General features: G+C 37.0%; 2 long non-coding RNA genes across 5 annotated transcripts; one reads left to right on the top strand and one right to left on the bottom strand.

The window, feature by feature from the left end:
* Nucleotides 1-50,695: 50,695 nt before the first annotated feature.
* LOC148223671 (uncharacterized) lies at nucleotides 50,696-130,714 on the bottom strand. Of its 4 annotated transcripts, XR_015803924.1 has the most exons (5): nucleotides 129,601-130,714; nucleotides 128,853-129,038; nucleotides 80,595-80,732; nucleotides 77,747-77,998; nucleotides 71,544-77,536 (listed from the first exon to the last, which is right to left on the bottom strand). It is a non-coding gene; the product is annotated as an uncharacterized LOC148223671 (long non-coding RNA). The 4 variants fall into 4 exon arrangements; XR_015803925.1 differs by lacking the exons at nucleotides 71,544-77,536; nucleotides 77,747-77,998; nucleotides 80,595-80,732 and adding exons at nucleotides 50,696-51,622; nucleotides 58,632-58,856 and having other exon boundaries at nucleotides 129,601-130,707; XR_015803922.1 differs by lacking the exons at nucleotides 71,544-77,536; nucleotides 77,747-77,998; nucleotides 80,595-80,732 and adding exons at nucleotides 100,936-104,405; nucleotides 106,419-106,510 and having other exon boundaries at nucleotides 129,601-130,695.
* LOC148223672 (uncharacterized) lies at nucleotides 56,652-120,075 on the top strand. The gene is made up of 4 exons (XR_015803926.1): nucleotides 56,652-56,887; nucleotides 64,044-64,176; nucleotides 78,092-78,170; nucleotides 119,952-120,075. It is a non-coding gene; the product is annotated as an uncharacterized LOC148223672 (long non-coding RNA).
* Nucleotides 130,715-144,179: the final 13,465 nt, after the last annotated feature.

Raw genomic sequence — 144,179 nt, 5'->3', positions numbered from 1 at the left:
TTCCTGTATCTGTGCTAGAACAAGAGTGTCTTTTCTCTGCATCTTTTAGGTATAATGATATTGTGACATGATATGCCATTTCTGTGATATTTTCCTACTCTAAAATGCACACTGGAGACAGTTTAATTGCAAGTGTCATGAAACACACATTTTGGGCAACATGAAGGAGGGGCTAAAGCCTGTTTATTCATGTTTTTAAACTGAAGGGTAAACAGCCGTCTTGGTTATGTAATTGTTTCATTGCGGGGGATGCTGTCTCTTTGGGAACTCAGTGAGACCAGCTGGGATTCTCCTCCAGAAAATATTTTATAGGACTATAGTAGAGTGAAGTGGATGCAAGTTTCACACTTAAAGAAGGTTTTACCACGTATTCGAAGAGGCATAGGAATAATATGCAATGTCCGTTTACCCCAGGGTTATTTCAGATTAATCTGACATCTACCTTCTAAGACAATTATGCAAAATTAGCAAAAAAAAGAACATTTAACCCAGAGTCTGTGAATAGAATTAGTCATTTTCTTTAAATGAGTTCTCTATACAGTTATGAAGGAGATCGAGCTCATGTTGTAGGAGAAGAGAGGCAGGAGGATATCTGAGCCAAACTCACAATTGGGGTTGTCTGAAATCTTGCCATTTTTATCATTATAGTAATTTCCCTTCTTAACTAAAACCTGAATATGAAATTGTTTCACAACCTACAGTTTATTCATTCTTGTGGATGAGGACAGCAGTGAAGGGCATTGCCATCTTCTGCATGATAACTTTTTGTTAATAGACCTGGCCCAGGGGTAGGCTCTGGTCAAGAGCTCATTTATGCCATCTACATTAATATCCATAGTAGGCTCCCAGGCCTTTGATTCCTCCTCTTCCAGCTCTCTCACTATACTTGTTTGCTTAATTGTTTCTGTAGGAATTTTGTCTGTTTGTTAATTCCTTTTTTTTCCTTTTCTGTCTCCTAGGGACACCTGAAGGCAGCACGCCTTGGAATTCAAAACAGCAAGGCTGAAGGCACTAAACATAGTGAAAAATCTAGATGCTATACAGGAAACGAGGAGGGAAGCAGCTGGCTCATTCATGGACTTTGAATAACTTACTCCAAGCTGTTGTAACACCTAGTTTCTACTGAAGGGTAGTTCTACCTATTTTCATTGCTTTTATCTTTATATGAAGGAAAATATGGTTTTGTAATTGCATATGATATGAATTTCAGTCTATCACTTCAGTCACTCCAGAAAGCAGATGCTCTCTTCCTAGTAAGAAAAGAGAACTTTTCTCATTGTAGGTAAATGGTTTATTTACCATTCCAGTCAAATACTGAGTCTGATTCAATCCTATCCATTGAGTGATTTCCTGTGTCCAAGTAGATGTTGGTTCTAGCTGGGTCCACACAGCAGCCAGAGCTGTGCCAAAGACAGCTTTGTATATTGAGTTGAATGCACAGAATCATTTCTCAGGTTAGAAAGTAGAGAAAGTTGCTAAGAGGGTATTTTTCCATGGCAGAAATTGAGAGAAAGGCAGGTAAGTAATGGAGAGTGGTACGTTTAGGGAGAAAGAATTAAATGGCTTTGGTCCGAAGGCCTGGAATTGAGACTATTGGTTATGTCAGTCCTCCTGGGAATTAGCTGATTTTGCTTCCAGAAATAAACTGATTACCTTCAATTCAAGTGAGAGTATGTGCAGCTATAAGGTGCCCAATTATTTATTTATTTTAAATCTCTTTCTGTTTCCTAAACTTCTAGTATGAGCATAAAATTATAATTTTGCTTTTATGGTGAAGTTTTACTAGGAACTGAAAATTATTTCAAATTGTCTGCATATCCTTAGGGATAAAATATCTGTGTAATGATGAATTCCTTAAGGAATTATGTCTTTCTTAGAACTAAGCACTCAACAGAAACAGGGAGTCTTCTGTGGGGACATCAGCCCTGGGAGCTGCAGAGGTCCTTCTGTAACATTGTAACATTCAACATTGCTAGAAAGAGAATTCTCCCAGTAGTAGATAGCTATTTTATTCATATCCAGTAAGGAAGTGTAAGACCTGAAAGGTTTCTTCAGAACTGTGATATTCTTTTTATTAAGTTGGACCTTACTTCACAAATAGAGTGTATAAACTGCATATCATGATTTTTGACATGTATTTTCTTGTACTAAGGTGATTTTCTGTTTGAATTGTTTCCTTTGTGTTGTTTCTGATTTGCATATTTTACTTGCATTTTTAAAAATCTCTTTTATATGGAATAGAATTATTTACATTACTTAATTTCACCTGGTTTTATTTATTTTATTTTCTAAAATATTATCATGATCCAAAATTAATTTTGTTGTTTATTTCACATTGTTTGTCTAGAATGAAATGTGTTTGTTAATGTTTGCACTCTCTGCTTATCAAACTCAGCATAATTGCAATGGTTTTCTATGGTGCTATGCCAGTTTACACAGGCTGAGGGTTTAGACTCTTTTTTACTGTGTTCTTGCTGACAGTATTTAAGATTTGAAGCAAAATATTGATCCTATCACAAATAGGAATGCCTCTGGACAGTAACTCCAGAAATATGCCAATCTCCATGTAGTCATATAAAATCACTTACATACACTGTTTGGGCTTGGATAGTTAATTTTCTTCACAGTAGCTGGTATGGAGCTGTGTCTTGGATTTGTGACAAAAACAGTGTTGATAACACAGGGATGTTTCAGCTGTTGCCAAGCAGAGCTTACCCAGAGTCAAGGCCTTTTCTGCTTCTTACCTCACCCTGTCAGTGAGGAGGCTGCACAAGGAGTTGTGAGGGGACACAGCCAGGACAGCTGACCCCAAGTGACCACAGGGATATCCCAGACCATGTGGTGCTGTGCTCAGTATATAGATCTGGGGGAAGGAGAAGAGGGAGATGTTTGGAGAGAGATGGTGTTTGTCTGCTCCAGTCACTGTTACCTGTGATGGAGCTCTGCTTTCCTGGGGATGGCTGAACACCTGCCTGCCCATGGGAAATGGTGAATGAATCCCTTGATTTGCTTTGCTTGCATGCACAGCTTCTGCTTTACCTGTTAAACTGCCTTTATCTCAAGCCATGAGTCCTTTCCTTTTCACCTTTCTGATTCTCTATTCCATCCAATAAGGGGAAAGTGAGCAAACAGTGCTAAGCTACCAGCTGGGGTTAAACTGCGACAATGTTGGTGTTATATTGAGTGTGTCATGCTCTCACTAATGTTTTGTTTATATAGCCTGGGCAAAAGTCCAGAACCTTACCCAACACAGGAGGGGAAAAGAAAAAAGGTTTTCCAACAACATGAGAGGAAGCAACATATTTCCAAAAAGCAAAATATAGAGTTGTGGACAGCTCTGGATGAAGTAAAAGTGCTAATTGAATAAAGTAGCAAAAACACTTTTGGCAATGCTTTGCTTTGGCTTATTCATCCTACTTGCTTACAAATTCAGTTAGTGATATGGCACTCCCATTTTAGAGCAAGTGTGTTCAAAGCTACTTCGAGTCCAGAGATGTAGGCTGCATCATATCAGCCCCCAAAGGCTTGCAAATGCACCTGCCCATGACAGGCATTTGAATCAAGTAACATGAGGGAAATTAAAATACATATCCTCAAGCCTCAGATCACTTTTACCATTAGGAAAGTTAGTTCTTAGGAATGTTAGACTGCTGTGCTTTTTCTAAATGGTGGCACTGCTATGAATTAAGAATAAAGTATTTAATAAAAGCCGAATTAGGAATAAAGTATTTAATAAAAGCTGGTGTGCTTTTGGTGATGTTCTTTTCTGTAATCAGGGGATGAGGTAGCAGAGGTATTTAAGCCTGGGGAGAGGACGTCTACTACTGTATCTGTAAATATAGTTAAAGTGACATCTTTCTGAAGTTTCTTAGTTATAATCCTTGATGGAATTATGTTCCATTATATAACAATGTATATGCTATGTAAATTCAATTTATGCACCCTCTTTCTTCCACATAGCCCTTTGCACAGGTTGCCCAGTGTTACCGTAATTACTTTTCATGTTGTCAGCAAGATGAATAGATCAAAGTTTTCCCTTTCTGTCTTCCTCATATTGGACACTGATATTTCTTTTTTGGCCTCAGATGGGCACATACTGAACTGAATGTAGAGTGTCATGAGAAAATTGCTTCTTGTTTTTTAACTTGATTGGTATTTTTCAACCCACATAACTTGGGAAGAAAAATGAATTGTGATTTGGAACTATATTTTTCTCCTTTGATATTTTTCTCCTTTGATTAGTTCTTGGCTAAATGCCCATATATAGTCCAAGTACATTGACATATTAGCTAAGTTTCCCTTAATTTTAGTTTTAATCAAGTAACATCTTTTTCTGTCCTCTTCTGACCTACTTTCTATTGGCTTTTGCAGCTGTATCAAAGAAGTCACCTTTCCCTTTTTCTGTATTGTCCTGGTAAAAATTCTGGTTTATACTGGTGTATAAAATACAATTGATCCTGTTTACTTGCTCTTGGAGAAATACTGCCTTCATTTTGGTCTTCATGTCATTTTCGGGATGGTAATTATTGAAACAAGCCACCTAACTAAAGAATTCCCAACAGACTGACTTCAAAAGGATGGCTAAAAGAAAAAGGTGAAAGACTGATGCTGAATATAAATATATTACAGATGAAAACATGCCCCTTTCTGTTTCCAAAAGCCCTAAATCAAACCCCATTTCTTATTGTGTGAACTAATGTTCTATTAGTCATTCCAATTTGAAAGAACATAATTGGGATTTCTTGGAATACACAAGCAGAGATGACAACTGGAAGGATGACAGAGTGGGAAGGATGGTTACACACTCATAGCTGAACAGTGGGCTGCCCTGACCTGACACAATCTAAATTCACAACAACTTTTCTGTGCTCCTGGCGTTGCTGCACTAAGGCTCATAGGAAATGAATGGTAACTGCACAGCTGGTAAATCAGATGGACGCACGACATGAAAGGGATCTTTCCAACACAAAACGTTGGAGTAATCTGCAGGTCCAATATTTATTTTCCAGCTCAATAAAATTCTACTTAGAATTCTACTTCTCAGCATTAAGCATAAGGACAAAAAGTACTGTTCACCTTGAACTTCATTAATTTAATATCATAGAATAGATGTAAACACAATGTGTAGAACTTAATATATATTTGGTTACAAGCCTTTCCTTCTCAGGTCCTTTTCCAGATTTTTTTAATATTTTGTTTTCATCTCCTTTCCTGTCTGGCCTTGTGAATAAGTAAATAAGTAATTTGAGAGAACAGAAAAATAGACATACTAGCTGTGAAAATATTTTGAAGTTTGTAAAAAAACATTAAAAAAAATTATAATGTCTTTTTGAATGAACTACTACAAAATATGAGGTAGAGTGATTAGTACACAAAGGTTTTGAGAAAAAAATCCTAGATATCATGCATGAATCTTGGAATTCCTTTCATGCTATAATAATGACAGACTATTTAATATCTACTAATATTGTAGTAATATTGCAGTCTGTTGTCTTTACATCTGCTAACTTGATAAATGCTAGAAAACACAAAGGGTTCAGATTTTACTTCCTTGTATTTAATTTTAATCAGAGAAAGTATTGGTAGAACAAGCTCCTAGAAAATTTGAACAAAAGAAACCTTGAACATCAATATTGTATTGATCAGTGGCACCCATGCAATAAACATGATTCTTACTATTATTTTTTCTCTATTTTTCTTTGATGTGTGATAGCAAGATATTATGTTTTTTAAGATGGAACAGAGCTCTAAAGGTCGTAACTATACCTACACTTTATCCATATACAAAAAAAACCTCAAAAAACTATTTAAATTCTATGCTCTTTCTTAAAAAATGTAATATAATTTTTGCTTTCAATATTTTTTTGGTTTTTTGTGTCTTTGTGCATGTTAAAATAGCAACAATAAACATGTAACTCAAACACATAAACTGCCAGTGTATATTGAAAAGTAGAAAACTGGTAAAAATGAAAAGAAGACAAAAGAAAAAACCACAACAAAATTCAAAATTTCAAATTGCATTGCCCTGATTTTTTGTGTATGACATAACAAATATTTTGATTGCTATTATTGTGCAACTATGACTGTCATTCCCATTAAAAGTCTAGACAAAACAGACAATCAATAAAGCTCTTGTGTGTGATTATATTGTGCTTAGATTTTGCACTTTTTGTGGGATTCACTGTAAAGAAAATACATGCCCAGACGCTACCTGGTGATGTTGATCTCATTAACACAAAGAAAAATCATGAACTGTGTACTACTCTTCCCAGATTAAAATGGACAGTACAATTTACATGAGTTAATGAAAGCTTTCTTCTGATGTCCTTCCAGTAACTTCAGAATGTATAGTTTAGATTAGATACTTGTTTTCCAGAACAATAGATTAGGTGAAAAAAAAATAGCCACAAAAAGTCTCATTTAGCACATTTTATATTTTTAAATTTAATTACACTCATCTAAGGATTTCACTATGTGAGAAAAGAGACAGGGGTAAAAAACAGAACAGTGAAAGCTTGAGAATGACAACATCTTTCTCCTTGTATTATTCACAATTTGTTTGGCATATACCTACCCATGGCTCCTATTAGTATCTGAACCACTGTGGTGTCCTGGTGAGGATTGAGAAATATCTGAGGCTTATGGAAGACTTCTGAGAAATATCAAAAGCATGAATGACTTGTACTTATTTCTCCTGGCTACCATCCAGTTATCCCCATCTCTTTACCAGTATTTTTATGTGGGAATCAGCCTGATTGGTATTCCAGGTCAGGCAACCATCACATAAGAGGGGTTGTATCTCAGCCCTAAACCTTGGGAGACATTTGGTTAAGTTGTGGTGAGCCAAGGAAAAAAGTTCCAAAGAGTTATGGGATTGCCCATGTTAATACCTCATACATATTCCTAACCCTCATTTCACAGTTATCACCACTCCCAATTCCAGAATGTTCTCCCTTCCTTGTATTGCCATTGGTCCTCAGTTGGTGCAGTGTTCCACCCAACCTACCCAATTGGACCCTGCTTCCCCTTATCCCACCTCTGCACCACTTTCCCCTATACCCATTGGGCCCTACCTGAATTCCACCCCCTCTCTTACCCCATATTTATACCCTGTACCTCTCTTCACCCTCCTCTTCAAACACCGGCTCCTAAAGAGATCTCATCCCCTTGGTTATTGTATTTGGATTTTTGGGCCTTGTCCCACATTTGCTTTCATTATTATTAAAGTGTTTTATGTTGCTAAGTCATGGTCATTGTACCACTCTTCTTTTATATCTGCCACTTTCACCCTGAATATTTGCAAACCCTAAAAAGGATTGTTGGGGACCATCCTCAACCTTGATATTTCTATAACACATTATTGACATTGGAAGTAGCTTTAGACACTAAAGAACATACATGAAACTTTTCCTTGATATTCAAAATATTAAATTTATTATAAATAGTCACATTTTAAAAATTGATGAAAGAGTTAAACATACTGGTGTGGAGAGCAAAAGTAATTAAATATATTTCTGATGATTTTGCAGCTTGAATAGATTCTTTTTAGTATAGCAAAAACTGTGAGTAATGCCCTTCTTGCATCTGGAGTGTTGGTAAGCTTTGTGTGCTATGCCTAATAAGAACGAGAAATACGAGTGGGTCATAGATAATTTCTCTTGAGTTTCTCTTGACTTTCATCAGCATTTGTTTTCACATAGTTTATATTACCATGCAGTGTCTTTGGGATAACAACCCTGTGGGAATGCATGAATAAAATTGCCTATAGACTGCATAACAGTAGGTTGAAATAAGTAAATGGATTTCATTGTTAAATGGAATCCTGCTAAAATTGCTTTGACTGTATCAGGGCTTAGTGCTCACAGCTACTAACCTTCGTGCAATCATTCACTATGGCTGAATATCGATTTTAGAGACCCCTACCTTCAAAAAAACTTCAAGGAAAATGAGCACAGTTTGATATAACATTGAGGTGGAAAACTAAAGTAGAAAAATGAAAAACTTCATATATTAATTGTGGGTATGGCTGCATTATAATCAGGAGGCAGAAAACTAGGGTCAATGCAGCTGCATCTATATAATGTTTTATCTAAAGCACAATATTCAGTGCATTGTTTCAGCTCTTTTACATAGTCTGACCTCTTCATGTCCCTTTGTTCATACTGCCCATCCAGCTGCATGGATGTTATTGTGGAGCAAATCTCCAAGCATATACTAATACAAGCTGGTTTACTCCAAAGTCACATCTCCAAAAATCACACTTTGGTATGGTAAAGAAATATCAAATCTAGGATGTGGTAGTCCTTGAAAATTTTCCAGAACATTTACTATTCCTACCTAATAATTCCTTCATAATTGATAGGAAGGCTTCAGCCAAAAAGCCCCAAGAGATTAATAATAGAAAATGCACCAGAAGCAAATGAGGGACAAAATTTATTAAAAGAAGACAATAGTGAAGTCCTTACACCATGGCAAATTCTAAAATGTGACTATAACTTAATCAAATATCACAATTTCTTCTGAACATTGAAAAACGCACTTTTTAGAAAAGAGGCTAAAAGTAGATGCATCATCAGAAGAATGAGATTTTTTTAAAATGTGAGGTGCAATTTTTAGACATCTTCAAAAACTAGTTACATTTTATCATCTCATAGATTAATTCTGCTTTCTCTCAAGTAGCTATCTTTGTACTACTCTTTCTGTAGATCTGCCAATATATATTACTTTGCAAGAATTTCTTTTGAATTAGAAAAAAGCTGAATCTCAAAAATTCTTTTCTAGAAAGATAATTGCACTCTAGAAAGAAGTGGGGGAGAAAAAGGAGGACAAATAAAATAGCATAGCCTGATCTTTGTTTATGAGAACATTTTCCCATCAGTTTTCTCTGGAAAAAAAGATTTTCATTTTTCCTTAAAAATCAGACAACATTGCTTAGCACATATTCTTCCCTGTCAAACATTTCACTGATGCTTCATTCTGTAGACAGCTTAATAAAAGGTATTTCCCCCTTAGCATGTTATTGAAGTTGTGTGTCATTTTCTTTCCATTTCAGATGACATTTGTGGAAGCAAGAGTCTCACATACCTTTTAAGTATTTAACTATTAGAACTATTAACTCTTTTCTTTCCACATGCTTTACAGCACACAGAAAAAGGAAATTCTGAACAGTGTTTTCTCTTGTAAAGATCATTTGTGATAACTGGTCAGGTCTTAACAGTCAGTAATATTTAAAAAATAAGAAAGTTGCATCTTTTACTCTCCTTTTTGAGGATTTTTCAGAGGGTTGCAATACTCCAGTACATGGAAAGAACTTATTACAAGAGTTGTCATCCTTCTTTACATATGCTTTTTTTCCCATTACCACATGAAAAGCAAACTCTGTACACGATATTTTATATGTAATTTTGATAAACCATGTCTTTCCAGTCACCTTTTAAAAATAATGCTATAAAGCTCATGGCATGAAGTGGTATGGTTCAGAAGCTCAGAGGAAGATGTCTCATTAAGATTATCCAAGGAAGGGCTTTTCACTGCAAAGGGGACATTAAAGGGAGAAGCAAAAGGAAAACTTTTACATAGATACATCCCTAATACATGAGGGATAATAGAGGTTAAGCCAAAGACAAAATGTCCCCATTTACAAGTTGAGGAGCCAGCAAGAAACTCCAGGCACAGCTCTGGAGATGATCAACCTGGACTTTGCAATTAATAAAAAGGGGTAAAAAAGAAGATGAGGAATTAGGATATTGAAGGTGTGAGCTCCCTGGGCCTGTGGTGTCATCAGTGGAAGGCAGTGAGATCTCAGTGCTAAAGACTGCAGTAGATGGGGGTCTTGACCCAGACCATTGGTCTCAGCCCATGTGCCACATGCTGGTCATGTAAGTTTCTGTATCTTTCCCAAACCTGATATAAGCCTGAGTGTGTGTGCTTGGTTGACTCAAAAACCTCAAGCTGGACCAGGGACAAGTAGAATGCCCTAGGTCCATGTCCTGGGATGACTTTGTCATCTTGAATTGTATCCCCATTTGTCTGTTTAGCCCAGAAATAAGTTTTGTACCTTTAAGGCTGGATTTGAGAGTGAAGGAGGGGCGAGGAGAAGTGATGGAATGTCTGAGGCGGTTGTTTTCAAAACACAGAGACAGGAGTTCCATCCTCTCGTCTCCTGCACTGTGTCACCGTGGTGGACAGGAGAGAGAGCTCTCCTTTGCTTTTAGTTAGTTTCTGACTCAATGAAGCAGAGAAGTTCCCTGGAAAGTTTTTTTTCCTTTTTTCCTGGAATTATGTGAGCCTGCTCTGGACTGGGGACCCGGGGGAGCACCAGGAGTTTGTACCTGTGGCCACTGGGGCCTGGCCTGGGCAGCGGCATTTTCTAGTGACAGAGAGACTGAGAACAGACTGAGCTGAGCTACTCCCACAGGAGAGAGCCTTTCTGAATTTGTCATCTCTTCAGAGCAGTGAGAGGTTTTGTTGTTCGGTATTGGGGTTCTTTGTGCTGGGCAGTTCTGTGCCTGTCGAATAAACAGGTTTTTTCCACTTCTCTCTGAGAAAATTTCTTCCTGAACCAGCTGGGGGAGGGGCCGCTCAGGTTTGCTTCCTGGGGGGGGGGGGGGGAGCCCTTTGGAAGTTATCTCCCAAATTTGCCCTGAACCAGGACAGTCTAGCAGGGGTATCAGGCAGGCTGGTATTTGGGGAGATCTGTGATTATGAAAGTCTGTGTGTTCGCTGGCAAGTGAGTAGGGGACCCATGAGGCAGGTAAGAGACACAGGATGGCCATGCCATACTTGGCGGATCCATGACTGCACTTGTTAATCTAAGAAACGTTACATGGGCGCCTTCACTAGTGACCTCCAGTCCAGACCAGCCGAAGAGGAGGAGTTGCTGTCTGTACTGATGTTTTGTCAGTCCTGTATGTGGATGCAGTTAAATCTGTGCTGGTTTGACCTGGGAAGAAGAAACTGAGAGAGAAGTTCTCTCTAAAGGGGGTTGGGACAGCTTCAACAGCCAATGGAGAAAGTTAGTTTGCTCGGTGAGCACACATTTTGAAGGAAGCAATCCAGAACTGAGGTTTCTTTGTCTTTCCAGCGGCAGTGCAGGTAACAGGGCCTGGCCTGGTCTCACTGCAGGCCTGCAGGCCTGGCATGGAGGCAGGGCCGGGCCCCTGTGTGGGGACTGGCATGGCCCGGCAGGGAGGAGGGGTGGCCATGGGCAGTGGCCAGAAAAACTCAGGCTGATTTAAGATCCCAGCTGCTTTTCTTCCCCCTCCCCTTCCAGCGTGGCCGGTTTTGGAGATCCTCGCAAAGCTCCAGCATTGTAACCTTGTTTTCTTTTTTCTTTTCCCTGTTCAAAATCTTAACTCTTTCAATCCTCAAATGGGAGTTAGAGACTTTTCAATCCTTCCTGGAGTGAAAGGGAAAAAGGAGATATTCTGAAGTCAGTGAAGCAAGATCTAAGTTTTTTTAGATGGAAGGAGAATGAGGAAATGCTGTGAAGATGACTGAAATGTCCTTTTGTAAGATTGTAGGGATGAACTGATGTACTGAGTATTCCTATAAACCATGGAGAAAGACATGGAGAGTTGAAGTGTTCCATTTGATTGATCATTTGACCAAAGAGCACCTGTGTTGAGAATTTTTGCCCTGAGGAAAGAAGGGGATCTCGGTTTTCTGAGGATGAAGCATGAACAGAGAGAAAAGAGATGAAGAGAACCTTTGCTGTGGAACATTTCATTCTTAAAAGTAATACCCCATGAGTCAGACATGGCCCCACACGCCCAGCTCTGGGAAGGCTGTGGAGTTGGGAGGAGTGCGCAATGGCAGGGTTCTGGGCGTATGCAAATTGTGAAAATGAAACCATGAGAGGAGGCTTCTCTCTCTGAAGGTGAACTGAAAAAGGACTGTTTGAGTTGGGAACTGACGGAAGTAATTTTTGTATGTTTGTTTTGTTATTACAAAGGTTGGGAGAGGGAAGGAAGGAGTGGTCTGAAAATCTTATTCTGAATGTTTTTTTTCCCTCTTTGTGTAGTTAATAAATTTCTTTTTATACCCTCTTAAGTTTTAGGCCTGCCTTGTTTCTGCTCCTGGTTCTGTCTCACAACAGAAAATGAGTATATTTAAATTGGCAAATCGAAACCATGACAATCTAGCACCCTTTCTATGCCTGGCTGTGCTGCAGGTGCTGTCATTGTCTTCTCTGTGTCTGTTAATCTCTGTCTGTGTGCATGTGTGTGTCTGAGAAATGGTCTCAGCAAACCAATTGAACCTTTTAACAGAAAAGGGCTGCCCAGTCTGGCATAGAAACCCCAGGTGCCTCCAGATAGTCTTCAGTGGCCAAGAAGGAGAGGAACCCACCCCCAGAACTACTGGAAGAAGCAGCCCTCAGCACTAAATAATGATGTGATGTGCTGTCAAAGGATGCTTCTATTTTTTGCCTTCAGATGGCAGAAGCTATCATGGTTATCTTTCTTTAGAATCTAATTATATATTTGATATTTTTTATACAATTCCTGGAAAAATTTTATTACTTTGAGTACTTAGTATATTCTTGGTTATTTCATCTTGCTTCTGAAGTTTTTCATCCCTTCATTCCTACAAAACAATAAGATGGTATACTTTGGTGTACTTAGCAGCCTTACACCTTTTTTCCCTCATAATCTTCCCTGCTTCCATTAATGTCTCTCCATTTTGGACTCCTACCTTAAGCACAAATAATATTCCTTAATGATAATCTCTTCACTTCCTAACTTTTTAGTAGTTAATTAGAAGGGTTTCTTCCTTGATAGATATTTGCAAATATCCCAAATATTTGAGTAAATATGGATTACTACAATCAATTTTATTATCTTTTTTTATTACCTTTTTTTTTCTCATGGGATCCTTATAGAAATTATGTAAAAGAAGGGTTTTTGCAGTGCAGCTCCAATACATACATGGTGGAGACCTCCATATAGACTTAAAAGCCTGGAGCTCATGTGTCTTGAATGAACCAAATCCTGTGAAACAATGATGATGGAAATATTAACAGAAGAAGAATTTATCAAGATTGCCTCCTTTCAAGTTTTCATCACAAGAGAGAATGAGTTAGACCAAGTACAATAGCATTATAATGGCAATCTAATTCTCTGTGTTTCAAGAAATTGTCAAAACGAAAAAAGCTTAGAAAGCTGAAAGAAGACGAAAATTGTTAGTTGCAGTGCATAAGAAAACAGATAGCAGTTGTTTTAAAAAAGGTTCTCTAAAAACGTTGCTTACAACAAATTTACATTTTATCTATAAATTAATAAGCATAACATATTTGTCAAAGGAATGGACAATTTGTTTAAATGGAAAGTGAATCACTCTACATTATACCCGTACTATAATTCTTTATATGCATAGAAAATAATTCCAATACATGAAATAGCAAGAACCAGTTGGTAAAATTAAAATGCATAAAATACAGAATGAACATGGAAGATAGAAATAGCTTTGGATTTGCAAGACTTCTTAAATGGGAAATAAAAAAACATATGGAAATATATGAAAAAAAATTCAGTAACACTGACAAAGTCCCCAGATTTTATAGAATTTACTCTTTAAAACCCTTGAGAAGTCAGGGTTTTTTTTGTAAAAAGGAATCTATTCCACTCCTATGACAAAACCCAAAAAGATACTGAGAAGCTGAATCACAACAGGGAAGTCTGATTTTTATTTCTGGCTTGGGTTTGTTGGGATTTTTTTCCAGATTCCATACCTGTTCCATATAAATTTAATGATTTCAATAAAAAGACTGTGTTGAGAAATAGATTTGAACCACAATTTTTATATTTTTATATGTGGCTGTGGTATTTCCAATGTTAAATGCTTTATTTGATTTCATGAGTGTCATTTTCCATTGTGATTATTTGTTTATATGTCAGTAGTGTTCAGAGGTTTCAATCCCTATCAAAATCTTTCAGTGCCAAGGATATTGCAGTACAGGCTATTCTCAGGTGAACCTAAAATTGGAATAGTCAGAAGACAGGATAAAGAGAGAGAGGATTCACTCACAAAGATCTGAATCTGAAAATAGGCAGGTTCTCTCAGCATGTAAATACCAGCACCCTGGATTCCATCACTGTGTCTAAATGAACACTTTCCCTTTGCTCATCCAGACATTGAGTCCTGGTCCCCAGGCCAAGTAAAGTAGCATGGCCTGGGCCCACTCTGCCTCAAGAGGAGGTGCATTAGAAATACAAGGCACCTGTCTCTAATCTTGCCTAGCTTCCAAGTGGTGCTCTGTGGCTCTCTGGACGTACAAAATAATAGTTATTTTGTGCACACACGCAAAATAACTATTATTGTGAGCTTTCTCTAGTTCAAACTGTTGTAATAATATGTTGCGAATTTGCTGAATCCAAGTTACAGAACAGGTTGCCTGAATTCCTACCAGTCAGACTCTCGTTATGGTCCAAAGGAGCAGACTGTAAATGCAAAAGAATATTTTAGTTTTTGTCCAATTCTTAATTATCTAACAAAATAATTATTTTTAGACCAGTTATCACTATATTAACACTTATATCTTACACAGATAAGTTGATATATCTACTCAAAATTTCTAGAATTCATCTTGCTATTACTGACACCCTTCACTGTCTGTCTGGCAGTTCAGATCAACAGTTTCAGCCTGGGAGGGAGGACTATAGCAATCTTTGGCATTCCAGTTCTTCATGGACATGGGGATGAGCATGATGTTGTGTTCATGGTTTCTTTCTAACCCCTCCAGCATTATATTTAGTGTCATACTTTACTTACTGGCCTGCAAGTGCACAGTACCTCGAAATTCACATCCACAATCACTATATGTAATGTTTTGCACTTGTATACTTGTTCTTCACTCGCTCTCCAGAACTGGCTTTACTCAGCTCCTGCCATTGCACTCCTTTTGTGACTGGTTAATTGGGCATTGGTGAGTAGTTCACAGCCCAGGAGCCACCTGATTTCAGTGGAATAACATTTCTTTCCCTGGTATTTATTGTACACATTTGGCTGTGTTCAATTTTTCTCCCGTAATAGACTACCTTAGAAATACTTATCAGAGAATGTTGAAGGTTGCAGGAGCATTCAAATTACTTAAACCATTTCCTCTTCAGTAGCCTTGATTTTGAGTGAAGCCCATCTCAAAATTAGAAGTGTTCAATGGCAACCTATAAACTACATTAAGCTCTATTAACTCATTGGAGCAACCTATTTTGGCAGATGTGCTCATCCAGAAAATAGAGAACATAAAATTCAATGGCTTTTTCCCACAGCATCAGACAAATTTAAGCCACTCATAACATCAATTTACAGAGAAGTGGCAGACTTATAAATTACTTGAGCTTTATAGGCAATATGAAGCAAACATATGGTGTAAGGTATTTGGAAAGGCATTTATGAGTCCTGTAAAAATGCTGTAATAAAGTTCTAAACAGTTATTCCAGGGTACTTCTTCAATGCTGGTATGTGTTCCTAATTCTTGGGTCATCTTTCAAACACAATTCAATAGTATCAATGTATTTCTCAGCTTTTAGGACCAATTTTGTGTAGTCTTAACTTTGGTTTTATTTTAGCTGATACTTACAGATATTTTTTCATTTTTAATTTTAAAAATTAATTCAAGTCAGTCCACTACTAGTCTCATAAAACAAGAAAATCATATTGCTGAAAATCCATTAATTGACTAGGTAAAATCCTTTTTATTTTTTTGGCTGTTTGCTGTGCAATTAGGCAAAATCATTATTAGTGAGTATCCAGAAGAGTAAATACTTCAATGCAAATAAGTCTGAGCAAAGAAGTCCATCAGTCTTTTTTATTTTGGTGATAGCTCTTTCCCTCTAACCACTGGCATTGTAGTTTGTTAACCTATTCTCTCTCTGCAGAGCTGCTGCTCACACTTCACTGTGACCATACCTTCACTGTCACTCAGGAAGGCAACTCAGTTTTTCAGAGCTGACATATAAGCTCCTTGCTTAAGGAAAATACAGTAATGACAGTCATAATACTGTGTATGAGACAACAAACCATTCAGAAGGTCTAAAGCATCATCTCCATTTCAAATTAAACTATTCAGAGTCTTGAATTAGCCTTCAATGCTTTCCATGAAGTGACAAACTGGGGGAGGATTCTTGGTATTGGTGTGTGTTAAAGGACAAACGTTTTTTAGTATCCTCTTTCCTAAATATAATAACTAATGATACTACATTCCTAAACATCAACTCCTAAAATTTTATTTTTATATAACCTTTAAAAACAACATAGAAAGTTTTGAAGATAATGTTTTTACTGAAGCCCATTACTACTGCAGAGCAACAGAATACTTGTGTGAATCCCTTAATTTAACAACGAAACCTGTTGAAAAAGCTTTGCATAGATAGACACTTTTTAGTTTTCACTGACTGAAATATGCATTTCATTTGGAAATGTTATCCAGTTGGGTGTTTAATTCTCTCCTTGTACTGCTTTTTGAGTTGATACAAGAGTCTCTGGAGATGTACTGTAATTTACTGAACCAGCCTGACTTTAGAGCTAGTTCAGTAGGAGTATGTTGTAATTTTACTTCATTTATTTCAGAATTAGATAACGAAACTTTCTATTATATGGTTTAATTTATAAAAACTGGTGATATACACCCCAATCTAAGGAAAGAAAAGAAAAACTTCTCAATGGAGACATACAGATTGTTAAAGGTATCTACAAAATCATGACAGAAATTTTCGTGGTTTTACTCTGTTGAACAACTTTTGTCCTGTCTCTCTTTTTGCTTTGATCAGCTAGATTTACTCTTTTTCTCTGGTGGATTTGAAAAGTACAACATAATAAAAATTGCCAAGTGTTGCATCCAAAATGATAAAAATAGAGCATGTGACCTCTAAACATTTTAGAAAATGAATTTTCTTATATAGTCTCTAATTTTAAAACAATTTTAGAGAAATATAAGCTTTTTATTACTACTTAAGTGATAAAAATCAAACCAGAATTATTTGAAAGATAGTAAAGGAAGCAATATTTACAGTATTGAATTATTTATTGCATAAATACTACCTGTTGTAGGTCTTTCCTGTAGACATAAAACTGCCTGCTGTAGATAGCTGTGCAGAGTTGACAGAAAATTAGTATTTTCATTTTAGTTCCATAAAAAACCTATTCGTATAGTTTTACTGTTTGCCATCTTTAAAATGTTCCCTTTCTGGAAAATTCAGTCCTTAAGGGCATTAAAAATAATAAAGTAAAAATTTCTGTATACCTAATAATATAAAATTAAGATATAGATTTTTCCAGTGAATATATTAAGACTGTGAAATTCATTGTTCAGGATGAAGCTGGGAGACATGAGATTGAAAAAAATTATAAGTATATTAAAAGCTTATAATTATATTGAGACTTTCCAGAGTCATATCACCTAATACCATATCTATTTCAGATATCAAATTAAATATAAATTGGATTAAGACAAAAATTCATGGGGATTTATTTTGCCAGAGTGTCCTGCTGATTTTGGGTGCAGATGGGTAAAGAATTGTCTCTGAGCATTTTCTATTCCTCCTCAAAGGAGATGACATATTGAATTAAACAGAAAGTAGGTAATTTTCCTGGCTTTGTCTGGGATAGTGTTATTTTCATCCTAGCACCAGGTATAGTGCTATGATTTGGATTTAATATAAGAATAATGTTAATAACAGACTGATGTTTTAGTTCTTGCTGAGCAGTGTTTACTCTTAGACCTTTCCACTTCCCCAAGCTCTGCCAGTGGAGAGGTGCACAAGAAGCCAGGAGGGAGCATGGTCAGGACAGCTGACCCAAACTGGCCAAAGGGATGTTTCACACCACAGAATGTCCTGGCCAACATATAAACAAAGCAGTTTACTGGGGGCTGATGATCACTGCCTGGGGACAGGCTGGTGTCATTTGTTTCTTTTGGGTGCTATTCCTCTCTGTCTCTATTATCAGTATTATTAATAATAGAAGTACTATCATCATCATCATTATCATCATCATCATCATCAACATAATTTTCAATTATTAAATGGCTATTATCTCAAGCCATGAATTTTACCTTTTACTTCCAATTGTCCTCCCCACTGAGGGGAGGTGACAGAGTGAGTGAACACTTGCATGGTACTAAGTTGATGGATGGGATTAAATGGCAACAATAATGCAGCACAAAATTGTTTATTGAACATGGTTTAAATTTGAAACCAACAAATTAAATTAGATGGTGAAGAGTTCTGAACAATTACATGCTCTCAGGTTATGCTAGTAATTTAGAGTGAAGTCCCACCAGACCTCAGGTCATGTAGGTGCTCTCACAAGTCTTCTCATGTATGTAAAACTGGACTGGGGAAAAGATTCGTATCGATAATTTTTTAAAATAACATTAAAAATTAAAAAAAAAAACCCCAAACCGTGTCTCTAGAGAGAGAAATAAATACATTACATTTCCTGGAAAATATTGCAAAGGAGAGAATAAGCAAAAATAAGCAAAAATATTGCAAAGCTGAGAATAAGCTGAAATAAGAACCCTTTTGCGTGTGAGAAGCTTTACTAGCTTACTCCACAAATTAAATCCATAAGAAATTATGCATCTTTAATACAATTATGTTCATAAAATCCATTAATATTATTAGAAAAAAAAATAGACACACATCCAGCCAGGTGTCTTGACCACTAATGTTTAATTATCTGTTTATTAAATAAACCATCATTTATAGAATCTTCCCAATATTTAGACTTTACAATATTATTCAAATAGTTGGTAGATTACTTTGGGTATTATGGTATTTCAGAATAAAATTTAGGATCGGTCACTAATGGGTTTATATGAAAAAATAGACATGATAAGCATTTAGAGACAAATAAGGTTTCTCATTTCTTACAGTACAATTTGGAAGAGAGCTTTTGATATAATATTTAATCTGGTAAACATGTGGTAAAATATGATATCAGGTATATCATATTTGAAAAGGTATTAAGGGCACATCCAGTGAGTATCAGTTCCAAGAAATTGAGATGGCAGTTCTTCTAAATGCTCTTTTTCTGCTCTTCCCACTGCATTGCAGTGCATCCTGTTGTGTATTACTTAGTATAGTGTTAACCAGTAGCTGTATTTTTAACTAGAGATGAGCATAAACTGTCACTATCATATGATGTGACATCTAAGAATATGCCCAAATATTACTTTTCTAACAAAGTAAAAATATTTTAACAAAGTGAAGAAAGTGTCTATGTAGTTATGATGAGTGAGCAGAGTGCAAAGATGTCAGTGTCTGTTATTAATGGGAAATAAAAGAGTGTTTTCAGCTCCCACTTCTGGCTATATTTAGTCATCTGGAGTTCTCATGCTACAGTCAAGCAAAAGTCTATAAATCAATTATAAACTTCAGGTGGTTACAGCCTGATCTAAGTCAGATCACCTAGGTCAGATCCACGGCTGGTGAGGTTTTTTAATTAATACATTAATTCTCGTGTCGCAATAAATTAACCAAAGAAGTAAGGCATCTAATTTAAAAAGCATAATAAACAATATCTTTGGTTTTCCTGTCTACAAGTGAAGAAGCTATATCCTAATAAAAGATACAATGACACTTAAAATATCTTATCTGCATGTACTTGAAACAAGCTTCCTTATGTTTCTTGAGACTGTTATCCATTCTTTTTTCTAGCTTGGTCTCCTAAGCTAAATGAAAGTCAGAATAACCCAATTAGCTATTAACAAGACTGTCATTGTAAGTGACTTCATTTTTTTAAGTCAACTAGTTATGACAATGTCAAGCATCACAAACAAAAGAACACACTAACATTCTCCTTAGAAATCAGAAAAAAAAAGCAAAACCCAGAATTCATTATCTTTCTCCTGGGGTATTGAATGTTAATGTACCTGCCAATCATTTTAAAACTATGACCACTGCACAGTCTCCCTAGGCAAATTTTTAATTTTTATGCAATTATATTACAGATGTACTTTCCATATCTTACATAAATAGGTTGCTAATATCTCTCAAGATTTTAAACAAATTATAAAAAGACTCTTTTATTAATAATTCTGTTATAATTTAATGGTTCTACTTGTCATCAGGTCATAGCTTTTGTTGCATTCCCTTAGGAAACCAATGCGGCACAAATTCTAAGTAAATTAGTTTAAATGAAAACAAATTAACAGTGAGTCACGCAAGCTGACCTTTACCTATTAGTTGTAATGCAAGATTGTTATCTGTAAGTCAGTAAATACTGCAGGATAAATGATTCATTTAAGCTTTATTCACATTAATGAGAAGTGAATTTTAATTCAGCAAAATATCCTAAGTGGATTTAATTGCATGAATATTATGAATAGAAAGGAGACGTATGAAAGTCAAGGAGGGAAGGAGAAGATATCCTAGAAAGGGTGGAAGAGATGTAGGGCAGAACAAAAACACCAAATTCAAGCTCACAAAGGCCTATACGGACTTTGGGGGACACAAATACATGTGCCCAAGATTCTGTTTATCAACAGTCAGTGATCTGTTACAACAAATCATATTAGTTAGCCAGGCACTTTGTGAGTACTCTGTCAAAGATGGCAAATGCTAAAAACCAGTTATTTCTGGATTTAAAATATGGTCCTAGAAGCTGCAGGTCCCACATGTGGCTCTCAGTCAGTGTGGCCAAGTGCTTTGGTGGTTAACTGCTATCCAGGGAATTGTACTTCTGGATGAAAATAACAGCTACTAGTGGTACCTGAAAAACACAGGAAGATTTTAGCTACCGGACATAAGGTTTTTAGCAAAGAAAATAGACATGTTGTGTGAAGATGATAAGTATGCTTATAATAGATATGGAGAAATGAAAGGCTCAATGAAAAAGTAATCCATGTTTGTTACAGCTCGTTAATGTTTTATATCAATAGGATTATGACATGACTGGTGTGGAAGATGTGAGTCAGGACTGTAACAAGTGGAATGAAGTGGACTTTGACTAGAAAGCAAAAACTGCTCAGCAGTTTTGGATGGAAGATTATGGCACAGCAAAAAAAGGGGAGACACTGTGTCATGGCCTGTCTTATTGTGCAAAGAGGATAAGAGCTTCTCTCTTTCCACTTAGATGAGTTAGAAAACCTACTAGTTCTATGGACCATTAGTTTTTGATGTTTTGTGCTTGTGTAGCGCTTGTGTAGTGCTCCCTGCAAGACCTGGTTATGAAGAAGGTCTATAGAGCCATGATAAATAATACACAAAGAGTAGTAGCAGAAAGAATGGTGATAACATAATACCAAACAGGTATTTTCTTCTAGGATTCAGCAGAGAGTGTAACTTCATACTGTCAGTTGAGGGGGCTGTTTTTCATAACAAATAACTGTTGTAATAAAAATTTGGTTTTGTTCCAGGTGAATTTTCTTCCATGCTCCTTGATGTTGTAATCTATTACGCTGGCAATTCTGAGTAAACTTAGGATGTTCCTGAGACAATCAATCTGTTATTCAAACACACGTAAAGCTTCTTTTTCAGTGATTTTTGGTATTTGATTGATTGGTATTTGATTTTTTACAAGGTATTCCCCAAAATGCGGCAGGACAGAGTTCTTAAAAATTAAATCAAAAAAAGTTATTTGTTTTATTTTTCTAGTCTGTGCATTTTTTCCACCAGTATAGTCAGGACAACCTTATCTCTAGTCTAGCTCTCCATACTCCAGCCATTTTCACTGGATTTTTTTCCATGGAAATTTCCATTATGATTTTCATCTTCACCTGATGATGACTGTTCTGTTTTTCATCTGGTGCTTTTTCCAATTTGGTTCATGCTCATCGCTCCAAAAATCTCTTAAAATCTCCTGCTCATTCCGCTACACAGCTGTCAATAGTGCACACCATTATGGTATTTCTGAAAAATCAGTATTCATTAACTTGATCATATTTCCATGCCTAACTATTTTTAGCTTTTCAGAGCGCTCAAGAAAACTTGTGAATTGAGCACATTGGACTCAAGGTCTAAAGAAAGCTATTTACCAGACTAGACCACAAGGGAGTGGTTATTTAAATCACCTTCTGCCTAACAATTGAGAGGTGTCTCATCCCAAGACATGCACACAATTCCTCATGTGCTCTTTAGTTGATGACAATAGGTAGGAATTTCAATGTCAGAAGCTTCACAAAAGCCTCACATATGTCCAGATCACTTAACTGGGGCTATGCAGCCTTTTCAGCTGTGCTTCTTAGGACAGAGAAGTCTACTACATATTTATGCATGTTCATTCACAAATATGCTATCTATATGATGTATGCAAAAAGGATACCTTATAAAAAGGTATTAAGAAAAGTATACCTGAATGGCAGGTATTTATCCATAAGATTGAGCTGACCTCTCAAACACAGAAAGCACCAGTATCTGTTTTGTCCTTTATGGATTTTGTCCTCAGAATAATTTTAACAGCCTGGCAGTTGCCTATTCTTAGTCCTGAGATTCATTAACAGAAAGCATTTCTAATAGAAGAAACAGATCCAGGAATTTGATGATTGACATCCCATCTATCAACTCTATGGTACTGGCTATTTAATACTCATTATTAGCTTTCAGCTGCTAAAATATAAAGAGAGAGATATAAAGGTCTGTCAGAGTTCTACCCTTGACTCATTTAACTTTACCAAGTCATGGGACAAAGTAATTGAAATTTTACTGTGTACTACTTTTTATGTGCTGCAAGTTTCTGGAAAACATAATTTCATAATTCCTGACACTCCATGAAAACCAAAAAGAATAGATTTTTCCAAAAACCCAAATATTTTCATATTAGGCAGATCAAGTCGTTACCTGATGTTGGTCTAAAACACAGCAGTGAGATATTTTCCAAGATTATTTATCAAACTTTTACACATAAGACTTAGTTTTTCCTCCTCTGATTGTATTAATTTCTGTGTTATTTCTTTCCTCTAAAAAATGTAACCTCAATGTTATTGTTCCTGGATTGCAAAATATGAAACAAATATAATACAAAAAAAATTTCTTCATTAACAGTTGATCTTTATCAACATACTTCAAGCTTTTCTAAAATAATGCTAAATGACAGCAGGAAGATTTCAAGAATAAAACTAAAAGCAATTGAGGTATAAAGCTGGTGTCAAGAACCATGAAACTAGGGAATGTGACTTTATCCCTCTCACTCCCATTTCTTGCTAGGAAAGAAATTATTTACCTTAGAAATCATGAACAGTTCCTACAGCATTGTTATTTCTTTTGTTATAATGATATATCTCTAAATGATGCATTCTATATGTGCAAGAGTTAAACTAGACTCATTATGGTTAAACTAAATGTCCTTACTTTCTGAGCTCCCTACTTTCCAACTGGCATGTCCATACATTCCCTTAAAATCTATTTATTTTAATTGTTGAAACCCAAGTAAAGACTGATAAAATAATTTCTCTCCTGGTTTTTCAGAAAACCTGCCAGGCTAAGATTTAATTAATTTCATGTGATTCTAAACAGTCTTTTTTCACTTGAATTCCTAAACTGGCAAGATATCTCTCTGAAATACTGACAGGATGTATCAGGGTACAGGAAGGGCTGATGGATCCTTGCTCAGTCCCTATGGGCTGGGTTCTGGGAGTTGCAGGAGCTGCCCATTCATCAAGCAGGGACTGGTGATCACAAACTGAGCTGAGATGGCTTCTTGGGCTATGGGCAGGAGTGGGAGAAGGCTTGGGGAAGGAGCTGAGAGAGGGTCAATCACAAAGGCCTAAATAAAAGGTCTTTGCTAAGCCTAAATAAAAGGTCATTACTTTTATCCCACAGTGTGTAGAACACTCACACCAAAAATGGAAGAATTAGCATAGCTGTCTTTTCTGGCAACAGAGACTTTGATCTACTTCCTGAAAATTATTAGACTGAATTGTGTTTTCAAGAACAGACTCTTTTAACGATGTGATGCCATCCATAATTCCAGCTACCATGGATGTCACCTTCTACCAATGATTCCTCCCAGTATTACATTGATTTTTCCCCTTGTCAAAGTTAGGCAGTGAATTTACCCCAAATCTTTTATAGTTTTGGGAACAAACCCCATAATATTCATTAATTCAGTTTTTGTGAGATTTTGTGGACCTCCAGGTGCTCTGAGGCATTTACACTGTTGGGTTATGGTTTTTTTAAAAAGTCAAGCAGCTAATAGTTACTATAAAGTTATTTATTATAGAAGCACATCAGTTTTTAAGGCAAAAACAAAGTAAAGCAATGACAAAAAGTAATGGTATAAAGCAATGGTAGAATTGTAGTGGCAAAATGTAATGGCAAAATGCACATGGCATAAAGCCATGGCGTAGAGTCCCAGCTCTCCTTAATGTATGTGTTGTTATAGAAACTTAAGCAAGTTAAGACACAAACTTGGACTATTACTTTCTAACTTATTAGAATTTTAGTTTTTTAGCATACCAGGCTACATATAAATTACGTTCATGGCTTATCTTTTTTTAACTGAAAAATGTAAATATTTTTAACTATAACTTTATTATGTTTGAAGCTAGGTTTTTGGAGCCTTTAAGGAAACATTAGTATGTTTTTTAACTTTCATTAGAATATGTATTACTTTTTAGGTATTTAAGACTTTTTATTTATTAAAAGCATTTAAAACTTACTGTATTTACTTATTTACTTTATTTACTTATTTTATTTGTTCATTTACTTATTTTATTTGTTTATTTACTTGCTCTTTCATGCTACAACTTTTACTTTTGTTTTATGTGAGAGGCTTAACATACTTTAGTTTATTTAAAGACTTTAATTTAATTTTTGTATTTTGATTTCTTTCTGAAGGATTCAGAGAAACTTTTGACTTACTGACTCTTACAAGTTTTTCTGCAGGAAGCCACCCCAGGTCTTAATGCTCTACTTTATTTTTCCTGGCAATGTAATACTATAGAGATGCATCTTGTCATAGTTAAGTCTCAGTACATTTGACTCAAGAAGGTTCAGAAACTTGTAGAAAGTATTTAGGTTTTCACTGCAAATGAATGGAAGACAGTAGAAATAACCCAGCTGATGGAAATGATCTGTGGATCCACATCTAGAAGTGATTTTATTTTGGTTCTAAATTTTTCTTAGACAAGTAATAGATTAAATATATTTGAATTGTTAATAGATTGTGAGTAAACAATTAAATTTTATAATTTCTCAGAATACTTATATGTCTGATATGTATCTGATATGTATATGATGAGTATCTTGCTTGGAAAAAAAAAAAAGAAATTTGAACTATTTCCAAAGTTTTTTACAGTACTTACTAATATCCTGGATCTTGACTACTTTCTGTTAGTTCTTTGTTTGTTTTCTTTATTTTTTATAGAAAACTTCACTTAGTGACTGAAACATTAAAAACAGTTAAATCCAAAAGTAATAGTTAATTTAAGACTTTTCATGCTAACAATACAAAGTTATACAAGAAAATAACTATTGTCTCAATCTGAATTCATATCTACAGGTATAAAACAGTATTAGTAATCTTTTCTGCAATGATTACACTGACTCTCAGTGCAGAGAAAATTGTCTTTTTCTTTTTCTCAATCTAAAGCTTTAATGAGTTTATGTCAGAAGACTGTAAATAAACGGTAGACAATGAGGGGTTGTGGAAATAAAAAGACAGTTTTATGGCAGCTTTCATTTTCTTTTAAACTTTTCCTCTAACTCCATATTTTCTATTTCATAGAATCTTAGAATGTGAAAGGGACCCTCAAAGATCGTCTATTTTCAACCCCTCTGGTGGCAGGGACATCTTTGGGTGGCTGCATGCAGAGGGGAGTGGCCAATAGGGGTCCCAATGGACATCAGAGACAAGTGGTGTTCCTTCAGGGGTCTTTACTGGGACAAGATGTCATTTATTATCTTCATCATTGATGCTCCCTAGGCAAATTTGCAGATGACACGGAGCTGAGCAGTGCAATTGACACAATTGAAGGATGGGATGCCATCCAGAGGCACCTGGACAAGCTCAAGAAGTGGGCTGCTGGAAATGCCATGAGTTTTAACAGGACCAAATGCAAGGTGCTGCTGCTGGGTCAGGGCAGCCCCTGTATCACCACAGGCTGGGGGAGGAACAGATCCAGAGCAGCCCTGCCAAGAAGGACTTGGGGTGCATGAGAGGCTGGACATGAGCAGGCAAAGTGCCCTCCCAGCCCAGAAAGCCAATTGTATCCTGGGCTGTATCAGGAGCAGCATGGCCAGCTGCTCAAGGGAGGGGATTCTGCCCCACTGCTCCACTCTGCTGAGACCCCACCAAGAGTCGCATATTAAAAGGATGCAATAGAACTTTTGGCAACATATTAGGTTAAAAAAAAAATAGATCTTAATAATTGTAAGCACTAGAGGCCTTGAAAAAATATGTCCATGAGGATTACAGAATCTACATCATAAAAGATTAAAAAATTTCATTAAGACATAGCCTGAGCTGCCTGATCTATCTTCAGAGTAAGGCCTGCTTTCAAAATGTGTTAGAATTGAAATCCCTCACACCACAAAGTATAAAAGAAACCTAATCCTTTATTCTTTATAAGTATGGTATGCCAAGGTCATTCTTGAATGCTGAGTGTTCAATATTCAACTACAATTAGCAAACTCAGTACCACACCTGGTACTTGGGAGATTTGCCCATTCCTCAATGCATGTACCTACTGAGAAAACAGTTTATTCTTAAATTCTCTGAATATATGTGGGTATATCAAGAAATGTCGAGAACAGCAGATTTGAATCAATGTGTTATATGCAACTTCTGAGTTTCATGTGCCAGAACTGTTAGGAATATATAAACGAGTCTCTCTGTTGTCTGATGTGCAACAAGGAATAATCTCTTTAGTTTTTTATATCTTGTACATTTGTTATCTCTTGATACCAGAGACCTGCAGCAAAAAACGTGATTATCATGGTATGCAGAACAGCTAGCTATACAGAGAAGCTTATTTGCAGATCAACTTGGATAGCAATTGCTGCATTTGCATACTATTTCCTTTAATATTTTTTTATCCATTATTTTAATAATTTGTAATTATACTATTGCTATATAAAATATAACATATAACATAACATTAGTATATAGTATATAGTATATAGTATATAGTATATAGTATATAGTATATAGTATATAGTATATAGTATATAGTATATAGTATATGGTATATAGTATACAGTATATAATATGTATCATATATTATGTATCATATATTATATATCTATTTTATGTTTATATTTTTTACTTTATAGTATTATGATACAATTTTAATGGTACTATATTCAGACTATTTAATCTGAAAACCTAGTCCTGCTGGCTATCAACTGATGAACAATCATGAAGAGCAGTACAGAGCTGAAGATTTCACATGGGGAACCAAGTTTGAGTGTAAGTACTAAGCACTAAATTTTTTAATCTCTGTGGGAAGAAGTTTAGGGTGTGTGTATCTAAGAATCCCCTGGGGATGTGTGTGACATTGGCTATGATGTAGAGTCAGAGAAGTTCTGGAAAACCTTTTTGAAAGGCTGAAGCTCTTTAATACAGCAAAATTCTCAAAACCATTAACTACAGAGATGCATACTGTTAATCTAAAATATACCCAGCTCTTTTTTGGTGCTACAATATGTCAGAGTGTGAATAAACATATTTTAAAGTTACATGTTAAAAATAATATTCAATTATTAACCTTACACTTTCCAAGTTAAACTATTTTATTTAACTACCTAAATTCTTTATCCTACATCATTACACCATTTTCAAAAGCACTTTGCTTTATTTTTCTTCTAGCATTTCCTCTTCAACTACTCTGCTTAAAACATATGGTTCTATCAGTGAGAGCAAAAAAAAAGTGGGTTCAGTCCTCATATATTGTTGAGAATAAAGAATACCTCAGTTAAAACCAAATGTAAATAATCTCCATTAGAGGACAGGACAGTACAACATATTCAAAATCTATCATGGTTTAGAAATGGTTCCTGATGTTCCCTCACCAATGATAGGGAGAGTAGGCTCATGTCCCTCCTGGTCTTGGAGGTAAGTCATGCATGATTAGAGTGGAAAGAGTGGTTCCTGTTCCTGCTCCATATTTTGGTGATGAAGCGCCGGGGTGGGCGACGTGTTCCTGTTCATTCCCCAGTGACATGATTTACTACCCTTTTCTACAGCTCTTTTCACAGTCTAGTTTCTTCATCTTTACCATCAGCTATTCCTATTTGCTCTTTCCCCAGGGATCTCAGTTCTGCTGACTTTTTACACCTTCTTGTTATTCATGATGCGGTTGCCCTGGAAAATTCCAACTTGGTCAGCAGTTCTGTAAGGTAATGCCTCTTTTTATACATAGTTTTTCATTTCTGGCATTTCTCATGTTGTTGTCATCTTAGTTTAGTAAGGCTTGGCCAGCTGAATTTACTCTTTTACTTCTACTCCTTTGTTATTTGTTACACCTGTATTTTCTCTTGCTGTTCCCTTCTTAGCGCAGTTCAAGACTCTTTTTTTCTGGATACTCCAAAATGAGCAGTAACCCATAAACTCTGCTCGTTTATCTGGCCTTTAATCTGCCCTAGAAAAATACTTGCCTTTAGAAGCGTGCAGCAGAACATAAAATGCTATTGTCACCAAAAATGCTACTTACTGGCTTTTGATCAACTTTTGTTGCAAAGTAAGGGAAAGTAAATAAAACAATGACTCTAAGAGACCATGCCTATTATTCATGAGAACACTTCTGAATTACCATCCCATAGTAATAACATTTTGTTATCCTTTTATTTGTAGTCCTTCCAGTTTTTAAGCAAGGGGGTGGCATGTGTTGGCTGTTATGTATTAAATGAGAGAAACTGCTGACAGCAAAAATGGCATAGTCTGTGAGCAAATGGAATAAAGCAATTAATACATATTTCTACTTTAACTAACTGTTCTAGAGATTGTAAATAAAGTAACATCAAATGAGTGAGAGAAAAAGAGACAGGCCTTACATGTACATCCACTGATGGCCATCAGTGAAAGGGAATAAAAATAAATACAGATTTTTTTTAGGCAGAACTTTGATTAATGTCCAAGACCCTCAGCAGATCAGACAGAGCCAAATTCATCTTTGTCCCAGTTCTTGGCAGCATCTACTTCCAGATATTGTACAGAGCTTCAGAGGGCCTAAACATGGATCTTTCCATTGGTTCTAGAAGAGACATAATGATTTATAACCATTGAAATCCACCGTTGAGTGTTTGCAAAGGGTGTAGATTGGAACAGAGACAGATCCATTGATTTTTCCTCTCACTTCCTTGTCAATGCCTTCTGCTTTCTGGTGCTTAACATTTTCTCATCAGTTCTTACAAATATCACCTGCACCAATTTTAGTCACACCTGAGGTATAACAGCTTCCAAACAAGTACATAGTTAAATAATTCATTTAACAATTTCTTGCTAATCAGAGAAATAATGAATAACAAATTGAATAACAAAGTGTAAAAAAATGCTAATATTAGCTCAATGTGTAAGAATTTACTTATATTTTGATTTAAGTTTTAGACAGTGAAGCTGTAATCTAAAATGTGTAGATGAAATACTACTATAATGACTTTGATATTATAAATAATTATTATTCATTTTATAAGCCCTTGAATGAATTAATTTTTGTTTCTAAACTGCATGAATGATCTGCCATCTTTACATATCAGATCATTAGTGGAGATTTATACAAATAATATGGCGATTTATTATGGTTCTCTAAGATTTCTAGTTGTAGTTTATGCCCTGATTTAAAAAATGAAAGTTGTCAATGATTTGCTTGGATTAAATACTTTATCAGTAGAAACAAAGATTGACAAACTGGGTACTGTACTCTGTGTAAATTGTTCTTGTAATAGTAGATCAGAAAAAATCTGTTAAAAATTCTTTCTATAATAAGGTAATATTAACATTATGGGCAATAAATAATATGGAAGATGGTACTCAATATACATGAAAATTAATTACGGTCATCAGCAAACTAATGTTGAACTTGTTTTGTGCATTGTTAATTTAATATTACTAGTAAATCCATACAATATTTGATCTGCACTTAAGATTAGATTGATCAATTTCTTTGGTCAGTTACAGAGACATGTCTTAGGAGATTTCTGTTTCTATCACTATTTAGCATCTCTTTAACATCTTTTTGCATGAAACAGTCCATGAAATGCAGCGCAATCCTATGTTACTTAAACAAAAATTCTATGAACATCAAATACTTGCACTGGATGGAAATAAACTGGAGGACTGATTTGCTGATAAAAGGATTTTCTGTGTGTCATTGTAATACTGCAAAACTAGTCACTTACTTCAAGAAGAGGAATTTTGCATGCTTATACCACTGTAGAAAAAATCTTAGTACTGAATCTTTTACAGTAATGTTTCTGGAATAAAATTTCAATGCTTTATAATTTTGTGTCATTCTCTAAGTAAGGGAAACATTCCATGAAATTTATTTATTTTTGTTCAAATATTTCAATACTTGTTCCTCCTGTAGATTGGTCAGTCTTTAGACATAGTGTCACAAATCATAGACTCATTGAAGATGCAACATCACTTAATGCTAATAATCTGAGAAAGTATTCATAGTCCTTTGTTGTTATAATCTACTGAATTCTTTATGTCCTGTCCTGAGATGCTGCAGTTTCTAGTTAAAGCAACTCGGAGGAGGCACTTCCAGGTGTCACAGCCCTACCTTCCCTTGAACACACAGAATAACCGAGAGGCAACGCATCGTCAGAATATCTCACATTTCAGATATATAATGGCCCTGTTCCTGGTCAGGCTTAAAATCCCTTTCTTAAGATTAAGAACAAAATTTTCTATGATCCTGAGAGATAAAATTTATCAACACACGTATTTTAATAGGTTTGGGAAAAGGAAAAAAATCTTTATTTCAGTTAGCAGTTTTGACAATGCTGTACAAATCTTTCCCATACACAGAGGGCCTGCTCTATGACTTAGTATTGCTTATCTCCAAAATAAGCACCATTCTGACTAGGTCAACTGGCACCATTCAATAAAGTATCAATTTTTAAAACACTTGAATTGGGAAATCTATCCTTCTTTTCTAACCTCCCAGAACAGTCTTTTCCTTGGCCTAATTTTCAACTCATCCTTATATTTATAGATTTTTCTAGCACTGTTACTTTGTGCTCAACCATTTCATAGCTGCTGAATGGAGTAATATTAAAGGATAGGTCATCCTACATATCTGTCAGAAAGGAACATTTTAAGAGAGTGTTGGATATATTTCTTTTCTCATTCCAGTCAATTATTTAATCACATACCTACTACAAAAAAAATAATGTGCAAAGTACAATGGGACAAGCTATAATATCTCACTGTTCCTAAAACCCCTGTATGTTGTTTCCTAACAGTGTAATTTTTTCATGCTTTGTAATCTCTACTTTCTTGACATCCACTGTACATTGGCTAATACAATGACTAAATATCCATCTCAGAGTTTTCTAATAATGTCTAAATTTATTTGCAATCTATGTCTGATTAATTAAAATTAAAATATTGCTCAGTCTGCTTTTCTAACCAACACTTGCACGTGGAAAATATGAGTAATACAAAAAGAAATGTTTAATTTCAGTATTTCATTTTCTGTTATGTTGTTAGTTATAGCATTATTAAAAGCACTCAAGGTACTTAAAAAATTTTACTTATTTTACCAGGAAGGTAAAAAGCATACATCTATATACAATCAGTAATAAAAAAGTTCCTTGCACCCACATTTAACTGCTGAACATGCAGAATTATGTGCTTGACAAGTCCAGCTCCTGCCTCAGCATCCATGTAATTCTTCATTTTAATTAGATCTCTTGGCAAAGATGCAGAACAAAAGCTCATAACTCTCCTTTGACTGTTTTAGATGAATCATCCTTGCTGTGATACAGTGCACACCTACATGCTCACATGCTTTTTAGCTGTCTTCACAAGATAGCAAGAATTAAATTTAAAAGTCACATGGGTACCTTACACAGTGAGAATAATGGAAACTTGGGCATTTTCACACTTATTTCCAGAGTGATATTTCACTATTACATCTTCTCAGCACTCCAAGTATTGAATTAGGGCTTTCTTGCAAAAAATTAATATGATCCTATGAAAAATGGTGTGAAAATCACACTAGAATGGCTCCAAGAGCTGTATAGATTTTATCTAGAAGTGAAGAAATGTGATCCAAGTAAATTCATCCTGGGAAATAAAGACTAAATTTCCGAAAGTGTGGTTACCCTGTTCCAGCTCATGTTGATCCCCTGCTCCAGCGTGGGTCTTTCCCTTGTCAGGAACAGTCAGGAACAGACTGTTCTAATGTGGGTCCCCTGCAAGCCACAGTGGCTACTAAGAGCCTGGTCCTGAATGGTTCTGCATGGGTGACAGAGACAACCAGTTCAGTAGATGTACTGGATAGAGACAGGATGTGTTCTTTGCCTTCTTAATGTTTAGTTCTTGTATCAAGATGTATTCAATTCTTCCTGTACTGTTGGCCATTAAACTATCCATAAGAAAGTGGTTTTTGAAAGCATACCAATATGTGGATATTTTTTTTAACATGCCAGTCTATTCAAGTTTTAATAACTAAAGAAATTCAGGAAGAGTCCATATAAAAACCTCTTTTGTCTGAATTAGATTTCAGCTTTGCAAAGTACGAGAGTTTATGCTTGAAGATTGTTTACAAATAGAACAACATGCTTTAATTTCTTCTCATGTGATTTCAATTTTTCATCACAGTACAGCCTGAATGCTCCTTACTGACCAAATCTTTATTATTTCTCTGTTATTATGGAAAGACTTTGATCTCCAGTTGATAAAAGTAATAGGGACCACATAATGGGACCACAATGGGTCAAATGAAAGGTCAGCCTATTCCAATGTGTGTTAGTAATAAAACGCTTAGAAAAGCAAATACGAGCAGTGCAAGACTACAGTCCCCAAGACATTTCACTTCCCGTGATTTAATGTTCTGTAACTTTTTGGGTCACAGAGGGATTGGTGGTAGTTAATAACCATCAGTGGGGTGTTTCTGACACAAATTTACTGTGTTCTTTTTGATCTTGTGAAATCATTTGGTCTCTGCAGCATCCCATGGTAAAGAAATTCCAACTTAGCTACGCAGGAGAAAGTTTGTGCTTTGTCTGTAACATGCTAGTTCTAGTGCAGCTCCTTATTATGTACTGCACAAAACAATAAACAACTGAGGCTGATTTCTTCCAATTCTTTCTGTTTCTAAAAACTGTCATCTGTGATCCCCTCCATCATCTCTTCTGCAGACTGAAAACCATTCATCCCTACAGTTACAGATGTCTTTCCTGCTCTTTTTTGTATCTTTTCCATTAATGATTTGTCTATTCTTTTTTTATTTTTTAGTCATTCCTAGCATTTCACTTGCCCATTACTTTGTACATCATTGCAGTAAAGCTTTTTCACATTTATCCCATTTATTTATATTTAATTGTGGATGTCATTTGATTGTTTGTGTGACCTTTCCACAACTCTTTACAGCAACCCTTCATTTATATTATGCTGAATATCTTAGTGCCAGCAGATATTGTCAGTTCATATTTTAATTGTTTTGCAGATCAGCTGTAAATGTGTTGTTTAAAAAAAAAAACAACCAGGAGTTAGGATCTATTTGGGGAGTTTCTCCATGACACTGGTTATGCTGAGACACAGTAGCTAATGTTTCAGGAGCTATATTTTTTCTTTCTTGTGAATTGTTTTGTGGTATCAGAAGCACAGAGTAATTCCTGTATTTAACTTCAAAATCAAAGCCCTTATGGTTGAGCAAGGTGTGAAAAAACACCTCATTGTTCAGCTGTTCATCATCTGCACTAATCCCCATGTTAGGACATGATAAAAGGGCACAATAAAGAAACCCGCCCACAGAAGCTGGAGTACCTTATCAGAGCTACCTGCTCATTCTGCAGGACTTGAGAGTTCACTTCCTGGAAGGCTTCCCATACACCACTGCACACTGGCGGATACAGGTCCAATTTTTCTGATTAGTGTAAAGGTGAGCAAATCATGAAGATACCTGGCTGCAAGGGAAATGCAGTGTTCTTCCTAATTGAACTTACCTTGAATTGAGTTCCTTCTCACCAACCCCAGAAGGTTGAACTGTACTGTAATATCCAAGCTGTAAACCAGTTTGGAGGGTACTTCAACGTCATTTGGCATGAAAGATGCTGTGCTAAAGGCAGTAATACTATCATTCATTTAATGTTTGTCCTGAATTATATTAAACAAGGTCTGGAAGGAATGATCGAGGGGCTGAGAATGTGTGAAAAAATAAGACTATAAGTAATGAGATGTATGATGTATAGATCAGCTCTGGATTGGGGAAAATTGTGTCACCTGGAATTCAAATGTGAAAATTAGACCCTATATATTGCTGACATAGAAGCAATCAGTAAATGTGAAATACAGAATGATCCTATGCTTTATATTTTCTCTTTATAATTTATTAATTTATTTCTTATTGTCAGTTTCTCTAAATTTTCTTTCCACATTTTATACACCATTGTTTTGTATCTCTTTTTTGATACCTTTTATTTTCTCTCATCTTGAAAATGCCTTGCTTCAAAATGTTATTGTCATTACTTGTCCCACAAACATTTTTATGCCTCAAATAAATGACTATGCAAGGTTAAGTAATAAAATACATTCTATTCCTCTGTATTTATGATATTTCCTCTCACTTATATTCTGTCTTGTCAATTAAATTTAAGTAGTTGAAGAGCTCATAGCAATTTTTATCTACTCATCTGGGTAGTTGGTAGCACAGTGGCAAAAAGTTACTTCTAAATTTTAGAGGAAAAGTGTTCAAAGAATTTTAGTATACAGTAGTTTTCTTTTTAGTTAGAATACACAAAGCTCTAATGTGCCTTATTATATGGTGCTACAACACACCTACAATACCTCTGTACATGAAAACTCACCAGGTTGAGAAGGAACTTAAAGGGGATGGAAAACTCTGTCATAGCTAGCCTTGAGTCTGCAGTGGCAGAATGTCTGCAGCTGTACGAGTAATTGCCCAAGGAGGGGAATATCTTACCTCCTTTTCATAGTTTAAAATAGACCACATCCCAAAATAATTACTCAGTTTAGAGGCTGAAGATCTTGTCTCTGCCTGATAGACAGAAAATTTACAAATACTTGAGTGGAATACCACTGGCTGAAATTCGGGCTTAACTGAATCAGTAATTTTTTGATTGGGACCAGAAATTCACCTGCAGTTACCAGCTCAAATAATTTTAGGAAATGATCCATTCTTGCTGATACCATTGTTCTCCCATTCCATCGAAGGTCGTTTTACTTATCCTGCACCTTTAGCAACTTCAGTGCAGCTTGGTTCTTCAGTCTTAACAAGATCCTGTCTTTTCCTCTCAAGCTCACATTTTACTACATTTTGCAAACAAAGAAAATTCCTCATGTTTTTATTTAATATTTTCCCACTTCATCTGCAATATAAACAGTGTAAGTCAAAATTTTCCTGCATAAAATTGCTGGGGACCTACCTGGGGAGGGAGTGACTTGACCTGCATTGCTTTTGTAGAGTGTTGATAGGCTTACCTCTATGGATTAACACTTCATTCTGTATACAATATGTCAGTATATACTTCATATATTTTATTCTTTTATTTCCATATACAGTTCTAAAATATTGTTTTAAATCTAAAAGTACGTGAAAATAAACATAAAATAATGTCATGTTAGTCAACTGCAGTTGATTCTGCATTACTAAAATCAATAGGAATATGGTTATTACCTTTTAGAATTTGCCCTTACCACTAATGGCTGACCTCTGCTCTTTTTGTATTTTATTAAAACTTGTATTCAAAATCAAATAAGTATCTTTAATTTCTTTTTCAAAGAAGATTATTTTAAACTGGGTTTGCTGAAATAACAAAGGTCATGACACAGGTTTATGCTACAAAATAGGAGAGATATAAAAACTATAAACTTGCTTTTTAGGATGAAGTTTAGGTCTCAACTTCTCATACCAAATATTCATCAAGATTTGTAGTAGAGAAAGCCAGCTTTGTTTCTTTATAGAAATTTCATCTGGGATTTCTAATCCCTGTAGTATTACAAACTTTCCTCTGGGCATCAAGCAACACTTCATGTTTGTCTTGGTTTGTTTGGGTGTTTTTTAAATAAGAATTATTTATTCAGAAGAGCCTTCCGTCCTCATTTTTACACACGTGTTTTTTATGTGCAATTCACCATTACTCACTCAATAAGGGATATTTTAGGCTCAAGCCCCGTAAAATATATTTTAACAATAAGGATGAATAATAAAAACTCTTAGATCTGACACTTTTTTTTTAATGTCAACATATTCTTCCTTTAGCTAGCAGAAAGGAACAACCTAAAGCAGAAACAGGCAAAAATACTAAGCATAAATCTCAAATGCATGATGTTTCTGATCTGAATGTCACAAATAATATGACATTGTTTTTGCTGCTTTCTAATTCCTGTTGTGGGTGAGTGCCCCTTCTATGCCAATAGCCATTCACCAGTTCAAAGACTTGCTTGTGTAATGCATTGGAGAAAGATCCCATTACCTCTTGTTTGTTGGTTTTTTTTAATATATATTCTTCTTTTCAGAATCATGATGTTAGTCCTTCAATTTCCATTCTGCCAGCATCAAGATTTAAGGAAAGGAAAGAAAAACTTTGTTGACAGACCCAACATCAACAGCATATTTAGCAGGCCCAATGACAGACAGTTGGTTTTGAGCTGGATCGTTCTATGAGGTTTCTCATTCTACATACGTAGCTAATAGAAAAACAAGGTCCTTGCACAGCCTGATGGCCAAAATCCAATCCATATGAGAAAACCTTCCACTAAGCATAGCTTCCACTCATGAAATCCTTGTTGTGAAGGTAAGTGTAATTTTATGCAATCATAGACTCAGTTTTCTTAGAACATGACTGCAGTCTTGCCATGTGTTTCAGAACCATGTTGTGCAGAATGTAAAAAGGGAGAAGGCTCCATCATTCTTGGCTTATATAGTGAATTTGTGCTTATATTTTGTAGATTACACTGCCATTGTGCTCTAGTTCTTTAAACCCAGTGATTCTATTTTCAAATAAAATCATCCCCTAATACAAAGATAAGCTTTGAATAAAGGTGTATGCAAACTCCTTTGGAATGTTTATTTGTAACAAGAAGTATTTTGGAGAACTGAGATAAAAGTTAGAGGTTGGGGTACCGCAGGACTGTGTAAAATGATGTAACAGTCATTTCCTTGATTTTTTTTCTTGCTGAAAAGGAAAACTGGGATTTTATTCTAAACTTAGCTATATGAGCCTAATTACTTAGTTTTCTTCTCTTAAATATTTTACCTCATCATAATATAATGCTATGATATTTCTAAGATAATGCCCTCTTTTTCTGTAGTCTCAGAGGTATTTCAGAAATAATTTCTGATGTATTTTCACATACCAGGCTGGCACCAGTATTTTTCTCACATCTAGAAGCATACTATTTTATTCACTCCTGTCCATTTACCCAGTTTTCCTGCTTAATCCTGCCATCCAGCCTTCACAATATATTTGCTGTCTTGCTATCATGTTCTGACACTTTATCTGCTTCAAATCCTTATATGCATTCCCAAATTTCCGTACTGCATCAGACTGTTATCGCACTGATACGGAACATGGCACTTGAAGACATACAACAAGTGTATATTTTTATTTAAATATGTTCAAGATTCTATATGTCTCACAATCTATATGTTTGAATGCAGAATAAGACTTCTGAAGACGATTTACGAAATTCAATTACAAATTGATGTGATGGAAAGTAGGACGGGGTCCAGGTAATCTAAACCTTATTTAACCTGGAAGTTTGGAAACCCCATCAAACAATCTACTGGCTGTCCAGAAGTGCAGCCTGCTGCTGCAGATGCCTAACTTTGCTAAATAGAGAGTTCTGAGTCTGACAGAACTTTTAAATTTTCCACATATATTCAGAGTAGACAAGACTATTTTCATTCTTATGACAGCCTCTTTCCATAGGTCTTGCAATTCAAACAGAGAAAAATCTGACTTTGCCCAAGTACCCAAAGAATTCCTTCCCAATTATGTATGGTCAGAACTGCATTTATAACGTATATTGTCTGTCTCTCTATTAACTATACCTAGAAATTTCTGTGGGTATTTTCCACAGTTGACTTGTCCTAATCCCCAGCCTTAGTATTCAACCTCTAAAAATGTATAAAGAATAGCTTTAAAATGCCAAATTTTAATTCCCAAATAAATTAATTTCACTCAAATGAATATTACTTTTAATATGGATGTCTCAGCCTAAATTTTTCATCCTGTCCTCTAGTGGCAACTATCTACTTTTTTTCTAAAACAGAATAGTAAAAGAGATACAACTTGAATATTGGTTAGGGTATCTAATGCTGGTCAGTTAAATAGCCTACCCTTATTCCTTCCTTGTTTCTCATGTTCCTTCTTGTTCATTGCTGGCTTGTGTTGAGCTTTACATAAATGGTCACCCCCAAGTCCTCCTCCTGCAGGGCTGCTTTCAGTTTGCATCCAGCCTGTAGCTGTGTCTGGGATTGCCATTGCCCAGGTGTAGGACCTTCATGAGTTTCATTCCTTCATTAGTTTTCATAGTCCCACTGAACACCACCCTCCAACCTCCTATTTCCCAGACCTCAAGTTCTCAGTCTTCCTGAGAAATCCTCAGTTTGATTGAGGTTTCTTGATAGCCCATCAGTAATTTAGTGTGACTGTTGAGGTTTTGATTTTGTCCTGGTCTTATGTTTGTCCATCAGGTGTATGTGTCTATGTTTGTTTGTTTATTATGCCCTTTATTATCTGCATTTGCATCGAAAAAGTCCTCAATCAGATAATCTTAGAAAAGGAACTACAGATTTTCCATTCACAGAATAGCCTGAGTTGGAAGGAACCCAGAAGGATCATCTGGTCCATCTCTAAAGTCAATGGCCCATGTGGGGATTTGACCCTTGATCACCATGCTCTAAGCAAATGACATTATCTCAGGGTCAGGTCCTACTGGCAGAACTCAAATAGAGTGACTGTAGTGCAGAACCTGTAATAAAAGACAGAAGTACTGAGCTACTTGATCTGGTATTGTTTGATTACAGGTATTCCCCTCAACTAGTAATGTAGTAACAATACAAGGAAGCATACTGCAGTTATTCAAAGTAATATAGAGATTTTCTTTGTTGTTTTTTGTTCAAATAAATCTCAGTGTAAGTCAGTGAACTGAGCTATTTTCGTAGCAATTCAGAAACAGGTAGCTCTACCACCAAGGCTTCTGTTAGCCACAAAGGCACAATATTCAACACATGGGATTTGTAACACCCTCCTTTTTCCCCTAAGGCAAACTCTGTCAAAGTCGTTGATCTAAGATATAGGTCAGTTAACAAGCTTGTATCTGAAGACTGCAGAACAAACTGGGTTCAGAATCGATACTTCTTCTAGATAACAGGAGTCAAGGCCAAGTCATACATTAAACCAAACAATTTAAGTATAAATATCCATGTACTGCCTGACAGGATGCCAATAAACGTGCTTTAAAAGCAAAGGTATATAGCTTGGTCATATAATTAGGAATAAAGTACCAGTAAACTAAAGGCACTTCTTAAAAGCACTGAATATATCTTAAAGCAGCAATTGACATAAAGTACTTTGGAGAAACAGAAGCCCAGGCAAAATCCACTTTAACTTCAGCTGAAGATCAAACTTTGCAGGCAGCTTTCAGAATCCCACAGGTTTGGTTGCAAAACCTTATTATCTCCAAGTCAGGTATAGATCAATACTAGCAACATTTGCAAGATTGAAACAGGCCACACTTAGGAAAGGAGATGGTATCATTTTAATGAGGAAATAAAAGATCACGATGAGGATCCTTATGAAGGAAACAGAGAAAAGTCATTCTCTGTACAGCAGATTTAATGGTTGTCTCCTAATGAATGCTGTGAATATAAGACAGAGGTTTGGCTTCCCCTGGAACTAGAAGATGATGGAGTTTTTTAGACATTCAAGTTTTCTGTGAGAATTAAAAGTGAGAAAGATTCAGAATTCTACCAGTATTTTGCCCTAATGTATCTATATTAATTGAAAACCATATGCCTAGAGCTATCAGGGCAGAAGAAGAATCAAACCTCCCTATAACTCACTGTCTGTCCATAGGATGGCATGATTTTGTAGGTCTGATTGTCGTGCACCTTTTCCTACTGAGGAATGAAGGGAAAGAGTAAGTCCTAGTACAGAGCAAATCAAGGCAGAACAGCCTGCTGCTGATCTCAGCAGAAGGCAGATGACTCATTTGAGACAAATATATCTGCTACTGCTCATTCACAAAGTATCCTGCAGTGGTGGAATTGCTTCTAAAATGTAAAGAAAATTCTATGAATCAATGTGTAAAAAAAATTATTTTTCAAAGGTTTTTTTTAAAAGTTCAAAGGTTTTTAATAAAATAAAGAAAGCCTGTTTAATTCCCTTAGTATACCCTAATATTTAATTACTTTAACAATGCAAACACAATTGTTTCTGGTTTACCTTAGCTGTGGGGGATTCATCACCAGTGTTGGTGAGGACGGATCAAACCAATAAGGTAATGCTAACAGATTTAGTTCCAAAGGGATTTATCCAATTAGGTCTCAAATACACTCTAGTGGTCACAAGAGAGCTTTTGATAAAGACTTTTTTTTTCAATAAATTTTACTGAACTGTCAGGTTGCAGGTAAGCTTATTTATCAGAAAGCTGAAGTTTAAGCAGAAGTTGAAGCATTATAGAGACCTTTTGGACAGATGTTATATTGTAGAATTCTCTTTTTTACCTCCAAGGCAAATGAAATTCAAAAAAAATGAGTGTACAAATGCTAAGTGACAACTGTGGACCCATGCCGAACATCTGAGGTTAAATAATATCTGAATTCCAAGAACTTCTATCACTTCCTCACCTTTTCCCTTCTGCAAAATATAAAGATTCATTACAATCTCTTTGAGTTAGAATGGAAGATGCTGAAAGCACATTTTTCTCTTAAAATTTCAGCTATCGCAGGAAGAGTTTCTCATTGGTTGTAAATCAAATAATTTCTGGCCCATATGAGTGAGGAACAAAGTCAGATGGACACTCAGCTGTATCTGCACAGAACCAGAGTCTCCAGGGGAAACAAAAGCCTGTGACACAATGTCCTTTCTATAATGCCTTGATTGCCCCTACATTCTGGAACTGACTTATTTTCCAATCTTCAGATTATGTTCAGAGGAAGAATTAATATTACTGCTTATAGTAATTTTCTTTTTAGGATAGTCCAGTAGTTAAAAGCATGGTACAACTCTGTAATATTTTAGTACTTTTCCTAACTGTGCAAAAATTACTGTGTGCTGTGCAATTACTTTGGACTTACCTCCTTGAATCTAAGAATACAAATAAAGACATTAAACTTCCTTCAGGAAAGATTTGACAATTGTTAATTGTGGTATAGCAGGAAAGACTGCAAGTTATAGCCAAAACAGCGTATCTCTTTCTGCTTGAATTTAATTTAGCAGTTACAGCATATTCCAAGTTTCATCATTAAAAATGTCTCTGACAAAAATTATTTAGTTGCTTTTGAAGATTAATTTAATTTAAGCTAAAAAATAGAAAATTCATTGAAAAAAATATGATTGGTTTTAAGCATATAGTAGATGAAAGAAATTTCTTGCAGAAAGATAATGAAAAATATGTCTCCATATTTTTATGTAGAAGTGGACAGAAAAATATGTAACATAGATAGGAGCAGAAACATTTAAAAGTGCCTGAAAACAACAGAGCTTTCCCATTTTTCAATTTTACATGGAAAGATAACATGTCAAAAATGAACAGAATGTTCTGTTTAACTATATAGAATACATGTCCTTGTTCTATTTGTTAAATTTGTAAAGGAGGTTTCTCTCCTCTGAAAATTTAGAATTCCTTGGATTCAAGAAAAGAAAAGGAAGGAAACTGGCACAGGCACAAGATAAGTTTTTAAAATATTTTCCCCATAGGTATAGAAAAACCAAACTGAACAGTAAGGTTAAATAAGACAAAAAATATTTGAGGCAATCATAGGAAAAGTTATAGTATACAACGTGTAGTCTTTCTCAGCTCTGTTGTGCAAAACAAAACATGAATTTCTCTATTCTACAAAGGCTTAGGGATGGTTACCATCACGCTTTGTTAGGAACTTGAAAGAATGGACCCCTTGTAAGGATCCTTCCCTTTTAGGAGATGGTAAAGCTAGTAAAGCTTCAGATCCTGGGAAGTACATCTCCATCATTTTATGTTTGGTCTTCCTTTTTAATGTCTTTAAAAAATCCCAAACCAAACAAGACTGCAAAATCCTATGCAACACACATGGTAAGATAGATGTTAACTTCAGGCTAAACTTTTAAACTTCAAGTAGTGCCAGAAATAACAGTATTCTTACATATAATGTTATGAAGAAAAATTATCTTATGTTTAAGAAACGTCCTGTGGGATGGAGCTCAATTTCAGATTTCATTTAAAGCCTGGAGTAACTTATGGTTTTGATTCATGTCACTTAATTTTAGCTTGTCCTAAAGTTAGACATCCCATGCAAACTAGAGAGAGTATCTTGGCTCTGGCCCCAGTTCAAGAGATGGATAGCTAAATGTGGACCATGATTCACACCTTCTTAACATAGTCACTTTTCACTGACTTGATGAATGTGAAAGTCAGGTCTAAAACTAAAAAATGAATTTTAAATAGGTATAGTTCAGCTTGTTTTTGGTTAGAATCTCTCTCTCATTTATTTTGCAAAATCAAGTATTGAAACATTGCCTATCCCTTGGGGAAAGAGTAGTGGGACCAAGAATACCAGAAGGATTTAAAAGATTTTCAGATACTTGTTTCTAAAATAAATGTTTGATTTTACTTGTGTCCTACTCAAATCCAGTAATTTTTTAGATAATATATTAGCTCAGTTGGTTAGAGCATGGTTCTAATAGTGCCAAGGTTGTGTGTTTGATCTCCATATGAGCCATTCACTTGAGATGGACTTGATCCTTGTGGGTCCCTTCCAACTCAGAATATTCTGTAATTCTGTATGGATGTTGCTAAACACTAACGGTAAAGTATTACAAGTGCTCAAAAATAATTCCTATTCTGCACAACCACTAATTCGTTTATTCCTTGAATTATCGTGGTTGTTTTTGTGCCTTCATATTGCATGCTATAGATCCATAATGCCATGGATCCTGCATTTCATCTTCATCTAGGGAGTAGCTTTTTTTTTTCTGATTCTCTTTTCCCCAGGATGCCTAATGATCCAGGCACATCTCAAAAGAATCCATGGAAAACAGAACTAGGAAACATTCTCCACTAGGGCTAAGAAAACCCAGAGGTTCTAAAAGTCTCAAAGTGTTGCATCATCCTGAGACTGAATTTTCATAGAATACTGGTGTGGTAGTTATAGTGGCTGTGCTCCTACAACTTGAAATTTTGCATTTTCCATTTCCTGTGAGCACAAGAATAGTGGGTTCTAAAGATACAGAACTGCTTCTAGTGGTCTGGGAGTGTTTTTGTGGAGTGCTTTTGTGGATTTTGTTTGAAAGGTAACTTTAGGTCCCACCATGGATAACCAAACCTTAAGAACAACCAAACTTCCAATTTGAAGCTTTTCATTCTTTGAGAGTTTAAAAGCTTTAGATAAAAAAAAACCTCTAGAGAAGAAAATAATATTGATAATAACTCCGCAGTGAATGAACTCAGGTTTTTCTTATTCTTACATTGAATTACAGCTTTTGTAATATATAAGTTTCTAACATTAAAATTTTTCTCAGAATCATGCATTTGGCTGCAGTGCTTGAATGTTGTTGCACTCTATCAACAATTCAAAGAAAACGTGAAGCAATTTCCTTTCTATTTTCACTTTGTTTAAATTTTAGAGTACCAAAAGAAAGTGTTGTTGGCATTTTTGCTGACAATATCTGCTTCTGGTTATGAAGCTTAATAGGTGATATATTGAAGAGAGTTTTATCATCATCTATAAGAGAGTCAAAGACTGAGTTCAGGAGTGTGAACATCCATGCTGTACAAATGGTATTAATTTCTTGTCTCTTTCACCCACAATATGCCTGGTTGATAGTGCTGCAGCTGTGATGAGAAAAAAATGGATGTTCTCAAATTGTGTTCCTTTTAGATTCTACCCTTTGTAAGATCACAATATGTAGGGAGTGAAAGACTCAGAACAGAATATAACTTATTCTGGAGCAGCTTTAAATTTCTGGAAATTCAGTCACTTTGTAGCCTGTTTCTAGTACAAAAGCTGCAAAAAAAAATCTTTACTTTATTCTTTTGTCATTTTCCTACTGAGCAGAATATGCCTTTGAGTTGTAATTCTATCTGTCTTGATTCTGAAAATTGTGAAGATTTGCAGCTTCCTCAATTAACGTCATACAGCAGAGTTACTAATCAGCATTCAACATGCCCCATCAATGTGTCCCCTTTACTCAGGACACTTCACAGGTATAAACTTTCAATGAACAATCGTGTGAAAGTCCAAAATCATCTACATTGCACACTTTCTGTTAGCTAAGGGTCAGCCTCTCAGAAGACAAAAATTATTGATATCATTATCGTTTGACTATGTGTATATGCTTAGATTCAGGGGTTTTTTATTAGTTATGAAGATTGGAATTTTAACTTTTCAGGAAAATGTCGGTGTCACAGAGATGGTGAGGCAGTTAGTGTAATTTGTAAAGCTACAATCATTTCAATAAGCACTTTGTGACAGCTAAGGATTTGGTCCTTGGAGGTTTAGCATAAAATAATATCAAGAAGAATAATTTAAAGAATAGTACTGACTGTTAGATTAAATGTGTTTGAAGACATCTACTTTCAGCACTGCTAAGGCATCCCTGGAATACCATCCAGTTCTTCGCAGTGAAAAGATAATGATAAAATAGACAAGCAGGAAGAGAAGGAACAGAGTTAGAGATGAAAGCTATTGAAAGATCAGAGTTATCTAAGAAGTTAATACATTAAAGGAAATATTTAGAACCTAAAATTTTATCCTTTAGGGAAAACAGTTTAAAAGCGATGGAGGTAAAATTAACAAGCAAACCTGTAGGCAAGGGGTGTAGCACTGAACAACAGAAAAGCAAAACTAAATTGGAGAGGTGGAGGCTTCTCAAAGCAAAGCAATGAGACAACAAGAATGGTCTCTTTGGGGTTGCACGAGTAGAAAATTCAGGCAAGTATTTTGAAACTGGAATATCTTGCTTTGCAGCTTTAGATTTTATTAGAAGAGCAAATGAAGAAGATTAAGTAACTTTTCATATTCTTCCAAAGTTTCATTTTCTTGAGTATGGAGTACTATTAAAATCTAGAGTTTTACTGGTCAGATCTTGGACAAAATGCAAATAAAACCTACCTAATGGAATACTTCTTTGATTTTACATTTAGCAAAGCCTTCTTTGCATTTACACTGCATCCTGTAGGAAAACTCTCTTTTTCTTTCCCATACTAGACAAAACTGAAAATTACAGTTAATTGAAATGAGAACATTTCTTGGAAAACTTTGGTTTTATTGATAGATTCTTTCATCTTGACATTAGGCTTTGGAAGTCAAAGACAATCAACACTTGTTCTTCTGATCAAAAATTAGATCTGCTGAAAATGACCATTTAATGAGTGGTTTACCAACAAAAAGAAAAAGTGAGACAGCAAAATGTTTCCCCAGCTACAAATTTAGTAGCCATTCTAAGATGGACTTGCTCCCCCTCCTCATGAAAAATTTCAAAAAGTCCAGAAGTCTTTTGCTCCAGTGTAAAATGAAAACAAATGCTGAAACCTCATTTTCTAAAATGGACTGCACCTGTTTTGCCTGAGCCCTGCTACAAAAATAGAGTCAGTGAGATATGAAAGGGAAAAAGAATAACAGCTAAGACACCATGACCAATGACAGTTATGGAGAGAAAAACAGACAAAGGAATGGGATGAGCCTTGACTTTGAGCTGGATTCCATAATATTCTTGTTTAGGCATAGCTTTTTAAACTGAATTTAACATTTGTAAACAGCTGTACATGAATAGCACAGGACAACAAAATGCATGCCTTGGACCCAATCCAAAACAAATTAAAATAAGTGGAAAACTTCCATGTGTTGTGATCAGCTCTTTTATCCTTGAACTAGGCAAAGTTTGGCCCCAAATGGTATAGCAATATCAAGCTTCAGTTCCTGAGACTCAATTCAAAGACTTCAATTGTTTCTGAGGAGATAATCTATATCCACTGAAAGGCTCCTGTTTGTTCTTTTGTGTGTGTGGCTTTTTTCATGTTTGGTTGTATAACTTAGTGATAATGACATTAATAGTACTTATGAAGTGACTGTGCTCAAGCTCACAAATGATTTGCTTTAGGACTTGCTAATGAATGAGTAGATTGAACTAAGGAAACCCAGATGATTCCATATCTGAAACAGTCTCTGGATGGGTCATTCACCCGTACACACAAGTAGAGAATGTCAGCATATGCTGTGTGTTCACAAGGAAATCAGAACTACAATGCATGAGCTTGCTGTTAGAATTCTGTATGTTTTTGAAATCCTATTATTGTATGGGAGAAAACAGGTTTCTCTTGTCTCTGTTTACTAGATGTATGGATGCATACACCAAAAATATAGACAAGGCAGCCTCCCTGCCTCACTCCACATAGTGCTACTATCACAGGTACAAATAGACTTGAGTAACCCCCACAGAACTGCCCCTCAGGTGAACAAGCCCCTGCAGCCTCAAATCCTCAATAAGCAGCCAATTTTCTAAAGTAGGTTTATGCTTATACATGGAAAACTGTGAGACTGTTTCCTAATAGATAAAACTAAGATTTTCACTGCAAAAGCACGCAGGATTTGAGGTTTTGAACATGTCTAAATTTTTCTTCTGTGTTTATTTAATATTGCGTGTTTAACTTAATAATGCAAAGGATTTTTTATTCAGGATTTCAGTCGGGTAATGTGTGTGGCTCTGATCTGTCCACGTGCTAAACATGTTTTGTTTATGGTCGGATTTTGCATTGTGCTTCATTTGAACCACTGTGCAAAATGACTTTTTAAAATAAGGTGATAATGAAGGGTTAATATTTTATATTTAAGCACATCATTTGGTGCAAATTTTTCTGACTTAAAGAAACCCTAAACATAGAGGCTATGATATATGGGCTTTTTATTAGGTATACCCCAGCCATATCCAGACATTGGAACTAATCAAGTAAACCCTGGGAGATAATACTACTTTAGCTTCAAGAATAGCTTTCTGGTTCCTTGGGGGTTTGATTTATATTGTTTCCATGCAAATGTAGACTGTTTTATAGGAAAGAAAATTCTGAAATGAATGCTGGAATGTAATGCCTGACCCTGTCTGTTCTTTTTAAATGAAAGAGCGACCTGAAAGTTGCATTTTTTTTAAATGCCAATGTACATTGTTAAAATGCTAATATGATGGAGCAGAAAGTGACAGTGGTAGGAAGGGTGGAAGACTGAGGATTGTAAATGCTTTCTTCAAAACACAGAGGGGAGTTCAAATGTGTGGTGTTCTAATATGTCCTGTTCCAACACATTATTTTTCTCTTTACCGAAGAACAAGTAGACAGAGGCTTAATGTCTCCCATTCTTTTACAAACACAAAGTGACACTAAGAAAAAATATGTCCATCTACCAGCAGAAAAAGTCTCTCTCTATTTATTGACTTCTATATTGCCTTTTTTAAGGCAAATCAGGCCATTCAACCATGAAATATCCTCTGGGAGGGAGAATATTGGTCAAAATTATGGTGGGTTTGTCTCCTGAGTTGTACGGATCCACAGTGGAAACTGAGGAAGCAGCAGGGCACTTCCTGCATGTGTTCTTCAGCTGCACATCTTTCCCCCCATGTCAGGTTGACATAGTGCAAGCTTGTGTGGTGAAGTGGTGCAGTGTATTTTCATTGTGCTTTTCAGATACTTCCCTCAGTTTTCTGTCCTATACCACTTGCCACTCTCCACAACCCTTTTCTGCATTATATCCTTATATTTCTTACCTTCTGAATCCCTAGGTTGACTGTTTCCAGCTTTGCTTTCTTCATTTCTAAGATCTATCCTGTTTCTTCCCATGTCATGCACATACATTTCCACTTCCATTTACAGACTGACATCTTCTGGTGATATCTGTTGCAATTGGGACATTATTTTCTTTCCCCATCCTGTGCACCATCCACATACATCATATTACCTCCTCCCTCCCATCACAACTCAGAACCTCTTTTCTATGTCTCTGACTTCCTCGCCTCCTTTTTACTTCATATGTCTAAAAATGACCATCACATGCTTAATACCACCACATTTTGGCTTTCTCCCTCCTGTCTTTTGGCCTCCAAATATTTTTGTACTTTTCCTATCTTCAGTGGCTGTTGTTCACTCAACCTGCTCTTTTATATCTGAATCATAATTTTAGGTGTAGGTTTTGGGATATTTGTATCATACTTTTTCTGGTTTATTCCATTTTCCATTTCTGCCCACACATTCCACCTTTGCTGAACAGCAGCTAGCCTGTTTCCCATTTCTATTACAATGCTCTACCTCCCCTATAGCTTCTTCCTCTTCCTCTACTTTCTTCCCATTCATCTCCAATGAACCTGACTTCCTTGCATGCTTAGTCAGAAACCACATTCTTTCTTTCCCCTTGTCAGTAGCTGATTCAATTTCCTTATTCCTCCAAATTGTGGGAATTTGTTCACTAGCTTAGCAAATTTTCAACTTTTGAACTACTTTTCAAAGAAGGAAGACAAAACTGACGGTATGTAGGCAGGATCAACTGCATCATTCCAGGGAGGAGGGGAAAAAAAGTAGCTCAAAGGTTATATTTCATGGCATTTAATTCGGTAAAGCTTTGGCTCTTAGCAAAAGAACATGATAAAGCATCTGGCTCTCCTTTGTATACTCCACATATAAAGCATTGGAAACCCGGCTGTGTACTGTATAACAGCTCTTGTTCAAAGGAATAAAAAAGTATTTGGGCACAGTTGTACTAATCCTTTGTGCCATTTAAGTCTCTTTATTGTGTCATGGTTTTGTATGATCATGAATGTTTTCACCTCAAATTTCATTAATTTATGTTACTTGATGGTAAACCTCAACATTATTAATTTAGTGAGGGTTTTATTTGCAGAAGACATCTTCAAATTTCCATCTGCTCGTCTGATATTAGCTCTTCTGAAGGAAACAACGTGCCAAGAAAGCCCGATGATCCAATTATCAGTGTCTAACACTTTTCTTTATAAAAAAAAATCAAGTCCTTCTAACACTGATTAAAAGCTTCCCTTCTTGCACCCCAACAACTTTCTTTGAGAGGACCTTGAACGAACTGAAGCTTTGAGGTGGATATACCCACAGATTTTTGTTAAAGTGAACTACGAAAATTGTGTTCTCAATATCTAAATTTATGTTTTACTAGCAGAAAAATAAAAAAATAAAGTAAGTTTTTAAAGGCAGAACAATGATTTCTGCTTAGGAGACAGATTTTTAAAAAGATCTCTTTTAATAATGATTCTACCTGGCTTGGCCATAATTCTTCTTCTGGTGATGCTTTCAATTATTTGTTTATCTTTTACCAAAGGGATCTCACCCTAGGGAGCTGCAATATTTCCTCTTCCTGAAGACTTCAGATTGCAGCAGGCAGAACAAAGCAAACAGGCAGGTTTCCTTCTGCTCAGCCACCAAGTATTAGTGCTGCATGATTAAAAATAATAAGGGAAAACAAACATATTCAAAAGTTCTTCCATCAACTATGCAGAACATTGCTGATTCAGCGCATCTGTAAGTCCATGAATTACTGGGACTTGTTATCCACAGTTCATTCTATAATGTATATTTGTGCAACAGCTGTGAGGTGTTCTGGCAGCTATGCTCTTCCTTCCGGAAGAGATTCAAATGGAGCCTGTGGTTGTCACTGCTCTGCCTGTGCAGGGCTGAGATCTATTTCTCCTGCTGCTTTATTCTGCTACCAACCAAACCTCCAGATGGAGGGGAGGCTTCACATCTCAAAAGCACAGTTTTGTTTTCTGGATCAAATATACCAGGTATCATGTTCATTCCAAATTGAGGGACATGTTTCAAAAACCAAGTAGTTGTGAAAGCATCTTTCCTGTACTTTCTGCACATAACCCTAGTAAAACAAAAAGGACAAGGAAGGACATGCCTCTGGTAGGGTGTTCTGGTTCTCCCTACCATGCATTAGCTTGTTTATGAGTCTGTCATTATGAGTCATTAGCTGTCTACCACATACTCTATCTGCCATTCTGTTATGTATGAAGCTTGATTCTGAGGGATAAACAAAAACAGAGATGAAAATCAAGCCTAGAATAATTTTCTCATGGACAGAGTGTTTATGTGGGGAGAGCCAATAGAACCCTGTATATTATTTTTCATAAGTACAGAGGTAGAGGAATTAAAAACAGAAGAGTTAATCAAAATCACAGCTACAGTAGCACATCTTTTAAGAAAAAATTCTCTGGTTACTGGAATTTAAAATTTTAATATTGTTATTACAGTAAACATTTCTTTTAATTATTTATGCCACATTAAAAAAATCTGACCAAAAAAGCCCCAATCCAACCCAAAACCCTAAAGCCCAAAAATCCCATACAGCTTCCTTGAGGTAATAAGAAAATAACAGTATCCAGTATCAGTATCAGAGGAATGAAAATACAGATAGGAAAGAAGGCAAGTTTATTTCCAATACATCGTTGAAAAGGAGGGAAAAAATTTAGTTAAAAGGAGTAGAAGGTTTTTCCCGTCCACCACAGATGCAGAGAAGGTGGTCCACCTACCAGCAGTGAAGTGTAGAGCTCCAAAATGAAAATGAGTAACAGATGAGAATGCTGGAGACAGAAACTCTTGTGTAGCATCCATACATTGATATTCCTATATTACCACTTTACCCACAGAAATGGTGCAGGATTAAGTGAAATTGCAGAAACATTGAATAGACTGTTTTTTTCTAATGGAAAATGTATTTGTGAAAAACAATATCTCATAACCTCTGTAACTGTAGTATGAGCTGCTAACAAATTCAATTTATACAAAATAAAATCAAGTACTGCAAAACAAATTCAAGCAAAGACATATGCCCAAGAACCTCTCTACAGATTCTATAGGAAATAATAGAGTGAAATTAGTACACAAGCCCACTCTGGGAGACCCTCCCACACCCCAGGGGACTTGTGGTTATATGCTATAGTATTCTCTTTTGCCATAGCACAATTGATCAAGGTAGTACATGGCAACATAAGATGCTGTGCTCACATTTCAACACATACATGAGTATCATAATCTGAAAACTAAGCTCATTCCTTCCATGCCTGGAAATGGTGCCCACCAAGAGTATCCACACCTTGAAGTAAAGGTGTCAAGTGTAAGTCAAGTAAGGCAGTCAAAGATGGTAAAGAAAGCATAAACATCAGGATAATTTGCGAAAAACAATAAAGATAGCAACAAATTTCAGGAGCACACACATAGAAAGTATTTTTTTTTTAAATTGTAGACTCCCGTTACATAAAGTAAAAAGTCATTAGAATTTCCTTTGGAAATGTCAAAAGTCAAATGGATTTCCTTTTTGCATCCAGTTGTGCCAAATGATCTGTGAACCAAGAGAAAATATGAAAAAATCATTAGCTTCTGAAAACACCTTAAAATAACACAGTAAATAAGGAAATGCAGAATCTAGAGTAAGAGAAGTGTCAGTTATTTTTTTTTAAGTCAATGTATTCCTCTGAACAGTGTGTCCTAAGCTAATCACAAGGTAAATGACAACTTTCTGGATACAAGGTAAAATGCAGGAGATAAACTAAGTTGAAGTAATGTTGAAAACATATGCTAAGATAAGAAGATGCATATGAACAACATTTCAAAGAAGAGGCTGTGGAAGCCATGCAAATCAATACAGTGTATGGAAGGATCAAGGAGGATAGAGTCAGAACAAATCCTGTGCTTAAAAGATCTTCCTCAAACAGATATTGCCACAAAAATAGAATGGACTACTGAGAATTATTGGCAACTCCAAATCAATTTGTTGAAATGTTCCCATTTATTTCAAAGGTGACAAAGTATGGGAACAATTTTAATCCCATTTCTCTATTCATGGCCATGAAGTGCCACACAAGCAGTACCAATAATGCTACTTTCTTTTAACCAACAATTTTCTTGAAAATGCTTAAATTCAAAAAAAAAACACCACAAAGCTTTAGTGACCTACCTCTCCTTGCTCTTTACCAAATTGTTTATATTGATTTGCAAGAGTGGGTCGGTGTGGCCTAATGGCACAAAAGGAAAGACACTCGCACTCCTTGACTCCGAAGAATCAAGCACGAAAAGAGAGCTTTATTTACATTTCATGTCTATTTATAGAATTCCAGCAATGATCATGGATTGGACAGTGAGGATAATTCCTCCTGACCCCATAAGTCACATCACCAGTCCATCAATTCTCTTTTCCTCCAAAGAGGAATGCAAAACAATCATTATTTACAAGAAAGAGTGTGAGAAAGTGTAAAAGAATCTGTCAACAATCAGAAGGCTGAAACACAAGGCACCAGGTCGGGCCTTTTCTACAGTTCCTAGTCATTCTTGTACTTTCCAAAAGCAGCTGAACAGGTGGTATAACTTACCTGGGACAAGTAAATATAGGGATAATATAAATGGAACAGTCTCTTGAAATGTCAAGTTTCATGACTTCCTCAGGGTCAGAGTCCCTCAGACACTAGAGGCAAAGAATTCACCTTTTTCTTGATCAGGGAATCATCTGCATTGGCACAAAATCCCAACTGCTAGATTGTACTGACTATCTTGGTTATTACAAAAACATTGAAAATAATCTCCCTGATGTAAGGCAATAGTCTTCGTTTTTGTCTCTATTGGTCTGGGGGCCTTATTTTAGCTAGCTTCAAAACTAGAAGTTAAAAAATGACTAAAGCAATGAGTTGGTGTGGGCCTCTGTACTCATGTAGTCACAAAGTGTTCATGGCCTGACATGGCCTCACAGTACTGTACAATATAATTTCTCCATACCAAACTGTGAATCTAATCTGCATATTCCATTTTGCCTCAATGCATAACATCCTCTGTTATCGTAAATTAGGTCAAAAAATCAACAAAGGCATACAAATCATATTATCATCGGTGAACAAATGTGTTCCTCTAAATAATCCTTATTCCTATGTTGCTCGTGAAGTTGCCTGAACAAGTCCCCTAGTAGGAATTCAGTATTGCCCTGTGACCTGAAGTATGTGCAGAGAACAAGAAGAACTAAGGAAAAGCACAGATACTTTCATTCTGAAGATGCTGCAGCCTGCACTGTGCTCAGTCTGCTAAGATGATCACCCTGAATGTAAACTTCAGTGCTGTGAATAGAAAATGCAGCTTCAGCATTTATTGAGCAGACAGATGTAAATGGACTTTGGATTACTGTACATTAGTGACTGAAGGAAGTCTTAAGCATCCAGTTCACAGAGGGAGATTTTCTTGACTAAAACTGACAAAATATTTTAGTCCTTTGACTGCTTTAAAGCAGAACTTTCAACTCTCAGTTTTCATTGGTCTGATGGCACCTGACATTTTGTTTATGACCTCCAAATGTATCATCATAATAATGTTTTAGTTTTGCTTTCCTTTACAAGTATCTTCCCAAGTTTCAGTTTTAGACACTGAAGAAATAGCAAACAAGAAAAGTAAAATTACTCATGCACAATGTAATTTCAAAGTAGACTCCTAGTTTTGTGAATCTGAACAAATACATGTCTTTCAGAACGATATTGAAACTAAATCTCTTTCTGAAACAAAGATTATAAACTATTGGTCGTGTAGTTACTACCCATTACCTACTTTAAGGACAAAGTGAGTCAAACTGACATAAACTAAAATACTTGTATCCTTTACTCCTGGGGAAAATGTCTTAGGGATGGCTCTGATACTGTAAATGAAAAGACTAAAGAAGAGGAAAAAAAATCACATTAAAATATGCTCCATAACACTTTTCTATATATTTGCTTTTTAGCCTTCTAGTTGGGACTGTATCTTTTGTCCTCTTAGCTTGCTTGAATGTTATTTCAAGCAATTGCTTTGAATTTTTCTTACATTTTACTTTATTGTATGTGCGTTCTGTCAATCAGTGAGATAATTTTATATTACTTAAAAATATTATCCTCCTGTCAGCAGCTAATACAAAGTCTCTCAACACTGTGGAAGTTAACTTTTCTACTGTTGTTATTTTATAAAGAAAAAACGTCTCTGCAGGGATTGAAAAATGCCTCACAAGCAAGAATTAACAAGTTGGTGTAGTTTAGTCTGTACTTTTCTCCTTGCTGGTTAAAAGAGCAATACTGGCAAATAGACCACAGTAAGCTGCTTATCCCTCTTTTTCGGTAAAGAATTATGAAGATTTTACTGGATTATTTTGGATTGAAAATTTTCTGGTTGAAACTGGTATTTTCATGGGAAGCTACTGGGAGGACAAAAAAGTCTGAAAAACTAATCTCAAAGTGAAAATTTTAAATCAGTAAATATGTTCTTTCTACTAAAACAGCAAACAAAAATATAATCTGTATCTATTTAACATACATTCTTATTGCTATTTAGTATAACATCTTAAGAAAGAACAGAAAAAGTCATCTTCACAAAAATATTTCAAAAAAGTGGCTGAATATTTTAGTCTTAATTAAAAATTTTTGAATAAAATAAGTTCTCATGCACATTGATTTTATTTCATACTTTTATGGGTTGTATTATGTGAGTGCAGACTGAGCTTGAAGATACTACAGGAATAAATAAATTAAATGATGCACTGCAATGCTGGGGACCCCAGCTATAAGGGAAAGACTATATGAATGTATTTTAGTTTAGTTAAGTAAATGAAAATTCAATATGTTCTTAACAGAGCTAAAATATGATGTGCTTTCTCACAGTTCTCTAAAACTCTTCAAAAAGTCTGTACCAGAGGATGTCGTTTCTCACTTTGCAGGATTTGCCACTCTAGACATTGAACAATTCCATCTTTTCTTTATAAGTGCAGTTGATAGAAACTAGTTAAAAACAAATGGTATAAAATAACCATCCCAGAATTTTTGTAGGAGTGTAATCAGCCCAAATTATGAATCCCTTACATTATATTTAGAAAGAAAAGTAGGTAGAATACAGTAAGGTACTCAGTAAGCTCTAACATGACATAAAGCTAAAACTTCCTTTTAAATTTTATTTTAGTGACAAAAAGCTTTTAAATACTAATTTTCAGGTAGAATTGAGTTATTTTAACTGAATGTTTACTCACATTTAACAAAAAAATTAATAAAATGTTCTCACAAAATGTGATATTTTGACAATTGCCTAATTTTTTTTTACTTTCTGTTACGGTTACAAAATTATTAGTGTCAGTAAAAAAGACATTCTTTGTTGTTTATCTTTAACACTTCTTGATATAATTTGCTCTGTTCCTGGAACAGAGCTAAACTCTGTAATGGAGTACATGGGGCAGTTTGAGGCTCACATCATGGAACAGACAGGTAACCTGAAGGAGGCTCTGAAGTTTGGGACAGATTTGTAGCGTCACGTTTGGCAGATGATCTGAAATAACAAGATATAATTGAATACCGAATTTCTTTGTGCCTGGAGCTAACAACTCTATTTTGTAGCAAAAATAGATTCAAAAATATTGAAATAATAATTACTTGTTAAATAATTTTTAATAAGATTTCCTTTATCATCTAACACTTCACAAGCTAAATAGAATATCTTAATTTTGAAATTCCTAAAGCAATTAATTTCAATTCTCTTTATTAAAAATCCAGAAGGCAGAATGGTAAGTGAAACATGGAAGAATACAATTGCATAAGCTGTGGGTGATATTCTTAACTCATACAAACAAGAGGGGCAAAGGGAGTGTTAAAACTTCACTGTTAGCCCCAGTAAGGAATGAAGTTAATTACCAGAACTGTTGAGGCTCTGGTAAGAAAATTAATTATTCAAGTTCTTCATAATCCATAAGCAGAAATACATTTAATTTTTGTTAAAGACCTATAGCTTTAGGATCATGTTGCATGATTATGTACATAACTGCCTACTCTTTCCCTTTTCTGAGTATATTTAGAAAATGCATAAGGGGCCAATCTTTTTCAGTATAACCTTTCTGTTCTTTCAGAAGAATCTTCCTGACTGGCCAGCAGTTAAAAAGAGTTTTGATGGCTTTGGGTCTGCAGCCAGGGCAGGAAGTATACAGCTGTGTTAATATGGCTGGCTTCCACCTGCACCTCCTTTCAAGCAAGATTATAGTTTCACTTTGTATTTTCTAAAACTGAGAGTCAGTACATCTAACAGAAAGCAACAGAAAACTCTTTTTTTTCCCCTGAGTACACATAGGGCCATAATTCTTCTTCATCTAACTAATAGAGAAGAAAAGGAACAAATCAGTGGAATGTTCTTATACATTATGTTGAAGGGAACTTCTTCATTAATTTTTTTACCTTCCCTTTTATTGCATATAATTACAGATAAATATGATATTCTCATTTAGAAAATGAGAAAGCAGCTCACTTATTATTTTCTGCCCCAGTTTTCAAGCCAACAGATTGTGTATTCCACCCACAGAACTGATGAAGATCATGAGTCAGGAGCCTCAGCATGGCAGGCAGTGGCAGCAGCACTGCAGCAAAGCCACAGCACTGGTAGGGAGGTGGCTCTGAATGAATGCCAAGCAACAGGAGAGGTCCTGGTGGAGGCCTGGGTCCACAGAAATGGAAATGTCTGCTCCCCTAGATGCTAATCCTGCACTCCCTGGGTTATGGATGTTGTGCACTGTGCCTGCTCTGCTCTGAGCAGAATCTGTGATGTCCCATCTCAAATGCAGTCTGGTTTGAGGGTGAGTTTTTTCATTTTTATACTTGCTTTTCAGAAGAAGAAATACTGACCACTATAATATATTATAGGGAATATATTATATATAATATTAGGAAATAATATTCGCTGAACTCTATTACTAGATAGGTCAATTGCTCTCACAGAAACACTCACTGCACAAACAGTTGACTCTTGCAAGCCAGTTACTTTAAAAGACCATGAGATAATTGCACTTGTGAACTATATGAAAAAGTAGTTTATATAACATGATTCTATATCTCCTGCTTTACACTTTAGTCACTATGAGTAATTTTAGGAGAATTTCCTTATCCAGGACATTGACAGCACAAAGCACAAATTTCTTAATATTTCCTGCAAGAAAAACGTCCCAGTTCTATGTGTCACAAACCTAAGAAAAGGTACTAATGGACCATGATTCCTTTATACATAAGTAGTATATCCAAAGGAAAATGGATATATATTTCTGGACGCATTTTATTTTAATCTAAATAGGATATGGAATTAAAGACAAGGCTACCAGCACATATAGCAGCATATATGAACACATTGGTAAAGAAAGGGGTTGAAAATACTGCATATACTCACATGTAACATCTCCCAAGTTGATGGCTGTGACTGCCAGTAATTGTATTTTATAAAATGAAAAGGTTCTATTGTGGCACTCAGCATTTGTACTTGTCACTAAACAGAGCCTTAGTCAGAGAAAAACTGAACTGAGTAAAAAAAGCCTTTTGACCTATGAATAACTAAAAAACCTACTCAGACCATTGTATTTCTGATATACCTGTGTGAATATTTTTCATTGAGTATGAGCAATTCTAGAGTATATAAATGTGGAGAAAATTCTTGTCCTTAACCAGATTTCTTCAACTGCACAGAAAGTGTGTGAAGATTTCAATATGTATTTTAGCCTTTTCAATTTAAATTTCTTATGTTTGTTTAATCTTTACATTAAGCTACCACTGACATTTCTGTCAGACCATCTTGAGCTAACATTTTTCATGAACAATTTGATCAATAATCTAGTTAATATACTATGCCACATGAAGGCAAAACCTTGCACCAAAAATTTTTTTAAATTATTTCAATGACTTTAATTTTATATATTTGAAAAGCAGAGCAAGTTTTATAGAAAAGACTCTGAAGTCTGAAGGTAAATTAATCAAAGAACACTTTTTTTCAGAAATTTTTGAAGTGTAAATGACAATTATTATTTTATTATTATAATAGCTTGCTAATTGGACTTTTAGTTCTGCTGCATTGTTTAACCGTGTTTTTCTCTGAGCACAACATATATAAAAATAAGTAGACATTTGACCACTAGACCCACAGCCATGATTACCTTCCCAGATACTACTACAGTTGTGCCCAATATTGTTGTGACTGCACTGTTCAAAAGAGGAAGATAAATATGTATATTCACATACAGCTGCAAATACACACATGAGTATGTGCATCTACATTTAAATACTTATGCACTTCCATGAGAGTGAGCCTGGAGTGTTTTATTTGCAAATAACTGCAGAATCATTGGTTCTTTCAACTTCACCTCTATCTCCAAAACTTCTGTAGAAAAAATTACGGCTCTTCAATGAAAGAGCTGGCTCAAAGTTCAACTCAAGATACATGACAGGGATTGTTTGAAAAGCCTATGCAGCTCTTTAAAATATAAGGAAATGTAATAAATAAAACTAAAAATGTGAAATATAAGGAAGCCCTAGGGAGAGTTTGCCAACATGACCTACCCTGACTCCATTGCCTGTTAACACTTTAGCTGATGCTGTTGGTGCAGGTGCAAACCCCAGCGTGGCTCTTTGTTCAGGGTTGATCCACAGTGTGAGATGACAGCTGGCAGCATCAGCACTGCTCTTGGAGGCAGCTGCTTTGCAAGGGCTGAGACTCAATTCAGAAGCAGATTTCTGGAAGATGCACCACCAATGTCAGAAGGTCAAGAGCATCCTTTAACAATCCTTTGGCACAGAAAAAAGTAGAAAGAATGAGTGCTTTTTACAGCAATGCAATATCAACTATACAAAGATACTCTGCTTATGATGTACAGTTGAGATATCCACTTAAGTAATGAGCAAATGATACCAGGTCTTTTTTATATAGTGAACTCTACAGGGTCTATCCTGGAAAAAGAAGTTTCTTGAACTATTGTAGAAAGAAATCAAATTTTGTCTTAAGCAGTGGAAAATAGCCAAAATTTTGGGGTGTGGAAGGAGAAGGATTTTTAGCAGTTCTTTCTGAATTTTATTCTTCAGATTTCAGATGGTGGAGTGAGGGATGTGTGGTGAGATTTTTTTTCTGATGGCGTTCAGCTGATTTTTTTTTTATGGTTATATAAAGTATTTACCTTTTTAGGCTAAATTTTCTTGGGTGAATTTTCTCCTTGTTTATTTTTCTACAGCTTTTCTCTCCCATATCCAGCACAACACCCTGAAGGTCCCTTGGCAATCATTGACCTATTGGCCTGATTGTTTCAATTTTATTTCAAGTGCCTTAGCAGAAGAATAAATATTCTAATCCTTAGGTTGATAACTTCTTAAATTTTAGACCTATATTGTCTGTGAAAGCCAGTATATAATTGGTTTACAGTTTCTGGAATGGGTTGCCCAGAGAAATTGTGGAGCCTCCCTTACTGGAGATATTCAAGAGTCATTTAGAAGCAATCTTCTGCATTATGTTTGTTCCAGGACGACCTTATTTGAGCAGGAAGGTTGGACCAGATGACCTGCTGTGGTCCCTGCAAACTTTGTCCATTCTGTGCCATGAGAGATCTGCACACTGAACCATGTGATAGGGAGAAGAAGAAAGGTCCTAGATACCTTCTCCTTTGCATATTTGTGCTATGAATTCAATGAAATTCAAACAAATTAACATAAAATGATCCTTTTAAGCAGGGAATCACCTAAATCATAACCAATAGACTACATACATCCATTGAGTAATTCCAGTGATTTTTAAAATATTATTTTAAGGTTTAATTTGCCACAATACATGCAACAGCTCATCACCCTTTATGAAGATAACACAAGTTTAAACAGTATAGTGCCCTGAATTTCTTGGGAGGCTACAAATGGTCCCTCAGTGCTCATTAGCAGGTTACAGTTCCTCCTATCATGGGTTTTTGAAGTAAGAGCATTATAGTTCAATTTCCACATAAGCTGCTGATCTATCCAAGAAAAAGTAATATGCAGCAGTAATTTATACATAAGATATGAGGAAGAAGCGTTCTAAAACAAAGGAAACTAAAAGGCAATAAACCAATTTTTTGCAAACAAAGGAAAAATATGCCAAATATTCCCAAATTGGCCAAAATAGCTGCAACAGTCACTGCCTAAGAAAACACAAAGCTGAGAGAGCAGCAGTACTGATGTTGCCAGTCTGTGATACTGATTAGTCTTAAGTTCATTGTAAGAAATTGCTCAGATTTGCAACTCTCCTGGCAGTTAATTGGTTAGAATATGAGCTGCTCATCTGAAACCTAATTTACAAGTAGAATTAAAAGGTCGAGCATGCTAATAGTGGGCAGGAGTTGAGAGTTTAATGAAAGTGCAGCAGAAACTTTGTGAATTATTTAAGATAATTTAAAAATTGGTTGGACATGACATTAAAGGAATTTCCAGAACAGGGCCACAAAACAGAGACAATGATGCTGTGGTGAGTATGCTTGACCTGACCATCACAGATGAGCTCTGGCAAAAAGCTCTGCACAATAGTTCCCTCAGCTCCTGAAAGATTCCTCATGCCAGTTACACAATGAGAGTACATTTCTTCACAATGCTTTCCTCTTCATACTTGTTTTTTACCAAATTACTGTCTTCATCTATTATATGTCTGTTAGTATTTTCAGAGCTATCACTATCTAAATCTAAAATTTCTTGAGGACAAAGATTCTGCAATACAGAAGCATGACCCAAGGCAATTCTTTAAAAGGTAGATATACTGAATTCTGGTTGACAAGTCTAAATTTTTGCTATCATACTCCTCTTTCAGGGCCAGGCTGAAAGAATGTATCTCATGGCCATGAAATAACTATTTCTGATATCACATTGAAATAACATTATGGCCATTAAAGAAACAGGTATGTGTATTTAGGGGGTTCTGTTGTTGAATTCTTTAAAATAGCTGAAAAAAATATTTTTGATAATAAAAATAAAAATTTGATTATAATAAAAATTAAGCATGTTTCAACACAGTGTTTAAAGTCTTTTGGACCTGACACAGGTCCATCCTCTTTCTGTTTGGAAATTGGAAGAGTTTAACAGTTCATAAAATCACTTAAAAACATATGTTGAGCAGCCAATCTGGAGAAAAATGCCTCATAGAATGTTTCCCTTTAGCCTTACCTACCTGATTGTTTCCACTCCACTTTGAAATGGCAGCTCAGAGATCTGGACTATCTGTCAGAGACCTGAGAATGGTTTAGGGATTTTCCTTTGACATATGCACGATGGATGTGTAAGCCACCTTTACATAGTTCCTGGCCAAGGAGCTTGATATGAGCAACATAACTAACTACTTGGATTTTAATCTTGTGGGACTTCTGCAGTAAATCTTAGCTTTGTTCCAATTAATGTCTTTGTGCCTTCATCTTTACAGTGAACTTGTCTTGCTAAGGTTTGTTAAAGAAATTTTAAGATGACCAAAAGATGCAGACTTCCATTACAAAACTGTAGTCAACCTTTTAATGAATTGTCTTGGAAAAAAAATTCATGTGTAATACAAACTTAAAAGAAATGTTTTTTGGAATTAGATTTTTAATTAGTCACAAAATTCATTGTTGGCATTTTCTTACCAGTAAAATTCTCATACATAGAATGTTCCCGTCACATTATAATCTACATCAATACATCAACAAAGTACACACGATTGTCCCTCAGGTACACAACACATTCATCACCAAGGCAACTAATGACTATAACCATATATTTGAAATGCTAAATGACATTGTATGAAGTACTTCATCAAAAAGAAGCAAACAGAACAGAAATAACAACATTAGACACCAAAATGGAATATTTCACCTAAAGAAAAAAAAAACACCAAAAAAACCAGTATGTTTTAGAAAGAAGGTAAAAGAAGCAAGAAGCTTTAATAGTTCAAATTAATGGTGGTGAGCTAGGTAGACCATTTCACACACATGCAATAAATGAAAAACTTGAAGTATATGAATAAATAATATGAACACAATACCAACAAATTTGTGGTTCTTTTGTCTCTAGGAAAATCTTACTTAATAAAACAATTTTGATTGTGAGGGAAAATAGCATATCTGTTAGAAATAAAAATTACCTTATTTACAGAATACAGTAATTTTATGTTTTTCTTTGAAACATTTTTTCTTGCAATTATATTACTATATAGTTCTTTTTCTCTTTTATATACTGGTTGTGTAATTCAGTCAACAAATGAAAAGAAAGTTATTTTACTTAGACTATTCATGATACTATTTAGTTCATGGAATTTAGTTCACTGGGTATTTGGGGTTGGAAGAGGTTACTGGAATTCACTTGGTCCAAATTCCTTGCTCAAGCAGGGTCACCTAAAACCATTGCACATGACCACGTATCTGAGAAATATACAGCTCAGTGTAACATGATGTTTTATACCATATTGTATTTCATGAATATTTTGGTGCTTCTGTCACTAAAGCTAGTCAAAAATGCATGAAGAAAATAATTTTATGACTAAGATTATGCATCAAATAATTTATACTATAAATATTCATTCGGGGTATTAAACTGCTCTAGTTATGAATGATTTCCCAGAAGCTACAGCATATACTTAGAAATGAAGTCACTGTTTAAAATGAAAGCATAAGGAACACTGTGAGCACAGCAGAAGATATCAAACATACTTAGGGAATGGAAAGGCAGGGACTCTGATATTAATGGCAATGAACTTACTGAATGTTATCTTCAATATTAACAGAAAATTATACTTCTGATAGACACAAATCAACTTCAGAAATCTTCAGTTTAATTTCTAAAAGCACAGCCATTTGACCAGCCTTTTCAATGCCACATCAGGCTGGCAACTGAGGATTCCCAGGCATGCAGAAATCCAGGTCTTTTTTTCAGTCTCTTTGAACACCAGTGCAGCAGAGGTGAGGCAAACCTTTCTCATGTTGAGATGAGATTAGCTTCAAGGCCTGCTTAGCCTGGTGCTTAATATTGTTTGGATAATACTTGCAGCAGTGTTTTTCTAATGGCCCATAGCTGGATACCAAGAATGAGTGACAGAAAGAGGAGACAAAACGTATTGCCAAGCCCCATGGCACAATCTAATTTTAGCTCTATCTTGATAACTGTTGAAGTAGTGACTTTCCTTGAAAAGTTGGCCAATTTTTTCTACAGCATAGATAACAAAATCAGAGTTGTAACATCAACCTCAAATGGTAAATCTGAAGTTACCAGAGGATGACAACTCTCAACCATCGTAAAAAGTCACTAAAGCAGATAGCAAATCTGCTGGGGTTTACTTCTTAAAAGATAATGCTGCAGCTGTTGTGTATATTTTTATTAGAGGGAAACACAAATGTTTAATGCAGACATATGATTTTTCCTGTTAGAAAATGGCCATATTTATATTTAACCACTGAAACAACTGAAATAAATTGGTTTCCATTATTGGTGGCTCTGTACTTTTTTCATATAAATATAATACATAAACATATTATTTTCTTGAAACTGTGTCTATTTAATGTTGACTTAAAAATGAAATATATTTGATGGTTAAGAACAAGCATTTCATTTGCAAAGACACTTCCTATTTTTACAGCCCTACTTTATTGAATTTATTTCCAAGATGTAGATATAATTTTAGTCAAGGGCAGTGTTTAACAACCTGATATATCCTATATTTTTCCTACTTACGTCTTGTTAAATCAGATTCTCAGACAGAAACATAAAACTGGTTTACGTAGAAATTGATTTATTATGAAAACACCACTTTTATGAAAAAAAACAAAAAACACACATAAGGAAAGAAGTGTGAGATAGATTATACTTTTACAGGATGGTTCTTGTTTCTCTCTTTGAAGTTCTCTTCAGGGCAAGGTATTTCACCTATATGCATGACCAAATTTTAGATTTCAGTAGCATTAACAATTTGTTAGCTTAAAAATAACATTAATATTTTCTTGTTGTTAGATTAGTTTTCGAGCTTTTTTTATTACATCCAGACAAGATAACAGAATATGGTATTCCCTGCCTACAACCCATGTCTCTGTCAACCAAAGGATTGATGCAAGAGTTGCACAGCCTGAATTTTCACTGGATCTGGGTAAGGAACTCACCATGGAGTTAAGTTGCTTTTTGCAAAGCCTCTCCTATAATAGTGAGCCATAAATAATTACAACTGGAGAAATTAATTCAGTTTAATTAATTCAGTGAAATGGGATATAGTTAAATCGAACTGGAGCAATTCAGAAGAGGTAAAATTTAAGATTAATTTCAAGAAGCATCTCTGAAATGGAAGTTTAGTAAGCTGAGGAATTTGCTGTCCTAACTGTCATAATTTGTCCACATCACAATCTCATTTCTTCTCTGCATGTTTTCCCATTTTCATATAAAGATTCATTTACACAAAGTGCATCTCATAGCTTAAATTATTTGCAAAGATGATTAGAATGAATTTTTATTTCATATTTGACTTAGGGCTAAGTTCTTCACTGAAGGACTTTGCTGTTGTTAGTTATGTGATAGTCATATTTTCCATAGCCTGATCCAAGTGGCCAGTATTCTGAAAGTATTATGATTAATATCAATAATATACACTAGTAATCATAAATAATAAGAATGCAAAACATGAAGGAAGCTAATCAAACCTTTACACCAATTACCGTTCTGTGAAATCACTGACACAAGTAAAAGCTGGATAAACCCAATGAAGTAGTCTGATAATGGAAAGCAAACAGGATTCCCTGAGTAATTTTTAGTCAGACTGTCATTTCAAGGGATCACTTAAATATCAATATGTACAGAAACACCAGCTGAGCACACAAAGAATAAGGAGTCAAAAATATGCTTATATTGTTCAACATATTCAAAAGATGAAAATTTTAGAATGAGGGAGGTCAAGAGTACCTCCAAAAAACCAAAAATCTTGCTAGCCTCAAGTGCTACTCTATTTTACTGGTTATACTTTGCATATCCTATGTGCTGAGAATTAAACTTACTACTGCATATGCACAGCAGAGGAATAGAGTGGATGCACGAACAACTTGTTACAGGAGAGCTCTCGTTAGGGGTAGAAATGAGCTAAGACACAGACTCTCATTCAACAACATGAAAGGGTCCTGGTTTATTCTTCTTTACAGCTTTGCCATCCTGACTCTGACTACAGCAAGCTCCTACTGCAGGGTCCAGCTGCAGACTCTGGCTGTGGCTATTTCCTGCTGGACCATGGCTGCAAGTATTGGTTTGCAGACTGAACACAGCTTTCACCCAGCTCAGCTGTGACTGCAGGCTCCAACAGCAGCCTCTGACTCCATCAGACCCAGACTGACCTCACAGCAGATCTTTTACTGCAGCAACTCTCTTCCTTGTTTTGTTCTTCTTTGTGCCTCTCTACATCATTCCTTCTTCCTCAGGGCTCCTCTATGTCCTCAGGGTCCTCTTCCTCCGAGATCCCCTGACTACCCTACCCACCCCTTTTACCACACTTATCTTTATCAGTCACAGCTGTGACCCATTAAGGGCAAGCCTGTTCCTCTTCTTTGGTAATTAGTACAACTGTGACTTATCAGGAGCAAGGTCGCCTGTAATCTCTTCTTCTACACCTACACAACTGTGTTGGTTTGAAAGTAAAACCAGTGCGAGACTCCAAGTCAGTAATACAATTTAATAGGAGAAAAGAGAAAAAATAAAATACATGCAATAATATAAAAGAAACAACCACCAACACAGTCAGAAATACAACCTGACACCCTGTCAGTCAGGGTGTTGGTAGCAGTCCCTATAAATGGTGGCTGCAGTCCTCCTGGATGACAGATGTGGTTCTGTTGAAGCAGTGCTCCTGTAGAAGGTGCAGTTTTCCTCCGAAGATCCAGCGATGATGTGGAAAAGGTCCGACTTTCCTCTGGGATCCAGTAGAAAGGTCTGCCTTCGGGTCCCAAACCCCAGTTTTTTATCTAGGTAGGAAAGGCTTGGCTCCTGCCCCTGGTTGGGGCATCTCCCAATGGGATGATGTAATCTTATCAGTCACACAATAGGACTTAATGGCCCATTAACTGAATATATCTTCTGGAGGAAGGATGGGTTGTGAATAGACAACGATGATCATCCCCCCATCTTATCAGGTGGCACATCAGCAGAGGATATCTCCCACAGAGATAAGGATCACCACCCCTCCCACATTTCAACAGATGGTGATAGAATACACATTTTTGCATTGTACCCCAGGACATAATCCACCCCTTATTCTATTACCATCTACATCACACCCAAACCGATACCCTCTTACAGATATATAATACAAAATGAAACCTTACATACAGTTCTTACTAAAAATTAGGTTTCCTTGCGGTACACAACGGGTTTCCCCATCTTTCTGCATTACCCACCAAGTGCAACCAGGTCCTTGAGCAAAAACAATCCCATGGATTGGTTTGCCTTTGCCTGTGGTGGGATTAATCCAAACAGTCTTTCCTAAAATACCTTTCATGTGTACCACAGGGACCTTGTCCCCATCCACTGTGTGCAGGGGTTCAGAGTGGGCAGGACCGGCTCAATTGATGGACCCTTGGGTGTTAACCATCCAGGTGGCTTTGGTCAAGTTCATTTCCCAATTTCTGAAGGTTCCACCACCAAGTGCTTTCAAAGTAGTCTTAAGGAGTCCATTACACCGTTCAACTTTTCCGGCAGCTGGCGCATGGTAAGGGATATGATATATCCATTCAATGCCATGTTCTTTGGCCCACGTGTTGATAAGGCCGTTCTTGAAATGGGTTCCATTGTCTGATTCAATTCTCTCAGGGGTACCATGCCTCTAAAGGACTTGTTTTCTAGGCCCAAGATGGTGTTCCGGGCAGTGGCATGAGGCACAGGGTAGGTCTCTAACCATCCTGTAGTTGCTTCCACCATGGTCAGTACGTAGCGTTTGTCCTGGCGGGTTTGGGGAAGGGTGATGTAGTCAATCTGCCAGGCTTCCCCATACCTGTACTTCGACCATCGTCCACCATACCACAGAGGCTTCACCCGCTTGGCCTGTTTGATTGCGGCACAGGTCTCGCAGTCGTGGATGACTTGTGAGATGCTGTCCATGGTAAGGTCCACTCCTCAGTCAGGGGCCCATCAGTATGTTGCATCTCTCCCCTGATGACCAGAGGCATCATGGGCCCAACAAGCTAGGAATGATTCTCCCTTGTGCTGCCAGTCTAGATCCACCTGTGATACTTTTACTTTGGCAGCTCGGTCCACTTGCTCGTTGTTGTGATGTTTTTCATTAGCCTGGCTTTTGGGTACATGTGCATCCACGTGTTGAACCTTTATGGTCAATTTTTCTACTCGGGCAGCAATGTCCTGCCAAATCTCAGCTGCCCATATGGGTTTTCCTCTGCGTTGCCAGCTGGCTTTTTTCCAGCGATCCAGCCATCCCCACAGAGCATTAGCTGCCATCCATGAGTCAGTGTAGAGATAGAGCCTTGGCCACTTCTCTCGTTCAGCAATATCCAAAGCCAACTGGACGGCTTTTAGCTCTGCGACCTGACTCGATCTACCTTGTCCTTCGGTAGCTTGTGCAACTTGTCGTGTGGGGCTCCATACTGCAGCTTTCCATTTCCGGTTAGTGCCTACAATTTGGTTGGAACTATCAGTGAAGAGGGCATATCGTCTTTCAGCTTCCGGTAGCTCATTATATGGCGGGGCTTCTTCAGCACGTGCCACTTGCTCCTCTTCTTCTTCAGAAGACAATCCAAAAGTCTCACCTTCAGGCCAGTTTGTAATTATTTCCAGAATCCTAGGGCAATTTGGATTCCCTATACGGGCGCGCTGAGTGATGAGAGCAATCCACTTGCTCCATGTGGTGTCAGTGGCGTGATGTGTGGAAGGCACCTTTCCCTTGAACATCCAGCCCAGCACTGGCAGTGGGGGTGCCAGGAGGAGTTGTGTTTCTGTGCCAATCACCTCTGAGGCAGCTTGAATTCCTTTATAGGCGGCCAAGATCTTTTTTTCTGTGGGAGTGTAGTTGGCTTTAGATCCTTTGTAGTTTTTGCTCCAGAATCCCAGTGGTTGACCCTGAGTTTCACCAGGCACCTTCTCCACAGGCTCCAAGACAAACTATGGTTCCCGGCTGCAGAGTAGAGCACGTTTTTCACATTTGGTCCTGTCCTCACTGGGCCAAGGGCTACTGCATGAGTAATCTCCTGCTTGATCTGGGCGAAGGCTTGCTGCTGCTCAGGGCCCCAGTGGAAATCGTTCTTCTTGCGGGTAACCAGGTAGAGAGGGTTCACAATCTGACTGTACTTAGGAATGTGTATTTTCCAAAAGCCTATGGCACCTAGGAAGGCTTGTGTTTCCTTTTTGTTGGTAGGTGGAGACATAGCGGTGATCTTATTAATTACTTCTGTTGGGATCTGACGACGTCCATCTTGCCACTTGACTCCTAGAAACTGAATTTCCTGAGCCGGTCCCTTAACTTTACTTCGTTTAATGGCAAAACCAGCTTTCAGCAGAATTTGGATAATCTTCTCTCCTTTCTCGAAGACTTCCCCTGCTGTGCTGCCCCATACAATGATGTCATCGATATACTGTAGATGTTCGGGGGCCTCACCCTTCTCCAGTGCAGTCTGGATCAGCCCATGACAGATGGTGGGACTGTGCTTCCACTTCTGGGGCAGACGATTCCAGGTGTACTGCACGCCCCTCCAGGTGAAAGCAAACTGAGGCCTGCATTCTGCTGCCAGAGGAATGGAGAAAAATGCATTGGCAATATTGATAGTGGCGTACCACTTTGCTGCCTTGGACTCCAGCTCGTACTGCAGTTCCAGCATGTCTGGCACAGCAGCGCTCAGCAGTGGAGTCACCTCATTCAATGCACAATAGTCTACAGTCAATCTCCATTCTCCTTCAGATTTACGCACGGGCCAGATGGGGCTGTTGAAGGGTGAGTGGGTTTTGCTGACCACCCCTTGGCTTTCCAGTTTATGGATCGTTTCATGGATGGGAATCACTGAGTCTCTGTCAGTACGGTATTGCCGGCGGTGTACTGTTGTTCTGGCGATTGGTACCTGTTGCTCTTTAACTCTCAGTAGTCCCACAGCAGAGGGGTCATCTGCAAGACCAGGCAAGGTGCTCAGTTTTTTAATGTTGTCTGTCTCTACAGCAGCTATCCCGAAAGCCCAGCGATATTTTTTTGGGTCTTTGAAGTATCCATTTTTAAGATAGTTTATGCCAAGGATGCATGGGGCCTCTGGGCCAGTCACGATGGGGTGTTTCTGCCACCTGTTCCCAGTTAAACTCACTTCGTCTTCCACTACAGTCAGCTGCTGGGATCCTCCTGTTACCCCAGAAATAGAGATGGATTCTTCTCCTACATACTTTGATGGCATTAGAGTACACTGGGCATCGGTGTCAACCAAAGCCTTATGTTTTTGTGGGTCGGATGTGCCAGGCCATCGGATCCACACAGTCCAATAGATCCAATTATGCCTCTCCTCTACCTGGTTAGAGGCAGGGCTCCTCTATTCCTGATCCTGGTACACGTTGCTCTCTCCCTGTAAATAGGTTCTTGAGGTCCCTTCAAGAGGATCAGTTATATCATTCTGATACTGTCTGGAGTTCTGTACATGAGAGACTGGAGCAGCATTGACTCTAGATGAGTTTCTTGGGGTAGGTGTCCCTCTTTTCAGCTCACGTACCCGGGCTGTTAAGGAGGAGGTGGGTTTTCCATCCCACTTCCTCATGTCTTCTCCATGCTCCTGAAGGAAAAACCAGAGGTTACCTCGTGGAGTGTGTCCTCTCTCCCTGCCTGAGGAACACCGGCTCCTAATGGCAGAAACTCTTGTTGGTTCAGGAGAGATCTGGTAGTTGTTTTCCTTAAGTTCTTTTTTTAGTTTTTGATGGCCCTCTTCAATCAGGCTTCAGACTTGCTCCACCAGCTGTGTTTCCACAGATGAGACATGGGTACAAAATGGGGCTGTGACAGTGTCCTCATAAATTCTTAGTTTATTGGCCAAGACACCTACCATGTCTTCACCTTCCCTCCACTGCAGCGTTGCCAGGTAACAGGAATACATCTCTGGTCCAAGTCGTGCAAATCTCAACCACATCTGTGACGTGCACCGGACACAGTCTGGGCTCTTAGGAAATCTTTCATCTTCTGAGAAAATGATCTCCAGCACGGCCAATTCCCTCAGGCATCGGATACTTTGTTTTATTGTGCTCCATTTTCCTTGGTGCACCTGAAGATCTTCTTTACAAAGGTATTTGTCCTTCACACTTGTCAGCAGTCGCCGCCAGAGGCTGAGAGTTTCTTGGGTTCTCCCAATCCCCTGGTTAATGATCACATCTTGGGACAGAGATCCCAGTTGCCTGGCCTCACATCCATCCAGAATGGTGTCATTGGCTGCAGCGTCCCAGATGCGGAGCAGCCAGGTCAAGATGGACTCATTTGTCTGGCGGGTGAATTCCCTCCGCAGGTCACGCAGCTCACCCAGGGATAGAGAGCGAGTGATGATTTCTGGCTCTGTCACTTCTGCTGGGTGCGAAGGTCCTGCCACGTCCTCGTCAGTCACTATGCGAACTGATTTGCTCTTTGATTTCTTCTTTTGAACGGGGGCAACTGCTACTGGTCTAGGCTGTTCTGGCTCAGTGATGGTTTGTGTGGAGATGCTGATGGTGCTTTTGTCTTTTTTCTCCTCTGTGGCAGTCTGCGTAGACACGGACATTGTTGCTTTGCTTTTGGCTTTTTCCTCCTTTGTGGCAGTCTGCATAGACACAGACACTGTTGCTTTTTGTTTGGTTCTTCTCCTCTTTGTGACATTCTGTGCAGTCGTGGACGAAGTTGATTTGTTTCTTTTTTCCTCTTTCTCAAGAATATGCATCAATATGCCATGTAGTGTTCTGTTTCTAAGCATGTTGTAGGCTGTAAAGGCTGTGTAGAGGAGACAAAGCAGAACTAACAACAATATTATGCTGTCCTTAGCATCCAGGGGGAACTCAACATTTCCAAAAACTACTGTATCAGGCCGGAAAGATTGGAAAAAATCATCCTTTACCCCTCCCCCCAAGGGCTGGGTGCGATTGTTAAAACCCCGGATGTAGCAACCTAGACTAGGACAAGCAAACAAAGTCGAGTATATATTCCGGATTATGTTCATTGCCTCAGAGGTTATCATGCAGTAGACATAATAGGCCAGTAAAGCAATTTTTATACTATATCCTGGTCTACACAGGAGCATTACAGCTGGCAGATAGTTCCCCATGTGTGGAAAAATATAGAGAGCAAGATATAAAACCCATGTAAGCATGTTGAGAATCATGGTGAAAACAAAATTGTAATACTGACTTTCCTCAGTACCCTTCGTGCCCCACGTTGGGCGCCAATTAATGTGTTGGTTTGAAAGTAAAACCAGTGCGAGACTCCAAGTCAGTAATGCAATTTAATAGGAGAAAAGAGAAAAAATAAAATACATGCAATAATATAAAAGAAACAACCACCAACACAGTCAGAAATACAACCTGACACCCTGTCAGTCAGGGTGTTGGTAGCAGTCCCTATAAATGGTGGCTGCAGTCCTCCTGGATGACGGATGTGGTTCTGTTGAAGCAGTGCTCCTGTAGAAGGTGCAGTTTTCCTCCGAAGATCCAGCGATGATGTGGAAAAGGTCCGACTTTCCTCTGGGATCCAGTGGAAAGGTCTGCCTTCGGGTCCCAAACCCCAGTTTTTTATCTAGGTAGGAAAGGCTTGGCTCCTGCCCCTGGTTGGGGCATCTCCCAATGGGATGATGTAATCTTATCAGTCACACAATAGGACTTAATGGCCCATTAACAGAATATATCTTCTGGAGGAAGGATGGGTTGTGAAAAGACAACGATGATCATCCCCTGATCTTATCAGATGGCACATCAGCAGAGGATGTCTCCCACAGAGATAAGGATCACCACCCCTCCCACATTTCAACAGATGGTGATAGAATACACATTTTTTGCATTGTACCCCAGGACAACAACTTAGTAATTTTCCAGGCTATTGCTGGTTTCCCAAAGATACAGAAACATTTTGCTTTTCTCAGATGAGATCCATGATCAACAGTGCATGGATATTTGTTGTACTGAATAAAAGAAGTGAAAATTCCTGTGACTGACTGGTGAGATCATTATATCAACTATTGATTCCTGAAACAAGCAAACAAACAAACAAAAAGAATACTCTAGAACAATGCACATAAACTACAAGATCACTTTTTATCTGATTCCATTTTCGTACTGATATAATGAGAATCAGGAATAACAAGGAATTCAAGGCAATTTATTTTCTAAATACCTCTGTGATTGTGTGGAGGAGAGATCTTGCTCTCAGACAGCTAGGATACTGGTTTTAGCAATCAAGGCATTTACTTGTCTGCTTTTAATAATTTTTGACTTCAGCACTAGTTATCCTTTGAGGAAAAAACAGTCCCAGCTTCACTGTGTAAACAGGTCTTTTTACATTCTTTGTTCTGATTTTAAACTGTATGGAGGCTCTCTCTGACAAATAGAGCTAAGAAGTTCTCAAATTATATCTGCATGCAGTTTGTATGAGGCATATGAACTTTTGTAGCTGTCAGTGAAGACCAGACAGTGACAATGAAAGGTCTGAATTTAACACAAGTGCAAGCCATTAACTCCTCCATCTTAAAAAAATGCTATTAACTTTGTACTTCAGTAGGAAACAGAAATGATACCAAAGCCAAGTACATTTAGAAAACTTTAAAAGTTCCTTCCACTTTCTGATTTTAGAGTGCATATAAACTCCACTAAACATGCCCTTCCTGTCATGTGTTATCTGTAGCTAATACTAGACTGGTCTTTGAAGGAACTGAAACGCTTTCCTGTCTGACCAGAAAACCTGACACTAGACTTCACACCCCAAAACAGAGGCTGACAAATTAAGTGTACTTAGGCAAAAAGAAGGAAGGATATTGAAGACCTGTTTAAGGTCTGAGCAATTTTAGATACATGGTACACGGCACACTTTTTACAAATGTCAGGGAAAGTATTCAATCACATTTATAAACAATACTAGAAAAAAAATAGCAGAAAATAAGAGTCATTATGGAAATCCAAGGCTTATATGAAGACCAGTGGCAAAATCTATGTGTAAAAAGAATGGCATTGCTTAAGCATCTTAGTAAACACCCTCATCTTTTGCTGTGATCATGCTGTTTGCATGATTGAAAAATAAGGTGCTGTTTAAGATACAACTTCTAGGAAATCTACAGAAACATGCAGCAACTCTTTCAATCCATATCAACTAGATTAATTTTCAAGGATGTCATATATTGTTACCCAATAATTTAGGAAATGTAAAATAATTTAGGTATGTATGCTGAAGGGATAGGTGTTCTTGTACTTCAACTTTTGTTTTTTAAAAGTAATAAGCATATGGTTGAATGAATGTAGGAAAATAAATATGAATTTATCCCCTGTCCCTCATTCTGAACTGAAGCAATTAGAATATGAGTTCTATCTTCTCTTACAGCTACTTTTCTCACCACAGGATCTTGATTCTTACCTATAGCAAAGAGGAGAAGGCAAGGTGCCGTGGGATTGCTGTGAACCCAAGACTAAGCATAAGAGGACAAAAGCAAGAATAGAGCTGAAGTCGAGAAGGCTGCAAACAGCGATTAACAGTAGCTTAAATCCCCAAAAGTACACTTGCTTCTTCTTACACTGTATTGTCTTGTATCATATCCCTATTGGCTTTATTTAGAAAATCTATTAGTCATACTCTACAATGTCACAAAATCCGTAGGATTTAAATTATCACTTTTAATTCATGTTTCTTAGTGAAAAAATTATCACTATATACTTCAGAGAGATTAACAGAGAATTAAAAAAACCACCAACAACTTCTCTAAATTAATTTTACTAAAACAGTCATAAAATATTTTACATTTAATTCTACCAGAGGCAATCCTAATGTAGAATAGGCTTCTGCAGCTGTCATCACTCTTTATGTTTCTATCAATGTTTGTTCTTTGAATTTATTGACTAGAAAGTAGTGAGAAATCAGCTCGAGCTAAAGAGGAATTTGGATCGGATGTGAAGTTATGTGTTCACATCCGAGTAGAGGTATTTGCTTGGTTATAATTTATGGCTGCAACTTATATAGCACAAATAAGATGCCTTCATCACCACATACACACTCAAAAACATTGATCTCATTTTGAATTTGTCCTTGTCCATACCCACTTTTAAATATTCAGTCTTTTTTAAAAAATATCATTAAGGAACAGAAGCACAAAGCAAAGGGGACCAAAGAAGCCTTTCTTAAAATATTGAGGATGCTCATTAAATTTGCTACCATTAGAAAAATTTAAGACATTCCTGTGAGATTCTAGGAGGTTGATACTCAGAATTTTCTGGATGCCATTTCTTTAAGAACGTTTGAAAGACCAGACAGTACATATTTTAAGTTTGGGCCCAATGTATGGCTTATTTATGCAATTTCTCTCACAAAACAAAACAAAAAAAACCAATAAAACAATCATCTTAAACACACTTAATTTTTGTAGACCCAGTTTTGGTGGATACATGAATTTAGTGACGTTAACCAAGTACAGACCAGTTTTGTGGCATAACTGGTTGATGTAACTGAAAATAACTCAAAAGTTGACAGTTATTCTCAATTAATCTAAAATGTTTATTACAGTGTTAATAGTTGAAGCAGTTTACAATAAAAGCTTTAATTTTGTGTATGGCACATAATAATTAAGTCTACAGGTATAGAAGTATAGACACATGTATCATTAAGCCATTTTAAAACCAGAGTGAACCACTTTATATCCTGTAATAACATATTAATGAATGAGTCAAACATACTGGTACTTTTCCTGAAAAGCATTTAATTCTTAAGAATGTAAACTGTAGCCAAACACCTAGAATAATAGCAACGAAGAAATTAATAATTTTATAAAGGATGGATGTAGTGTGAGATTTTTCACAGAATTTTGCCTAGAACCAGAAACTTATAATAAATTTTATCAGTCATTGATGATGGCAATAAATGCAGTACATTGGCTGTATATCAAAAATGCCTACTGCAAACACATTTTTCAGTACAATAATTTTAAGGATTTATGAAGGGATTATTTAATTTTCTTTTTCTTTAACTGAAGAAGTTGTAGTGCTTTTTAATGCTTGGAGAACTGAGGGCTTGATTTTGTGAAATAAAGCTAAACATAGTATAGGTAGGTAAAGAATAAACATTTTTATTTCTGGGCATTTGTTCTTTTTCCTCAAACAACCCTGGCATTATAGTCTGAAAAAGTTTAAAAGAAAATCTCAATTTTGCATGTCTGAGATTCTATGTCCTGAAGAAACATTCCATAAAAACTTTAGTGAACATGTATTCTAAATTAAAACTAAAATAACCTTGCAGAAAAAGCAAATAGATTGGGATGTTCCTTACAAGGTAGGGGGAATTTTACTAATTTAAGAGTAAGAATCACCATAGATGCTATACAATTATGGATTTTTAATAAACAGTTAATTTCCTGGTAATTAAGCTAAATACATGGATGAGCAACAAGGTAACTTTTGCCTCCAATTAACCTGCCCTTTCACCTATTAAATGTAGTTGCACTCTTACTTATATGTTGAGCATAAACTGGACTATATTTTATAATCTTGTTAGTATTCATGCTTTGTTAATGAAATTTGATCAGCTTATTAAAGATGCCGAGTTTTTGCAGTTAACTCACATCTGTTGTCAGAAGTAATTAGATCAGGTGGCAAATGACAGCACCTTTCCTGACAGATGCTTTAATGTTGTGAGTAAGAATGCCCTAAATGTCTCTTTGAATAATGCCAAGATTTCAGCTAGGGTTTATTTGCCTTGAGCTTTCAAAGTGGAACATTGGAGCAATCTGACATAGTCCCAGACGAGTATGTGTGACTTTCACTTCCAGTGTTAGAGGAAAAGAGATACTCCTTCAAGATGATTTTTAATAAAGACTTGTCTTGGAAAGGTAGAAGATAATGTTATCAAACTATCTCAATATGTTTTCCCTTTAGCATATATACACATACTCTGTTAAGACACAAAAGATACTGCATTATGCATTTAAGCATATCTCAGACAGTAAATTACACTTCACTCTAATGATAACATTATTCAAATAAATGTGCTGACAAGCTGGTAAAATATTTTTTTATGGCACGCTTTTCATCAGACAGCCGTGAAATAATGCTGGCTTTCTGCTTGTGAATCAGACAACACACTTTTTTCGTGAACTTAACTCATGAGTAAGCACTGTAAAATGCACTATGAAAGTGTCTCTTCCATCATTTATCCACAATGTAGGTAGCACACAGACAACAGCAGCATGGGCTTCTCAGGTCTATTTGGAAAGACACATTCATGCTTCCTGGTTCGTATGATACTGCATAAAACAAAAATTGTAGGTATGTCTTGAATCAATTATCTGCATTGTTTTATCCTTACAAACTACAGTGGAATCATGAGTGCTCACCAGATTGACAGTGCCTGCCCGTGCACCATCCAGCAACTTGGAGGAGGGGTCCAAAGGCACGTGCTGACAGCCACCAAGGAGCACATTCTTTGTTACTGGCACCCCATGCAAAAATGTCATAGGAATTTTGGCCGTAGCAAGAAAGATTGTGCATGCTAAAGAACAGAGAGTTCTTTCTTTTGTCTCTGAGAGGTGAATGTCAATGATGTTTCTCTTCTGTTTGTTTGGTTTTTTGTCCCCACATCCATCACAGTACTGTCTGGGTCCATATAGTTAAAGATGCCCCTATTAAATTTGATGAAACAAAAATGTTTTCATTATTGCAATTATTCCCTTAACAGTAGTGCTGATGGGCAGAATAAGATGAAATTAGATCCATCCCATTTAATCACTCTTTAGGTTCCATCAGATGTCTTCATGGGTCACAGCTAAAGTCATTTGGATCTGTACTTCTGGATTGGTTCCTCATTCTTTGTTCTTCATGCTCTTAATAATTCTTTACACTTGGGAACTTATAAAACAGCAGTCTGCTGGTTTGCTTCACTTTCTTCTAAACTGAAAGATTCTTATCAATATAAATTGTAGAAAGAGTGATATCATCTGGAATGATGAACTATAGGAGAACTAGGTGAACTATAATCTGAGGATGATACTTATGTCATTCAATTTTTATCTGTCTTCTTTATACTTATGTAAGACCAAATAAACATGAGAGTGGGCATTCATTGCAGGTCAGAAGCATCCTTCATGAATGGATATTCACAGTGACAAAAATTTCCTGGTCTGAAAATAGGAGTAATTCTAGCTGCCCTTTAGCATTGCATTATGTCACATCTGGTTACATTTGTATAATAACACACACCAACATGACAACTCAGTGCATCGTATTGATTTAGTGTAAGGAGATAAAGCATAAATGGAAAGTGACTGGCTAGGAAAGCGATGTATGATTCCTCAAAACAGAACCTGAAAAAAAGAAAAAGTACAAGATTCATACCTTATGAAAACAGGCAGAAAGATGGCCAGAATATTTATAGGTCCAGACTTAAATGTAAGAAATTAGTATTTGGAATGCCATTTTTACTTTAAAACAGCATTCAAGAGCACAAACATAGTGCAATAGCGTGTTATTTAAGCACAGATCACTAAAAACATGAGAATGCACTAATCATTCACCTAATGAGGCCAAATGAAGCAGACAAATGGTCCAGCATGGTGTTTGCACACAGGGATCACAGGATCTACATGTGCTGAAGTATGCTAGGTGCTGTGGCAGACTGTGGTAGTACACCAGGCTTCTGGCAGAGAATATGCTGTGTAGCTTTTTCTTTGAATTAGAGTTTCGTGTTGAATTCTCAGTGACGTTTCCAATGCCATTGGACAACAATGCAACCCCTCCATAGACAGGGATTTATACCAAGGAACAGCCTGAAATGTGAAAGACACAGTAGAACTGCCTAAAGAAGACAGAAAATACGCAGAAAATAGACAAATGTGTGGTTTTTCCTGCTTATCTCACAGGACTCAACAAAGGGAGGGGAAAAGTTTCAGCATAAATTCTTCTCCAAAAGCTGTTGGCACTTTGCTGGGGCAGCAATAGGTAAGTGCTGATTACACCAGGATTTATTATATGATGCAGTGACTGAAAATTTGTATCATATCAAGAGTGATGGACCCTTATGCAGACAAAAAGCAAAATTAATCTAATCCTATAATCTCTGCATTTCTCTGTTGCTATTATTTTGTGGACTTTTTATTAACCATCCTTGTTTGAAGCAATTATCAGCAACTATTTCAGTCCAATGAATATAATGCTTTTTTTTTCCAGACTTGTAAAACTGGAGTCTCTTGGTTTATGATGACAGAATGATCTTCACAAAACTTACTTATCAGGGTGTATGTGCTCTGTACCTGCTAACAATTTTTCTGTGTCAAACACCCCAGTTTGCAAAGACAAAAAAAAAAAAAGAAAACCAGAATTATTTTGAGTATTTCAACTAATACTCATTCTATACTCTTGCTTATTAAAACTAACGATTTTTCAAAATCTTTTTTATTGATGTAGTTCTAACCTCCATTCATTTTAGCTTGCGGATATAGCCAATTTCTCTTGAACAGAGCCAACTTTGACCTATAGCCCACGTATTCTTACTTTTTGTACCACAAATACAATTTATTATAGTAGAATAGTGAAATTCAGAAGTTGTAAAAGGCAATTTTATATAATTTTCCTTTTAAAAAGCATTTTGTAGGATATTCTCTGTATTGTTGCTCTGTAAAATCTTACTCTCCCATATGCTGTCATTTCCACTCAAGAAAAAAACTTCTTCTTTTTTTCCCTTCAGAAGCATAGTAGAAATCCATTGTACTACAGAATTATTTTTTCCAACGAAATTTAAGTCATTCATTTACTAACTCTTGAAGTCAGACAAATTGTGCAAAGTGCTTTATGCAGTCAGTATGATAAATTTCAAGTTGTACTGGTAGAAGAATGTGAATAATGGAAAAATTATTCTCGAATATATTATCCCCAAACTTTAAAGAAACCATACATATTAAGTTTCCTTATCCACTCCAGGAAAGGAATAAATGATAAATAAATATTTCAGGAGTAATTCATTTAAATGATTTATTTTAAAATTATCCATGCCCTGATTGAAACCCTATTGAAATAATTGATCTCACTCCTGCCAGATCAGCTCCATAAAGAAATACACAAGGAGCTCTAGTATTTTATAGAATCAGGCTCTTTTCACTTCTGTCAACTTTTAACCCAGTTTAAAGCATTCTTTTAGGCACTAAAGATTCACTTTTATTTCTAAATTCCCCATTCCTTCAGTTTTCCTTCCCTCAATTTTTTAGAGTTTAAAAATGTCATATTGCAAAATGTGTGACAATTATTTCCTAAATTATTCTGATGGAATTTTGTACTCATTATTTAACTGAATTGGTAGGCAATTATATCACAATTTGGTGCCTAGTTTAGCAATTTTTTAATGCTGAAAAAAATGTTATGTTGTGCAAGTTTGTCTATTTTGCTTTTCCATAACTTTAGAATTAAGTCTTCTATACTGTTAAAAATTGTGGGTTGGTTTTGTTTTTTGTTTTTTTTTTTTAAAAAAAGGCAGAGATTTAAATAAGCACTTAAATAGATCCTCAACAGAACACAAGAGCAAAAGGCAATAAAGTCCCTTATAATCCAAAGCTTGAGTAAATAAGCCTTCGTGTAGGTCTTGTGAGCCCGGGATTAGTTTCCTCTTTGAGAGGAGCAGGAGAATGGGAATGTCTCCCATCTGGTTCAGCCACCCTTTAGATCCAGATGGGTTGGGATACTGTCCTTGCCTACATGTAGATCCATTTTTCTTGTAAGTTCATAAAGGGAATGGAGACATCACAGCACTAAATTCTGCAGCACCTGACTTTTACAGCTGCCGTATTAGGCAGCAACTTCTTTATAGAATACATAAAGAGCTTAGTAATGGCAGCCAAAAACTCCATTGCATAGCTCAATACCTTAAGCTAGAAACTAAGGAATTCTAAAAAACCCATGTGTTTTATCACCTCTTTTATTAATCTTTCTGTTAGGTTCAAACAACTAATTTTTTTTATTCTAAATCAGAGGAGGGGTAGTCATTTTTAGAGAGGAGAGAGTTCAACCAGCATTTCAAGGGCTAGGACATTGATTTGGGATATAGGACACTTTTTTCTGTTGTTTATTCCACCTGAAGCAATTTGATTTACTCTCTTTAGCTAAACCAGGGTAGTATATGCATATTGATTCAACAGGCCAAAACCCCACATTCATTGTTTTGCAAAGTCAACAGAGCACTTGCCTAAGACAGATAAATCTGAATCCTATTCCTGATTCTAAAGACCTATATTTTTATCTGAAGTGTCTAATGGAGCCAGGGCCAGATGTAAAACCAGACTGATTCCCAAGTGATTTTCTTGAATATAGTCTAAAATCATGTTCATATTCTCTGGACCAGTGAGTGCTGAGCTACTTCATGCTATGTGCAGTTACCTTCAGGAGGGTCTTCAGAATACCTTGGAGTGCAATAATAAAATATTCACAGAAGAGATGTTATTTTAAATCTCTGCAGACAGAAGAGGCAGTTATCCCCATATCCCGTCTCTCCTTTCCTTCCTCTTTAACCTGAACCTATAGAAAAATTGAACACATGTCTAAAGAAAGAAGAGAGCTTGGATTTTTGCATCTTGATTAGACACAACCGTTTCTTCTCAATCCATCTAAAATTATTTGCAGAGCAACTCTTTTCTACATCTGAAGACAGAACTCCGTGGCACTCTTTCATCTGCTAAGATGATATCTGCTCTTTCACTTTTTCATCTGCTAAGAATGATATCATCTTAAAGGGAAGAAGGTATAATGAAGTTCATGTGGACAATTTTTCCATTCAGAACTAGCAAATAAATTATGATATATTAATTTTTCATCTATAGCATTTAAAATTCCCTAAACCTTAAACATGAGAAAAATATGCTGCAAAGATATGATACAAGATTTCCTTTCATAAAAAAAAAAGAAGCAACAGGTTAGTATTTGTATTCTAGAGCACCCTCAGCCCTCAATAATTTCTCTCAGATTTTTGTCATGTTTAAGCTATAGTATCATGAACTGATACTATTTTTTTGATAATCTTAGTTCATGGTTCAGTATTCCCACCATCACTAATTTTTTAAATAAGAAGTGTTTTATCAAAATATTTTTTTGTAAATAGGCAAGAATATCTTAACTGAATGAAAACTCAGATAAATTTGCGTAACGGTAAAATATTACAATACATACAAACTAAATATTTTCTGTTTACTCCATCTCATTCCTCTATAACTAAAATGAGAAATGAACCAAAAAAAGCTTCAGAAAAATGTGATAAGCACCTGTTTTATGCTCACAGTGAGTATAAGATTTTTAAAATGCTCTTTTGGAACTGTTGTGTACTTTGAGACAGTAATTTATAGATTCAATTATAGAGTAAATGAAAAAGGCAGTGTCCAAAACCTGCTTCAATATGAAGCCTTTTTAAAGCCAAAGTCTATTATATGTGTGATCTCAGTCCAATTAACATTAAAAAGTGATTCCATTTTAATCAAGGGCTTCCGTCTGTTGGTCAGAAACAGTAGAATTTTATGTATTGAGTAGATTCATAGACTTGATTTTGTTTAAAAGTGCAGTCACAAAATACACACATTTCATAATAAGTGCAGAACGTGGTGGAGAGCCAGAAAGATTCAAATAAGCCAAAACACATTATTTGTGTCAAGAACCAAGATGTGACCTCATTTTAATGTTGATTCAGATGTTCCAGTACATACAAAATATACATTAGGTCTGCCTCTCCAACCTTCATTTGAAAATTACTTAATTGCAGGAAATTAATTACCACTGAAACGAAGAAATCCAACCTGCAGAGCCCAAATGGGCAAACTCACAAACAGGGAGAATTGCCTGAGGGGAATGTCACAACAGCTTCTGCAGGAGGGTGTGAGAAGCTGTGCTGGTTTTGGTTAGGATAGAGTTAATTTTCCTCACAATGACTAATATTGATGCTGTTTCTGAGATGAAAAGAAAAGCATTAGACGCCCTACAACTTTTTGAGAAATTAAGAAAAATAGCATTTCAAAATATATTTTTAGACCTAATATATTATATCTGACCTGTGTCAGTGTACATGTTTCAGTCACAATTTAATCTGTATCTATTTTCAGAAATGGTTGCAATTTCGCTTTTTTTTTAAGCAACAGTACTCCGTTAGTTTAGCTGTTTTGGTTAAATGACATCAAAATATTTATTCAGGCATTTGAAATCTAATGCATTTCACAAAATGAAATTCCTTTTTGCTTATTCTGTTTGCCACAGTGCAGATTTACGAACAAGAATTGTAGTAAAGTCTTTCTTTTTGATTTAACACACGTTAATGCACCATGTCACAAGTACCAGTACGTAAAAAATCAGATAGCTGTAAAGACTGTACAATAAAAAACTTTTTGTGGTTTGAGAAAAAAAGGATGACTCCAACTTTCCTAAATTTATCATACTTGTCACAAAAATAGCAACTACGCAACTGTTATTAGTTAAAAAAAGAGTAATGTCTATTGCTTCATATTTTTAAAACCCTGCAACTGGAGAATATTGAGGTAGCTATCATATAGGGCCTTGCATAATAATTTCCATGTGTTCACATCTGACAAAGGAGATATCTCCTAAAATTCTAAAACTTTTTGACAAATGAATATTAATGATCAGTGACTTGTGCCTGCAAGATTAAATTATGGATCACCTAAAGCTTACTTATGATATGCATGTATTTATTCTCATTTCCCATTAATTTTTGGATACAATTACATCTCCCAAATTTAGCAGTAGAGTTACCATTTACCAATAATAAGACTTTGTCAATGTTCTGACTGAGTTCCAGACATACTTCATTACTGTCCTGAAAATCATCAAGAAAATAATGGACTATTACATTTCCAAGTGACTGGTGATTAAGAAACTTTAAAATATTATGATATTTTAATGTATTTAAGGCATGAGTGACTACAGAAAAAATTATAGTCTTTTGATCAAGCCTTAGTCTAAAAAGATGATGATTGTTGGCAATACAGATAGTCTGGTCATGTCAAGATGTATTATTTCAGCAATAGTAGGTTTTAGAATGCAAGTTCATCGTTAAGTGATCCATTTGAATGTCTATGGGTGACATTGCAGTATGCTATTCTTCCTTTCACTAGCATAAATTTGCCTTTTTTGGTACTTTGATGACTTTTTAAAAATGTGATTCAGTGATTTTGTTCTCAGAAGGTATGATAGAATTATTTTAATAGTTCTACCTATTCACATGCTAGTTTACATCTGACAATCTATTACAGCAAGATGAGAAACCTCTACATCAAAAACTACACCTTACGATACCTATTTCTCATGTCACTGAGACATGAAAAAAAAATTTCTCTACTTATTCTAGGAAGTTCCTCCACCTTTAGCAGCATTGTTGTCACAGCCTCCAGCAGGGGCATGGGCTATGTGAGTTGCAATCAAATGACTAAAATCACACAAATTATATTGTTTATGATATTATCCTTGATCAGGGTCTGCTCCCCAACCTTTTTTCTTGTCTTGAAAGACTATAGGTGCTGTATGTTTTTTAGTCTCTCATTAGCATATTTTTAAATAATCTCTGAACAATAAAGAAGTGATGAAAAAATTGAATTTAGCTCAAATTCTATAGGATGAGCTTTCTTGAAATACATTTGAAAGTTGTGTGTTTATTTCAATGATCATTAATTATTTTTGTAAGTGAAGTCCTAGAGATATTTATATATCTAAGTTATATGTCTTTATTTAAGAAAAAGAAAATTTAAAATGAGTGTGTAGGACTTGATCAAGAAAATGAAAGTGAGAAATTGAAGAAAAGACACCACAGATTTTTGGTTGCTCTCTCAGGCAATCCCAGTTCTTTGCTTGACTAACAAGTTTTCATGGAGAAGTTACACTGTATGATTTGATAAGTTTGAGGGAAATTTAAAGTTTTATTAATTTCAGATCTCTTTCAACATTCTCATCAGGTTGCAGTGCAAAACTCAGTGCCCACTTTCCATAATCACATAGGAATCAAATCACTCAAACCCACTTTCCGTAATGTCACAGGGATATAAAGTTCATCTGTTGCACATGATATAGGTCTTGTTGTGTCTGAATGAATACTTCTTGAGAGCTGTGGTAAGTCCTTCCCATCCTGTGTCTGAAGAAGTTGATGAGATGCTATTATTTAAAGCTCAACTCTATAGATGTATTTTAAAAGTCTTTCAAATAAAATTTAATAATGTTCATAAGGGCCAAGCATTTATTGTCACAAAAGTGTACGTTTACAGTTGGGGATTATTATAATAGTTATTATATTCTACTTTTTTATCCAGCTTTACAGTAGAAAACAAGTGGTCTAGTATAGTATAGACTTTACCAGATTAAATTTCAACCACAAATCTCCATTCATGGAGTGTTTGTTAGATACATTATGCAGAAGAGTTTTAGGACAACCTGAAATGTAAGGTTTTTTTTTCCTGAGCTTTATAATTAGTTCTTATCTAAAGATTAAATCTTGTATTATAAGATCCATGGCATTATGAAATTAAATAATATAAATTTAGTATTCTTGCTGTTGGTTAACCAGTCTTTTACAAGACTATTATTGTTCAATTTAAAAATCTCTGGAGGGAGTTGATAATTTTTTGTGCTTCTAAATTTCACAAGCCTTTTCAACCAAGAGAATGTATTTCACTCATTCAATTTAGTAACCTTCAGCTGACAATGTCATAAGATCTGGATGTTTTAGTAAAAATATATTTTCTCTTTATTTCAACAACTACTCAAAAACCAAAAATACTCTTCCCAGTAACTGAGCAGCAGGCTGAGCTGTTCAGTACAAACAGGTATGACTATAAGTTGAAACAGATACAAAAATAAATCAAAGAAAACTTTTTCTGAAGGCGAGGAATTGTTAGTAGAACTTCTGTGTAGTCACTCCTTCAATAGCAGCTATTTTTCCTCTGTACAAAATAGATAATGGTTTTTGCAATGACATTTATTTCTCTACCAATTTTTCCTGGAATATTTATATCCTTTTTTTTTCTCATCCTAAGAAGACTCATATCATTGTGCTCTATTGTCACTTGGGACAGAATTGGCTGTGCAGGTCCAATTAATTTCCACTGGTATTGGATGACATCAGTTTCATCACATTTATGTCACTATATTCCCACAGCTTTGGCTTTTGGGTAATGACTTCTGGAATTCCACGAGCATTTTCATGGACTACTCCAATATTGTCTTTGGAAAAAGAAAAAAATAAAAAGGTGCTGGTTATTTCCAATCATTGCAATTCCTTGATTGCAATGCCAAAATGCTTGTAAAATTGCAGTCTCTGTAGAAAATCTGTGATTGAAGGACAAATCAGGAATAATCTCTGAAGGAGCTAAGACATTTAATCTTCAAATGGCTGCTTCTAGAGTCTTGCCAAGCATCATCTGGAAGGGATAAAGCTGAAAATATAATTACAGGAAAAAGCAATCTTAGTGGTGTTTTACCACTAGTAGAGAAGATGTTGTGTTACCAGTCATTGTGAAGATGTGGCAGCTTGCAGATCAACTAGTTTAACAAATGAGGAAAATTGTTTTCCTCAAAGAGCAAGATTAAAGAATATAAGTTTTTAAGTGGGTATGCAGTCTCAAACTCAAGTCCTTAGTAGTATTCATATGCAGTAACAAAAGGTACATAAAGTACCTCTCAATCCACAGCCTGCTGAGTAACTGCTGGGTGCTACCTTAGTGGTAAAGCAGTACTCTGCACCGAAGATACTGTTTTTTAGGGATACTTGGAGTAGGTGCCTGTTACTAAAACAAAAATGTTTTCTTGGATGAAAGCATTATATCTGTTACTGTTACAAGATCAGTTGCTGACATTGGTTAAATGGTCATTTACTTCACTGCTTATTGTTATCTACATATGCTTTCCAGAAAGCACATGTTTCCACTGAGGCCTAAATAGTCTGAGTTAAATACAAATGATCACAGTATCTACTTTAGAGAGGAAGGCTGTTTTAAGTCTTTCAGGCCAAACACCATTTAAAAATTATATAGATATTTATGTAGGTATCTGAATGAAGTGTGTCAAAAGGATGGACCAGGCTCTTTTCAGCGGTCCCAAGCAATGGGACAAGAGGCAATGGACCAAAACTGATGCCAAGAAAGCTCCACCTGAGTAAAAGGAGGAACTTTATTGTGTGGGTAACTGAGCACTGGATCAGATTGTACAGAGATGATGTGGAGTCTCACTTGCTGGAGATACCAAGAGCCATCTGGACACAATTCTGTGCCATGTGCTCAGGGATGACCCTGCTTGAGCAGGGAGCTTGGACCAGATGACCCTCTGTGGTCCCTTCCAACCTGACCCATTCTGTAAAAACATTAAATAAAGACATTTTGTTTTTTACTTCAGCTACTCCAAATTTAAAAATAAATAAAAGAGACTTGCACCTATATTCATTAAAAATTTAATATAAACACAAAAATATTAATGAAACATTTAAACCAGTAATGGAGCAGGCAATGTTTTAAAACAATATACACTCTCAAATTTTTTTCAGGACTCAGAGACCCCAGTTATTTATATTTCCTCTACAAAGGAATAGGATATGGACTGTGAGGCCAAAAATCCCATTCTACTGAAATGAAAATACTGGTCATGTTCTGATCAGTATAAACCGGCATGTTTTACTGGCTTTTTTTTTCATCATAGACAGATTCTTATACTTGAACCAAATAACTGACTATGAACCTATGGAATGATTTTCAATGTCTGTGTTTGCAGTGCATGGACTTCATAAACCTATAATCAAACAAGTTTTAGCTTAATGATAACCTTATAGTAATGCAATAAATTTTCCTCCACTGCTCTGGTGAATGATCTCCACTTCTTCTACCTGTGACAGCTCCCAGTTGCACACATCTGTTCTGAAAAGCTGTAGCAAAACCAGAATAGTAACAGCAGATTATGAAGTAGGCCTGTTTAAAAGGCTTCAGAGGCACTGAAAGAAAAAGCAGGAAAAGTCACAGACCATGTAAAACCAGCTCTACTGGCTTAGGTCTAAGCTATGCCTCATTTTTGTGTATCATTGGATTTCTCTTCCTTACACACATCTAGTCTGCCTTCAACTAGTTTAAACTGTCATCTTTCTGGAGTAGATATTGTAGGAGGAATCATGATCTTTAATACTATTGTTATTATAATCATTATCATTATTTATTTATTTCTGATAATATATTTGGTTTGTTCTCTTTTAATTTCGTTGGCTTTGTAGACCTGTGTCATACCTCCCTTGATTGCTTGATAGTCCTAGTTTATTTAGGTGTTTCTTGGCTGCAAGAAGGCTCCTCACTGTGATTAATGTAGAGACCTTCTTGGACCTGACCTTTCAACATATCCTTATATCCCTGAGATAGGGAATCAGGATTTAAGTAGCAGGTGATACATAAATTTATTCCATGACACAGTAATTTTTTTTTTTGTTTTGTACTTTATTGCTCTCCTAATAACTCCTGATGTGCAATTTACATTTTTGCTTTACTTTATTTGCTTTATCTAGGAATGCTTGGAGAAAGACTGGCAAAGAATAAAGTTACTGAAAAGATATGGAAGAGAATGAGTTCTTTGCAGTTTAACAAAGGTTTCTTGACATGAAATGACAGGCAATGTAAAAAGATAGAATTTTTAAATCTCATGGCAGAAAATGATCCTAAGGACATCAGATCACAGTCAAACTTCCAGGTTGTAACTGTGTTTCTTATTGTTGTAGAAATGACAATTTGCTACAGTATTTGAATGATGAAAGAAGAAAGTCTTCTTCTGCTATATGTGGCCTGGCCATGACAGTCCCATGGATCGCTTGTACATCAGGACCCTTATGTTTACTTCCTGTATGATGATATTGCTTCAGAAGCTATCTCATTCTACCAAAATATAAAGCAGTCTAGACTTAGAAAATCATTCTCTGGGATTCTGTAGGTACTTAACAACCTATGGCTGTTTGGGTCAAATGGTGTATACAGTCCTTTGGAATTCCTCTAAGACAGTACTATATGGCTCAGGTGCAGCACTGTACCTTTGTATACTGGCAATTGCACATTACAGTGGTGTGTCAGAATGGAAAACAAAAAAAGAAAAAAATCTAAAGAATTTTTTACATCCTTCAAAGACGTACTATATGATTAAAATCTTATGGTTCTTATTTGAAAACAAATATGATTGCACATATGTTCATCAAAACATTTTGTTATGCCTTCTTTGTAAGTAAAATTTTTGGTATATATCATCTTCATGCTGTTTGCCTGAGGGGGAAATTAGTCTTAGAATATTCAACTAGAGCTGGATAGGTCAAGATACTTTGTTAATCCTAAATTAGGAGTTGAATTCTGAGTACTCAAAATTCTGGGAAGGTCAGGCAGTGAGGGTGTCTGGAATGAGACTGCTTATGAAAGGAAGGCCTGTCATGAGAACATCAGCTGTTGGCACTTGAACTGATGACAAATTCATGTGAACGAACTATAGTAAATGGATACTCAACTAGCTCTTCCCATGGACAATCTAACTTGATAAGCTGAAATACTGAAGACAGAAGCCTCTGTTTCTTTCAGAGCTATGTGTGATATTCTACTCCCAGGTCAAACAGAAGGGTCATGAGCCAGCTGGGGAGCTTTCAGAAGAGTTGTCTTTCTACATAGTAAATGACCTCTTTGAGGGAAGCAGTTAATAGTGATCATGTCAACAACATTGGAAAGTGACTTTGTAAAACTTGATTCAGATAGAATTATGTTAGGCTTAGCCTTACGAGGCTGGAAAACCATTTATAATACAACATGAAAATTATGGTTCCTCCTCAGGGAGAGCAATAATTTTTTTCAGACCATGACTTAGCATTTGTCCTGCTACTTTTTTGTATTTTTTCGAGTCTCTGAGAAACTTTAGTATGAAAAAATAATTGAGCATTTCACATTAGACAAACATTACCTGACAGGACATTTAGACATTATGCATTTATAGGAAGTTTCCACCTTCCTTATTTCTTAATCATCCCTGGGAGAAAATACCAGTATCTGTTAGCAAAACAACCATGCTAAGTTGAACACACAGCTGAGACTGATATTAACTCGTTTTTTAGTGGCATTACAGAGGTGTTCTACTATAACAGAAATACATTATAATAATAAAGGTTACATTACTGAAGTGCTCTAGTTTTCTTTTATCCTAGAGAGAATTTCTTCAGTGAATGGAGAGGGTTTTTTTTATTTAAGATTTCATAAATTGCATATTTCTGATCTCCCCCCCCCCCCCCCCCCCATTTTGAGGTATAGAATCAGGGTTGTGTACACAGCATCTACTACATACACATTACCTGGGTCCACATATTGAGGATTTGGAGGAAGAATCTAGCTATATAATTTGACATGTGTTAGTAATCACAGCAACTTTTGGTGTAATCTCTTTACTAGTATTTACACCATTACCATATAAACAAGCTCAAAAGATTCACAACAATGGGAATTTATGCCCTTCATCTAAGAAGAAATGAGCTCAACATGGAATTATGTGGGATTAATACACCTTCTTAATTAGCTCAGCAGAGGATTTATTTTAAATTAGCACAGTTGATGAAAACACAAGCTTTGTGGTTAAGATGTTATAAAGGGTATACAGTCTTTAGCTAAGCCTGTTCATGGCATGAAAATAACACTTCTGTTTTGTAAAAAATATTTACCACTCAGGTAGTTTGCCTGCTTAACAGGCTGGCTGGGTTTCAAATTACATCTTTTAGAAAAGTTGCAATATGTACTGCTGCAATTCTTTAAAATTTAAAATTTAAATTTTTGTTATTGAATTTTATAAGCTTAGTATTCCAAATTTTTGATGTGCTTGTTGTATCATTGGAGTTGTAGTGTTTTTATTTAGAAAACTGTTAACATAATTTTTAGCTTGACATGTTACAGGATCAATGGTTAATAACTACAATGTTACAATTCAACATTAAACAAGAACCACTTAGTTCCAAATCATTAACATTTTTAAAAACAAGAAACCATTTAACTTAAAACCATTTAAAATAAGAACATACATATTTCCTTTATTCCTTACTCCCCTTTCTTTATTTTATTTAAAAAGCAATACACTATTTAACTTAAAACTGTTTCAATTAAAAACAAGTGCTTCTATTTATCCTTTCTCCCCCTTTTTTGTTTTTAGGAATTAGAACAAGAAACAAAACATACTACTTTAAATTATTTCTATGTGGTGAGAATTAGAATTACTGATATGTTACAATCAAGTTTTAGTGTTTAATACTGTTGAGTTTTCCTTTAAATGATAACTTAGGAGAATCTTCTCCGGATAAGATTCTTCATGTTTATCCCAAAGGAAAAGGTTTAAGCTTTTGCAAAACTAAATTAGCTAGTTAAAATGACTTATTTTTATTTTGAACTCAGAAATATCTGGATTTTATAATTTTTTCTCCTTGTCGGTCAAATTTAAATTTGGCCACAATTGAAATAGACTGAGAAGGCTTTGATGATAAACATTTCCTTTTGCTTAGTTAAAATCCCAACATGGCCAGAGTTGAGACTTTAGACTAGGTAAAATTCTCTATGATATTTTAAAACAAACCTTTAATAAATTTTAAATACTGTAAACTGAAGTGACAAGAGGTAGGTACTTTAGAAATCTTTTCAACTGTGATTTGCCAATGAAATAGTTTTCACTAAACTAATCCATGGAGATCTGTTTTGTTGAACTTATATTAGAGTAAGCAAGATTTTTAAAATTTTCAGGATAGCTGATTGAGTATGATGCTATTGCAACGTATATGAATAAAGTCAGCAAACATTCTACTGTGAACTTCAGTACCCACTTAAAAATTTGTAGACTATATTTGCAACTCTGATAAAATACTCTTTTAACAACTGTAAGAAAACAGGTGAACAAGGCAAATATTAACTTAGTAAAACTTGCAAGATATGCAGGCTTTGTCCAAGTCAAGTTGGAGGTGGATAAAGTAGTTGTTGAGCTCTGCTGAAGGTGAACATTACTGTTTGCATTGCCTCAGTTGGCGAGGTTAAGTTTTCTAATCTACATTTTTACACTTGTGGTTCTTCAACTCAATTACAGGGTGAATTGATGTTACCTTGTCCCCGAACTTTCTTCTGTAGGGCAGGTTTTTTGGGACAGTTTGCTTTCATGTGGCTTTGCTGTTTTTGATTGAAGCGATGTGCTCTCAGCTTTACTGCAGCTGCAATAGAATTAACTAACATGTCCATGTTATGTGATGCAGTTCCAACTCTAGCAGATGCATTAATCATTTCTTCTAAGGATGGATTTTCTTTGGGCAATGCATTTTTAAGTTTTCTACAGTCCTCATTTGCATTATCTTGTGGTAGTTGTAACAATACCTGATTTCTTGAATCTTCATTAGCTACTTGTTTTTCTATGGTATCCTGCAATTGCTCTATGAACTGTGTATATAGTTCACTTGGGTTTTGTTTCATGGTTTTATATCCTTGGGTTGGCACAGACATGTTTGTAACTTTATTTAGGGCTCCCATCCCTAATTCTTTTGCCTGGTTTAATATTACAGAATTTGAGCATGCTTGAGTTTGAGGATCTTCCATGGAACATACTCCCATTAGTTGGGGGACCCCCACCCCAAAGCATGGATCTTGCTATGATAATCTCGAGTTTTCAAACTCTTGCTCATCTGCATATATTCTCCAGGTTGATTCAATTATCATGTATAGTAGTGGAGTACAGAGTAATTCCACAATTTTCTTTATATCATGAGGGGTTAATTCACTAGAAGTTATAAATTGAAGCAATTTTGCAACAGCTGGGGATCCTAACCCATGTTTAGTAGCTATTTGGTGTAGCTCTAAAAGGATTTACCAATTAAAGTGTACGTATTGGTTAGGTGTTTTCCCCTTACTAACTGGGAACGTTTTAACTGTTCCCTCCCCCTGTTGCCAGTTTCCTGGTGATGGTGAATACCTTGGCACAGAAATCAATGCAGCTGTTTCTATCAGTGTGGCTGGAGCTGCTGTTTGGTGGCTATTAGCTGGAGGGCATGTGTCCCATTCCTGGGTGTCTTGGATGTTCCTCTGTGCAGTGAGTTCTTAGAGTTGTTCCATGCTTGGCTTCTGATGTGAAGAAGCTGTGGGTGCTGTGGTCGCAGCATCGGGGCTGAAGCTTGGTTCTGGACTGGTTCTTGGGCTTTGGTGTTGGTATCTTTTGGTCCCGATGCACTTCCAGGTTTGTTGTGTGTCACTCCTGATGTGATGTCATGACGGCGCGCCTCTTCTTGGGGGTCGGTGCGGGTCCCCATGATGACTCAGGGTGGTGTCATGTCCTCTTTCTGGGGCGAAGACACACCCTGCAAAGGCTGGGCTGGGGACGAAACCCCTCCCCCCGGAGGCAGGGCTCCTTGGAGCAGATGCATGCCTGCTCTGGGTCAGGACCCCACCTGTCTGAGGCTGGACTGAGACTGCGGGAACCTCCCACCAAGGCGTGGTTGGAATGGGAGGCACGCCCCACCAAGGCTGAACTAGGGACGGAGCTGCACCCCATGAGCCTGACTTCTCTTTTCTCCCCCCCTCTTTTCCCTGGGATGGCATGGAGGGCTCTGCTGGCCCCTTATTTCTGGCTGCAGCGGGTTTACTGGTCTGTGGAGCCACTTCACACTGAGAAGGTAATTCATTCTCTGTGCTGCTGTTTGTAGGGGCTCAGCTGTGTTTCTCCATATTCTCCCTTACCCCCGTTTGGTTGTCATCCTCCTTATTGGTCTGCACTTAAAATTTAATCTTTATTAAGTTTTCAATGACCCTCCAAGGTTTTACCACCTTAACTGCTTGTGGATTGTTTTTTAACGCTCCATTTATGATTTCTTTTCCAGTTTTATTGCAATAGTCCATATCTAGTGCAGTCTCTCCAGTTGGTTCTAACCCCTTTTCTTTTGTCCATAGTATTAAATCAAACAGTGATTCTTTTTTATATTCAATTTCCCGTTTCTCCAAAAACTCTGCCCATGCCTGTACTGCTGGGTGTGTGTCTGCAGAAAAGATGCCTCCCATGATTTTCTTTCAGCTCTTTGGCTAAAGTTTCTTCCTGTCTCTCAGGCGTCCCTGGCTCTGGCCAGAAATTCCCGCCTCTCTTTCGGGCGTCTCCCGTCTCTTTGGACGACCTGGCTCTAGGCCAGCACTTCCTGTCTCTCTGACGGCCTGTCTCTCCCACTCACAGCGGTATGGCTATGTCAGATCATGTCGGGGTCACCAGGAGTAACGTTGACTAGTACAGTGCCCAAGACAAAAAACACTGCACTCTGTAATACATGTGACAAAAAGCCCTTATTCCCTTCCAACTTCACCTTAAATACCTTTTTTAATGTACCGAAATAAGCACCTGTAATTAGTTCCAAATTCAAGCTGTTCATCTCTCTGACCAATAGCTCTCTGCAGCTTAGGCTGGAACTCATTGAGTCACATCCTTATCTATCTCCAGTTCTATCCTATTTCTGTTCTCTAAGGGCCTGTTTATTATCCAGGCCACTTCTCTTATCAGTGGTCAAATTAACTGCCCAGTACAAACCAGCTAACACTGTGACATTAAATGATTGATTTGGGATTTTTTTGCTTGTTTTTTTTTGGTGTGCTTTAACCATCTAGTAAAAAGTAGACTGAATCTTGCCAGCAAACTTTGTCATGCTGCCTCTTTGATATTAAACCTATTTTTGTCGATGTCTTTGATGGTGATTCTCTAAGCAACCTTAAAATACTTATTCATGAGAGGCATATAAAGGCCTAAGCATTTGCTTGGCCTTGTCTAGACTTGTCAGGTCTTATTGTAGCTGATCTTGGTTGAAGTAGAAAATTAGACAATAGTTAGGTGACTAGAGTTTCACTTGCTTTAACTGACTTTATTTTAGCTTTATATATCTAGATAGCTTTAGCCTGATGAAATTACACCATATACTACAAGTGTCTAAAGACCAAAGTTTTGAGTTTAATATTTGTTAGACACACTTCCCAGAATAGCTATCACATTTTTTCTCTAAGCAGATACCTACAGGTCAACAAATATTTCTCCCGTTCAGAGGAATAACTGGTTTACAGGACAATTTGCTAGGAAAGGTGCACAGCTGATGCTGCTGTGATGGATGAATTTTGCCAGACCACGTGTGTTTACCAGACATGGTTGGTAATGCTTTAAAACTGTGGCTGTTGCTGAAATAACAATGTAAACCTGCACCTGCTACATATTGCCAAAAAATACCACAGAGTGGGAACAGTTGCTCTACTGAGTGTGTTTGACTTTTTCTTATCCAGTCCTTCTTCTTCCTCACTTGACCTTTGATTTTTTTTTTCTTTTTTCTTGAAAACAGTGCAACTGCAAGTGGCCAAATATATTGGAATTCCCTGATACTGAAGAGAGAAATAGAAGAAGATAAGGTTCCTGTGGGAGCAGGGCAGGTGGCAATGGCAAAGGTAGAGTTTACTTTAATAGATTTTCCACAGCCATGAAGGATTGAGAGGGAGAGAAAGAAATAATTGCCTTTGCTCTGAGAAGATAGGTTAAATCACATTGCCTTGCTCCAACATTTCTCAGCTAGGAAAACAAAATCCTGGACAGCAGTCATAGTCCTGTAGCACTAACCCTTGCCAAAAAACACACTGAGGGTTATTTCCTGCATGCACAGGAGCTCACTGTGCCCAAAGCAAAATAGATGCATCTTCTGGCCCCAGGCATACACAACAACAAATCTCTTCTGGATATCTGAGAGGAAGGATTGTTCATGTAGAATACCTGTGTCAGATTGAATTTTAGAGAAGGTAGAAGGCTGTAGATATATCCTGAACTATTTCTTACTTATACATTTAAAGAAAGCAGTACAAAACAACCTACTTATTTTGATCAAGGTTATTTTAGATTTCATGAGATTTCCCTGCTCAGCTCTCCCCCAAGCATTGTATGCCAGAAGTAATCAAGAATTGACACAGATGTGTTGGCAAGCAACCTGAGTTAGCAGACCAGAAATCCTCACGTGGACTCCTTTCTCTACCCTTGGACAGCTGTTACCTACATGAACAATCCTGTACCACTGCTGCAGCCTGAAAAGTGAACTTGCTCTCTGGCCACAGAGAATTTGAGAGCAGCCAGCTTTTAGCTCTTGTTAATTTTTGGTTCTTAAGAAGTTGATAAGGAGTGTAAAAAAAACATGTAGTACACATTGTCCACCAAGTAGTTGGGTTTTCAGTGTCTGAGGATGCTTCTTTATCTTTCAGCCTTGAGAGAGACAAAAGTACTTATATCCTTTGTTCCTTTATTTCTGAACTGTAAGGAAGACAGTGGTGTGCAACATACCCCTCATTCAAGAGAGGCTATCTACATCTCTTTTTAGAACAGGGACACAGAATATTTTGACCCTATCATAACTATTAACAGGGCTCTAAGGATGAGAAATATCTTACAAAGCACATCCTAGGACAGGTCTTCAAATTTGCAGGAGCCATCTCTTTGGGAGAAGCAACTCACCAATTATGGAGGACCTATATCCCATGACGTGTTGATGGAGTCTTGTTTTTTCAAATAAGTGGTTTAGATTTTTCTTAATTTTAAGAATTGATGTGAATTAGTAATTGTTATGAATCACTAACATAAGAATTTCCTGCTATTTCCAGCTGTATTCCTTAAAAAAACCCAAACAAACAAACAAAAAAAAGGACAAAGTTTTTGGTAAAAATGGTATATACTCATCTTTGCAATGTAATGGATAGCATAGTAAAAGTGTCACTGAGGGAGAGGTGATTTCTCCAGCTTCAGAGGGCTGAAGTCAGCTCGGTCCCATTGTGGTGACCAAGTAGCAAAAACCTCTTCAACCTACAGCTACAACACTGGGGGTTTGAACAATTCTTAACCCTGTCATTTGGGAATTTCTGTATGTCAAGCATCTCAGAGGAGACCATTCTAATAAATATATCTGAACCTAACTCTAAATTGTGAGAGCAGCAGCTGAGAATTAAGCTCTTATTCTGGATAGATCATCTCTGCACATAAGCAGAAGCTGTAAAAACTTCCCTGAAAGAATAAACTAAGCTGAAATGGATAATGATAGTCAGAAACCTTAACACAGAACTCAAACCTAAGATTGACTATGGTCTTGAGGATGTTGTCTTTAGATTGTTCTTTAAAAATAATGCTGTTTTCATAATGCCTTGCTATTTTCATCAGTAAAGTTTTTTTATGATGAAAAAGCATATCCCAATTAGTTTCAAAAAATCATTCTGTGTTTTATTACTTGAAAACAGGGAGAAAAAGATAGGAATCACAGCTTTAGGATGGTGAATTATCTATACATGTGGATGTACAATCTGGGAAAGCAGAAGCTTTCCCAGGGACTGGCCTGGGGGCAGAGGTTTTCCCAGGAACAAAGGCACCTGCACAGGCGTGTCGCTGTGTCTCCTTTCGCCTAACAGGTTATCTGATACCAAACAGCAACATATACATACCCCTATACAAAGTATAGACCATGTTTTTAAACTTTGCTATAGTATAGTATAGCAAATACTTCAAAACTACTGAAGCTAGTTTTGAAAATGGAGCTTGGTTTGGGTATACTTCAAGTTTGATTTGAATAAAGGGTAACAAAGGCATTCTTTTACTCTCTGGAAAGGAAACAAATTATGTCTATCTGCCACAAAGCAAAGTAGCACTGACCTGTGATTTTGGCATTTTCTTTCAGCAGCTGAGTCTCTTCGCCTGTTGTTAGTTGTTTCTTATCACCTTTCCCACATATCAATTATAATAACTTCTTGCACTCCAAAATGTTGTCAAATTGCCTAATACTTTTCGGGGTAGCTGCTCAGTAGGGATATCTATTTTGAACATCTAAGATCCTCAAGTTCTCTGAGTCATTCTCAAAACACAGCTGGAGTCGGTAGCTGTGCTATTGTCCTAAATAAAGATATTGTAATAGAATGCAGTCTGAAAAATAAGAGAGTGAACAAAAGAAGATAAGGTGAAATTCTCTAGAGTCATACTGCACAGAATGAATTACATTAGGTATGCTGTGAATGACAATATTTTCATGGTAATTGCACTAAATTTTAATTCGGCCTCCTTAATTATAAGTGTTTGCTTCTGCAACATAGAAAACCTGTAAAAAGAAATGTGAAAACACTAATTTTATTTAAGTGTCATCTTTCTCTTGCTGTGTATGTGGCAATAAATCAGAACTTATTCTGATGACATTATCAGCCATAAGCATTACAAATTGACACATTTCTTAGTATGCTCAGCATTATAATGAATTTTGCATACTGCACATTGATATTCAGCTGCTGTAAAATACTTTCATTACAGGACATTTTTGTGTGCCTTCAGTCATGTAAAAATCTAACAAAGAACAATCTGCAGAGTTAAGGTTTAGTTTGAAATGTCAGTTACAATTCATAATTGTACATAATTACAATTAAAAATTACTTAACACACTAAACACCCCATTGGTATATATTTGCTGTTTATTTTTAGAGATGCTCAGTGTACTTCAAGCCTGAACTTGAGGTTTCTCAAGACTCATAAAAATTGTTCATACATAAAAACTCATTGTATTATTCCACTAATTGATATACTAAACCACCAAACTTCCCTCATCCTGCATCTAATAAAGAGTTTTGATTCATGTTACATGATAGCATGGTAAATTCAGTTTTTATAGATTTTATAGAGGAGCAAGAGGTTTGAAGCAAAGCAGAAATTTCTTTGCTCAGTCTCAATGTTGGATTTTATTCTATATCTGGTGTCTGGAACTGGTTTAGTAAGAAACTGATCTGGCATGGAGTGTATGACATAACCTCAAACTTCTTGAATCAATGGGATAATGACTATGTCTAAATTTGACACCTACCAAAGTAAGTACCAGTTTCTAACTTGAGAGCTAAGCTTATTTATTTAGTTATTTCTGTATTAGCTCATAATCCATAATGAACTTGAAGTTTAAACAAGAAAAGGTTAAGAGCAACCATTTTACATTGCTGCTCTCTTGAGAAAACTAACAACTGACAAGTGCAATCAAATTCCATGAAATAGAAGAGGTTTTGCCTTTAAAAAATGTTTTAATTACACTTATATACAAACACTGATTTCACAATGGCTTCTAAGGTTGGGCCAAGAATATAGATCATGAAATTATTATACTAGCCCAGTGTACATTTTGAAACTGAACAAGATGGTGTGAAACAGAAAACTGTCTTGTAATTAATCTGTGCAACGAACCAGGTTCCTCTGGAGGGATGAACATGAAAGTAGGAACTGGGATAGTCACTCCTCTGGCAGGCCAGAAAGAACTGTGCTTGGAGTGGGGGTGCAGAAGACAGAAGAAAAGAGGAATGGGCTTACTATTATGTCTTCTTTAAATCTTTTTTCTTTTACTATCAACAGTCTATTTCAAAGAACCTCCTTTTCAAATGCTGCTGCTTCAAAGGGAGTTAACAGCTACTGTTGTTACCTGTTTCAGTATTTCAGACATCAAAAGTCCCTGCAGTAGGTCAGAAGCAGGGAGAATTTTTAGCTATAAAAATAAATCCTTATATGGGTCTAACACTTGCAGCACCTAAATGTATAAATAGAACAAGAAGCAGAACTCCTGACTCACAGTGGCCTCTCTTCTCCACAAATACACATACTTTTTCTTGCTTGTCTAGCAAGTAGTCGTTTACATACTCGTCTCTGAGACATAGAATAGAATAAACTATGTTTGTGATGAAGATATTCAACTGACTTCATATATGTTTGAAATCCCACAGGATAAAGAAGGCCAAGAGCTGATATCGCCTTGGATGCCAAACTTCTTTACAAATAACAGACAATACCATTTCCTTTATCAGTATTTTAAGCCCAAAGGGTTGGTGCTGATAAAGTCTATCCAAGAATATTAGTCTTTTCCTGGATTTAGGACATAATGTAGAGGAATCTCAATAGGCTGATAGAACCCCTTCACATTCCTGCAGCAGGCAAGGAGAAAATGGGAAGTTAAGCCAGACAACCATATTAAGCCATTGGTTTGTTTGGAATACCTTTTTTGATTATGGGAGCTTTAGCTACCACTATAATTTTTCACTTCAGAGAGAAAAGCTACATATTGAAATAAAATTGTTGCAATGAAAGTCAGAAAGAAACTGAAGTGAGTCATAGTCTAAATTCTCTTAGACAGTATAGAAAAAGAAAAACCTTATGTGAGTCAAACTCTGTGAATACTGATTTAAAAGTCTTGAAAGGTGCTTGTTAAACAGCTAAATGTAGGGACTTGTTAGAAATAAAAGAAAAAAAATATCCAAAACCAATGATAATGAAAAAATACACAAAACTCCCTTAAACAACCAAAGGAAAACTCCCAGCAGTTATTCAAAAGATAAGGTTTGGGTTTGAATGAAGAAAGTAAGAGAAAAGAGAATATATGATGGAGACCTAAATGTCGCCGTTTTGAAGTGTCTAGGAGTGTCTTACTAACATCATTAAAACTTCTAATAGAAGATTTTTAAGCACAGGAAGTCAGGAAGACAGTCGATTCAATGAGGTTCAAAAGATGATACAAGTGCTAAAGAAACACTTAAGGAAGAAATGTGTATAGCGGAACAGCTAAAAATGTAGTGTATTTGTTCTTCTATTGTGTCTCCATAGAGGTTTCCTATTTTTTTTAATCAGGGAACACTTTAGGAACGCTCTCAAATTAAAAGTATCAGTAAATGACTATTAAGATAAATCAATAAAAAGATTAATAAGATATTGACATGAAGAGATGATATTCAGCCAGGAACACTAAAGGTAATCAGATATGAAATCGCTAATTTCCAGTTAAAATCAGAAGGATGGAAAGGATCAATAGGACATCAATTTTAAAAGACTCCAGGAGAGAACTAGGAAAATGAACTGACAAATCTGATTTAACTTCAGGCAAACTATAAAGATTGGAACTCTGTGACTGGCGGGGGGGGGGCGGGGGAAGAAGAGAGAGAGAGAGAAGAGACAGAGAGAGACAGAGAGGGAGATGGGAAAAGGAAAAGAATCAATGGAGATTCTACAGAGAACATACTTTCCATTGAAAATCAATACAATACTCTAAAAAAGTCAGTGGCTACTTTGGGAACATTCCTAGGCAGTTGAGCTTGATTCTATTTACCAATAAACTTTTAGAATATTGTATGGAAGGCTAGTGGCTCATGCCAACTGTCACTGTCCTGTTTACAATTTAAAAGCCAACACAATCCCCAAAGAGCCTTCTCAACATGGAGCCACAGGTTTTGGAGAATATGAAATAAAAACTATGCCCTTTCCTGAGCTCAAGTGTTAGAGAGCAATTGTAAGCACATTAAATATGTTGGTATTAATACATCTGTAAACTTTGAGAATAATGAAGATCTAATTGGTAAAATGTGCATATGTTTACAGGAGTTTAATAAGGTTTTCCATCAAGGTGCCCTACAGAAGTGGTACCAAATCCAAAAATGAAAATCTGTACCTGGAGAGAGTAGAAAGGATGGGAGAAGGACACTGGTTGTAACTCTACACACATAATAAAACAATTCCATGTAGAAATATTTGATGTTATTTGGTGTTATTTGGTGTTATTTGGTGTTATTTGGTTATTCTGGTGGGGTAAAAGATTTCTGAGAGCAGCCAAGAAGGCAGAAAAATTACTATAAATCAATGACTGATAGAATTATTCGGGTTGGAAAAGATCTTTTTCTCCAAAGTAATCTCGAGTAATTGATTCATGTAAGAATTTTATTAGGCCCTTGGGTCTTTAACATTCACTTACAGAGTTCACAGAAATGAAAATTATATTTGCTGTTTTCAATATAACATGTTCAATAAACAATAATGAGGTAATGCCACTTTGGCTTCAAGCAGTTACATACTCGTTATTAAAGCCTAAAAGAGAATGGAAACTGAAAAAGACTATTAAGTATCAACACCTGAAGTACAGCTGAAATGTGTTACATGAAATTGAACTAAATTAAGGAGGAACAAGAGTGATGTACAAAATAGCATTAGAAAATTTCATATTTAAGTTTGCCTTGTGATTATAAGGAAAAGTAAAAACTTATAATAAACAAGTTTAAAATTCTATTAAATAATTACTAAATATTTAGTATTCTATAAATAAAAATAAAAGTTAAATTGCAACTCATATCTAATCCAAAAACTTAGTAAAAATTTGAATAAAATAGTTCATAATCTGAAGGTAAGAATAAAATTCATTCCCATGACCATTGCACAATTAGCAAAGACATTGCTGGACCAAAAATGAACCTCTGCTCCCTCTGGTATTTTTCTTCAAAACATATTTACATGCCAGGAGTAGAAGCATGAGGGAAAGGTCATGCATAAGTCAATTCTGCTTTCTTTTTTGTCAGCCACCACTGTAGGGATTGCTTTGAGGTCATACCTGGACAAAACCCCCTTCAAATATACATTGATTATTCCAATATGCCTCAATTCTTTTTAATTTTATAAATTTGTTTTGGCTTTTTTTTTTCTGTGTGAAGAAATTCCACAGTTAAACTCTGAGTCATGAGAAAGCAATTATTTTTCTGCAATTTAAACTTCCTGGAGATATTTAAAAGATATGTAAATACAGTACTTGTGTACATGGTTTAGTGGTAGACATGGCAGTATTAGGTAGCAGCTGGACTCAATAATCATCAATGTCTTTTCCAATTGAAAAAATTCTAGGATTCTATAATCTATTCCCTGTGACAATAACAGTTATACGAAATATGCCTATTTTGGCTTCAAAACTTACATATTTTGTACAGGCTCGATTAAAAGCACAGACACTAGATAATTGCTTAGTTTGCTGCTTAATAAAATAAGAGATCTAGCATCTGATCCATGCAGCTAATTATATTCCATTATTTTCTTGGTGTATCAGCCACTTTTTTGTAGGAAAACAGGAATGTTTTAATCTTTTTATCATTTTTGTCACCAGTCAGATGATAACTGAACTGTCACAAGCAGTCAATGCTGGAGTTTAAAAACCCCAAGATAAAAAAAAAAAAAAATAATTTGCAACACATAAAAATAGTATTTTTTTCCTATTTTTAGTAACTTTTTTGAATCGAAAGGCAATTTCTTTTATTTCCTTCCTTGTGTTTCCATTTTACTGCAACAATTATTTTCTCATTTCACTACATCTTAAACCGACCAGAGTGTGATGAATCTGTAATCCAATTCAACTGTGTCTACTTCAGAGATATTTTATTAACACCATTATTGTTTTTTTTTTTTTTTTTTAGTTATGGTAGCACTCTATTCATCACATAATTCTCCTTCACTTCATCCTCCCGGAAGCTTCTTCTGACTTCTTTTATCCAGTAGAGCACTCAAATAAAGGAAGTGGTTTCCAAAAATCACAGGCAGAAGTGAGGAAAATGGAAAGGACAAGGACATAATGGTAATATCTCTCAGCCATGAAAGACAAGTGAAGACTTGTCCAAGGACGTACTTCACATCATTACCCTCATCTTACCATAACCATCTGTTATATGTTCCTCAAGAACTAGCTTTAAAACATTCGTATATTAACAATTCAACATAGTTTTAATGATATGCAATGAAATTGCCTAAAACTTTTCCACAGACAAGAAACTTTAGGCTGATATCCTCGCTACTAATAATGTGTGCCTCCCAAATACATTGCCCAAAGAGCATATTCAGCCCATTCTGGTTTTCTTCTCCTAGAGATAACATCTATAATTTTTCTGAGAAGTCAAACTGAGCTAAACTATGGCACCTACAAACTGCCTTGCAACAACTCTTATAATGAGAACAGGAGCATATTTTGCAGTAATAAAAAATGACAGACCAATTACAGTGTGCTTTAACTTTTATAGGTAAATTACACAACAGATTTTATTAGTTCTGAAGTAATGATTGTTATCAACCTGTCCTTTTATTATCTAATGTCTGTTAAACCGGCATTGTTCAGTTGATTAACACCTCCCAACTTTCATAGACAACTAAAATATAAAACATAACAGCAGTAACAACAATTGTATTATAAATGCAGATCTAATACTAATACAAGATGTCATTACTTATACAGTTTTTCAATATTAAAGAGACTCACTTCATGGCATAACAAAGTACTAGAGCAAGTTGGCTTTTTTATTGTTGATATAATAATAAATTAGCCTTAAAATTATTTAATAAGTCACAAAGTCCAATACCTGCCAATGAAAAGTTGTTCTTCTCTATAATATTTTTTTCGGTGCAATTTAAATGATGAAAGTTCTTGAAATATTGCTTTCATTCCCAGAGAAATAGTTTTAAAACACAGATGACTGATCAAAGAACAGGGTACATTCCCTAATCTAGGGTAGTTCAGCTGGTAATAAGAGAATGTACATTCTCCATTAAGGCTTCATTTTGGCTCAGTTCAAATAGTCCAGTGTTAAGTATCTAACTAGTAGGATCACAGAACTTTTGAGATTGCAATGGGCCTTTGGACACTATGGAGTTCAACACCCTTGCACGGAGCACTATCAACTACACCAGGGCACCCAGCTCTCTGTCTTCTCAGGTTTTGAATATCTTGAGGGATGCAAACTACACAGCCTCTGTGAACAGCCCCTTCCAGTGTTGGACTTGTTTATTCTGATAGTAAAACGAAATTTTACTGCTTTTCTATCTCTTGCCTTTTGTACTGTCAGTCGGCACCACTGAGAAGGATTGGCTTCTGCTTCTTCATTCACTCCCATCAAATACTTATAAACATTGCCAAGACCTGCAAACTTTCTTCTGCAAAGTCAACTGTCCTACATGTCTCAGCTCAGCTCCCCTTACATGAAAGGTGCTCCAGTCCCTTAAACATCTTTGTGGTCCTGCACTAGATTGTCTCCACTATGTACATGACTCTTCTGCCAGAGAGCCCAGAACTGGACACACTCAATAGTGCTGAGCAGAGAAGGATGCTCTCTTTCTATGTGCTAGAAATGCTTTTCCAGCTTAAGATGCTGTAGCCCTTTTTTTTCCATTTGTGGGACACTTGTGATTCATTGTCAATTCACTCTTCACCAGGAACACTAGATTCTTTTTTGCAGATGATCAGCCTCCATTGTTTACTGGTGTGTGGATTTATTCCTCTTCAGGTACAGGACTTAGAACTTTTCTTTCATCAACTTCATGGGGTTCTTCTTGGTCCTTTTCTTCAGCCTGTTAAGATTCCTGTGAATGGCAGTCCAACTGTTTAGTATTTAAGCCTCTCCTTGACATTTTATTTTCATCTATAAACTGGCTGAAGCTGAATATTAAAGGTAGACTTACTATCATGTGAAACAGTTAGTGATCTAGCAGGGACCTGCTGAAAATTTGCCCTCTTCTTAATTTAGGTGTTAGTAAGGTAGGCAAGATTTAAGGATGTCAGTTTCTTTGGGCTTAGACCCTTGGATAATTATAAACTAAATGATCCATCACTTACCAAAGATATGGACATAACTTTAGGATCCTACAAGCACAACTACATCTACTCAGACAAATTCCTCTCTTGGGTCCTAAAAGTAGGATTCAGTTTCTGAACAAATATTCATCTCTCATTTTCAGCTGTCCAGTTGTACAAGTTGTTCTCTTAGGGCTGGCAAATACTCTACAGGGTATCAGCAACAAGGGTTCAACATAGCTTTAGAAAGGCAAACAGATACCAAATGGGACAGTTCCACATATCTAAATTGGCACTAAATACAAATAGGCAAATAAATCCTATTTCAAGCATCCAGAGTATCTCAGACTACATGGTAGGTTAGCTGGTATTTTCTCAAATCAGTCTTGAACTAGGCTCTTAAGCTCTGCTTCACTGTTTTGTTGAATGCCAGTCTTGTATTTTGGAATGGAATCTAAAGCCTCTATATTTCCCGTAGGAAAGATAAAATAAGTTTAGGGATCTCAACATAGTGTTTTATGAAACATTTCAAGGAATATAACCCTCACCGTGCAAAAAGGATTCTGATTTCTAATCTCTTACTTGTCCTTAAGTAAGATGGAGTAGACAGAAGCCAGTTAAGTTCTTCACTTGTTGGGTTATAGCATGCTCTCATTTTTTTTGTCTCTTACTCAGTGAATTCCAAATTCTGTTTTGGGATCCTGATGTCAGAGGAAAGTGATAAAATCAGAAATTTGGAAATCAATTTTTATTTGTATGTATATATGTATGTATACAACACGTTCTTCTAGGAAGATAAACATGTGAACTGAACGAACTTTATGGTAAAAAGGGCATTAAAGCCAAGTCTGCCTCACTCTCTGGATGCATATGTAATCAGTAACGAAGGGATGACAGATTTCTAAAGGACAGTGAGAGATCTTTCTGTGGGAGATTGTTCTTGACTGGACATCAGGTGCCCACCAAGTGACTCTCTCACTCTTCCATCAAAAAGACAGAAGGAGTAAATGCAGTAATAAGTTAGTGAGTTGACATATCCATTACTGTCACAGGCAAAATAAATTTGACTTGGGGAGATTAATTTAATTTATTGCCAGTTATTGGTAAACAGATTAGGATAAGAAATAATATTTAAACTAAAACTTCTATCTCCCTTTCTTTCCCCCACCCCTCCTTTCTTCCTCAGCTCAACTCCATTCTTAACTCCTCTGCCTGAGCAGCACAAAGAAAGGGGATTGTCATCAGTTCATAAGTCTTGGTTTCTTTGCTCCTTCCTCCCCAGGCCATTCCCTTGCTCCAGCATTGGATCTCTCTCATGGGATACAGTCCTTCATGAACTGCTCCAACATCAGCCTTTCATTAACATCTTCAGTGTAGGTCCCTTCCACACAGCACAGTCCTTCAGGAACAGACTGCTCAAGTGTGAGTCACTCGTGGTATCTCAAGTCCAGAAAACCTGGTTCAGTGTGGGCTCCTCTCTCCATGGGGCCACAGGTCCTGCCAGGAGCCTGCTCCAGGGCAGGTTTTGTCTAGGGTCACAATCTCCTTCAAGCACCCGCCTTCAGGCTCTGATGTGATGTCCACCATGGGCTGCAGCTGGATGTTTGCTGCAGTGTGAGCCTCCAAGGACAGCAGGAGGACAGCCTGCCTCGCCATGGCCTTCACCATGGGCTGCAGAGGAGTCTCTGCTTTAGTGCATGGAGCACCTTGTTCCCTCCTTCTTCACTGACCTTGGTATCTGCAGAACTGTACCTCTCATATAGCCTCACTCCTCTCTCCCAGCTGCTGCCAGTGTAACTTACCCTAAGTTATCAGAGGGGCGCTGCCACCACTGCTGATGAGCTCGGTTTTGACTAGTGACAGGTTCATCTTGGAGACTACTGGAACTGGCTTCCTGCAACACAGGGACAGTTTCTGGTGTCTTCTCACAGCAGCCACCCATGCAACCTGTCCTGCTACCAAGACCTTGTCATGCAAATGCAATATGCTCTGTTTGCTTAAATCCCTATGTAGAAATAGGAGTCTGCTTCATATTAAGGATCTTCAACATCCCAGTTAAGAAAACAATGATTTTCATAGTATAGCTCATGTATTTATCCTAACCTATTTATCCTAACCATCTTTCTCTAATGTCTTTTTAGGAAGAAAAATTCAGCTTTTGACATAATGTAGGCCACAAATGCATCTGATTTTACCAAAGTAATAGAATTCTGTTAGCACTGGAGAAATTAATCAGGTGAAATGAATCCCATGATAAAAGCTTGGCTATTGTTCATAAAGGAATATTTGCCCCTGGGGTAAATTATCTATTGATTGTCACACAGAAACAAGCTACATATGAAGACAAATGGGCCACAGTATTCTATTCTTACACAGGCTACCTCATCTCCTCAGCTCATACAGAGCCTTTTCATCCTCATACCTTGCAGGCCACAGGATTTGTTCTGTCATATTTATTATACACCTCAACAATAAAAATGTTTGTTATTAAAACAAACTGTAAAACAGCTGTATGAAGCCCAGAGAGAGTGCAAACATATTTTATGGTATTATTTTGAACTCATTTGCTGTGAATGAATCAAGTTGAAGCAACATTTGAATACAGCTCAAGCCAGTAATATGAAAATGCATCTTATTTTCACTTCAGTTGTAATAGCTTCATCGTAATTCTGTTAACCTTGCTGTAATCCAGGGTAACTAAATTAGAAGTTCATCTGCATGCATAATTCATTTCACATTTGATACTGGTCCTGTCACATTATATATTAATGACATAGTAAGCTAAGGACTGGCTTAAGGACTTTGGCTACTTTATCAATTTCGTTTAGAGCTAAATTATCCCTTTATTAATACTATATGTGTATCAGGGCTACGGATAAAATTTTGCTTGAAAGTTAGTCCTGGTTGTCTCCAAACCTTGAGGGTAACCATATTTGAGTGTTAACTACAGGCAAAGTGTCAGAACATATGCAAATGCAAGTGCAGCTGCAAACATGTCTAGTTAAAATGTCTGAACATCTAATGTGTTTATGCTTATGTGATGCATGTCTTCTAGCTATACACCTTAGTAGAATACTTCTGAATTTTGCTTGCAGGAGACCAATTGAGGAAATAAATTGTTGTTCTTGAGTTCAAAGAAAATAGGATTTTCAATCTGAATATCTGTGTAGAGATTCTGGCAGTATAAAACAACGGGAATAGAACACCTTTTTCCAGAGGAAGGGACATGAGATTCTCAGGTCATAAACTGGTGTCTGGATTCAGAGAAAAACAAGATGGGAAAGTGACCAGAACAGATCCAGCTAATACCAGCTATGAAGATGCGATGATGACAAAAAAATTATGCACAAGTAAACTAAATCGTATTGGTTGCTTCTTGGACACAGACACTGTTTGTAAAAGTAGTCAGATCTGATTAGTGAGACCAACAAAGAAGCAATTAAATGAGCCAAACAGAGGCTTGGCTGGTCATTTACTATCAGGACACCTTCAACGGTATTAAAACTCACCCAAATAAAAACCCTCATAAAACTGGAATCCAAAGTATACAACCGGAATAGGAATAAAGCCTATTTGATTAAATTTGAAAGCCGTTTGCCTTACAAATAGTGATGAAACAATTAAATGTACTTGGAGAATTCTCTCAGAATGTAAACTGAGGCAGAAGAGGAAGAATGAGAAGCAATGTTCTTATTTACAGCCCTTTAGATCTAAAAAGAGCACTGCTTCTGCTTTGTGGGCGGAAAAATGACTCTCAAACTTGGATCAGAGGGCCACAAGTTTTGCCTTAGAGATTCCAAGCTATATTGAAGATAAAATCTTCAGTAAAAAGCTGTATCATTGCTACTAGGAATTTTTTACTTATTTAGAGTTGAATTTTCTAAAATCCTTTTCCAACTATTGACTTTTTATTCTTTTCTTAGTTGAAAGCCTTTCTTCTTCTATCTAAACATTTGCTCCATATTTAAGCACCCACACTCTGATCCAGTTAACTTCTTCAATCTCTTTTCTCATAGATTGCTGTATTAGTTTGTTAAGCTATACAGCCAAAGTCTTTCTCACAGCTCTGTGGATCATTTTAGAACTAATTTGAATTTTTACTAATGACTTGTTGAATGGTGGATATAATAGGAATAAATGGTATTCCACCACACGACTTACTGAAATCATGGAGCAAAATAATTCAACTTTTGTAAGATTTTCTGCGGTAAATTTCACCAAGCATTACATAAAATAATCATCTAGCATAATCATCAAATACTTCAACTCACACCTTTTCAAGGCTAAACATTCAGATTTGTAAATGTATACTTTTTAATATGCCACCAGATAAATGTAACAGGGCCCTTTCTAACAGAAATAAAGTAACCATGTCTTCAAGCACTTCAATCACTTTTGTAGCTGTGGTGAACCTCATTATCCATTGAACCTGCAATCTGTACATTTAACCACAATTATTTTTGTAGCATTGCCTAGATTATTTATAAAAAGGATTTATGGAATATAGTAGAGGACACTTAACTAGAAGTACTTATGAAGAGCTCCCTTGCAACACTTAAAGCTTTGGATACTCCAGTAATTAATTTTTAAGATATATTATTTATACCTTCCTAATTTCAAATATTGTGAGTTTAAATCAAGTGACATTTTGTGTTAGGTCAGATACCCTAGAGATGCCAAAATATTATGCACCACAATAACAGCATTTAGTAACAGTGAAACAATAAAATAAAGAAGGTTGTTATTGTCTCATACCACAAACTAATCAATGAACATTCTCATTGGCAGTGACTGGTGCTCCAAAATCATCTTTCATTAAAGAAGATAGTTTCTTCTTATTATGATTATAAATTATTGGGTTTAAGGTCTTTCCCAAAAAAGTCCAGCCTGAAGACTGTCTCTGAGTTATGCTTTATTTGAATCCAGAACCCTCTTCTACCATGATGCTTATCACAGGATAGGACAAAGGAGGTGATCAGCTTCATGAATTGTCTTTTTGAATCAATTGTTGCCTTTAGTGACATAACTACATAGATTATACTTCCAGCTCCTCCTTTTTTTTTTTTTTTTTTTTTCTTGTTTCAAGCTCATGTGTGTTTCTGACCTCATCTGATGCCAGAGGAAACTATGTACTCTAATCCCATTGCTTTTCTACAGTGTAAGAAGATACAGGGGGAGACAGCAGAAAAGAAACTACAAGGCTTCAAGGGCACAGAGAGGCAAAACCAAAAGTGGAGTACCCAACTGCTGCAGGTTCCTTGCTCTGGTAAATTCACATCTGAGCAGGCAATAAAAGGATGTCTCTCCACTTAAGTGAACTGTATGAGCTGCAGTAGTCATCCATGACTGCCCCTATCTTTCCCTACACATGATATAAAATGCCTGAGCTTAGAGTACCCTCACAATGTTTCACCAGTAGTTAAAGGCTGACATTAACTTATGCACTGTGCTTTATCAGGCCAGGAATACATGCATCATCAATGGGTTGAAAATAACTGTCTCTGAATCAGAGCACCACGCTTTTAAGAAAGATAACATTTTTAAATTATATGGAATAATTTCATTATTTCAGACTCATCTGTTCTCTGGATACCTTCATGCTGTACCTAAGGTGAAGACTTCATATTCCCTGTAAATAAGAGGTACACATTTTGCATCCATTATATCTTTTATCTGCAGTATAAAAGTTCCTGTTGCCCTTATGACAGCAAACATTTTGAGTCCTTTTGGGAAGAACCTGAGGGCATCTTCAAGCAATAATCCCCAGACTATTTTCTTTTTTTCCCTACTTGATGTCAATGAAATGGCAAATAGAACAGCTAAATGATACATGCATATATTGTTGCTGATGGATTGGGTACACCACCAATTCCCAGTGCTATCCAGGAGTATCAGCGTGTTTGCCCCAGAGCTCGCCTTTGGGACGACTGAACAAGCAATCAAGGTAGATGGCAAGCTCTTCTGGCCTTGAGGCTACCCTGAGGGCTGCTCTACATAGTAACACAGACCCAGCATCTGGGACTCTGCAGGCGTTCTGTGAAGCAGCCTGTGCTTTCAGAGCTGACGCTTTAGGCTCTTGGCACAACACTTATGTCTTGCTAAACAGTTCACACTTTCAAAGTACTCAGGAAATGATGGCAATAAGCCTGTTCAGCTATGAGATGTGAATATACTGGGCGCAAGTGAGATAGTATTGATGACTATTTCAAAGTGGAAAAAACTAACAGATATAGAGATAAATATTAGATGACTTTGACACAGAGTATAAAGGTGAATGAGAAAGGGCCTGATCCTGCAATGGTGCTATGTATGACTGGTATTGTCTTTGATTTTGACCTGTCAATTTCTTTCATTCTTTTACTTCCTAACCATTAGAAAATGTTCTCCTCTTTATTCAAGTCCTAATTGCAAACTAGCGTCTCAATATTTTTCCTATATATACGACTTTAGGAAGATGTGGAATTGAAAAAAATAATTATAATTTTGCCCCAGTAGATATGACTGTTCAGCAGAATCTCCTCTAGCTGGTCTTATTTGCATGCAATATATGTAGAAGAAAAGTATGCAATGAATTTAATGGCTTTTTTCTTACTCAATATACTAATTTATGGACTTATAAACACAACATAATTTGTTGAATAGTGCTGGAGAACAAGTTTATCAGCTCATTAAAATCTTGACAGTATAAACTGCAATTAACAAAAGGAAACGCAGTGCGTTACAGACTTTGCCATTCAGCTAAAAGTTTCTACCTATTTGCAATAATTTGAAATGCCAGATTGCAAGAGTTTAATTAGTTTAATTGTAGTTCTTGGTGTTCCAGATGAGTTCATACTTGGACAGTATTCTAAATATTTAAAATTCTCTTGGAGAATTGGATGGCATCAAATTGCTGCTGGAAAGCAAGAAGTGGTAATAATGCTATGCAGTGCCACGTGATGGGGGATTTAAACAATCAAAGAAAAGCAACACCCACACATTTTAGATTAAAATTCATTTTCAGCAAATCTCAAAGCAGGGCCTCTTAAATAGCATTTTCAATTAATCCATTATGAATAATCTTAGAAAGGGTATTAGGCTAAATTGTTTCCCATATAATTGTGGGAATTAAGAAGAGATGGAAAGAAGCCCGGAGGAAAGAGACTTGGGGGTGTTGGTTGACAAGAAGCTCAATATGGCCCAGCAATGTGCACTCACAGCCTAGAAAGCCAAACGTGTCCCCAGCTGCAACAAAAGAACTGTGACCAACAAGTTGAGGAATGTGATTCTGCCCTCTGTTCTCCTCTGGAGAGACCCCACCTGCAGTGCTGCATCTACTCTGGGGCCTCCAACAGGAGAAGGACAAGAACCTGCTGGAGTGAATCCAGAGAAGAGCCACCAAGATGATCAGAGGGCTGGACCACCTCTCCTTGCAATCAGGATGAGGCATGGGATATTCAATCCGGGGGAGAAAAGGCTCTTAGAGCAGCTTTCCAGTACCTTAAGGAGGCCTGTGAGAAAGCTGGAGAGGGGCTTTTATTAAGGGTGTGTACCAATAGGATAGGAAGCATGGCTTCAAACTGAGAGAGTAGGTTTAGATTAGGTATTAGGGAAAAAATTCTTGACTGAGGGTGGTGAGGCACTGAAACAAGTTTCCCAGAGAAGCTGTGGATCCTCCATCCCTAGAAGTGTTCAAGACCAGTTTGGATGGGGCTCTGAGCAACCTGGTCTAGTGCAAGGTGTCTCTGCCCATGACAGGGGAGTTGGAACTAGTTGATCTTTTTAACCAAACCACTCTATGATTGTATGATAATTATCCTGTTTAAGCAAGACCATAGCTTAAAATCCTAGGCAAGTATGCAATATTTTAAATATAGAACATCTTTGGTATCTGTTTTAAAGTTTATGACTACATGAACTAAAGAAGTTAAATTCCCAGGGTCTATTAGTTCATGCAGTACCATGAGACATAAATGTATGGATTATTGGCAAGCATCAGACCACAATTTTAAATAAAGAACGATATAGAAATGAACATTACTTTCCTTTTGAATTTGTAAAAAAATACAATGTTTTTGTAAAATATATTTCCACACAAATATGTTTGCTCTATTATAGGACTACTGAAATACAAATTATGACAATGAAGATATAAATTGGGATTTCATTTGGTGAGTAATTTCAAATATCAAATGCATTCAAACAGTAATATTATCTGTGAGGAGATCATGAAAAGCATTAAATTGTCAGTTTGATTGCTGGATTTAACTGCAATGATTAAACCTTTTTCTCCAGTACAAAAACAACTGTAATCTACAGAAAAATAAGGATGTTTCCTTTTCCTAGGGGCATTTTTTTCAATTTAAGAGCAAGCTGATTATTTTGGTACTACAATACTATAATTTTCTATTGCTATCAACAGTTAAGGTGATATTGCCTACAGTTCAAGTAAGTTTTGTCTTTGTTCCAAGAAAAGTGCTTGGAGTTACATGTCAGATTTTTAAGTTCCTATGAAATATGAACTTCATAAGATTCATCTTGTCTCACTGCAATAAAGCTGGTATAAATTAGTGTCTTTCTAACCCAATGAATGCTTTTCATTTTTAAACATCTTTGACTTGTGTCAAGATCTTTCCTCAAAAGGTTAGTATCTGTCTTTTTGTAGCAAAGTGAATATCAAACAGAGAAACAAAAGGAAATTGGAAAAAAAAAAAAGGATACATTTTTGAATGAAGAGGTAGATCCTTATCTTTTCTGTAAATTGAGAAATAAGTGGTGAGTGGGTAGAAGAGACTTGTATGGACTTTTTAGTGCAGTTTGACAGGAAATTAAGCACCTTTATATCTGCTCATCTATCATGCATTCACCTTTATCTCTTGACATGTCCTTAGTAAATGGTGACATTTGGAAACAGTTCAATTAAAGTCATTGTGTTCTGGGTAATGCTGCAAACACTATGTGTGAAATAAATAACTTGTAAATTGCATTGCGTGAATATCACTACTGAAACACCAAGTAGTATCATAACAATAGGATAACAATAGGTATGTATAACAAAGTTGAGTGAATACTGATTAGTCACTTATTTTATGAGAATTCTATGGCCAAAAGCCATTGTAACCTTATTGTTCAAGATGCATAAACCTTATGTCTATGTTAGAAAGAAGACTGAAAAACTACGCGTTTCTGTTAGCTGAAATGCACTGAGAGGTAAAAGAAAAAAAAATTAATACATTCTCTCCCCATAGCTTAGTCTCATCGTTAAAGGCAGAGTTTTCCTGCCTTCATTTTAGTGTTAATTTTTTGAAGGTAAATTCTATACTAGAGGAAAATGTCTCACTCTCTTTTCCTCCTTTTTTCTGTAGCTGAGTTGTGAAATATGTTTAGAGCCATGTTGGGGGAGAAGGGAACCTTTAAGTATTAGTAATTGTACATACATTCTACTCCTCAAATAGATTTCCTCTGCTATGATATAGGTAAGGTCATCTCACCTGCTACACTCAGTGAAGAGCATTGGGTGTATGAATAAAAGCATTATGGACAGTAGTCTGACTAAGGGAATAAAACGGAAATTAAAACGTACTTCAAAATAAAAGTCACAGAGAACACAGCTGTAGATTTTCTAGATCAAAGTATTTTAGGTTTCAGTTCTTTGTAAAAGACTTTAAAACCCTTCCCAGGAGCCGGGGTGGGGAATGGTAGTGGTGGTGGTGAAGACGATGGGGCTATGTGGAAGAAAAAAACATTTTTAAGATACTAAAATGTGGGAAGTGAAATTTTCCAAGTGGCTTACACATTAAGAGTGAGTGTAAATGCAAAAACAAGACCTTTTTTGCCTTTTAATGTTCTTCATTTGGCATATATCAAGATATTTTAGTAAAAGAGGAGTCTATGCCACAGGATTGCTGGTATATTTATTACAGAATCCTTGTAACTTCTCAGACGTACTTAATTCTTGAAGAAGCTTCTATCCAGGTCAAGAATACTATATTAACTGAAATTTTGAACCAAGCTATGCAGAAAACAATATTGAAGAGGTACTTTCTCATCACAGTCTGTAAAGCTGCTTTTGAAAAAAAGGTTTTCAATAAGTTCCTTTTTTATTGTCATTGTCACAGCTTTTTTATTGTCATGTACAGTCAGCTGCTCTCTATTTATGCAGAAGATATAAATCTAGGTTGTTAGAAATAAATGTTATATTGAATATTGGTATATCAGGTATGTATGGTTTGTCTTTTGGTGATCCAGTCTTCCATAACTTGCTATAAATGTGCACTGTAACACTACAGGCATGTCAGGTGCCATACATAATATAAGACTCAAGACTCACACAGCCTTTCAAACAGATTAATGCAATTGTGCAGCATTCCTACACTTTCTTCCCTGATGGGAATTTGATCAAGCTGACAGTGATGGTCACCATGTCAGAGTGAACAGTCAGCACTGGGGTATATATCTACCAGAATAAAACATCTACCAGAGCCTCAGGGTGGTCGTGTCCTTATTGGCAGCCATTCCAGCATAAGCAATCTGTTTTGCTGAGTTGTGGCACACTTTGAAATGTCTGATGAACCGAATCCTTATTACCAGCCAAGAGTCAAAAGACAAATAGGAGCAGCTGATGTGGTATAAAGATCAACACAAATGTGATGTTAAATCATGTGAGCTCTAATGTGAGCACACTGGCAAGTAGGTTCATGCTAACTGTGCAGATGTTGAGGTGTTGAATGCAGATTACACATTGAAGTATCACTTGTTGTACAGTGGTATAACATTTTAACAGTAGAAAAAAACATCAGTAGAAAGTAGGCAATTTCTTTGTTTAAATTTCCTCAATGAATTCATATTATTATTAATAACTTTATGCAAATATACTACAAACTATGTAAGTCCAATGTACATTAGAAATAATATTTATACCAATAACTAAAATACCTCTGCCCCATGAAAAATAAGGCTTATACCCAATTGGTATGAACAAATGAAAACTATAGATCTCTGAAGAAAGCAAATAACCAGATATGTAGACCAAGATGGAGTAAAGAAGACAAACCTCTTAAAAAGAGACAGAGCCAGCGAGTTAATCATCTGCATCACACTTTCTCAACTATAAAAAGAAGGAGCTGTCCTGTGACTTGGACTGGCTTCTTTATTTTGGCAACTAAGTTTGTTGAATGCTGAGTGTAATGGATTACACTTAACTTTTTAAAAACATATTTTCTAAGTTTTTGTAACAGATTAAGAGAAAAGTCCATATCTAGTCCCATTTGTCCAGTTTTTGCTCTGGTAGGGTGATGATGCCCAATGTAACATTTCTAATGAGTACAGTAAATCACAAAAAATACTAATTAGAAAAAGGACAATCTGAAACTTTATGGCTTTGTGTGTGTTTCCAGTATGGGCTTCTTATTAAACTGGTCTTGCTATTTGCTAAGAAACGCAAGACTCATACAGTAAGTATGTTTCCCTGTATGGCATGTTTCTCCCTTTTTATATCTCTATATGCACAGCACAAATTGGTTTTTTAGGGTCTGCTTTTTAAAGCTATATAAGTAGGGACTGATAGGCTACTGTAATGGGTAATTAAACAAAAGGGAGAGAAATGCCAATTCAGGATGCCACAAAATCATGGCCAGAGATAATATAGAGGGCAATTTTTTAACCTTCAGCCTAGAAGAAAGTATGCTTAAAATAAACTAAAACAAAAATTGTGAGCAGAGTTCTTACAGGAAAAATTATAAAGCATGGGTCTTTTAATTTTTTTTTAATATTACTGTAACATTTTTCCTCCTCCACTCCTTCTCTCCTTATTCAGTTTTTATAACTTGCAGTTAGTTTAATTTTAAACTATCTTCTAAAGTCTGAGAAAATGTCATTGCATTTGATCTACAAAGGATCCAGCATGCCTCAGAATGCTGTATAAATAACATGAGGGTCTAATTCTGTGCTGAACCTCAAGAGATGTCAGAAGGCGCAGAAAGATGATTTTAAAGTTATTTTTATTCTGTTTAGATTTTGCTTTGACTGAGAACAGATGGTGTGTTGTAACTATCTTTTCCAATGAGCCAAATGTCTACAGGTTTGAAAGTTTATGGTAAATCTCCTTGTTATACTCTTCATGGAGAGCTATAGAAAGAACTGTGCAAGTACAGTGTAGTTTCTGCACTAGGTGAATCCTTTGCTAGGGTGTTAAAACATCTTCATTACATTGCAATAATATACATGGGGCAACTACATGAGGCCACATAGTTGTTTAAAGACCCAAAAGTGCAGCCGGCCCTGTTTGTCAAGACAAATAGGTGCCAGAGATGAGAAGCCACATGGAAGCCTGTTTTCCAGCTGGCAGATTTAAAAGGCTTCCAGTCAAAAAGAGGATTCATGCAGAGAGTAGCTTATTAGCTAGAGGACAGAAGAGACTAGCTGCCTGATTCAAAAGGTTCTAGAAATTGTTTTCTTTTCCCCTTCTCTAGAGGGGATGGGACTGTTCTCTCTGTTAGCCTGATGGTTAATCAAAGTCATGTGTATTCTGTAGCTGAATTGCTCCGGTACTCGTATCAGGCTTTGACCAGTGAACAAACACTGCACTACAAAGTTTTGAATCAATATGTTTTAACTCAAAGGAGATTAGTCACAGAGGCTGGTTTTCTTGGTTTGTTTCCCTCAGTGCGTTTTCTTTACACTCAACACAGAAACAAAGCCTCTCTCAGAAAGAGCTTAGAAAATATCTAAGTTAGGTTGGTTCAGCCATCCTTGAAGGACTTTCTTTTCTTTCTAAGGAGGGTTACTTGTCACCTTCAGCAGAAGTACATCCTTTTGGATAACTTTCTCTGCGCAAACTGCTCTAAAAAACGTGATGTTAAATATTTTGTCAATATTAGAAGGCTCACTGAAGCAAAATTCTGTGCACTAGGCTTATGCGTTGTAAACTGCTGTATGTATCTTTCAGTTCAAATTCATAAAAGTCTTCGATATTCTCTAAAGAAAAACAGAAGTCAGACAAATCATTGTAGCAGTCATTGTAGTATTATTCAACTAGCATTCATTGTAGGATTATGAATACAGAAATATTTCAATATTCCATATAGTCCACAAAAGAGTTGTGCTGTGGGTTTTTCTAGGTGGGGGGAATGACTAGCACTAAAACTGCTGGTTTTATTTCAGTGTCCCACTGCTGGTTTTATTTCAGTGTCCCAGTGATAACATAAAACTTGAAAATACGTTTTAAAAGAAACAGATTTTGTTAGAGGCCTTGTTTATTGGTTAGATGGATTCAACTGTACAAGGTTGTTAAATCTTAAAACGAAAGACAAGGTGCAGATCATTCAGCTTACAAACATTTGTTATGATCCCATTTGTAGTGAGCATTTAAAAGAAGAAAATATATCATCAACTCTTATATTTTATGTGGCAACTTGAATAAATCTCTTACTTTCTTTAGTAAAAAGTTCCATAGTAGAAATAAAGCTGTTTGCCATGCTGGATTTGACTAGCAGCTGATTACTCTTATTGTCTCCAGCAGGAGGCAAAACTTAAAGGTTATGGAGGAAAGCAAAAGCACCTGGGGAATCAGCATCAGATTCTACATGACTCCATACATTTTAACATAATTTCTTTGTTTAGGATTCTTCTCATCTGTGAACAAAACATAGTCCCAAAGCTAGGTGCTATGATATTTGTCTCTGTCTTTTGAGAAGTTCCTTTTCTGTGGATGCCACACAATATTCCTATCATAAACCCCTCCATGTGAGACTAGTTCTTTTGTGCATGAATTGCTATTAATCATTGGTGACTTCACCAGTTTTTTACAGAGATCCATAAAGTCAGCCCATGATCATCTGAAATTCTGCAAGTTTTTTGCATATTTGTATAACTGATTTCATTGGCATTCACTGAACCGAATTGCTAAAAATCTATGCTGTGGGCCTCTATACATACTCCATTCTACTATATCTCTCCATTTGAATACATGAACTTCACTCTTTTCATTTCACTCTTCATTTCATTTCAACAGGAATCTGCCAGAGACATTAATACTGATGTAAAACATATATTTAGCAGTTGAACCAAAGCTTTGCAAGAGGAAAAATTGTCTGTGAGCTATTTTGTTTTGACTGAACTATTCTCAGATACCACCTGACAGATATAAAAATCTTTCTAATTCTTGAATATGCTCTGGCAACATGCCTTTTGATTTTCTTCTTTCGTGGTCACATATATCTGCTGTTTCCTGTCTGTGTGGAGCTCAATTATCTCTCATCCCTCTCTCATTCTGCCTGCAAATTATTCTGCCGTTTGATCTTTCCTCCCTATGTTTGTTTCCTTCTTGTCTTCTCTTTTCTCTACTGGGCTTTTTTTTTATTGTGTGTACGTGTTCTTTTCCTTTCTTTTTATTTTTTTTAATTTCTTTTCTCCTTGTTCTATCACTGCAGTCCAGCAAATTTGCTCTTGAACTATTAGACTTGTAACTATCTCTTCTTCTGCTGTGTATACATGATAAACATCAAAATCCAAAAGTCTGTGCTCTAGGTATTATTCTGCACCCTTGTATCCCGTATATCTTTAAATGTCAATGTGTTCCACAATCCTTTCCACCTTCTGTTATGGTTAAACCCCAGGAGCCAAGTATGATGTAGCCACTCACAACCAACAGTATCAAGGAGAGAACTGAATCATAAGGGCAAAAGGTAGAAAACTTCTGGGCTGAGATAAAGACAATTTAATAGGGAGAACAAAAGCCATGCACACAAGCAAAACAAAACAAGGAATTAATTCACGGCTTCCCATGGGCAGGCAGGTGTTTAGCCATCCCCGGGAGAGCAGACACATGGAATGGTTACTGGGGAAGACAAATGCCTTCACTCTGACTATCCCCCACTCCTTCCTCCTTCTTCCATCCACTTTATATACTGAGCATGATGTCATACAAAATATCCCTTAGGTCAGTTTGGGTCACCTGTCCAGACTGCATCTCCTCTCAACCTCCTGTGAACCCCCAGTCTCCTGCCCAGCACAGCAGTATGAAAAGCAGGAAAGGCCTTCTCAGCAATTAAAAAAAAAAAAAAAAAAAAAAAAAAAAAAAAAAAAAAAAAAAAAAAAAAAAAACTCTTTATTACCAATCCTGTGTTCAGCACAAATCTAACACATAGCCCCATACAAGCCATTGTCAGAAAATTTTACTCTGCCCCAGCCCAAACCAGCATACCTTCATCTTTACTTCCTCAATGTTTACTTTGCTAGCCTCTGCCAGATTATACTAAAAATACGATAAATCTGTGTGTGCTCTCTGAATAAAGACTCTTATGTTGGGCTGGCTTTTTTGCATTCATTTATTTCTCTTGCTTTTTCTCCTTCCTTAGGTCACTGCCAGTATCGTCTGTGAGCATCATCACCTTCCCTTTCTAGCAGACACCTCTGAAGAGGAAAGGCAATAATTGGAAAAACTATCATCTATCACCTTGTTTTACATACTTTTTACACAACTTCATGTACCTGTATAACTGTATTGTTGTACTGTTGCGTTCCCTAGATACATTGTAAATGGTACATCCCGTGACCCCTGCTGTGCCCTGTATCTTGGTCCCTCTCCCTTCCTGGCCACACAGAGCTGGCTGGGATCCAATTTCTCCCCGCCCCCCCCTTTCCAGACCCTAGAAAAGGTCAGGACCCGCTGACCTCGCTCTCTTTTTCCCGCATTTTTTCCCCCCCACTCTTTTCCCGCATCTCCTTTTTCCCCAGATCTCTTATCCCGCTCTTTCTTTTTTCCCCTTTTTTCTCTTCCCCCGTTCTCTTTTCCCCCCCCACGCTTTTACCCTGTTCTTCCCCCTCTTTTCTCTCTCTTCCCCCGCTCTTTTCTCTTCCCTTTTCACTCACTACCCACAAGAAATAAACCTGTAACTTTATCAGGGGAAAGAGCCTCTTTTGATATCTTATCTACGTCTTTGTGGCTAAGGCCCAGAGGAATATCATCCCAACACCTGAGCTAGACCGGTGGAAGGTGAAAGTCTCTGTATCGGCCGGGAAAAAGCCGTAACAGTTGGCGCCCCACGTGCGTGTTTCTTTAAAGCACCCACGTTTCGCTGTGATCCCTAATTTCGGGATTCGACCAGCATAGGAGCTGATCAACTTGCTAAAATTTCTTTAAGCTGCATTTTGTGCAGTTTGAAGACTTTTCAGCACGAACCGGCAGCCTGTCAATCCCAGACAGGTCGGTTCACGACGTAGATCCACTACCGTGTACACAGACGTGTCTGCCTGCAAGAGAAAAGGTGAGTTAGGCGTCCCTTTCCGGCGGGGGGGTTCCCGGAGCTCCGCGGGGGACGTCTCACCGGTGGCATTTTGCCGGCCCGGTGCTGTTCTCGGGAGGAGAGGCGGCACGGGCGTGTTTGCAGTGCGCGCGGCTTGGAAGCCCTCGGCCACGTGGTGCAGCGCGGGGGCTGGGGGGGGCTGGACGCGGCCACCCCAGGCGCGGTGCGGCAGGCAGGCAGCTTTGATCGGCTTCAAAGCTGCGGCACAGGGGTGTTTTTTCCGTTTTTGCGGTTTTTACGGGTTGTTGCGGCGCGGGGGCGGTCCCTATAGCGGCGCGGGCGCCACACATAGGTTTTGCTGACAAAAAACGGCGAAATTAACATCGGTTCCGCATCTAGTAAAGCCTGAAAACCGTGGTGTACGTCTTAACAACTAACTCCTTTCCTGTGTTTTAACGGTGGTGGCGTAGATATAGTGCAAATTGCTAACACTATGGGGATACAGCAATCTGCTTTACAAAAGAGTATAACAAAACAACTCAAAGAAATACTAAGTTCAGGAAATGTTTTAATATCTAATAAAAAACTAGCCCGTTTTGCCAGCTGGCTGTCTGTGGAAATATCTGACCTTGAATTGCAAAATGTAAATTCGATTTCATTTTGGGATGAAATAGGGAATTTATTAACTTTAAAAGTAGAAAATGGAGATAAAACTGCCTCTGTATTCCTTCCGATATTCTTACAAATTCGGAAAGTTTTAATTCAGACAGAAAACAACAAACAGCAGCAGCAAAATGATTCAAGCTCACCTTCCCTTTCCAAAAATCCCTATAACCATAACCTGGAAAGCACCCCAGGGTCTCCCTTGAAAATGCAACATGTTCAGCACGGCTGTAACTGTGCTGAAACCCCAAATCCTCCCCAGTATCCCGGTTCTGACGATTTTTCTAAAATTATCAGCTCTCCTTCCTTGTTCCCTTCCCCCGCTGGCCACGAACACATGGCCGTATCTGGACAGGTCAGGGTCGGGGTCCCAGATAGCATTGGACATGCGATTCAGGGAGTGGGGGAGGGCCGATATGGTGACAGCCACGTGTCTCCTCCTTCATCCCCCAACCCCCTTTACCCTCTGGTCCCAGCCCCTAAGCCTGTCCCCTCCCATAACTCCTCCCTGCCCTCGGCTCCACCGCCCCCTCCCCCCTCCAAGACCCTGTCCTGCCTTGTACCTGGTGACCCCGCCCACAGGTGTTGCAATCCTGAATTCCACCACCCCTCCCCCTCTCCGGTTTCACATTCCTTCCCTCCAAGCTGCTGCAGGGTGGGGGAGGTCAATGTAGCCCCTGCTGGGTTCCGTGCCGGAGGGGGTGGGGGTGGGGAGGGATCAGCCCACAGCCCCTGGGGGATGGATGGTGCTCCCGTGGTGGGGGGAGGTGGGCAGCCTCCTGGGCCCGGTGGGGGGGGGATGCCCAAACCTGAAAGTCAGCACCAGGAGAAAGAGTATGTACCATCAGTTGCTCCTGTAGTTTATCTTGGTAAGAGGAACGGAAAAAGAAGTTATCAACCTTTGTCCTACCAAGATAAAAAAGAAATTTGTAAAGTGCAAAGAGAATTTGGTAGGAATAGTGAAATCTTTAAAGGCATAATGAGAGCCACTTTTAATTCAAACGAAATGGTTCCATATGATATCAAAGAGCTTTTCCGGTGTCTGTTAACCCCTTCCGAATATGATCTATGGGAAAGCCTATGGAAAAGATCTTTAAAAGTGCTTTTACAAGAGCTTTTAAAAAGCTCAGATAATGCAAAGGATGCTGATAATAATGATATCACATATGAACACCTATGTGGGGAGAAAGATTGGCATTGCCCTGAAAACCAAACCAGAGTACTATCTAAGTCTGTCTTAGATAAGATATGCAATGTTGCAGAAAAAGCCTTTAATCAATTACCAACAGTAGATACTAAAGGCAGTTATATTAACATTAAACAGTTTACTTCTGAGAGTTTCTTACAGTTTGTGGACCGCCTTCGTATGCAAGTAGAAAGACAAGTGTCTGATCCAGTATTACAAGCTGAATTAATTAAAGAAATGGCTCAGAGGAATGCTAATGAAACCTGCCGTAGGGTTATCCTTGGCCTTCCCCTGGAGCCAGCACCTAGCTTAGCACAGATGATTGAAGCTTGCGCCAGAAAAGCAGAACTGTTCAGTGGACACGAAAGAAATCCAGGACTGGCACACCCAAGGACCATGGCAGCTGTAACACCAGAAGCCAAGAAGCAACCAGTGTCACCAGAGCAACTGCAGCACATCATCTGCTTCCAGTGCAAGCAGCCAGGACACTTCGCCAGGGACTGTCCACACAACCAGAAACAGAAGAAAATCAATAAACAAAAAAACTAATTTTACAGCGCGTACCCGCCATTAACACCATAGCGCGCTCAGCTATAAATGCGGCGGGCTCCACACTGGCAAAAGACTCTCTCTTCATAAACAAAAAGGGGGAGGATGGGATAGAGGGTGTGGGGATGTATGGCAATGAAAATATCAAATGTTCAGTTAACAAGGTTTGGAAGCCACTAGGCCGTTTTAGGCTTGTGACTACCAGAGGTTTTCATTTCAGGTCACCTGATTGGACAGTCATAACAGTGGACTTACCTAACAGTACACAGGACGTGACGTTAAACCACATGAAACTGGACAGTGAGTACTTTGTTGTCGGTGACACAGCACACACACCCCTAGAGATTGAGGTGGTTCCCATGACCATCAAGGGAAGCATAACTAGCCTCATTCTCCTGGCACGATGTCCTCTACCACCATATTACCTGGCTGAGGGACAAATCCTTGCCCAGGCCATTCCTGTTCCACAGGAGGTCCCAGTAGATGGAAAATCACCTGAAGTCTACTGGGCAGAAGTGGTGGGTGAGGACAAGCCCTCTCTGGCATGCAACCTAACCCGTGGATCAGATCACCTCCATGTGGAGGGGGTACTGGACACGGGTGCTGATGTGACTATCATACCTGAAAGGATGTGGCCGTCACATTGGGAACTTCAGCCTGTGGCAGGCAGAATCCAGGGTGTAGGAGGAGTAAAATTGGCAAAAATATCAAAAAGCATCGTACAAATTGAGGGGCCGGATGGAAAATTGGCTAGCATCCGTCCATTTGTTACAGATTATAAATGCCCTCTATGGGGGAGAGACACCATGTCGCAGTGGGGGGTAAAATTAATTATCCCTAAAACTCCTCGGGATTTTTAGAAGCGGCCACTGTGGGGCGCCCTACCCAAAAGTTGAAATGGCTAGATAATACCCCAAAGTGGGTAGCACAGTGGCCCATGAGTAAGGAAAAGCTCAGGGCGCTTGAGGAGCTTGTGGAGGAACAATTGGCTAAAGGCCACATAGAAGAGACCACAAGTGCATGGAATTTCCCGATTTTTGTAGTAAAGAAACCAGGGAAAGACAAGTGGAGGCTGCTCCACGACCTCCGGGAAATAAACAAAGTAATTGAAGACATGGGGTCTCTCCAACCTGGAATGCCTTCTCCAACAATGCTTCCCAGAGATTGGCAATTGGCTGTTCTAGACATCAAGGATTGTTTCTTCCATATCCCCCTACACCCAGAGGATGCCCCACGGTTCGCCTTCTCGGTTCCTACCATCAATCGAGAGGCCCCAATGAAGCGTTACCACTGGAGAGTTCTTCCACAGGGGATGAAATGTAGTCCCTCCATCTGCCAGTGGTATGTGGCTTCATTGCTGTCCCAGGTGCGTGCCCAGAGAGGGGAGGCCATCATCCTTCATTACATGGATGATGTGCTAGTGTGTGCACCCGATAACTCTCTACTCCAGGACACACTTGACCTAGTGGTTAAAGTTTTAACCTCTGCTGGATTTGAATTGCAGGAGGACAAAGTCCAAAGGATGCCACCTTGGAAGTACCTGGGCCTGGAAATCACTGCACGGACCATTGTTCCGCAGAAATTGGAAATTAATTGTAATCCAAAAACCTTAGCAGATCTCCATTCCCTGTGTGGGTCATTGAATTGGGTTAGGCCCTGGCTAGGCCTCACTAATGAGGACCTAGAACCTCTCTTCAGTTTATTGAAAGGGGAGAGAGAGCTGCTTTCTCCCAGGGAACTGGCCCCAGAGGCAAAGACTGCAATCGAAAAGGTACAAAAGACCTTAGGAGAGAGGCAAGCTCACCGTTACCAGCCCGAGCTGCCCTTCAAATTCATTATCCTAGGAAAACTGCCACACTTACACGGGTTAATATTCCAATGGATCAAGGAGCAGAGAGAGTCACTCTTAATCATAGAGTGGGTCTTCCTCTCCCACCAGAGATCCAAAACTATCACTAAGCCACAAGAGTTAATAGCACAGCTGATTCGGAAAGCAAGGATCAGACTGCATGAATTAGCTGGCTGTGACTTCACATGTATTCACCTCCCTGTTAAATTGTCTGAGGAAGGAAAGAACTCTCCTGACAAATTGACTAAAGAGATGTTTGAGCATTTGCTCCAGAGCAATGCCAGTCTCCAATTAGCCCTGGACAGCTACAGAGGACAAATATCAGTCCATGCCCCGTCTCACAAGCTGTTTAATGAGGAATTCCACCTCATTCCTCGTGAGAAGAGGAGTAGGAGACCACTCAAAGCTCTCACAGTGTTCACAGATGCGTCTGGGGCATCCCACAAGTCGGTGATGACTTGGAGAGATCCTCAGACTCAGCATTGGGAAGCTGATGTTGAGTTTGTGGAAGGGTCACCCCAGGTAGCTGAACTGGCAGCAGTCGTGAGAGCCTTTGAAAAGTTCTCAGAGCCAATAAACTTGGTAACAGACTCAGCCTATGTAGCGGGGATAGTGTCCAGGGCAGAGCAGGCAGTGCTCAGAAACATCGAAAATGAGCAGCTTTTCAGGTTGCTTTCCAAACTAATTTATTTGATTTCTCATAGAGAACATCCGTTCTATGTGATGCATGTGAGATCACACACAGATTTGCCAGGCGAAATTGCAGAAGGGAACCGTCAGGCAGACTCCCTTGCAACCCCAGCAGAACAAGCCACCCCAGCAGAACAAGCACGCCTTCCTGACATCTTCCAACAGGCAAAGCTGAGCCACCAGCAGTACCACCAGAATACACCAGGTCTAATGCGTCAGTTCCAGCTAACACGGAGTCAGGCTCGAGCCATTGTGGCCACCTGTCCCAACTGTCAGCTGCACACCATGCCCTCAATAGGCATGGGGGTTAACCCCCGAGTTCTTGGCAGTTGTGAGGTATGGCAAACAGACATCACACACATTCCTAGTTTTGGTCGCCTCAAATATGTGCATGTTAGCATTGACACATATTCAGGTGCAGTCTATGCCTCTGCCCATGCAGGAGAAAGGGCTATGCATGCTAAACAACACCTAGTGCAAGCCTTTTCAGTATTGGGGATCCCTAAGGAAATCAAAACTGATCAGGGCGCAGCGTATAAGTCCAAGGAGTTCCTGGAATTCGTCCAGCAGTGGGGAGTGGAACATAAAACTGGCACCTCCCACTCCCCCACAGGCCAAGGTATAGTGGAGCGAGCCAATCAGACACTCAAACAGGTTTTGGCTAAACAGAGCAGTTCAACTGTGTGGATGTCTCCACAGCAGAAGCTCTGCAAAGCCATGTTTACTATCAATTTCCTAAATTGTTCATTTGAAAACATGAGTCCACCTGTGGTACGTCACTTTAACAGTAGCAAACAATTCAAGTTATCCCAACATCCTCCAGTTTTGATTAGGGACCCAGAATCCTGGGAAATCAAAGGTCCCTATGAGCTTGTTACCTGGGGGCGTGGCTATGCGTGTGTATCCACTCCCTCAGGCCCTCGGTGGATTCCCCAAAAGTGGGTGAAACCGTTCGTTCCCAAACATCCTGCTCCAACTGAGGAGAACGAGGAACAAGTAGCAGTGGCTTCAAAAAGAAGACGCCGCAGAAAAAAAGGAAAAGAAATCCTCATAGAAGGTGGCATTCCGGCAAATAGAGACTTTTAATAGGTTTTATAATGTTTGTTTTTCCTTCTAGAGAAAAGCTTCTCTTCTCTCAGTCCCGTGATGAACCCCATCCAAGCTGTCTTCCTGTTAACACTGAACAGTCTAGCAGCTGCATGGATCGTCCCTCAGGCACGTCAGAACGTCTGGGTGACCCTGGCACAGACGCTCCAACAAGAAAATAGATTTTCTCTTGCTACTACACGGACATGAGTGCCAGGAATTTGAAGGACTTGGCTGTATGGACCTGACCTCAAAAGCTCCTAACTTCCATGCTGCCCTCCGAAACATGAACAACTTAATCGGACAAGTGAAGCAAGAATCTGAAGATTGGTTCAATGGACTGTTCAAAGGCTGGGGACTCACAGGGTGGTGGACATCTATAGTCAAAACAACTGTGTTAATTCTTGTTATTCTTTTCCTTGTAATAATGGCATTCGGGATCCTACGTCACTTGGTTTTCAAGGCTATTCATAGTCTCATTCCCTCTACCTCAGTCGTCAATCACATAGAAATGAAAGACTTGAAACAATCTAACCCTCCCGCCAGCTACAAGTGGTGGGCAAAATCGTAATTTGAATGATACCAATATCCTTCTTTCAACTTTGTTAAACAAAAAACGGGGAGATGTTGTGTTTCCTAGATACATTGTAAATGGTACATCCCGTGACCCCTGCTGTGCCCTGTATCTTGGTCCCTCTCCCTTCCTGGCCACACAGAGCTGGCTGGGATCCAATTTCTCCCCGCCCCCCCCTTTCCAGACCCTAGAAAAGGTCAGGACCCGCTGACCTCGCTCTCTTTTTCCCGCATTTTTCCCCCCCCACTCTTTTCCCGCATCTCCTTTTTCCCCAGATCTCTTATCCCGCTCTTTCTTTTTTCCCCTTTTTTCTCTTCCCCCGTTCTCTTTTCCCCCCCCACGCTTTTACCCTGTTCTTCCCCCTCTTTTCTCTCTCTTCCCCCGCTCTTTTCTCTTCCCTTTTCACTCACTACCCACAAGAAATAAACCTGTAACTTTATCAGGGGAAAGAGCCTCTTTTGATATCTTATCTACGTCTTTGTGGTTAAGGCCCAGAGGAATATCATCCCAACACCTGAGCTAGACCGGTGGAAGGTGAAAGTCTCTGTATCGGCCGGGAAAAAGCCGTAACATTGTACTAAATAAATTTTCTTCTTAACTTGGTTCGTAGTCATTTGAAGGTTCAAATTCTAAGCCAACTGATTTTTATATGAAAAATTTTAATTGATTGTAGCCACATTATTCATCAAAATTACTGGTAACAGTTGCCAGGCATATATTCAAACTTCACTAATGTAGCTGGTCAGGAAATCAACAAAGATGTTTAGAATGAATTGGGAAATTAAAGGTATTCGGTAGTTTACCCAAATGTTTTGGATTTAAATATTTATGCAAATTCAAAGTGACAACATCAACCAAGCAAACAAACAAAAAGAGGATTTCTTCATCTAAAGAATTCTAATCCAGTAATTCTAACATATAATTTGAGTGCAGTCACTGGAAGAGGTTTCACACAACAACTTTCAGGACTGTGTTCTTATTTTTCCTGTATATACATTTTAGTTAAATCATCTTAACAAAGCTTAATTTAGCTTTAGATCTTTAACCATCCTTTTTCTTGAATTTTAATTTCCTTGAAACGTGACAAATACATCTCAAAATAAAACCAAAAGTCCAGCAACCATCAGCTTTTATCCACAATGTTAATTAATACACAGCCTGGCCATGGAAAATCTGTCATTCATCTCCGTGCTACTTAAAATAGTTCTTTTAGTATTGGCAGTGCTGATTGCAGAGCAAACTTTTAACAATGGTATACAAAGTATCACCAAATGAAGTTCAATACAATATATATATATATATATATATGTATATATATATGCATAGACTTTAACACTTAAGATCTGTTATAAAATTGATGTTAACGTTAAACATAAAAGAGGGGAAAAGTGAAATTACCAAAAATATTTCACTTACTGGTTTTGAGATTTTACCATTTTTATTTCTTTAAACCAAATCTACATCTGGGACGTCATCCTTCTCAAAGAGGAGGAGTAGACTAATTGGGTAATAAAAGCAGTCATTTTCATAGGGCTCTCACAACCAAAGTATATGTTTCCACTGATCTTTTGCTTGCTGAAGTGTTACCAGGTATCCACAACACTGGAAGAAAGAAAGCAGAGTAAAAACAGAGAATGCTTTTCCTTTTTTTTCCCTGTTACTTAAGTGCAAGGTGACTAACAGGTATAAAGCTTTTCTGGGGAGGAGAACTGAAGTTATCAGAAGCACTGTAATCTCAGCTACTCTTTTCCCTTCTAATAGTTATAAAGATATTAATAAAATCTGAGAAAAATGTCATGCACTTATGAAAACAGTTCCAGCTGAAGACTACAGTATATAGTTATGAGGGATTACATTTTCCAATAACTCTCAGAAGCACTGGCACTCAAGGATGACATAGTTCAGGTAAGTTCTGCTTATGAAAAACTAGTTTTTACACATGTATTCTGTACTTTACTAGCACAATAATTTGAGGTACAATCAGAAGTGCAAGACTACACATATCACGTAATTAATTTGTTTTTACCTTGTTATTACATTTTATTCAGATAGAAATTAACAGAAACTTCACTAACAGATTACTTATACAGAACTGTATTTTACATTTAATTTGATACCTGAGGATCTGTTCATTTCAGAAGCAATATAAAAGATTGCAACTCACCTCATGCTTTGATTCATACCTCCTCTGCCCATCGGTGTATTGTAGGTGTAGAAAAGGGTGACCTTGCTCCCGATCAGTCACAGTTGTACTAATTACCAAAGAAGAGTAACAGGCTTGCCCTTAATGGATTTCAGCTGTGACTAATAAAGATAAGTGTGATAACAGGGGTGGGTTGGCTGGTCAGGGGATCTCGGAGGAAGAGGACCCTGAGGAAGAAGGAATGTATCCAGGGAGACACAAAGAAGAACAAAAGAAGGAAGAGAGCTGTTGCAGTAAAAGATCTGCTGTGAGGTCAGTCTGGCTCTGATGGAGTCAGAGGCTGCTGTTGGAGCCTGCAGTCACAGCTGAGCTGGGTGAAAGCTGTGTTCAGTCTGCAAACCAATACTTGCAGCCATGGTCCAGCAGGAAATAGCCACAGCCAGAGTCTGCAGCTGGACCCTGCAGTAGGAGCTTGCTGTAGTCAGAGTCAGGATGGCAGAGCTGTAAAAAGAATCAACCAGGACCCTTTTCATGTTGTTGAATGAGAGTCTGTGTCTTGGCTCATTTCTATCCCTAATGAGAGCTCTGCTGTAACAGTATATGTCCTGCCTGCTGGCTAGAATCAAGGTAGAAACATTTGGAAAATAAGTATTTTTGGCAATTAGAAGAACTAATTTTCAATGAGTGTGCTTAGCAAAATCAGTAAGCAGCTTTCTGTAAGATGTGTAGTTGGAAATTATTCCTTCACACCAGAAGAACATGTTAAGTAAGAAATCCTATTTCAGACTGAGGTTCTGCTAGCAACACTGAATTTACACAGAGGGAGGGTTTTTTTGGCATGAAAAGCTGCAATAGTTTTAATTCTCCTCCCAAACAGATAATCTCATCTTCTTTGTAATTACAGCGAACTTGGACGGTTTGTTCAGTAGCAAGAAAATATCTTAGTTCATGCCTAAGTGAAAGAGGACTGACATTACAGGTAAAATAGATTCTGATCTTCTAGATATAGTAGTCTCTGATAGTATGCTGAAAATCAGTGGCATTTAAATATAATAGTACTCGTCTGAGTTGGTAAAGTAAGTTGTTAAATCTTCAAGTCTAGAAAAATTTTAAATCCCCAAATTAAAATAATGAGTAATAAAAGCACATTTTACTGAGATTCTTCATGTCACTTTTTAAAACCAAAATGTTTAAGGTTTTTATTTTTTTCTTTAATTCCTTTGGCAGAATGTTTTTTCCAACACTGTCATGCTCATTGGTCTTTTCTGTTCTAAGAGTACACTTATCTTGACTACAATCATGTGGTTTAGTAGCTGTAAAAAGATCCTGACAGCAGTGCTTTTGAACATGGATATAGAGCAAACAGGGCTTTTTTTCTGTTTTACAGGCATGTTGTCAAGCAAAAAAAAGGTTTAAAATTCTTACCTTTGTATTTTATGCAGCTGGAGGGCCTTATCTGAGTTTCATTATCTGTCCTAGAGAAAGTCATCCCATAAAGTCAAAGCTCCAACTTTCTGCCTGTTTTGAAGCTAAAAAATCACCCATATTTTCATATGGTATTTGCTTAACATTTTTCAAAATGTTCTTTCTTCCACTGTGAGAGAAGGTCAGACCTGAAATGTTAAGATGGATTTGTTGAAACTTTCATAGAGGGAATGTTGGTCTTCTGCAAGGTCAGAACCAGAACTTAATTTTCAAAATCCTGGGGAAGATAGGCAAAATTGTGTGTTCTGAAGGGAGGTTTAGGAAGGGTGTTATTGTTGAAGTACAGTGGAACTTTAATCCTGTTTACTTTGAACAATGAGTTCATTTGCCTGATATCAACTTCATAAACTATCCAATGAAAAAAGTACAGTGCTGTAGTTAAGGAAATGACACCACAGCCTTACTAGCTTTTCTGTAGAAGCAAAATTTGTAAGCAAGCTAACATAAGATTAGTCCCAACAACAAAAACAGAATATTAAAATTTCAAACTATGTAGTAGGTCCTTAAATACAACTACAGAAAATGTCACTTCTTTATCATATCTTCACTACAGGGCAAATAATCACATCTGCATCTGAAACCATGACATGCCTGGAAAACCACTGTCTTTTCTGTATTATAAGAAAACAATTCTGTGTGATTAAATAGGGTTAAGAAGCCTATGAGTAAATCTGATTTGTCATCAGTCTAATAGCATATTAAAATTGTTTACTGGGAGAAAGCCAGGAGAGAAAACCAGAAAAAAAAGAAGTTTAAACTCTTTACAATTCAAAGCAGTAAATAAGTTAGTTTCCTACAGACTAGCATACCATGAACCTGATTCTCACAGGACATTTCAGTCAATTTAAAAGTTTGCTTGCTCTATCATCTCACAGGAACCATGATCCTTTTATCTATGTTTTTTGTATCAGCCTCTGTGAAAAGTAGTGAATTATCTTTTTTTTTAGTGAGGATTCCACAACACCTAATTGTGAGCTTTTACACTGTAGAGTAACTGTGGAGCAATTTGCTTATATTTGTATTTTAAAAGGGAATACTGTTGCAAAGCAGTGTTCTGAGGTCAAAAATTAGGTTCATCTGGGAGATATTTTATTCTGTTATCTCTGTAAGACAATGGCTAAGATATGCTATACCTAGTGGTACAATATAAATACCTCTCCTAATACTATTTGTTCATAAAATTAGAAGTGACCTAGGCCGTCTTGGATTGTCAGTCCAGTTATTTCCCATCAAATGCAATCATACCATGTAATACTTTTGATATCAATATCTACGCTGTTCTGCTACTTATTTGTATTTTGACTGTTACTAATAGATCCATGCTAAAATAAGAAACTTTTTTTATTCTTTCCAGTACAAATTTATGCTGGAAAAATATTTTAAAAGTGACTGGTACAAAGTAAAAGAAAAATATAGCTCTTTAAAAACATTAATGGAAATTGAGACATGTTGCAAGTATAATACTATATTTGAGGGGAAAGATTCTCCCTCATGTAATAAACTGTTGACAAGCAGTAACATTTATTGAGCAATCTGGGAGAGCATTCTCGTTACTGACATAGGACTTCTTGCAGATAACTAGTGATCTAAAAAGTTAGTGTGCTCCTTGTACTGCAAAAGTGAGGCAAGGCAGAATTAGACTGCATTTTTGTGTTTGTTTTAAACATCTCCCTTAGAATAAACTTACATGTAAATCTCACTTTTATAAAGAAAATAATACTCCATCCACGGAAACTTTCAAGTCTGGACAGAACTTTTAGCAACCTGATCCAGTTCCTGCTTATTGCAGTGAGAGTTGGATGAAGGTTCCTTCTAACACAAACTATTTTATGGTTCTATGAGCAGTCCTCATATAAGGAGAGCCTAGTGGACTACCCAAAACTAGAAACCTATTTTCAAATGGTTGTGTACAGACTGATTGACTCCCACCATCATATATAAGGCAGCTTGTGGCGGATGGAGGAGAGGCAAATATAACTTGTCTATCAGAAATAAAGAGATTTAGCAGTGTCTACCACATCTGGTGTGATTTGTTACATAAGAAAACACAGAAAGCAGAAACTTTTTCTTAAACCTTGGCAGTGAATTAATTACTCTGTGAGACCTATTTTCTATTTATTTCAAATTTTCCTTCGATGTCAAAACCACTGAAGGTTTGTCTGTAAGTGTTGCTATAAACAATTGATTATTGCTCCAGTATACCAGTGGTGAAATCTCCTCTTTAGATTTATATACGTGAGAGGAATTCTCTATATGCATTCAGATATGAGATGTCAAGGCCCCGAGAGCAAAAGGCCCCAGTGATCCTAATCAGCCTCTCCTGGAGACCCACACCCATATCTTTCCAAGCTCCCTGCTCACCCACTTGCAAGGGGTACTCTTGCCTTAACTCTGGGATCCTAAAATACTAATTTCTGTAGCTTGTTTATTTGAAATCAGAAATCTTACTTTAAAATGGTAAGACTGTTTTTGATTATATGATGCTTATATCCTTAGTTTACTGTAAGTTGCAGTATCTCACAGCCTCCAAAACACTCAGATTTTAAATCCATATGAGCATTACTGTATTTCGAAACATGTTCTGAACTAAATCCCTTGCATAGTAGCATAACATTTCACAGAAAAATGTATTTGCTACTTAGTAATATAAGGTAGATGTAAACAACTTTGAGATGAAAAGGCACTAAAATGTCCCTGGCTGTTTAATTACTACAGTAGAAAAAAGACACTGAATTTGGGCAATGATGGCAAGTGCCAAGGGGCCCAGGAGCTTCCCCTTTCCTCTGGCTACCATTTTCATTCTGCAAGAGCATATGAGTGAGAGCGTGTGCTACAGGGAACCATGTGGAATGAAATAATCCCCTACAGAAATGGAGTGTAATGAAGTTAGCCACTGGGCAGCAAAATATCAGTATCTGTCTGAGAGTTTGGGAATTCACCAGTTTTGGGCCTCCATGATGCCCAATAAATGGGGTTATGGAAGAACTCCCTTCTCTATTTCACTTTCTTGCCTAAAGACATTCCTGTCTCGGGTTAGACAGATCTCTGCTTGCTTGTCCGTCCCTACTGAGTTGACTTGAAGCCACACAAAACAGTACATAGGAAAGTAGCATCAGACCCAAGTAGAAATGACTTAATTCTTGACTTGATATCAGGCCGTATCAGAACCTTGGTTTCAGATACATTAGTGATCTCAAACAGCCCTGAAGTCTTTGACAGTCTTTGACACTGGAACAAGTAGAAGCACGTGGCCTATGTTTATATCATTAACATTTGAAAAGCTATAGCAGAGAGCAGTCTTGTGCAAAATAACCTTAACAGTGGTAATTCCTGATTTTGTGAGCAGCTTCTCAGCACCATATGTTATTTAGCCTGAATCAAAGCAATGCTAGGGATCATATTAAGAGTTTCAAAGTAACCAATAAAGAGCCTGCTGAAAGATGTGCTCCTTGTCAGAAACAAGATTCCAAAGTGGCTGTCAGCTGTGTTTTTCATGCTGTAAATAGTGAGTGAGCTAACAGGTGTTTATGGATTAACAGGAAGGGCAAAGTTAGCCCTTGAAATGTCACATGTCAGCACATTTTATTTCATAGCCATGGCCCAGAAAGGCCTCTCTGCAGTGATTTCTCTCCAATGACCCATGAGCACATGCTCATTGCTCAACATGGGTAACCATATCAGTACATATGTAAAGTCTGTTTGCTGGCACAGGTACCAGTATTTAGTAATTCAGGGGACTAAATTTTATACACTTTATTGCTCTATTAATGCGATGCCCACAAATAGCTGCACTGTTCCAGTCACAATTGTTAAAAGAATCATTACCTTTTCTTCTGTAAAATAATGCAGCAACTTAAAGAACTTAATATTAGATTGAAATGGATTTTATTGTTGTACTTGAAATTTTACAGTAAATATTAAAACTTAATTTAATATGAATTTAAATGTTAATGGCAAAAATTACTTCACAGTTTCCCTTTCTCACAGAAAATAACTCTCTAATTATTTAGGGGTTTTTGCATTAGATTTTGCTTTTTCCTTAAGTCAATCCCTCCTTCCTAATTATGAACATGTTTTCAATATATTTTTGTTCACCTTTTATGCTCTTCTGTCATTGTTACATCTCTGCTCTAATGTATAAGTTTATACACTGTAGGGTGTATACACCTTTAATTGGAAAAATAAATAAATTATAGTGGAAAACCATTAGAGACATGGAACTGACGATACTTCCCATCCATCATCTCTTTAGATGCACTAGTTAAGGTGCAAAGATGCTCATATTGCAGTCTTTACTATGTTCTCCTATGCTGGTGCATAGTGGACCATTTTGTGTAATATTGTCTCTGCTGCTATAGAAAAATGCTCTGTTTCATTTGCAGGAGCAAATATTATCTCTAAACCACAGCTCATCACAAAGAAGGAGCTCTTTTAATGAATATAACTAACTTCAAGAAACTAACCTAATTTCTATCTTTGTAGAGAAAACGTGAATATATATACAGTGTTTGGCAACTCTAGGAGCCAGACATCTTAACCAGGGCAACACAGAGCACAAGTTTCAACACAACTCTTTTAAGTTCATGTTTCTTCATTGTCAGTGATGTAGCTCAGCTCTGAAATATACTTGCATTATACTTGAAAGTTCAACTCTTCTACTACTAATAATATAGGATATAACTGAATTTGAAGGTATTAAACTTTATTATTTCGCAACCAACCTGATCCTTAATGTTCATGAGTCCAAATGTACCAAAGATGTCTTTATTAACTTTTTTTTTTATCTCTACTTTGTGATATCACGTGTAGTTTCTGACATAGCGTGTAGAGTGGAAAGGGAAATTATTAATGAAATGTTGTCACTCTTTGGCCTATCACTCAAATTTTTATTTTTGTATCACTTCATGTAAGGAACTATAATATCACCATTTCTGTCTTTGAGTTAAAAGCACTTTCCTACGTGGAAGGTACTAAATTAACCCTTAAAAGTTGTAAACATTTACAGTTTAAAAAACCATAGCGCCTCTTCAACATTAGCCTTTTTCCTCTGCTGTGACAGATGGTACACATTTCTGTTTGAATGAGGAAAAAATGTCATAAGAAATATTTCCATGTAATTTTTATTTATTCTATTTGAAAACAAGCCCTAGTTAACCTGATCAGAATATTTATACCAAAAAAGAATTGTTCCCAGTAAATTACCCCAAACCTTGCTTATTCAAAACACTAAATTTCTTTTTGCTGAACAGCAGTGTCAATGAAGAGGCTAATAGGAGAGAAATTCCTTCCTTTTAATGAAGACGTTTAAGACAAATCAGTAATTATCAGATATTGCATGCTGTGGGTCAGCTGTGAGGATGCTGAACTGCAGTCCAAAAACACTCACAGCACTCTGCTGGTTTTGTCGTATGCTAGACCGCAAAAATCTGACAGGATGGCAAACTAAGTATATTCAAATAAACCAGAAAGATTATCTCCAAAAACTGGCATGCACATTAACCCAAAACAGCTGGCTGTCCAAATGATTGCTAATTCCGTTTCCATTATCACTCTCTTATTTTGTTTACTGAAACATTCTTTAGAATGTTTTTATAGAACCACAGGGGACACGCGAGAGTTATATACTGGAGAAAATTCTATTACCATACCCAGTCCACTCTATTACACTGTTCCCTCCAGGAAAACGAATAAGTATTTTTCTGGTTTATAATTTTCTTCTCTTTTGCAGTAGGAATTAGATGCTTACTGAAGAAAGACTATTAAATTGTAAGTTTCATGTTTTTTTATGAAAACCTTTCTCAATCCTGCTGGTGACAAATGTTCTGCTATCCTGGAGGAAGGAAATAATCATGAAAGTATTATCATGCAGTATTTTGATTACCTAAGTAGTAAAGATGTTCTTCTTGTCATCTGTACACTTTGTTTTGTAAACATCAGTAAGTGATGTAGCTGAATATAAACAGAATGCCACCTGCCTGTCAGATAAGACTGAAATGTAAACCTGGCACCACAGGGTCGGGGGGAGATGAGGGAGACTTTGTTGCACCCACTTTAATGTTTTTTGTGCTAATGCAAAAACCAGTGACAAATGCTTGAGGCTAAATAGCCTTTCCACAGAGCCTTGTATAGGACTATGTTTGAACAAGATATCACCTCCAGAATGACTGGAGATTGTTCTCCCTGCAAGTATTTTGTTCATACCTCCCATATTTAATTATGATGTCTGTATAAGATTGAAGTACCTTGAAGACATATTCTTCAGGACATCACTCTCAGAAGAGTGAATAATACACAGCAAAGAAGCTTATGCCAAATCAATTCAGATTTCTTTCTTCTTTTCAAAGGGCAGCTAGATAGGTCTATGGAGTGTATAGTTTTTTTAAAAAGCACTTTTTTTCTCTGGAAAAAGAATAACAGAATAATGAAAAAAACCAAAAACCAAAACATATAACTGATTATGCTACTTCTAAATCAGTAAAATATTTAAGCATATGCTTGGTATCATCCTTGTTAAGAAATTTGTCCTCACCTACATGCTTCCCCTGAAAAAAAGTGTGGTTCTGTCTAATCATTCATCTGTATATTCTCAGTTGAACTGGCATTTCAGAGACAGATAGAATAAAGGAAGATCATTATCTGGAGAAAAAAAAGAGGACTCCAAAGATAGAAACCATTCAAACATCTCTGCATAATATCGGTGCAGAACATTACTGAGAAAATTCCTTGTGCTGGCCAAGACTCATTTCAGCATGACAAGCAATAAACTCTGTATAGTATTTGAGTTCTAACCTTCTGTTAAAGGCCTCCTCTAATTACCCAGATCTGTCAGGTGGTAAGTCTTGCCACTCAGAATAAACCTGACATCAAGAGATTTCCCCTCCTAATTTTTATTTTAATAAGTAAGCCATACAGCAGCTGTGAAGTTACTGATAATAAATGTTAGGAAATAGGATTACTCAAGTGAGTTAAATCCTTCTGCCTTTTCATTATCTGCTATATAATACTCGAAAATCTTGTCCTGAATAGACACAGAACAAGTAACTGGAACATACAAATTTGATCCCTATGCCTCTAGTGAAGTCACTAAACAAGGCTCAGTACATGAGGAAAACTTGGGATGACCACAGTATCTACATGTGCTTATGTGCATTGTTTTGTTCAGGAACTCTTCAGTGGGTTGTGGGTGTTTGGATATATGCATGTTTGTGTGTGAAAAATTACTTTATAAAGAGTAGGCTGATCGTGTTTTGACGTGATGTGGGCTGTTTTTTAGCATCTAGTCACAAATAGTTTGGCACCTAAAACGCCAGGAGGCATTTATACTTACAGTCCTGCAGAGCTCTTGAGTTACCATGGAGCTAATCTGTACACTTCCTGAACTGTGCAGCTGCCTTGCCTGTTCCTCTGGCACACTTCCCCCTCTAAGAGATATGCTGCTCTTGGCTTTTCTTCCCCAGCCTGTGTGATAATGGCACTGGACTAGATCCACTATAACTTCATATTTGACTACCTGGACAAATAAATTTACAAGGTATCAGGGAAATTCTTTCTGATAAAACCAGTAACCTTTTTTCCCTGTTAAATTCAGCTGGATTAAGTTATCCTTTTATCACAAAGAGATCAGAGAAATATGATGAAAAATATGCATTCATACTCGTAACTAAAAGCAGATCAGACATACGACAATTTACATTGGATTCAGTTTCATAGCAATACCTGTGTTAGTTATATATTTATTGTAAGAAATGCAACTCAGTCTGAGAAATATTTGCCTTAATAAAGTGGTCTTTGTCATTAAATGAAGCCATATCTTGATTAAAAACTTGTAGAAATTGAAGACCGCACACAATAAATAGCTTAAAACCACCTTAAAACCTAGTATTTCTAAGTATATAGGGACATGTAAGTGGAGCTGTTTGACAGGGATTCCACACATAGAAATTTTTTATTAAGAGTCTATATTAGACCGTGTTATGAACTGTATGCTAGACATACTTAGGTGTGGAATTGCAACTAATGAGGAAGGCAAGTGATCAGTTATCTGGAGTGACTCTGAAACGAAATGGTTACAACCTACCAAAATATATTTTAATTCACGGTACTTCATTATGGGTAGTAGCAAACAAAACAAGTAACTGCATCTACACCTACAGAAGGGGATACTACCTCAGAAAGCTACTTGAAATCATCAGAGAACCTCCTTAATGTGACATTTTAATCTTATACTGGAGCAAAAGGCCTAACATTGTCCATGTGAGAGGAGATTTAGTATGCAAGAAACAGACAGACTTCTGCCAGGATGTGTCTACTGCCAGTGTCTACATCCAGACAAATATGAAAATACTGAAGATAGTTCAAAGAATGGACATAAAAGGGCCCTGGAAATCAGAAAAAGTCCTATTATCAGAGGTTTAAAGAATGCAATCACTTTAGCACTTCTGCAAGGAAGGTTAAAGGTGATTTAATCAAAGTATAGATCCTCATTCAAGTAAGGGAGATCTGATAGTGGGAGCGCTCAGAGTTGCAGACAAAGACATAAGAATCTCCAACACTTGGAAGATTAACTTGGATGAATTCAAGCCTGGGAAATTAATTTTAAAGCACTAAGAGTAATTTATGTAAGAAGAGATGTCATAGACACACCAGCACATGGACTTTTTGAAGGTCAGTCTAAATGTTGTACTTAAATCCATGCAGCTTCTAGAAAAACTGAAAAAGAGAACAGGCTCATGACTCTTTTTCCCTTTCTGGGTTTTAAATTTCAGACAATTATTAATTCAGGAAAGGGGAGTTTGTTTTGTAAGGGGCATTGTCATGATCCATCCAACACAGGCAGGGTCGTGATGGTTCGTTTGATCTCAGGGGTGCAAAAGACACAGCAGGGGACAGAATCAGTTTACTCACAGCAATGCATTTTTATTGAATGCCACCAACTCAGTTTCAATAGAAGGCAGAGATATAGGAAACACAGTACAGAGAGTAAAAGAGGGGGAATAGGGAAATAGCTACCAACAGATGAGATGGACGTCCTCGTGGTCCTCTGCTAATAGGCGGGTCTAATAGGCGGGGAGATCTCCAAAGCTTCTCCAGAGAGTGACTTTTTTATAGTCCTTTTCCAAAGTGAGTGGCTTTGAGGTGGGGAGATTCACGGACCATTGTGAGGTGCTCTGAGAGGCAGGTGCAGACGTGCAGAACGTGCAGTTTTCAGTTGGTACCATGGCAGCACAGTCCAGTAACACACCCACAAACAGTCACAAACATCCACCTCAACCAGGCCAGAAAACTCCTGCCCAAAGATGACATGGGTGGGGGTCCTCAGGGTCTTCTTGTGTTGATCGTGAGGCAAAAAATGAGGGAAACTCCAGACCGTCTCTTACAGGCATAAACCAGAAAACACAGCACTTAGGAAATGGACTTGATTTCCAGTGGTGCTGTGGCTTGTGATTGACAGGCACAGACTTGTATCTAAGAAGATAGGTTTACCTGATGCTGAAAAATTTACCCTCTGTATGGATTGTTGTGTGGAAGAGGGTATATCTTCCTCTGATCATTCTATCAGTCACACCTCCTGCTTTTTGTTCCTCCATTCAGTTTTCTTGAAATTTGCAAAAGTTTTAATTTGTTATTTTTGACATTTAGGACAGTAAAAGGGATGGTAGGAAAAATAATTGGAAGAAAACATTTTCATTTTTGTAGAGATGAAGTGACAGTAATCTAGGAAAAGTTTTTGGCTTTCCCGCTCCTTTCTCAATTCAATAGTATTAGAAACTCTCTAAAGTCTCTTAGTGACTTTGCTGCTGATTTAATTTCTGAAATGTGAGAGTAATGCAAAACTTTATAAAAGGCTAAGATAGATAATTGCGACCTTTCTCTTTGTTCATAATAGTTGGCATATTCTCTGAGTGAACAAACTTCCTTTAAAGAGAATAATTTTCCCTTTCCCCAAACCACATTTATCAAAGTCATTATTATTATTATTATGTCTTCAATTTATTATTATTATGTCTTCAATTTATGAGTCCTTTAGTCACACAGCAAAATGACAGATTTGGAGCATACAATAAATTTGTCCCCAGTTTTAACGCTATGTTGACTGAATATTTCAGCAATGTCATCTCCAGTAGGTTAAATAATTATTTACAAACTACTTACCCTATTTCATTATGTGAAGTCCAAATAAATGTTAAATGTCTGCAACAGATACTAATGAGAAAAGTAAATCTGCAGACACATTGCTAGTGAAACTAATTATTGCTGATGACAATAAATTGTATTTTCCAGGAACTGAGTATTATCTAAATAATCTTGCTTTCAATTTTTATTGATTCAAATTGTACCCAACACCAAAGGTTAGCTAGAAATTAAAGTTGAAAAGTTTTTTGTGCAAGAGCAGACACCTCACCTGATGAGTGCTGAAAGTATGGCCAAAAATATTTTGGTTTTGAAATTCTTCCAAGAGATAGTTAATTAACATTTCATCCATTGGCACAATGCTGCTTTCTGTCATATTGCTTGCTTGCAGTGCTCTAAGTGCAAAAGTCTACCCCAACTGAACATACATGAACTCCTGCCTTTTCGCATGTGAGCATTTGCTTCAGCCATTTACTGCTGACGTTTTACATGGAGTAGCTAGTCATGTGAGTCTCATGGCATTGTCCCTGCCTGGTAACTTAATGAATTATTCACAAGAACGTTGTATTATGTAAAGCTAAGACGTTTCAGTCTACATTAATGTGTTCTCCTGCTGCCGTCAAGTATTCAACAGGTTGATGCAAATTATTGTTGAAAGACAAATACATGCATGTTGCAAGACGTGTGGATAACTTTTTCCCCACAGATGAGTCAAGAAAAAAAGACATCTATCTAATTGAGTAAAACTAAGAGCAAATTTAGTCTCCAGTACTAAGATTCTGATTTCTAGCATTTAACATCAGATCTATATAGGTCAAAAAAATTGAGTCATAGTAAAAGAATATTGGACTCAATGCATACTTGGTTAGGAACACACATTTTTATGTAATCTGAAACAGTTGTTTTCATAACTAAAACTGAATGCTGAGAAGCTAAATGGAGCCTCTAGAGGAGTGAAGGAAAGAGAATAAATTTCCTCGGAGGTATGTGAGCTTCCAATATTGAATAAGATTTTAAAAACATTTTACTACACTTTTTTTTTTTTTAATTTGACTTTGTAAGATTAGGTCTTCAATCTTAAGAAAATAGAACTTATGCACCCATAATTATTATGTATTAGAATATAAAGATACATTCTTATCCAGTTTCTCCATTCCTTTTCTCTCCCTCAAAATCTGGAAATCTACTGAACATTTACAAGATTGGTCAGAAAACCATGGCTGTAAAACACTGAATTTCCACGGAGCCTGTACAGGGTCACAGTCACTGGTTTGACATCAGCTGCTGTGAGGTGAAGTGTTCTGTGGAGTTTAAACAGAGGCCAAGAGCAGAGGACAGACAGGCAATCAGCCCTTCTTATTAACTGGCCAAATTACTGAGCATAAAACTGGCAGAATCCCAGAAAGGAATACAGAAGATAGCTTAAAATGTTGCAATAGGAGAATATAAGAAACTTAACATAGGAAAATATAACATTGCAATTCAGATATGAAATGGACAGTCAGAGAAAGGCATGCTTCATTACTGCCTTTGTTGAAAAACTTCTTCAGTTTTTAAACTGAAACTAATTTCCCCTTGTAATACACGGAGGTTACCCATGAGAAGCTTTTATGTTAACTTTCAGTGTTTAGAAGAACAGGCACCTTTCTGGGTATCTGAAACATGGTTTAATCCTGCAATTAAATAGCTGGTTGTGACTTAATATCAGTAAATAAATGTTTGTATGACATTTTTTTAAAGTGGAGTTCTAGTCAGAAAAAGGAAAATACGAGGCAGAAGAATGTGAATGCAAAGTGCAGAGATTCTGTCCAATGCTGAAACGCTTTTCAATATAAGTCAAAGAACCCTTCTTGGAACTACCCAGGAGCACGATGTGTTAATAATAAAAAGTAATGAAGTTTGAAAAGTAAGTTAATGCATTGATAAAAAAGTTCAGTGAGAATATCTCTGCCTTTAAGATTTCATGGACATTATTCGTGATAAATTTTACTTTTTCACTTGGTATCCTACCATTAGAACACTCGGTTGAGGTGGAAGTGCAGGTCCCTATTTGATGAGTGTGTTGTTTGTAGAGTAATTTTTCTAGTCAAGAAATTAGTTGGTCTCTCCTATTCTACTCGCCCATACTCAAAAGAGCAGAAGAGAAATAGAATCAATTAGGATTTAAATGATGTCTGAAAAAAATGCAGATTCTTTTCTCCAGCATTCAAAATATGAAAAAACCTACAAATCTTGAGAAGGAATTGATCTTTGGACAGGATGATCTTTACCTCCCACTGTTTATTTCTTTGAACAAAAATTTTGGCCCAAAAACATTTTGTGTAATTTTTATAACTTGTTCTCCGTTGATAGACCTCATGATAAAACACATCCTGGACTTTAAGAACTGAAATCCAAAGCAAAACAGCTTTGACCTCAAGAAAGGAGAATCAGTTCATACAAATTACATAAAATTGAGGTATTTGTGTGAGGATGATTGCACATTTGCCCAATGCTCAAGCTCTCTTTACATTAGGTGAGATGTTTGCCTAAATGGTATAATCTAAAAGTTTGTGAAATGCCCTCATGATATCTGAGACATTTGCACAGAACTGGAAGAAAAAAGGATGAACAAAAGACCCACACCTTTATGGAAAGATTGGGGCTGGACCAGTGTGACTGAGTTGAGTCTACCTCTCCATTTAGTGAAATGGGAACTTGGGCATTTCACCCTGTAGGGTATACCAAATTTAGGTAATTAAAACTGGGTCTAAAGCCCATTATGCCTGTTTGCAGCAGCAGAAGGTGCTGTCTCTTGAAGGAAACACATAAGTTTTGAAGTTTGGCTTCACTTGAGTTAAGAAAAAAAACATGTACAGACCAGATAAACACCAAAAAAAGAAACTGACTGCAGTTCCATTGTTTTGATTTTGATGTGACACAGCCAGTACTAAATTTTTATCAAAATTTACAAATGAATGGCAAAGGTTACATGAAGTTCAGAG

Source organism: Sturnus vulgaris, chromosome 5 (assembly GCF_052056855.1).
Source record: "Sturnus vulgaris isolate bStuVul1 chromosome 5, bStuVul1.hap1, whole genome shotgun sequence".
Classification (NCBI taxonomy): domain Eukaryota; kingdom Metazoa; phylum Chordata; class Aves; order Passeriformes; family Sturnidae; genus Sturnus; species Sturnus vulgaris.
Note: the sequence above shows the minus strand (reverse complement) of the source record. Positions and strands in the feature narration are given on the sequence as shown.